Source organism: Stegostoma tigrinum, chromosome 46 (genome assembly GCF_030684315.1).
Source record: "Stegostoma tigrinum isolate sSteTig4 chromosome 46, sSteTig4.hap1, whole genome shotgun sequence".
NCBI lineage: Eukaryota > Metazoa > Chordata > Chondrichthyes > Orectolobiformes > Stegostomatidae > Stegostoma > Stegostoma tigrinum.
The window spans coordinates 4932948-5060653 of record NC_081399.1 but is presented as its reverse complement, the minus strand read 5'-3'; the positions used below and the strand labels follow the sequence as shown (position 1 = coordinate 5060653).

The window sequence follows — 127706 nt, the reverse complement described above, 5'->3', positions numbered from 1 at the left end:
CTCTATCCTACCGTATCGTGCGGACTGCTCCATTTCATCTCATTGAATAAAACGCAGCAGACAACTTCCACACATTCCTCAATGGCTTCTTCAATTCTCAATCGGTAGAATTCAGTGACTCGGCGAAGTTGAATGTCACTGTAATGTCTCAGAATCGGTCTGATATCAGCACTAAGAGCTGGAAACATGGTACAATTAGACACTAATAGGTATCTTCAGATATCTCACAATAATTATTTCCAAAATTAAAGGATGTAGGTTTCAATTTACATGTCACTGTAATTATAGCATTCAAACCATTTATTACTGATATTCAAAGATTTAGTCAGCACAGCCTAATAACCGTTGTTATTATAATAGTTAATGTAAAACCTTGCAAGTTGTGTGTTGAATTATCTTCCAATTTCATTTCTGAAACGCCTGATTATTAGACATTATTCCCCAGCTCTTGACTCCACTAACATTTGAAATATTTCTCTCTATCTACTTTATCTTTCCTCCTTCGTATCTTGGCATCCTTGCTAAAATTACGTTTTTATTTTCTAATTTTTAGGGGTAACGTCCTTATCTTTTTAAAATTGAGCTTTATAATTTATACACTTGGTTCATGGGGCCAGATTTTCCCAAAATGACGATGGAATGCAGGTGTGACAAGAAATGAATGCTGCTGGGCAACATTGTTAAAGGTTCAGTCTCCATTTCTGCCACAGTGAAGTGTGGGAAAGGGTCTGAGCCTCTGAATCAACCTGTTCGGGGATTTTAGTAAACACCTCTGGAATTGATGAGACTTGAACTTCGGCTTCGTCATCTTGAGAAAGGGACACTACCACTGCACCACAACAATCCCAAAGCTGCATCTATTAGAGGGCCAAATAATCTTGTTTGGGCCTTTTTAAGAAGTGTCACCAAACATCTCTGGGTCAGTTCAGGCTCTGTCCCTCAAAACACCACCTTCCCACAGGCTCCTGACGTAACTGGGGTCTTGTGCTGGAATTGATCCAACAGCCCGATTCCCATTTTGAGTAGGAGCATCTGACTCCAGGGATCACACTGATAAATCCACACTGCACTGTCCCCATGACCAAAATATTCATCCTGAGATGTGGTGTTCAGAAGTATGTACAATGCCCCAAGTGCTGTGAAATCACAGCGCCACCCACCACCCTCTTCATAAGTCTTCGGACTTTCACACTTCTGACCTCCTTACCATTATTAAGAACTCTGACCTAAACTTTTATGTAAAAAAATGGTTGATCTCATGCACTATTGTATTCACATCTTTTTGCCAATTCATGTAAAGTGTTAATTTTTCTGTGGTTTCCTGATTTGCATCCACTTTGTAGACAGTACTGCCCACCTTTTCATAATGGTCAAACTTAAAACTGTGCATCTGTTTTCTATCTGCGGGTGTATAAGCGAGAGAGAAAGAGAATCAAAGGTCAGATCAAAGATGTGGCCGGGGTGCCCCCATGGACCATAGTTCTGCCTGTCTCTTTGTGGGGTTATGTGAACATTCCTTGTTCCAGTCCTACAACATTTCCTTCGATAATTTCATAACATCATCGGTGCTGCTTCCCTCTCACATCCCAAATTGAAAAGTTTGTCCTCAACATCTTTCTACTTCCGGGAATAGTCTAGTCAACAATATCCACTACAAGCCCATCAACACCCACAGTTAGCCTACTATGTATCCTCACATCCTGCTTCCTGTAAGGACTCCATTACATTCTCCCAGTTTCTCCATCGACCTTCCATATGTGGCCATGGAAATGTTCACCTTTTTATTCAACCAAGGAACCTCGCTACCGGTGTCGACGGGGCCCTTAGCTATGTCTGACATATTTCCCTCATTTCTGCCCTCCCCCTTTCCTTCCCTCCCACAACACCAATAGGGACTCCCTTGTTCTCACTTTCCACCGCACCACCATCCATATCTAAAGGATTATTAGCTGCCATTTCTGCCACCTCCAGCAGGATGCCACCACTAGACGAACACTCCCCTTTGCTCCCTTGTCAGCTTCCCGCAGGGACTGTTATCTCTTGGGTATCTTTGTCTGCTCCCCTACTCCCAACACCTCCACACACTCCATTGGCACCTTCCCACACAATCGCAGAAGGTGTAAAACCTAACCATTTACTTCATTCTTCCTCACTATTGAAGGCCCGAGACACACTTTGCAGAAGAAACAGCAATTCGCCTACACCATTCAATACAGCCTCCTGCATTCGCTCCTCGCAAGGTGGTCATCTCTGCATTGGGAAGACAAAGCGCTGACACCTATGTTCTGTCTGCAGAAATGACCCTGACCTTTGGTTGCCTGCCATTTCAATACACCACTGTATTTCCTGGTCACCATTTCAGTCTCAGGCCTGCTGCCAGTCTCCAATGTGGCTTGGCACAAGCTGGGAGAACAGTTCCTAATTTTCCACTAGATGTTTAGAGCATTTAAAAAGAATAGGGAGGGGGGGAAAAGAGGAGGGGGTGTAGCACTACTAATCAGAGAGGGTATCACAGCTACAGAAGCTTCCATTGTCGAGGAAGATCTGCCTACTGAGTCAGTATGGGTGGAAATTAGGAACAGCAAGGGAGTAGTCACCTCGTTAGGGGTTTACTACAGGCCCCCCAATAGCAGCAGGGAGATTGAAGAAAGCATAGGTCGACAGATTTTGGAAAAGTGTGGACGCAGTAGGGTTGTTGTAATGGGCGACTTTAACTTTCTTAATATTGATTAGAACCTCCTTCGAGCAGAAGATTTGAATGGAGCTGTTTTTGTAAGGTGTGTTCAGGAGGGTTTCCTAACGCAGTACGTTGACAGGCCGACGAGGGGAGAGGCCATTCTAGACTTGGTGCTCGGAAACGAGCCGGGGCAGGTATCAGATCTTGTGGTGGGAGAGCATTTTGGTGATAGTGACCATAATTGCCTCACATTCTACATAGCTATGGAGAAGGAGAGGATGAGGCAAAATGGGAGGATATTTAATTGGGGAAGAGGAAACTATGACGCGATTAGACATGAGTTAGGAAGCATGGACTGGGAGCAATTGTTCCATGGTAAGGGAACTATAGACATGTGGAGACTGTTTAAGGAACAGTTGTTGCGAGTGGTGAGTAAATATGTCCCTCTGAGACAGGCAAGAAGGGGTAAGATAAAGGAACCTTGGATGACGAGAGCGGTGGAGCTTCTTGTGAAAAGGAAGAAGGTAGCTTACATAAGGTGGAGGAAGCTAGGGTCAAGTTCAACTAGAGAGGATTACACGCAGGCAAGGAAGGAGCTCAGAAATGGTCTGAGGAGAGCCAAGAGGGGGCACGAGAAAGCCTTGGCAGAACGGATTAGGGAGAACACAAAGGCATTTTACACTTATGTGAGGAATAAGAGACTGGTCAAAGAAAGAGTAGGGCCGATCAGGGATAGCATAGGGAACTTGTGTGTGGAGTCTGAGGAGGTAGGGGAAGCCCTAAATGAGTTTTTTGCTTCTGTCTTTACGAAAGAAACGAACTTTGTAGTGAATGAAACCTTTGAAGAGCAGGTGTGCATGCTGGAATGGATAGAGATAGGGGAAGCTGATGTGCTGAAAATTTTGTCAAACATTAAGATTGACAAGTCGCCAGGCCCGTTCCAGATTTGTCCTCGGCTGCTTTGGGAAGTGAGAAATGCAATTGCTTCGCCACTTGTGAGGATCTTTGCATCCTCGCTCTCCACTGGAATCATACCTGAGGACTGGAGAGAGGCAAATGTAATTCCTCTCTTCAAGAAAGGAAATAGAGAAATCCCCGGCAATTACAGACCAGTAAGCCTCATGTCTGTCGTCTGCAAGGTGTTAGAAAGGATTCTGAGGGATAGGATTTATGACCATCTGGAAGAGCATGGCTTGATCAAATGCAGCCAACACTGCTTTGTGAGGGGCAGGTCATGCCTCACAAACCTTATCGAGTTCTTTGAGGATGTGACTAGAAAAGTTGATGAGGGTCGAGCTGTGGATGTGGTGTATATGGACTTCAGTAAGGCATTTGATAAGGTTCCCCATGGTAGGCTCATTCAGAAGGTCAGGAGGAATGGGATACAGGGGAACTTAGCTGTCTGGATACAGAATTGGCTGGCCAACAGAAGACAGCGAATGGTAGTAGAAGGAAAATATTCTGCCTGGAAGTCAGTGGTGAGTGGGGTTCCACAGGGCTCTGTCCTTGGGCCTCTACTGTTTGTAATTTTTATTAATGACTTGGATGAGGGGATTGAAGGATGGGTCAGCAAGTTTGCAGACGACACAAAGGTTGGAGGTGTCGTTGACAGTATAGAGGGCTGTTGTAGGCTGCAGCGGGACATTGACAGAATGCAGAGATGGGCTGAGAGGTGGCAGATGGAGTTCAACCTGGATAAATGCGAGGTGATGCATTTTGGAAGGTCGAATTTGAAAGCTGAGTACAGGATTAAGGATAGGATTCTTGGCAGTGTGGAGGAACAGAGGGATCTTGGTGTGCAGATACATAGATCCCTTAAAATGGCCACCCAAGTGGACAGGGTTGTTAAGAAAGCATATGGTGTTTTGGCTTTCATTAACAGGGGGATTGAGTTTAAGAGTCGTGAGATCTTGTTGCAGCTCTATAAAACTTTGGTTAGACCGCACTTGGAATACTGCGTCCAGTTCTGGGCGCCCTATTATAGGAAAGATGTGGATGCTTTGGAGAGGGTTCGGAGGAGGTTTATCAGGATGCTGCCTGGACTGGAGGGCTTATCTTATGAAGAGAGGTTGACTGAGCTCGGTCTCTTTTCATTGGAGAAAAGGAGGAGGAGAGGGCACCTAATTGAGGTATACAAGATAATGAGAGGCATAGATAGAGTTGATAGCCAGAGACTATTTCCCAGGGCAGAAATGGCTAACACGAGGGGTCATAGTTTTAAGCTGGTTGGAGGAAAGTATAGAGGGGATGTCAGAGGTGGGTTCTTTACACAGAGAGTTGTGAGAGCAAGGAATGCGTTGCCAGCAGCAGTTGTGGAAGCAAGGTCATTGGGGTCATTTAAGAGACTGCTGGACATGCAAATGGTCACAGAAATTTGAGGGTGCATACATGAGGATCAATAGTCGGCACAACATTGTGGGCTGAAGGGCCTGTTCTGTGCTGTACTATTCTATGTTCTATGTTCTATGACCCTGTAGTCTTCAGAACCAAAAGTTGAGTTCAATAAATTTAGAGCCTGAGCACCAAATTCCATGTCATTTACCTACTTCCACAGCCCAGGCCCTGGCATCACATGAGCTATTTCCAGCATAGCCAAACTGTTTTCATTTACTCATGGTCCTCACTATGGCATACCATTAGCCATCCTTTGTTTGCCTATCTGTCTCTCTGTGGGTCCTGACTACACCCATCCTCTTACTCCTTTAGCCCTGCCTGCCACACCCCCACCACATCTTCAGCATATGTCTTCAGTGTATATGCCACCTTTTCCTAGCTTCTACTAGTTCTGATGAAGGGTCATTGGACCTGAAACGTTAACTTTATTTTCTCTCCACGGATCCCTCAGACCTGCTGGGTTTCTCCAACAATTTCTGATCTTGTTTGTGTTCGAGAGAGTGAGAGCCCATTGGTGAGTTAATGTGTGTTAGAAGTTCTGAACTGGAGATAGAAAGCCAGTTGTGTAGTGGCTTAGAATTTGGGTAAGTGTCTGAGTGAAGCCAGAGCCTGTTGGCTGGTCTGTTGGTATGTCTATGAGTTGCTGCACACTGTTGCTACCATGCTGAGGAAAAATAACTTCTTTTATCTGACATACCTGCTTCATTCAAACTGTTGTCAATATCATCCCATGACCAGACAGAGTGTTTCTGTTTCTTCTTGGGAGGTTGTTGCAGATTTATCACTCTGTCCACATGGCCCTTACTGCCATCTACCATATGCACATCATATGCGTGGGAAGTACTGCTATTGGTCAGGTCCACAGAGCTCTGTTTGCCACGATTCCAAGCAATGTTCCACATGTCCTTAAATTTTTTTGCATATCTTCTTGTGTGTTTTTGTTTTGACCGATGTACAGTATAGGTTACTTCGACTTTTCCCTGAAATTTACCAAACTGGACATGGGTGATTGGAAGAGAAAATTTGTTCCTGATTCCAGTTTTTAAATCAGGCTTCTGGATCAGTTTGCTACCTGTCTTCAGGAATTATTTTTAGTACTGCTGACATTCGCAAGTTCAGAATTCATCCTGGATCCTATTGTTATCCTGGATGTAATTCAGGCCCACCACTGCACTTGGAACACTCCTCTGTCAGATGGTCAATAGTGAGTGGGTGCTGCACTGTCGGAGGGTCAATACTGAGGGAGTGCTGCACTGTAAGGGGGTCAGGACTGAGGGAATGCTGCACTGTTGGAGGGTCAATACTGAGGGAGTGCTGCACTGTCAGAGGGTCAGGACTGTGGGAGTTCTGCACTGTCAGAGAATTTTTAGTGAGGGAGTTCTGCACTGTCAGAGGGTCAGGACTGTGGGAGTGCGACAATGTCGAAGAGTCAGTGCTGAGCGAGTGCTACACTGTTGGAGGGTCAGTACTGAGGGAGTGCTGCTCTGTCGGAGGATCAGTGCTGAGGGAGCACCACACTGTTGGAGGGTCAGTGCTGAGGGAGCGCTGCACTGTCGGAGGGTCAGTCCTGAGGGAGTGCTACTCTGTCAGAGGGTCTGCCACACTATCAGAAGGTCAGTCCTGAGGGAGTTCTGCTCTGTCAGAGGGTCAGTGCTGAGTGTCTGCCACACTGTCGGAGGGTCAGTACTGAGGGAGCACCGCACTGTCGGAGGGTCAGTACTGATGGTGTCCTGCACTGTTGGAGGGTTAGTACTGAGGGAGTTCTGCCCTGTCAGTGGGTCAATGTTGAATGAGTGCTGCAGTGTTGAAGGCCCAGTACTGAGTGAGTGCTGCAGTGTAGGAGGGTCAGTACTTAGGGAGTGCCGCAATGTTAGAGGGTCAGTACTGAGGGAGTGCCACACTGTCGGTGGGTCAGTACGGACGGAGTGCCGCACTGTCGGAGGGACAGTACTGAGAGAGTGCTACACTGTCAGAGGGTCAGTACTGTGAGAGTGCTACACTTTTGGAGATGCAGTATTGATTAACTTTTTTTGCAATTTTTCAGATTAGACAGCTACCTGAATCCCACTTTTGCTCACAGGGATACATGAAAATCATGCTGCTGTGTTTCAGAGAAGAGTAGCGGTCGTCTCCATGACCTGCAACCAATTAAAGTAAAAAGGTTTTAATTCCTCTTAATAATAAAACACTCAGAGGACGAACATAAGAACTGGTGGTATTAAGTCATTCAGCTGCTGAAGGCTGTTTTGCGATTCAATAAAATCATTGTTGATTGATTACATCCGCAACCTCATTTTCTGGTCTGCGCCAATAGTCCTTGACTACCTTGTGAAAATAAAATGTTTCCAACTCAGTCCTGAACATATTCAACCCTCCAGGCTCCAGTGGTCACTGGAAAAGTGACTTCACAGTAGCGACTGTGCTGATAAAAGTCTGCTCATCCCAGTATTAGCTGTGCGCAAACTTTGCAGTTTGCTCCACATTTTTAAACATCCACTGAGCATCCACCCAGTCAAGTCCCATCAGTATTTTGAATGTTTCAAGATCACCATCTCTTAGAGCTCCAAATTCAAATTTTCATGTACTTAACCTCGCCTGTCTTTCTTTGCAAGATGACCCTTTCACCCCAGGAATCAGTTGAACTGTTTCTAATGCAGTTGTCTTCTTTGTGAAGTAGACAGAGAGAACCGTACCCCAGATGTGACGTGACTGAAGCCCTGTACAGCAACAGCAAGACTTTCAGAATTTTGTACTTAATTCGCTTTACAATAAACATCAAAATTGCACTTAGCTTTGAATTTGTTGCCCTTATGCTACTTGTTTTGTGATTCATACACTAGGACACTCCAGTCCCACTGTGTTTTAAAGTTCTGTAATCTCTTCCCATTTCAGTCATATGCTGCGTTTCAATTTTTCTTTACAAAGTGGACAAGTTCACTTTTTCCACACATCATAGTTAATCCGCACAAGTTTTGCCCACTCATATCTCCTGTTGCAAACTCCTTATTTTCTCTCAGCAGCTTATTTTTCCACTTCTCATTACCATTCTCCTTGACATTCAAGGTGTGACCGTCACTGAAGCCCCGACTATCAACATCCTAGGGGTTATCATTGACCAGAAACTGAACTGGACTTCACATAAACATTGGCTGCAAGAGCAGGTCAGAGGCTGAGAATACTGCGGCAGGCAACTCACCTCCTGACTCCCCAGAGCCTGGCTATCATCTGTGAGGGACAATCCTATCCTTCAGGATGGAATTGGTCAGGTGTGTGGAGGGCTCTATCTAAGGTGGTTTTTTTTGCACTGTATCTTGTAGATGGTACACAGCTGGTGATGGAGGCACTGGATGTTTGTGGATGCGGTGCCAAGCAAGTGGGTTGCTTTGTCTTAGATGGTATTGGGCTTCATAAATGTTGTTGGAGCCACGACCATACAGACACATGGGGAGTATTCCAGCACACTCCTGAACCGCTGCAGTTTGGATGCTGCAGGTTGACCCAAAATGGCCTTAGAGAGGGAAGCCCTGGGCTTTGATCCAGTGACAGTGAAGGAATGGCGATATATTTCCAAGTCAGGATGGTGAGTGACTTGGAGGGGAACTCGTATGGGATGATGTTCCCATGTTGTGAAACTTAGCAGCTGTGATTAAATAGTGGAGCAGACCGGATAGTCCGAAGTGCCTAATTTCTGCTCCTATGTCTTAGGTCTTATGTAACTGCTATCCTAGTCCTTCGAATGGAAGGAATAGGAATAGGAATTTATGATTTGCACTACCTTCCCAAGAGCAACCAGGGATGGGTAATAAATGCTGGCCAGCTGGTGATGCCCTCGAGTGCCAAGAATGAATACAACAGGTCCAAATATATCAAATCAACAGGTCCCCCCTTGTCTACTGTGCTTGTTGCATTCTGAAAGAGCTCTTAGTAATTTTATGAAACACTGCTTAACTTTCACAAAACTGTGTTGACGCTACTTAATCATAATATGGGTCAGACATAGCCCAGTGGTTTTGTTGCTAGGCTATTAATCCAGAAATCCCGATAATGTTCGGGGAACCCAGGTTCAAATCCTGCCATTGCCAGATGGTGGAATTTGAATTCAATAACTATCTGGAATAAGGAATCTAACAACTGGGTGGCATGGTGGCTCAGCACTGCTGCCTCAAAGCACCAAGGGCACAGGCTCGATTCCAGCCTCGGGTGACTGTCTGTGTGGGGACAGGTCAGGTTTTACTTATGATAGTTTCCCGATATCTTTTCCCTCGTGATATTTCAAGCTTATAGATCCCTTTCAACTCTTGATATGAAGCACATTCTCCACATGTCTGCGTGGGTTTCCTCTGGGTATTCTGGCTTCCTCCCATAGTCCAAAGTTGTGCAAGATAGGTGAGTTGGCCATGCTGAATTGTCCAGGGATGTGTAGGTTAAGCGCATTAGCTGTGGGAAATGCAGGGTTGTAATGGGCCTGGTTGGGATGTCTTCAGAAGGTCTGTGTGGACTAGCCAAATGGCCTGTTTCCACACTATTAATCCATGAAACCATTGTCGAAAAAAACGCATCTGGTTCAGTAATGTTTTAAAGGGAAGGAAACTGCTGTCCTTACCTGGTCTGACCAACATGTGATTTCTGACCCACAGCAATACAGTTGACTCTTAACTGCTCTCTGGGCAATTAGGGAAGGGTAATAAATGTTGGCTTGGCCAGTGATGTCTATGTTCTCTGAATGTATAAGAATAAATGCAGTGCTATTACCTCCTGACAATATATTATCTAAGATGTTCAGCTAACTGGCCAATAGTTTGCTGTTCTCTGTCTCCTTTCTTGAGTGGAGGTTTTATGCTTATCCTTTTCAATCTGCTGGGATCTTTCCATACTCTAAGGAATTTTGGATCAGCACAATGAATCCTTGGCTATCTCTGCAGTGAATTCTTCCAAGGCTCGTGGGATGGACATTTTTAGGCACAGGGGACAGTCAGGTTTTACTTATGATAGTTTCCCGATATCTTTTCCGTAGTGATACTTCAAGCTTATAGACCCCTTTCAGCTCTTGATATGGAGCACATTTGCTGTGATTTCCACGATCAAGACAGACATATCACTTCCCTGTTTCCTTCTTTACCATTATTAATTTCACATCATTACCACTTAAGTGAAAATTATTTCAGAGACAGTAGGAACTGCAGATGCTGGAGAATCCAAGATAATAAAGTGTGGAGCTGGATGAACACAGCAGGCCAAGCAGCATCTCAGGAGCACAAAAGCTGACGTTTCGGGCCTAGACCCTTCATCAGAGAGGGGGATGGGGAGAGGGAACTGGAATAAATAGGGAGAGAGGGGGAGGCGGACCGAAGATGGAGAGAAAAGAAGATAGGTGGAGAGGAGAGTATAGGTGGGGAGGTAGGGGGGGATAGGTCAGTCCAGGGAAGACGGACAGGTCAAGGAGGTAGGATGAGGTTAGTAGGTAGGAAATGGAGGTGCTGCTTGGGGTGGGAGGAAGAGATGGGTGAGAGGAAGAACAGGTTAGGGAGGCAGAAACAGGCTGGGCTGGTTTTGGGATGCAGTGGGGGGAGGGGAAGAGCTGGGCTGGTTTTGGGATGCGGTGGGGGAAGGGGAGATTTTGAAGCTGGTGAAGTCCACATTGATAGCATTGGGCTGCAGGGTTCCAACTTCCTACAGACAAAGGGGGTGGCCATGGGCCCCAGCTATGCCTGCCTCTTTGTAGGTTACGTGGAACAGTCCCTCTTCTGCACCTACACAGGCCCCGAACCCCACCACTTCCTCCGTTACATTGACGACTGTATCAGCACCGCCTCTTGCTCCCCAGATGTGCTCGAACAGTTCATCCACTTCACCAACACCTTCCACCCCAACCTCAAGTTCACCTGGGCCATCTCCAACTCATCCCTCACCTTCCTGGACCTCTCAGTCTCCATCTCAGGCAACCAGCTTGTGACTGATGTCCATTTCAAGCCCACCGACTCCAACAGCTACCTAGAATACACCTCCTCCCACCCACCCTCCTGCAAAAATTCCATCCCCTATTCCCAATTCCTCCGCCTCTGCCGCATCAGCTCGCAGGACGAGGCATTCCACTCCCGCACATGCCCGATGTCCAAGTTCTTCAAGGACCGCAACTTTCCTCCCACAATGGTCGAGAACTCCCTTGACTGCGTCTCCCCTCCAACCCCACCACACCCGGCACCTTCCCCTGCAACTGCAGGAAATATTACACTTGCTCCCACACCTCCCCCCTCACCCCTATCCCAGGCTCCAAGATGACTTTCCATATTAAGCAGAGGTTCACCTGCACATCTGCCAATGTGGTATACTGTATCCATTGTACCCGGTGTGGCTTCCTCTACATTTGGGAAGCCCAGCGGAGGCTTGGAGACCGCTTTGCAGAACACCTCCGCTCGGTTCGCAATAAACAACTGCACCTCCCAGTCGTGAACCATTTCCACTCCCCCTCCCATTCCTCAGACGACATGTCCATCATGGGCCTCCTGCAGTGCCACAATGATGCCACCTAAGGTTGCAGGAACAGCAACTCATATTCCGCTTCGGAAACCTGCAGCCTAATGGTATCAATGTGGACTTCACCAGCTTCAAAATCTCCCCTTCCCCCACCGCACCCCAAAACGAGCCCAGTTTGTCCCCTCCCCCCACTGCACCACACAACCAGCCCAGCTCTTCCCCTCCCCCCACTGCATCCCAAAACCAGCCCAGCCTGTCTCTGCCTCCCTAACCTGTTCTTCCTCTCACCCATCCCTTCCTCACACCCCAAGCAGCACCTCCATTTCCTACCTACTAACCTCATCCCACCTCCTTGACCTGTCCGTCTTCCGTGGACTGACCTATCCCCTCCCTAACTGCCCACCTATACTCTCCTCTCCACCTATCTTCTTTTCTCTCCATCTTCGGTCCGCCTCCCCCTCTCTCCCTATTTATTCCAGAACCCTCACCCCATCCCCCTCTCTGATGAAGGGTCTAGGCCCGAAACGTCAGCTTTTGTGCTCCTGAGATGCTGCTTGGCCTGCTGTGTTCATCCAGCTTCACACTTTATTACCTGGAGATGACCTGATGTTTTTCCATCATTCCTGTATATCAGCTAACGGAAGTCTTTCATTCAAGAAAGGATTGGCTCTAACTCTCCTGAAAAGTACACGAGAGACTCTGAAGGACAACCAGCTGCAAAGATCCCCCTCTCTGTTTTGTAGCCTTCCCCCTAATTTCTTCAGGGCTGCATGGGCCTCTGGGTGCTTGTACACAGCAGCTACTTCTGATCCAGAGGTCAATGCGGTAATCAAGGTGCTGATCACTCTGTGTGGTGCATGCTACTGTCTGGGCTGACAAATTGTGGGAACATGATAATGTCAAATATGATTTTTAATTGACTGTCATCTGATCTCATGACTGAATTGGAGATCTCATTGATTCCATGGCTGTCAGCGTTTCGATCTTGCTGGTCATCAGCTGGAATGTGAGAAATCCTCACAATTTTCTTCATTTTGTTCAGATGTTCGACCCACTGTGGGTGTTTGTCCCTTTTTATCTTTTAAATTTATATCACTTCTGGACAGCCGTACCATCTGTTGTGTGAATGTTCATGTCAGGGATTACGTGGGGGAGTATAGTTTAATTCTGCATATTAGTTTCGTTGTTAATTTCATTTTTCCATTGCTTTAAGAACATGTTTTCCAAAAATAAAATAAACTCCTTCTGAGGTAGTTAAAGCGGCGCACTTCATGTTTCTTTCATTCTAGATGATAGCACAACAACTAGATAAGCAACGTGATCCTTTGTATAATTAAATAAAACATCTGCATATTTCTTGTGGAGTAGTGGGGCTTCATTACCAGCACTTTCCTCCCATCAGAGTTGTAACTCTTTCTCATTGGAATATGTGTTTCTAAGAGTTACGAAATGTTTCCTTTAATATTTGCCACTGCTTCTCTTTTAATCTTTTTCTCTCGGGTCACTTTCGCCAACTATATCTTCGTACCTTTGGAATTGCTTTTAAGTGAGTTTTGGATGCTAATGTTAGACCCACAATTTTCAACCTCCTGCTCTGGTCTCTTTACCAAGGTCCTCGATTACAATGTGATCATTCATTAATTGTGTGTCATTGCACATCACTAGACCTAGGACAGCCTGCTTTCTAATTAGCTCTAAAATGTGTAGCTGCTGTCTCAGATATAATCTATGAACATGTTTTCTTGGCAACCTTTACAAACTGATTTGTCACGTCTTTATGAAAGTTAAAAGCACCATGTGTATTGCAGAACTCATTTTACAAGAACCGTTGTACCCTCCTATGATCTCTGTGCCACAAACAACCTGTCCTCAATGACAGGAGATACCTGTCAAATCAGATCAAAAGACTTAGCTGAAGCATTTCAAGCAATTTTCAGCCAGCAGCACCAAGTGGATAATTCCTAAGGTCCACAGCACCTCATACGAGTCTTCAACTAGCTCAATTCACTCCACGTGATATGAAGAAATAGCTGAAGGCACTGGATACTACAAGGGCTATAGGTGTTGTCAACATTCCAGCAATAGAATTTGAAGTTTTGCACTCCAAAACTAGCCATACCCCGAGCTAAACTAATCTGGTATCAGCTGACAATGCAGAACATTGCTCAGAAATAACCTGCCCAGCGAAAGCGGGGAAAATTCAACCCAACCAGTTACAAGATCGGTTGATTCTTGATCATCAGCAGAGTGATACAAGAGGTCATCGATGTGCTAACAAGTGGCACATGAAAAGCAATAACCTGCTCGGTGAGGCTCAGTTTTCACCAGCGCCACCCAACTCCTGCCTCATCACAGCCTAAGTCTATTCACCAACAAAAGAGCCAAACTCCGGAGCTGACTGAGAGTAACTGCCTTTGGCATCAAGCTGCATTTGACTAAATGCGCCATGATGAAGCACAAGAAAAACTGGAGAGCACGGGAATTGGAAAACTCTCCGCTAGTCGGTGTCGTACTGGACACAGCACCAGGCATAGATAAAATTGACGTATAAACCTGATGAAGTCTACAATATGTAGAAAAAACTGGGTAGGCTATTCAGCCCTTCAAGCCTGCTCCATCATTCAACATGGCTTTATCTGATCATGCAACTCAATACCCTGTTGCTACTTTTCTCCCATATCCTTTGGTCCCTTTAGGTCCAAGTGCAATAGCTAAATCCTCCTCAAAATCATACAATGTTTTGGCTTTGTTTGCTTTCTGAGATAGCAAATTCCACAGGGCCATCGCTCTCTGGATGAAGATATTTCTCCCCATCTCAGTCCTAAATGGTTTACCTCACATCCTTAGACTGTGACCCCCAGTACAGGACTGTCGTGCCATTGAGAACAGTGAATAACCTGGGAGAATTTTATGGGTTTCTGTCAGATCTCCTCATTCTGTGAACACCAACAAATATAATCCTATCTGATTTAATCTCTCTTCGTACGTTAGTCTTGCCATCCCAGGAACCAGACTAGGAGACATTATGCTCAGAGATAATGGGAACTGCAGATGCTGGAGAATCCGAGATATTAAAGTGTGGAGCTGGATGAACACAGCAGGCCAAGCAGCATCTGAGGAGCACAAAAGGTGACGTTTCGGGCCTAGACCCTTCATCAGAAATGGGGGATTGGGAGAGGATTCTGAAGTAAATAGAGAGAGACAGGGAGGCGGACCGAAGATGGATAGAGGGGAAGATAGGTGGGGAGGTAGGGTGGGGAAAGATCAGTCCAGGGAGGATGGACTGGTCAAGGGCGCAGGATGAGGTTAGTAGGTAGGAAATTGAGGTGCAGCTTGAGGTGGGAGGAGAGGATAGGTGAGAGAAAGAACAGGTTAGGGAGGTGGGGATGAGTTGGGCTGGTTTTGGGATGCAGTGGGGGGAGGGGAGATTTTGAAGCTGGTGAGATCCACATTGATACCATTGGACTGCAGGGTTCCCAAGCGGAATATGAGTTGCTGTTCCTGCAACCTACGGGTGGCATCATTGTGGCACTGCAGGAGGCCCAGGATGGACATGCCGTCTAAGGAGTGGGAGGGGGAGTTGAAGTGGTTCGCGACTGGGAGATGCAGTTGTTTATTGCGAACCGAGCGGAGGTGTCCTGCAAAGTGGCCTCCAAGCCTCCACTTGGTTTCCCCATTGTAGAGGAAGCCACACCGGGTACAGCGGATGCAGTATATCACATTGGCGGATGTGCAGGTGAACATCTGCTTGATGTGGAAAGTCATCTTGGGGCCTGGGATGGGGGTGAGGGGGAGGTGTGGGAGCAAGTGTAGCACTTCCTGTAGGTGCTCGGGAAAGTACCGGGTGTGGAGGGGTTGGAGGGGAGTGTGGAGCGGACAAGGGAGTTGCAGAGATAGTGGTCTCTCCGGAAGGCAGACAAGGGTGGGGATGGAAAAATGTCTTGGGTGGTGGGTTTGGATTGTAGATGGTGGAAGTGTCGGAGGATTATGCGTTGTATCCGGAGGTTGATTGGGTGGTATGTGAGGATGAGGGGGATTCTCTTTTGGCGGTTATTGCGGGGGCGGGGTGTGAGGGATGAGTTGCGGGAAATGCAGGAGACATGGTCGAGGGCATTCTCGACCACTGCAGGAGGGAAGTTGCGGTCCTTGAAGAACAAGGACATCTGGGATGTATGGGAGTGGAATGTCTCATCCTGGGAGCAGATGTGGCGGAGGTGAAGGAATTGGGAATAGGGGATGGAATTTTTGCAGGAAGGTGGGTGGGAGGAGTTGTATTCCAGATAGCTGTGAGAGTCAGTGGGCTTGAAATGGACATCAGTTTGTAGGTGGTCGCCTGAGATGGAGACAGAGAGGTCCAGAAAGGTGAGGGATGTATTGGAGATGGTCCAGGTGAACTTAAGGTTGGGGTGGAAGGTGTTGGTAAAGTGGATGAACTGTTCGAGCTCCTCTTGGGAGCACGGGGCGGCACCGTTACAGTGGTGAAGTGGATGAATTATGTTTAGTTCCCATATCTAAATCACAGCCTAAATGATGTCCTGTGGCTGAAAAAGCGTAAATTTGACCAATTTTGTCCTGTCCTCAAAAAGTAGAAATTTAACCCAGTTAGTCTGTCCTAAATCATCAGTATAGTGATGGAAGGGGTCATTGATGGTGCTATCAAGCAGCATTTGCTCAGCGGCAATCTCCTCGTTGATACACAGTTGGGTTCTGTCAGGAACTGTGCTCAGAGCCTGACCCCATCACAGTCTTTGTTCAACAACGGACTAATGAGCCGAATTCCACAGAACGAGGTGAGAGTAACTGTCTTTGACATTGGGGACGCATTTGACCAAGAATGCCATCAAGGATTGCATTGACAGAACTAAAATCAACCCTGGCCTTAAATACGTTTCATAACAGAGCAGACACAAGCATACAAGGGAGAGAACGCCAAAGATTTTGGAACAAGTGAGGAAACTTCCGTAACTCTCAGTCAGATGGCCAGATTCTAATCACAGACTGAGTACCTAACTCACTGAAACAATCTCTCAAAGTATGCCCTGCAATATCTGTACAGAAGGAGTCCTGCAGTGTCAGAGGATCATTGAATTGCTACAGTGTGGAAGGCGGCTATTGAGCCCACAGAATGCCCAATGCCCCTCCAAAGACTATCCCACCCAGACCCAATGCTCCAGCCCATCCCTGTAACTCACATGTCCCATGGCCATCCCAACCAGCCTGCACATCCCAGGACACTATGGGCAATTTAGCATGGCCAAACCACCTAACCTGCACATCTTCGAACTATAAGAGGAAACCATAGCATCCAAAGGAAATCCATGCAGACACGGGCAGAACATGCAAGCTTCACACAGACATTTGCCGGAGGCTGGAATTGAACCCTGGTCACTGAGGGAGTTCTGCTCTGTTGGAGACTCACTACTGAGGGAGAGCCACAGTGTCAGAGGGTCAGTGCTGAGGGACCACCACTCTGTTGGAGGATCAGTGCTGAGGGAGTGTTGCACTGTCGGAGGGTCAGTGCTGAGGGAGTGCTGCACTGTCGGAGGATCAGTGCTGAGGGAGTGCTGCACTGTCGGAGGATCAGTGCTGAGGGAGTGCCGCACTGTTGGAGGGTCAGTGCTGAGGGAGTGCTGCACTGTCGGAGGATCAGTGCTGAGGGAGTGCTGCACTGTCGGAGGGTCAGTGCTGAGGGAGTGCTGCACTGTCGGAGGGTCAGTGCTGAGGGAGTGCTGCACTGTCGGAGGGTCAGTGCTGAGGGAGTGTTGCACTGTTGGAGGCTCAGTGCTGAGGGAGTGCCGCACTGTCGGAGGGTCAGTGCTGAGGGAGTGTTGCACTGTTGGAGGCTCAGTGCTGAGGGAGTGCCGCACTGTCGGAGGGTCAGTGCTGAGGGAGTGTTGCACTGTTGGAGGATCAGTGCTGAGGGAGTGCTGCACTGTCGGAGGGTCAGTGCTGAGGGAGTGGGCACTGTCGGAGGGTCAGTGCTGAGGGAGTGCCGCACTGTTGGAGGGTCAGTGCTGAGGGAGTGCTGCACTATCAGAGGGTCAGTGCTGAGGGAGTGCTGCACTGTCGGAGGGTCAGTGCTGAGGGAGTGGGCACTGTCGGAGGGTCAGTGCTGAGGGAGTGCTGTACTGTCGGAGGGCCAGCGCTGAGGGAGCACTGCACTGTTGGAGGGTCAGTCCTGAGCGAGTGTCGTACTGTTGAGGGGACATGTCCATGAGATTAGACATTAGACTGGTGCAAGCACCAATTCCCCTGGACTCCCTGTCCTGTCCAATCTGTGTGAAAAATCAAATGGTCCTGTTTTGAATTCCACAGCAAAGGAGCTGTCTTTAGTACCTTGAGCAACATGTAATCTCACAAAGAATCCTAAATAAAGCAAATTACATGGTAACAATGACTGTACATCATGCAGTACCTTGCTGTTCACATGCCTGCCAATGTTTTCTACAACGGTGATTACACTTGAAGGCTATAAAACCTTTTGTATGTTATCATGTGAAAGCTGCTGAACAAAGTAATTCTTTCTTCGTATTTTGTTGTAAAATAAGTGATGTTGATATTCTCAACGAAAGAAAGTTGAGCAACATGGAAGAGCCAAGGGAGCTGAATGGGTGGGTGTTCAGAAGAATGGGTGGGTGTTCAGATGGAGGGGTGGGTGTTCAGAAGAATGGGTGGGTGTTCAGATGGAGGGGTGGGTGTTCAGAAGAATGGGTGGGTGTTCAGATGGAGGGGTGGGTGTTCAGAAGAATGGGTGGGTGTTCAGATGGAGGGGCGGGTGTTCAGAAGAATGGGTGGGTGTTTAGATGGAGGGGTGGGTGTTCAGATGGAGGGGTGGGTGTTCAGAAGAATGGGTGGGTGTTCAGATGGAGGGGTGGGTGTTCAGAAGAATGGGTGGGTGTTCAGATGGAGGGGCGGGTGTTCAGAAGAATGGGTGGGTGTTTAGATGGAGGGGTGGGTGTTCAGATGGAGGGGTGGGTGTTCAGAAGAATGGGTGGGTGTTCAGATGGAGGGGCGGGTGTTCAGAAGAATGGTTGGGTGTTCAGATGGTGGGGTGGGTATGCAGAAGAATGGGTGGGTGTTCAGATGGAGGGGCGGGTGTTCAGAAGAATGGGTGGGTGTTCAGATGGAGGGGCGGGTGTTCAGAAGAATGGGTGGGTGTTCAGATGGAGGGGTGGGTGTTCAGAAGAATGGGTGGGTGTTCAGATGGAGGGGCAGGTGTTCAGAAGAATGGGTGGGTGTTCAGATGGAGGGGCGGGTGTTCAGAAGAATGGGTGGGTGTTTAGATGGAGGGGTGGGTGTTCAGATGGAGGGGTGGGTGTTCAGAAGAATGGGTGGGTGTTCAGATGGAGTGGCAGGTGTTCAGAAGAATGGGTGGGTGTTCAGATGGAGGGGCGGGTGTTGCGATGGTTGGGTGTTCAGATGGAGGGTGGGTGTTCAGAAGGATGGTTGGGTGTTCAGATGGAGGGGCGGGTATTCAGAAGAATGGGTGGGTGTTCAGATGGAGGGGTGGGTGTTCAGAAGAATGGGTGGGTGTTCAGATGGAGGGGTGGGTGTTCAGAAGAATGGGTGGGTGTTCAGATGGAGGGGCGGGTGTTGCGATGGTTGGGTGTGTACTTGGAGAGATGGCTGGATGTTCGAAAGGATGGGTGGGTGCCTGGATGGTTGTTCCTCTTTAATAAAGCAGCTTCACTCAGAACACTGTCAGCTTTTCCACCATTAATGGCTGTACATCCACCTTCACCCAAACAGGGCCTTGGTTTGAACGAGATACCTTTATTTTCCAAAAGGTTTCATGAGGTTGTGGGACGGACATGGAGAGTGAGGATGTGTCTGTGTTAATAGTTGGTCAGTGCGCATTTGAAGGAAAGAGAATGGATGGAGCTGGGTGTAGGGCAGGAACATGGGAGTAGACTGAGCAAGACCACACGAAGAAAACAAATGTCATTGTGGACTGCGTGGACCCAACAGCCTGTTTCTAAGATGCTGTGTTCAAATACATACTGTGATTGTAATTATTAAACATTCGTTCAGAGGATGAGGGCATAGCTGAGTGGGCAGCATTTATTGTTCATCCCTAATTGCCCAGAGGGCAGTTAAAGTTCAACCACATTGTTGTGGGTATGGAGTCACACATAGGCCAGGACAGGTAAGGATAGCATATTCCTTCCCTAAAGGACATTAGTGACCCAGGTGGGTTTTTCCAAAAGTGGATTCCTGGTCATTATTAGACTCCTAATTCCAGAACTTTATTGAATTCAAATTCCATCATCAGACATGGCAGGATTCGGACCCAGGTCCCCAGAACATTACGTGGATTTCCTGATTAACAGTCAACGATAACGCCACAACATCATCACCTATAAATTGAAGACTGTATACTGGAGAGTCTAAATTACGACAGAATGTTGGACGGCAAATGAACAATGATTTGGATAACTTCAACCAAATCCAACCAGCCTCAGGCCTCACCAGCCTCTTGATTTAAGCCACTATCCAAAGTTCGCACAGCTCCGAAAATGGGAACGCTCGATAAGCTGAAGTTCAACAGGCCACAAACACGACAAGATGGCCAGCTGAGCAGGACCAACACAGCCTGGGGTGCACCTGTCTCTGCATTGGCACTATTTGAACAATTTTATTTCCAGTAGGTACAGGAGACACTTGAAATCAATTTCCAAATGCAGCTTCAGGTCACCTTTACAAAGTACTTACCAACGGTCGATCCTCATCCAGGCGCCACTCATTTACAACAGACTTTGATCAAGTCGAATGTTTCTTCCTTTCTAATAAAAACCAGGCGTGGTTCATCAGCATCATAAAGTGCTGGTTATGAAATGAGTCCTTTGTACGGGGCCTGTAAAAACCCCTCCTCTACTCTGGGTTCGAACTGAAAAGAATGTTTGAGAGCTGTGGATCGATAAAGGGGACATTTTTCTTCATCAGTCTGCAGATCGGCCACTTGATTCGGTGGAAAGAAGTTCAGGTTTAATCACTGGAGCTGTACCAGGTTTTCATGTATGTTGGGAAGTTGTGGGCTGGGAGGCGGGTATGGTCAGTGTTGCTTCTGTATGTATAATAGTCTGTTTCTGTGGCCATTACCTGTTTGTGTGATTGAGTGGTGTCAATGGCCTGTTCATGTACCTGTGTAACTGTTTAGACCTTCAGGCCTTTTACACAGACCCTCAAAACTGTCACACAAAAAAGGAAGAGGCTATTCTGACGGGCTGAATGGTCTTCCTGTATCACAGGCTTGATGGTCTGAATGGGATCCTCCTGTTCCTATCTGTCAGTGATGAGGCTGAACGTCCTCCATCCTATGGAGCAGTCCCTCAGCACTGGCCCTCCGACAGTGCAGCGCTCCCGCAGGACTGACCCTCCGACAGTGCCTGCTCCCTCAACACTGACCCTCCGACAGTGCCTGCTCCCTCAACACTGACCCTCCGACAGTGCAGCGCTCCCTCAGCACTGACCCCCCGACAGTACCCACTCCCTCAGCACTGACCCTCCGAGAGTGCGGCGCTTCCTCAGCACTGACCCTCCAACAGGGCGGCACTCCCTCAGCACTGACCCTCCGGCAGTGCCCACTCCCTCAGCACTGACCCTCCGAGAGTGCGGCGCTTCCTCAGCACTGACCCTCCAACAGGGCGGCACTCCCTCAGCACTGACCCTCCGGCAGTGCCCACTCCCTCAGCACTGACCCTCCGAGAGTGCAGCGCTTCCTCAGCACTGACCCTCCAACAGTGCGGCGCTCCCTCAGCACTGACCCTCCAACAGTGCGGCACTCCCTCAGCACTGACCCTCCTGCAGTGCAGAACTCCCTGAGACTGTGCAACACATCCTCAGCACTCTGCAGCGCTCCCTCAGTATTGGCTCTCAGTATTGAATTATGAGCTCAAGCGTCTTCACCATGTCTGAATTGCTAAGTCTTTTGACTTTGGGTCATGAATATAGATGCTTAGCGTCAGCTAACCGTCATTCTGTGGGATTTAGGGCCTGTTGTTCTGAACCCCTGATGAGTTCCTTACTCTTGACTTGCTGCTGGTTTCAATGGAACAACATCTGTTGCATTGAAAGGATTAGGAGATGTATTTTAATTAGATCACAGGAGTGTTAAAGGAAATTTGTTTATACTGTGAGGCGAGAGAAAACAGTGAACAACAGCAGTTTGCTTTTCACTTTGAATAATCAAGGACTGAGTTCAGCTGATGGAAAACCCAGATCTTGGGGTTTCTCCAAACTGCGGTGTTTCTCAACCACATCAATAAGATACTAGTTGTCAGTTTCCTCCACCCAGCCCCTTAGCCCTCTACTCCTTAACTGCAATGAAACAATTAGTCAAACTTTTTCCGTCTAACTGCTGGGAAATCCAAGCACAAACCGTCTGAATTCAGACGCAGCCTTCTCATAGTTACCATGAGTGGTTTTCCTCCCACATGCAAAGGAGATAGTAAACAAAAATACAAGTAGTTTGAGTTACAAAGTTTAGGTTGGATAGGCTGGGACTTCTTTCAATAGAATGCAGGAGGTTGAGAGGTGATCTTATAGAAGTTTATAAAATCACGACAGGCATAGATAGGGTTAATGATTTGGTATCTTTTCCCTAGGATGAGGCATTTCAAAGCTAGGGGGCACGCTTTTAAGATGAAAGGAGAGAGATTTCAAAAAGACACGAGAGGCAGTTTTCTTTTTTTTTACACAGAATGGTTCACGTTTGGAATGAGTGTCCTGAGGAAGTGGTGGATGTGGCCACAGTTATGATGTTTATGAGGAATATGGGTGAGGAGCAGGCATGTGGGACAAGTTTAGTTTGGGAATATGATGAGCATTGGCTAGATGGACCAAAGGGTCTGTTTCTGTGCTGTATGACTCCATGACTGTAGTAGATGTTCTAAATCATCAATCTAATTTTTTTTATTTGGTAGAAATTTCTCGGAAAGAGAAGTACAAATACAAAGTTTGGCTCTTTCTTCATGACCACGTCAGTCTGTCATCAGATTGTCCCAAATCCTTTGCTAGTTATCGATGTGTATACTTCCACACAGAGTCTGGATCTGTGATTACACAGTGACTGAAGACAGTTGGCTCCATCGGAAGTGAACTTATTCCTCTGCAACCTGAAACAGGGATTCATATCCAACACAGATTAAACATCCCAACAGGAGATATTCATACAAAGAAACATAGAAGATAGAACAAGAGGTCATATGGCCTTTCGAATCTGCTCCACCATTGATCATGATCATGCCTGATTGTCCAACTCAGTACCTGATCCTGCTTTCTCCCCATAACCTTTGATCCAATTTGCCCCAAGCGCTGTATATAGAATATTTCCCTTCATTAACAAACCATAAATCACAGGCTGAGGACTCATAATTCCTCAGTAAGGATTTCTGACCTGAAAACAGATTGCGGAAGGGGAAAGTTTACTCGAAGGCATGAACAGTTTTTCACCAAGGTTCCTTAGGTGGTACCTTCCGAACCCAACGCCAAGCATCTAGAAGGACAAGGGTAGTGGATTCGTTGGAATACAAACACCTTTAAGTTACCCTCTAAGCCACACACCGTCGTGGCATGGGATTATTTTATCATTCTTCCAGTGTCACTGTATCAAAATCCGGGAACAGTATTGTGCGGTGTCCTTACACTCCACAGACTACACCACTTCGGGAAGGCAGCAGACCTCTATGTTCTCAAAGAGAAATTAAGAAGGACAATCAATGCTGGCTTAGTCAGCGATACCAACATCTCAGGCATGAATGAAACAAAAAGGCCAGGCATAAACGGCACAGTGACCAACTGTATTTGTCTATTTGGACATATTTTCCCTCAAGTCTTTTCTATTGCTATTCTTTTCAAATGTCTTCAGTGGAGCCTCACTGCAGGAGTTGACCACAGGAACTTAGTGGAGACACAGTCCAGGCCTGAAGTGATGCTGCACTGGGCTTTATTCAATTGTATTCACATTTCATCAGCTAGGATTTGAACCCAATGTTGTGGCTTCTGAGTTACTTATTGCCTATTGCTGTATTCAACAACAAGGAGGGATTTTCCACAGTGTCCTGACCAAAACTCCTCATTCAACCAAAGCCATTGTGAATCAGATCAATGCAGAATTAAATCCTAGTGCATCTCCTCAGAGCAGAGCAATATCCCTCGCAGAACAATTTGATAATTACTGTCATGGGAGCGAAATACAGTGTTTTCATTTCAGATTTCTAGCACCCAAAGTGTGAGAGAATCTCTGGGAGCATCTGTAGAGAGAGAAAGAGAGTTAACATTTTGAGTCCTTTGATCTTTTGTCAGAACTGAACATAGCTGGGAAAGGTTGGTATTTATGCTGCTCGTGGGCTGGGGGGGGGGGGGGGGTGGTGGGTTGGGAATGAATAGAGTACATGGGGATGGAGCCCCATGAGAGTGCGAAGAAAGACAAAGAGATTGCTGATGATAAGCCATTAGCTCAATCAGCATTAGGTACGGTGCTAACGAGAAGTGTGAAGAGTGGAAAATGGGTTGGGTGTGCAGACAGAAACCTGTACAAAGCAGGATCTAGGAGCATGGAGAGAGGGTAATCTTGTCTCAAACTGATAAACTCAACTGTTCTGCCTCGGCAGAAGATGAGGTATTGTTCGTGCAGCACAGAGACCAGAGGGAAGATGAAATGTAGACTGGGTGACTGCTGACCTGAACAGCTATGCTTGGTCTGTATAAAGGACTCCAAGCTTTCATTTGCCTGCCACTTCAACACACCACCGTATCCAACATTTCTGTCTCAGACGTAGTGCAGTGCTCCAGAGAGACTCAACTCAAGCTTCCATCTCAGCATCACACAGCCTCCAAGACTCAATGTGGAGTTTAACAAATTCAGAACACGATCACTCTTCTGCTTGTCCATTAACTTCCCTAACATTCCTTGGTCTGCTGTTGTATGGGGTGCTCCCAGCACAACTAATTCATTTTCAAGTCTTCACAAGTCTCAGCATCATCCTCCCAGCATTTATCATTCTCTTGGCTTATCTGCGGCCATCTTTTTGTTTGCCTGTCCCTCCTCTCCATCTCTCTCTGGGCTCTGAATCCACGTACTGCCCCCATTCAATCTCCCCCACCCACTCCTCACCGTCATTGGTACAAATACCACCCTTTTCCCAGCCCTCTTCTATTTTTAACGTGGAGGCACTGGACTCAGAGCGCTAACTCTGTTTTCTCTCTACAGATGTGCCAGACCTGCTGGGTTTCTCCAGCATTTACCTTTTTGTTTAGGACTGCCAGCATCCACAGATTCTTTTGTGTTCATTAATGTGCTAAGAAATGAATTACAACAATTACCTATCAGTTAGGTCTTAGTAAAGGAATATAGGATTATATTAAATACGGTTACAGCACTAAACACAGGTACACTTACCTGATGTCCTGGAGGGAAGTGTGTCTCTGAATCAGGGTCTGAAGAGCATTTACAGACTTGTCTGTGAGTGAATTATTGGACAGGTTCACCTTCATCAGTGACATGTTTGTAATGGGAGTCACAGTGAGTTCCATTGTGTAGGCATCTGAAATTCCATTACCCTCCAGTCTGCAAGGATCAGAAAGAATCAGATGCAACAACAGGAGTACAGTCACAGTGGTCACGTTGCTGGACTGTAATCTGGGGCTGGATTAATGCTGCAGGGACACAGGTTAAAGTTTCTCTGCATTGTGGGGAAATTTGGATTTCAACTGTTAAATTGAAATGAAAAGCCCAGCTCAGTAACAATGGTCTCAAAACTGCCAGATTGACCTGAAAATCTCTCTGTTTCACCACTGTCCTTTGGGGAAGGAAGTCGACTGTCCATACCTGGCCTGGACTATGTGTGACTTCTAATTGAGGTAAATAAGATGTTAAAGAAGATTGACGAATGAGACATAGAGAGTATGCATCCCACAGAGAAACAATCTCGAACAAGGGGCTTTTTTTAACCATAAGATATAAAATTGAGATGAGGCGAAATTACTTCTCTCAAAGGGTTATGGTTCTCTGCAATTCATCACCCTGGAGTGTGAGGGATGCTGGGTTATTGAGTAAATTTGAGGAGGAGGCAGCCAGATTGTGACTTAAGAATGGATTATAGAGTAACAAGGAACTAGAATTGAGACTGAGATGTACCAAATGGCAGAACAGGTTGAAGGGGCTGAATGGCTTTATCCAGTTCCTTGTTCTCCTCTACTTGCGCTCTTACATCTCATTTATACTTGTTTTTGTTGCAAAGTTTTATACTCTTCGAAGACCAAGTAAATATGGCTTGGCCATTGCAGATAGTATTGGTGTAGTAATAGGCAGAATTAGCACATTCATGGAACCTCGACTTGTTGTGACCCTGATGTCAAATTATACCTGTGATGTGTATGAGACAGCCAAGGTCAAAGAACAAAGAAAATTACAGCACAGGAACAGGCCCTTCAGCCTTCCAAGCCTGTGCTGATCCAGATCCTCTATCTAAACCTGTCGCCTATTTTCTCAGGATCTGTATCCCTCTGCTCCCTGCCCATTCATGTATCTGACTAGATGCATCTTAAATGACGCTATCGTGCCCGCCTCTACCACCTCCGCTGGCAACACCTTCCAGGCACCCACTACCCTCTGCATTAAGAACTTTCCACGTATATCTCCCTTAACCTTTTCCCTTCTCACCTTGAAATTGTGACCCCTAGTAATTGAGTCCCCCACTGTGGGAAAAAGCTTCTTGCTATCCACCCTGTCTGTACCTGTCATGATTTTGTCGACCTCAATCAGGTCCCCCCTCAACCTCTGTCTTTCTAATGTAAATAATCCTAATCTGCTCAACCTCTCTTCATAGCTAGCACTGTCCATACCAGGCAACATCCTGGTGACCCTCCTCTGCACCTGCTCCAAAGCATCCACATCCTTTTGGTAATGTGGCGACTAGAACTGTACACAGTACTCCAAATGTGGTTGAACCAAAGTCCTATACAACTGTAACATGACCTGCCAACTCTTGTACTCAATACCCTGTCCGATGAATGAAAGAATATCGTATGCCTTCTTGACCACTCTATCAACCTGCATAGCGACCTTCAAGGTATGATGGACCCAATCACCCAGATCTCTCTGTGCATCAATTTTCCCAGGGCTTTTCCATTTACCACAGTTTGCTCTCGAATTGGATCTTCCAAAATGCATCACCTCGCATTTGCCTGGATTAAATTCCATCTGCCATTTCTCTGCCCAACTCTCCAATCCATCTATATTCTGCTGCATTCTCCGACAGTCCCCTTCACTATCTGCTACTCCACCAATCTTAGTGTCATCTGCAAACTTGCTAATCAGACAATCTATACCTTCCTCCAAATTATTTACGTATATCACAAACAACAGTGGTCCCAACACAATCCCTGTGGAACACCACTGGTCACAGTTCTCCATTTTGAAAAACTCCCTTCCACTACAACTCTCTGTCTCCTGTTGCCCAGCCAGTTCTGTACACATCTAGCTCGTACACCCTGGACACCCTGGACTTCACTTTCTCCAACAGCCTACCATGGGGAACCTTATCAAACGCCTTACTGAAGTCCATATATATTGGCACCTACAGCCCTTCCCTCATCTATCAACTTTGTCACTTCCTCAAAGAATTCTCTCAAGTTGGTAAGACATGACCTTCCCTGCACAAAACCATGCTGCTTATCACTAATAAGCCCATTTTCTTCCAAATGTAAACAGATCCTATCCCTCAAAATGTGTTGCCTGGGTCTCGTTATAGCCAAGGAAACTGGAATGCTGCTATATGCGCTGAGTGATCCTGGTTCGTTGTCCAAATCTTGAAACCATAATGAGACACAAGCCTTCAAAAATTTGGACTTTGTTCTATGTCCAGGTTTTTTGCAAAGTCTGCCAGATACAGAAGTTCCTTTGGTCCGAGTTGATGGCTGATTCTGTCATCCAGTGTGGTGTTGCTGGAGAGTTTACACCCAAGGTAGCAAAGCTTCTGTACAGTTATGATCCTAACTGATGGTAATACTGGACATGTAAGATCCCAGAGTAAGACCGGCCTTGCTAAGCCACACGTTTTATTTACTATGGAGGTCAATAACAGAACGTATTCATAAGAAACTGCCAATACCCATCTGTGTCATAAATCTTTATGTTCTTATGTGAAAAGAATACACAAACTATTCTTTTAAATACACTAGACAAGGACTATTTGAACAATCGCATTCAAAATTTCAGAAAGAAACATTCGTCCCTTTTATCTCAACAATAACCTTACAGACTCTCAAAGCTCAGTGAACAGTCATACAGTATAGAAGCAGACCCTCAAATTCAACCAGTCCATGCTGACCATAATCCAAACTAAACTAGCCCCACCTGCCTGCACTTGGCCATTATCCCTCCAAACCTTTCCTCTTCATACACTTGTCCAAGTGTCTTTTAAATGTTATAAAGAAAGGTTGGATAGGCTGGGACTTCTTTCACTAGAATGTAAGAGGTTGAGAGGTGACCTTACAGAAGTTTATAAAACTATGCGGGGCATACATAGGGTTAATGGTTAGGTGTCTTTTCCCTAAGGTGGGGGATGTACCTACATCCATCACTTCCTCAGGACATTCATTCCACTCACGAACTATCCTGTGTGTAAAAAAGGTTGCCCTCATATCTTTTTCTAAATCTCTCCCCTCTCGCCTTTAACGTGTCCCCTAATCTTGAAATCCCCCATCCTAGGGGAAAAAAGACGACAACCATCAAGTCTATCATGACCTCTCATTATTTTATAAATTTCTAACAGGTTGCCTCTCAACCTCTTAACACTCCAGTGAAAGGAGTTTCAACCTATCCAGCTAGCCTTTTTAACTCAAATCTTCCATACCCAGCAACAATTCTATTAGATCTCTTCTGAAACCTCTACTGCTTATCATATCCTTCCTATAACTGGGCAGCCAGAACTGGACACAGTATTCCAGAAGAGGCCTCGGCAATGACCTGTACAACCTCAACTTGACTTCCCAACACCTCTCCTCAAAAGGACTGTGCAATGAAGGCAAGTGACCAAATGCCTTTTTAACCACCCTACCTATTTGTGACACAAACCTGAAATAATTATGTACCTGCACCCCATAGGCACCTCTGTTCTACAACATTACTCAAGGCCCGACCATTAGTATATAAGTCCTGCTCCTTTTGTTGCACTAAAACACTTCTTGTGTAAGTGTCCAGGCTCTAGAACGGGTTTCTTGTTGAGAGACTGCCATTCACTCAAGGCTATATTTTAAGTTAGTGCCTTGTCCTGTTAAATCAAGCTGCTAACTCGGCTCATCTATTGAGCAGTATGGGCCATCCAAATTTATGTCTCAATAGCCTTGTAGGATGTCATCTGTGCTATCCCCACAGTGTTCTGCTTCTGGAATTTTCTTTTCATTGATTTCAAAGTAATTTGGGACTTCTAACAAAAACTGCTTAGAGACTGGCTACTAACAGCAACTTTGGACTTGGTCATTTAGCTAAAATCATCTGACTTCTTGTAAATGCTGTTTTTTCACTCAGTCTTCAAAATAACTTTCTAATCTTTAAATAAGTCAGATTTTCACTCAACTAATGAAACTAAAATCCATTTTCCTCCAATTTAGATTTCAAGTGCCCAAATCACAACAGTTCTACAAATAACAATGAAAATAAAAAGGAATGTTCATCAGAGGACTGAGTGAAGGGGTGGGTTGACAATAACTGCGGTGCCTTGTTCAAGTTCCCTGTCTTCTTCAGGCCAAAGTGTTCTGACAAGGGCAAACTGATCAAAGCACACAATGTCCTTGGGAGTGTGTGCTGTAAGTTTGTTGTCATTCATAGAACCTGTGAAATCAGACAAGAGTAGGCCATCTGGCCCATTCAGCCATTCAGTAAGATCATGGCTGGTTGTTTCATGGACTCAGCCCCCCTTACCCGTCCGCTCACCATAACCCTTAATTCCTTCTCCATTCAAAAATTTATCTTTGCCTTAAGAACATTCAATGAGGTAGCCTCAACTGCTTCACTGAACAGGGAATTCCACAGATTCACAACCCTTTGGGTGAAGAAGTTTCTCCTCAGCTCAGTTCTAAATCTGCTCCTCCTTATTGAGGCTAAGTGTCCGAGTTCCAGTTTCACCTGCCAATGGAAGCAACCTCCCCGCTTCTATCTTACCTATTCCCTTTATAACTTTATATACTTCACTATATATACCACTGGGCGAGAGTTATAGCTGGGGGAAAGGCAATTACGATGAGATTAGGCAAGATTTAGGGAGCATAGGATGGGGAAAGAAACTGCAGGGGACGGGCACATTAGAAATGTGGAGCTTATTCAAGGAAAAGCTCCTTTGTGTCCTAGATAAGTATGTACCTGTCAGGCAGGGAGGAAGCTGTACAGTGCGGGAGCCGTGGTTTACGAAGGAGGTGGAATCTCTCTTCAAGAGGAAGAAGAAGGCTTATGTTAGGATGCGATGTGAAGGCTCAGTTAGGGTACTTGAGGGCTACAAGGTAGCCAGGAAAGACCTAAAGACAGAGCTTAGAAGAGCCAGGAGGAGACATGAGAAGTTGTTGGCGGATAGGATCAGGGTAAACCCTAAGGCTTTCTACAGGTGTTTAAGGAGTAAAAGCATGATGAAAGTAAGATTAGGGCCAATCAAGGATAGTAGTGGTAAATTGTGTGTGGAGTCAGATGAGATAGGGGGAAGCACTAAATGAATATTTTTCAACAGTATTCATTCTAGAAAACGACAATGTTGTTGAGGAGAATACTGAGATACAGGCTACTAGACTAGGTGGGATTGAGGTTCACAAGGAAGAGGTATTAGAAATCCTTCAGAGGGTGAAGATAGATAAGTCCCCTGGGCCGGATGGGATTTATCCTCGGATCCTCTGGGAAGCCAGGGAGGAGATTGCCGCGCCTTTGGCATTGATCTTTAACTCATCATTGTCTACAGGAATAGTGCCAAATGACTGGAGGATAGCAAATGTGATTCCCCTGTTCAAGAAGGGGAGTAGAGATAACCCTGGTAATTATAGACCAGTGAGTCTTACCTCAGTTGTTGGTAAAGTGTTGGAAAAGGTTATAAGGGATAGGATTTATAATCATCTAGAAAAGAATAAATTGATTAGGCATAGTCAGCATGGTTTTGTGAAGGGAAGGTCGTGTCTCACAAACCTTATTGAGTTCTTTGAGAAGGTGACCAAACAGGTAGATGAGAGTAAACCGGTTGATGTGGTGTATATGGATTTCAGCAAGGCGTTCGATAAGGTTCCCCACAATAGGCTATTGTACAAAATGCGGAGGAATAGGATTGTGGGAGATATAGCAGTTTGGATCGGAAATTGGCTTGCTGAAAGAAGACAGAGAGTGGTAGTTGATGGGAAATGTTCATCCTGGAGACCAGTTACTAGTGATGTACTGCAAGGGTCAGTGTTGGGTCCACTGCTGTTTGTCACTTTTATAAATGACCTGGATGAGGATGTAGAAGGATGGGTTAGTAAATTTGCAGACGACACTAAGGTCGGTGGAGTTGTGGATAGTGACAAAGGATGCTGTAGGTTGCAGAGAGACATAGATAAGCTGCAGAGCTGGGCTGAGAGGTGTCAAATGGAGTTTAATGCAGACAACTGTGAGGTGATGCACTTTGGTAGGAGTAACCAGAAGGCAAAGTACAGGGCTAAAGGTAAGATTCTTAGTAGTGTAGATGAGCAGAGAGATCTCGGTGTCCATGTACACAGATCCTTGAAGGTTGCCACCCAGGTTGACAGGGCTGTTAAGAAGGCATACAGTGTTTTAGCTTTTATTAATAGAGGAATCGAGTTCCGGAACCAAGAGGTTATGGTGAAGCTGTACAAAACTCTGGTGCAGCCGCACTTGGAGTATTGTGTACAGTTCTGGTCACCGCATTATAAGAAGGATGTGGAAGCTTTGGAAAGGGTCCAGAGGAGATTTACTAGGATGTTGCCTGGTATGGAGGGAAGCTCTTACGAGAAAAGGCTGAGGGACTTGAGGCTGTTTTCATTAGAGAGAAGAAGGTTGAGAGGCGACTTAATTGAAACATATAAAATAATCAGAGGGTTAGATAGGGTGGATAGGGAGAGCCTTTTTCCTAAGATGGTGACGTCGAGCACGAGGGGGCATAGCTTTAAATTGAGGGGTGAAAGATATAGGACAGATGTCAGAGGTAGTTTCTTTACTCAGAGAGTAGTAAGGGAATGGAACGCTTTGCCTGCAATGGAAGTAGATTCGCCAACTTTAGGTACATTTAAGTCGTCATTGGACAAGCATATGGACGTACGTGGAATAGTGTCGGTTAGATGGGCTTGAGATCGGTATGACAGGTCGGTACAACATCGAGGGCCGAAGGGCCTGTACTGTGCTGTTATGTTCTATGTTCTCTATGATTCCCCCATCATTCTTCTAAATTCCAATGAGTGTAGTCCCAGTCTACTCATGAGGCAACCCTCTCAATTCTGGAATCAACCTAGTGAACCTCCACTGCCAGTACATCCTTTCTCAAGTAAGCAGACCAAAACTGTACATAGTTCTCCAGGTGTGGTCTCACCAGGACCCTATACAGCTGCAGCATAGCCTCCCTGTTTTTAAACACCATCCCTCTCGCAATGAATATTCCATTTGCCTTCTTAAGTATCTGCTGCATCTGCAAACTAGGTTTTTGTAAATCATGCGTAAGGATATCCAGGTGCCTCTGCACCTGGGACCATGAAGCAAGTGGTATGCATGCTACAGTTCTTCACCATTTACACAATAGTCTATTTTGCTGTTACTCCTACCAAAATGGATGACCTCACATTTACCAAATGTACTCCATCTACTAGACCCTTGCCCACTCACTTAACCTGTCTATATCCCTCTGCAGACTTACACTGCAGTCTGCACATTTTATTCTACCACTCATTTCAGTATCATCTGAAAACTTTGACACACTACACTTGCTACCCAACTCTAAAACATCGATGTAAATTGTACATAATTATGATCCCAACACTGATCCCTGAAACACAACAGTAGTCACTGATTGCCAACCAGAAAAACACCCATTTATCCCCACTGTTTGCCTTCTGTTATCCTCTATCCTAATATATTACCCACACAGCTTTATCTTATGCAGCAGCCTTTTGTGTGGCATCTTGCTGAATGCCTTTTCGAAATCCAGAGGCACCACATCCACCAATTCCCAATTGTCAACTGCAGCGATAATGATCTTAAAGTACCAGCAAATTAGTTAAACTTGACCTGCCCAATGGACAATTTCTTTCGTAGAATTCACGGGATCCCTACAGTGTGGAAACAGGCCCTTCAGCTCAACAAGTCCACACCAACTCTCAGAGCATCTCACTCAGAACCGTTCCCCTATAACCCTCCTGATGTACACATCCCTGAACATTATGGCTAATTTAGCATGGCCAGTCCACCGAGCCTGCACATCTTTGGACTGTGGGAGGAAACTGGAGCACCCGGAGGAAACCCACGCAGACACGGGGAGAATGTGCAAACTCCACACAAATAGTTGCCCGAGGCTGGAATGAAACCGGAGTCCCTGGCGCTGTGAGGCTGCAGTGTTAACCACTGAGCCACCGTGCCCTCGTAAAAGCAATGGCCAAACAGGGACTTGAACACTGGACCCTCAGATTAAAAGTCTCATGCTCTGCCAACTGAGCTGTCCAGGCTGTAATTTCTACCTAGATGTCTTGCTATTTCTTCCTTGATTATAGATTTTCATGCCACTACAAAAGTTACCTGCCTTGGGCCTTCCTCCTTTTTTAAACAATGGAGTCACATTTACTGTTTTCCAATCTGCGAGAACCACCCCAGAGTCCAGTGAATTTTGCTAAGTTACCATGGGCACATTTGCTATTTCCCCCACCATCTCTTTCAGTACCCTGGGATACACTCCATCAGAGCCAGCAGACTTATTTACCTTGAGCCCCATTAGCTTGCTCAACACTACCTCTTTCGTGATAATGATCGTTTCTAGGTCTTCATTTGTCATTGCCTCCTTGTCATCGATTATTGCTATGTTACTTGTCTCTTCCATGAAATACCTGTTCAATGCCTTGGCAATTTCCTTCATTCCCATCATTAAATTCTCCCTTCTCATCCTCTATTTTAGCCACTCTTTTTCATTTTATATATTTGTAGAAACTTTTGCTATCTGTTTTTAATATTCTGAGCTAGTTTACTTTCATAATCTATCTTACCTTTCTTTGCAGCTTTTATTTGGCTTTCTGTTGACCTTTAAAGATTTCCCAATACTCTAGTTTCCCTTTAATCTTTGCCACTTTGTATGTATTAGCTTTCAATTTGATACCGTCCTTTATTTCCTTCGTTGTCCATGGCTGATTATCCTTTCTCCTACAGTCATTCCTTTTCACTGGTATATACTGCTGGGCATGGTGAAAAATTGCTTTGAAAGTCTTCCATTGTTCCTCAATTGTCCCACCATAGAGTCTTTGCTCCCTGTCTACCTTAACCAACTCGTTCCTCATCTCATTGTAGTCTCCTTTGTCTAAACAGAATACTAGTATTGGATTTTACCTTCTCACCCACTCTCAGTATTGTAAATTCAACCATACTGTGATCGTTCCTTCTGAGAGGATCCCTAACTATGAGGTCATCAATTATTTTTGTCTCTCATTACACAGGACCAGATCAAGAATCGCTTGCTCCCTCATAATTTCCTCGAACAGTATGCAATGGATACATTCGATAAAATCCTCAATCTTTTTCTCCACATAACCTATATCATCTCTCACAGCCACCCTGATGTCAGCTTAAATGTCAGAGCTACACCACCTACCGTCAGCTTTTGTGCTCCTGTGATGCTGCTTGGCCTGCTGTGTTCATCTAGTTTCACACTTTGTTATCTCGGATTCTCCATCATCTGCAGTTCCCATTATCTCTGACCACCTCCCTTTCCTTCCTGCTTGTCCTTCCAAATAATCTGAAAACCATGGACATTTAACTCCCAGTCATATCCACCCTGCAACCATGTTCCTGCAATGGCACTAAATCATACCCATTCACAATGATGTATGCCTTCAACTCATTACCCTGTTCTGAAAGCTGTAAGGATTCAGGTAAAGGTGCCTTTACTCCAGTTTTCAGACCTTCTTTTTGAATCCTAACACCTCCAACAGAAAACAAAAATTGTTTTTAAAACATTCTCACCTTTCCTGTCACCATCCGGTTTCCATTCATTTTAGTGCTCCACTGCTCAGCCTCATCTTGTTTATTATTAATGTCTTGATTCTCTTTCTCCTCAAGCCCTCACCCACTCTACCTAACTCAGAGCATCCTCTTGGGTTCCCATCCTCCTGTCAAACTAGTTTAAAGTCTACTTTGCAGTGCTAGAAAAAAAACCCACCTGCACCAATATTGGCCCCGTCACTGTTTGCATGAAGATCATCACTCTTGAACAGATTCCACCTCCCCCAAGAAACGGTCCCAGTTATTCAGAAACCTAAAGATTCACCACTAGCTGTATCCTTCGTAGCGACCTTGAGTGTTTACAAGTCGAAGAGGTCTCCATTTGCTGTGAACAAAATATGCATTCCAATGTCCAGACCACCGAGTGGTGAACTATAGCTTGGTCAAGTACATGGCAACAGAACCCGAGGCCGCCCACAACCTTGTTTGGTGCTGTGGTGGTAGGAAAGGCATCAGATGATGTGCCACTTGGCAACATGTTGGCCACCATGAAATGAACAAATGACGCCAATCATTGTTTCAGGGCAGAAGCCTCGATTTGAACTGACACACCCACTCTGCCCTTAGGGAGGGAATTCCAGGATTTTGACCCAGCAACACTGAATGAAAGGCGATATCTTTCCAATTCAGGATGGTGAATGGCTTAGAGAGGGAAACAACCGCTTTCATTCTGTTAGCAGAACCTTTCTTGAAAGCAGCATGCTGCAGAAATGAGGTGAGTGGCAATCTGACATGGAATAAACCCAGTAAGAACGTTCACTGTTGATGGAGAGATATCCCAAGATGTTCACAGATGGATTTGTAGAGAAACGTTACGCAGATATCCTTGTGACCTTGGCACAGATCCTTGCTGCAGATTAGACAGAAGAGGCCAGTGAGTTTCCACAAGACTGAGGACTTCCAGCATCGTCCGCTATAAAGTGACTCAATGAAATCATCATAAGGTATGAATTGCTGGCTGAGGTGTTTGTTCTGGCCACAGAGAAGTGACCTAACTGATGGCAGTATGCTCAGAGGATGTGTGACACAAAGGTTTTGGGCCCATATACTGGTTGCAGATATTCATAAACAGCCTTCAGGTCAGTTTTTTAATCACCAGCCTTGTTTTCCCACCGTTGGTCCTTCATTTCCCTTTGTTTGGGCTGCAGCATGATTATATCTAGCAATCGGGGCTGGGAACACTGGGTCCTGTGACTCACCTCCGGACTCTACAGATCCCACTCTGTCTGAAAGTCTGGAATGTTGGATAGCTCCATCCAAAATTGCAACAGCTACCATCTGGGAAGACAAGCACAGCAGTCACATGGGAACAGCACCCTGTGCAAGTCTCCCTCTCTAAGCTACTCACCATCCTGAGTTGGAAAGATATTGCCGTTCCTTCAGTGTTGCTGGATCAGAATCCTGGAATTCCCTCCCTAAGGGTAGAGTGGGTGTATGCACATTGTCAGGAAGGTAATGGATCAAAAAGGCAACTCTCTGCTACCTTCTCAAACGCAATTAGGGTTGGGCAACGTATGCTCACATGACCAGCGATGCCCACATAAACAGAAACAAGCAGCATACAGTGAGATACGCAGAGAGGGAGAGGAATGTCAGTAAAATGGAGTCAGTGAGCTCTCACAGTTACAAGCAGGCTCATACACATAATATTACTTACTCCAGTGTCTGGAGTGTACAGCTCCACTGTCCCAGTGCACCAATCAACAATCTGACTCCCCGGTCTCCAAGCTTATTATTATTCAGGTTCAAGTCAGTCAATGACCGGTTGTTGCTGAGAGTAGACACTAGTGGATCAACAACATCCCCTCGAATCAGATTCTGACAGAGCCTGGGGATGAGAAACATCAGTGTGAACTGTCCCTGAACATTTTCTACGCAACAGGAAATACAAAAGCAGATTAACTTACAGCAGAGTCTGTATTTTACAGTGCGGGCTGCTCAGTGCTTCACACAGGCTTCTCACTCCATTATCTCCCACTTTGTTCTTACTGAGGTTGAGCTGTGTTAGTGATGAATTGCTGCTGAGCCCCTTAGCAAGTTCCTGGACACCTGTGTGAGAAATACTATTGGAAGACAAGCTGTGGGAGGACAGAGAGCAATGGAATGTGTGTTACAGTCGGAGCAGTAAGGTTTATGTGCTCAACCCACCCTAACATCTCTCGACACACAAGGTACCCAGTATATCACTTACTCCAGTATCTGTATTTTACAGTCTGCCCTCTTCAGTGTATCAGACAGCAGTTTCACTCCTTCATCAGTGAGATTATTACCCTGCAGTCTAAACACAAACACAGTGTCTCAGAAACTAAGACAGTGACTTTGAACCATGGGCTATTTCAGGAGAAGATCCATAGACTGAATCCTTAATTTGTTATTGTACTTAAAAAAACATTCATGACACTTTGTACACAACAGACATGAGTGCAGTAACAGTGACGATACAGGGCAAATATAAAGGACACAGGCTAGTCTGGAAGATTATGGAAGATAAAAGGGCAGAAAGCATTTGGGGAGGCGTGGGTGGCCCAGTCTGAGGTTTGGTGTTTGGGGTGTGGGTTTTTGTTATCATGGTCCAGGTGTTAACTGTCACCTGAGCAAATCACAGAGTGAAGAGGATCCAATGGCCCTGACAGACCACAAAAAATTCTAATCTCGTTGTAACACAATTCACTGGAAGACTTGAGAGCCACTAAAGTCATCTCAGCAGCATGAGTTCTGATTGCTGAGTACGGGATTCCAGAAAGATTAACTTAAGACATTGTCACCAGTTCACCATAAGAAATAGGAGCAGGATTAATTCATTTGGCTCTTTGAGCCTGCTCTGCCATTGAGTAGAATCATGGCTGATCTGACATTCCTCATGTCTACTTTCCTTTTCTCAATAACCCTTCTGATCAAGAATCTATCCATCTCAGCCTGAAATATACAAAAAGACTTTGTCCCCCACCGCTCTCTGTGTCAAGGAGTTCCAAAGACTCTCAACCCTCTGAGAGAAGAAATGCTCCTTATCTCAGTTTTAAATTGGCACCCCTTTATTTTATGAGACTGTGCTCACTGACTCTATACTTGCCCATGAGGGGAAAGATCCTCACAACACTTACAGTGTCAAGCCCCTTAAGATCTGAAATCTTTCAATGAGATCACCTCTCATTCTTCTCAACATTAGTGAGTAAGAGTCCCAACCTGTTTAGCCTTTGCAAGATCATCCCACTATACTGGAATCTACCAGTGAACCTTCTTTGATGAAATAACATCTTTGCTGAAATAAGGGGACCAATTTTCAGGACTTAATGATGAGGCTGGGGCAGTGGATGTTATCCACTGAACTTTACTAACGCATTTGACAACGTTGCTCATGGTAAGCTGGTCCAGAAGATTAAGTCACACAGCATCCACGGTGAGTTGGCTAATTGGAAACAAAATTGGCTTGGCCATAGAACACGGAGTCGTTATAGAGGAGTGAATTTCTGACTGGAGACTGTGATCAGTGGTGTTCTGCAAGGACCAGTGCTGGGACCTCTGTTGTTTGTAAAACACAGAAATGATTTGGATGAAAATGTAGGTGGTCTGATTGGTAAGCTTGCAGATAACATGAAAATTGGAGGAGCCATCGGACAGTAGGGAATGTTGTCAAAGGATACAGCGGGAGAGCGACCAGTTGATAAGCTGGGCAGAGACATGGCAGATGGAGTTTAATCTGGAAGTGTGAGGTCATGTATTTCAAATGCAAGAGGAAAATATACAGGAAATGGCCAGACCCTTTGGAACATTGATAAACAGAGGAATCTTGAGTGCAAGTCCATAGCTCCCTGAAAGCAGCAACTTAAGGGTATGAGATGGTAAAGAAATCACATGCCCTTTATTGATCGGGCATTAAGTATAAAAATGGCTAGCCATGTTGCAGCTCTATAAAACTTTAGTGAGGCCACATTTGGAATACTGTGTACACTTCTGGTCACCACATATGGGAATGATGTGGGTGGAAAAAGGTTTACCAGGATGTTGTCTGGATTGAAGTGTTTTCACCACACAGAGAGGTTGGACAAGTTTGGATCGTTTTCACTAGAACGTCAGAGGCTGAGGGAGCGATCTGATAGAAATTAATAAAATTATGAGAGGCATAGATAAGGTGGAGAGTTGAAATCTTTTTCTCAGGGTGGAAACGGCTAAACTAGGGGGGTTGTAGGTTTCAGGTGAGAGGAAAATATTTAAAGGAGATGCATGAGAAAAGCTTCTTTTCCACAGAGAATGGTGGATGCCTGGAACGTTGCCAGGGAAGGTGGTAGCATCAGATACAATGGCAGATTTTAACGGGCATTTAGACAGACACAAGTTGTCAGAGAATAGAAGGAAACAGACCATGCGGATGCAGATGGGATTAGTTTAGACTGGCATCATGTCAGAACAGACATGGTGGACCAAAGATCCTGATCCTGTGCTGTACTGTTCTGTGTTTAATCTGCTCACCATACTCGAGCTGTGTCTCACTGGCACCTTATATAGCTGCAGTAAGACCTTCCTACTTTTATATTCCAGCCCTCTTGAAATAAGAGCCAACATTCCATTACCCTTCCCGATTACCTGCTGCCCCCGTGTGCTAGCTTCGCATGTTTCTGATGTGGGTACCAGTTCCTTTGTGGTACAGTTTTTTGTAATTTTCCTCCATTTAAATAATACTGTCCTGTTGTTCTCCCTTCATTCCCTTCACTTTCAGTTCCAAGGACGGGTCACAGGGCCCTAAACATTAACTCTGACTTTTTCCTCCCAGATGCTGCCAGACCTGCTGAGCTATTCCAGCAACTTCTGTTTTTGTTCCTGGTTTACAGTGTCCAAAGTTCTTTCAGGTTGTACTAGTGAGAAATGCCTTGTGTTTGTTTGCCACATGGCATGTTGGCTCAATGGTTAGCACTGCTGCCTCACGGCACTAGGGACCCAGGTTCAATTCCAACCTTATCGGACTGTATGGAGTCTGCACATTTTCCTTGATAGGCATGGGTTTCTTCCCACAGTACAAAATGTGTAGTTTAGGTGGGTGGTTTGTGCTGTATTGCCCATAGTGTGCAGGTCACGTGGCTTGGCCATGGGAACTGCAGGGTTACAGGGATTGGTTGGGAGGGTGGCTGTTTGGGCTGGATGCTCTCTGGAGGGCCGGTTGGACTGATGAGCCAAATGGGCTACTTCCGCATTCCAGGGATTCTATGTAATGTAATGACTGTCCACAATCAGACTGCTCCAGTGACTATGCCTGTCACCAAAGATATTTTATGAATAAAGTATGTTTTTGACTTTTAAAAACAAGTAATATTTTTTTAAAATTAATACATTGGTAAAACTGGAGAAAACCAGAAAATGCAATGTCTGAAACATGTCTAACAAGAGAGTGTAATCCAGTAATAAGGAAATACCTGAGCGCTTTGCATTTGTGAAGAGCAGATCCAAGTCTCTGGATCCCTTCTGTTCCCAGGCAGCAGTTATTAAGGTTAACCTCCTGGATCTCATCACAATGACAAATGACAGTCGCCAACACAGTACAGTCTACAAGGGTCAGGCGAATTGCACTGTAGGGAAAGTCATCGCCCAGTGACAGTATCCCTCCTGATCCTACAGTGCACTGTATTAACCCTGTGTGCTGTGACTCAAACAGATAGTACAGAGATTCCAACAGCTTGTGCTTACTGAGATTATTCTGGGTATTGTTGAAGTTAATTTCAGTTTGTTTCTTCACCCAATCAATCACTGAACAGGTGACCTGGTGAGGAAGGGGTCCCAGGAGGTTTTTGATTATCCGAACTGAACCCGGTGAAGATAGACCAACCATAAATCTGAGGAATATTTTGAACCGGTTTTCTCTGTCAGGAGAATCCAGGAGCTGTGTCAGGGTCTGTGGCAGTCTTTGTGCATCTGTGGTCAGATATTTACTGAGAGCTGCTATAAATTCCTGCAGCGTGAGGTGAATGAACGAGAAGTGGGATTGAGAAGTATCTGGGTCTGTGTGTTCTATCAGAAACCCTGGCAGTGCATGCGATTGCTTCAGGTTGTAATAATTTAATTGGGTCTCATTAAAACGAAAGACATTGTTACAGATGCCCATATAGGCCAGTTCACCAGTTCTGAGCACCAAGTCACGCATTTGTCCAACACTGAGAGTATGGTGTTTATAAATATTGAACTCATGGTTTTTGAAAATGTTCAATATGTAACTTGCAAATAGTTGAGTGATGGTTGTGGGGAGTACTTTGTGTGTTTCTTGCATTCGTCTTAATCCAGGGGCCAGTGAATAGCAGATGATTCTGCAGTAGGAGGGGTTGTCACACATGGAATACAGGATTTCATTCCCTTCCAGGTAGGTGAAAGCTGCTTCTGCCAGTCTCTGATCTCCAAAGTATTTTGTCAAGTATTCCTTGCGCTGTTCCTTCAGGAAGCCTATGATCTCTGTCCACAGATTGACCTCAGCCTTTCTCAGTGTCTCCAGTTCAGTCGGACGAGTTGTGAGCAGCACTGAGCAGCCTTTGAGTACCTTCTGTTGAATCAGACAACGCACAATGTCAGACACTTCACACAGGCATTCCGGGTGGGAACACTGGTGCTCAGGCAGTGCGTTTCTCGTGAAGTCTGTGAAATCAATCTTCTCCTTGAACTCTTCTAAACTGTCCAATATAAATAGCAGTCCCTGAGGCTCCTCCCAGAGATGCTCAACCCTATTCCCAAAGTGAGGATATGAATTCAGGATCAGTTTCTTGATACTTGTCCTGCCTGTGATGGTGTTGAGGTCTCGAAATTTGAAAAGAAATACAAACTGAAACTGCTGATACATCTTTCCGTCAGCCGAGTCATGGACAATCTTCTGGATCATGGTCGTTTTCCCAAACCCTGCCGGACCACTGACCACCACAGTCCCAGACAGGCTACTTTTCCCAAAACTGCTCCTGAACAACTGACCGATTCTCACAGTTTCCCACTGTGACTTGACCATCTTCCTTTGTCCGTCCTCACGCCGCTTCCCTCTCACTGTTAGGTCACGTCCCAAAGCACTCTGTTCAGGATTGGAAACGATGATGACTTGTTCTGTATAATGGTCCTCCAGGGAGAATTTATTCTTTTTCCCACCGATAATATTGACCAATAGGTCCGCATTTTGTTGACGAAGGAACTTTTTATGTTGGATCTGAATTTCTTGAAATACAAATTTAAGTTGTTATAAACATTATTAACAAAGACAACAAAACTAGAGTACGGAAGGAACATAATTTACCCATTAAAGATTGCGTTCCCCAGAATTTACAAGCGTGAGAGGTTTTTTATTTATCCAGGATGCCAGTTTTGTTGACCGGGCTGGTACTTATTGCCCATCCCTACTGGCCCTTGTGAAAGTGGAGGTGATCTACATTTTGAACCACAGTGGTCCTTGGCATTTGGGGCCAGCCACAGTTGTGTTTTGGAGGAAATTCCAGAATATAGACTCACCCACCCTGAAGGAATGGTGATATATTTCCAAGTCAGGATGGTGAGTGGCTTGGAGGGGAACTTGCAATAGGGCGGTGTCCCCATGTAAAAGCTGCGTAGGCCTTCTAGATGGAAGTGATTGTGATTTGGAAGGTATTGTCAAAAGAACCATAGAGACTTACTGCAGGGCATCCTGTAGATAGTGCACACTGATGCTACTGATTATCGGAGGTGGGGGCAGTGAATGTTGAAGATGGTAATTGAGGTGTCAGTCAAGCAGGATAATTTGACTTGTATGGTGTTGTGTTGAGAATGTTCAGAGCTGCATTTGTCAGGTCAGTGGATAATATATTCTAGGTAGATATTCAGGTATTCAATCACACTTCTGATTTCTGCCTTGTAGATGATGGACAGGATTTGGGGAGTCAGGAGGTGAGTGACTCGCCACAGTATTCCTAGCCTCTCACCTGCTCTTGTAGCCACTGTGTTTATATGGCAAATCCAATTGAGTTTCTGGTCAACTGTAACCCCGAGGATGTTGATCGTGGGGAATTCACTGAGGGTGATCCATTAGTTGTCAAGCTACATTGATTATCTCCAGTTGGAGTAAGTCATTTCCTGGCTATGGTGTAGCGTCACTGTCATTTTTCACTTATCACCCAATCCTGGGTGTTATCCAGATCTTGTTGCATTTGAACATGGACTACTTCAAGTATCTGAGAAGTCACAAATGGTGCTGAACATTGTACAATTATCAGCGAACATTCCCACCTCTGACCTTATGATGGAGGGAAGGTCATTGGTGAAGCAGCTGAAGATGGTTGGGCCTAGGACACTACCCTGAGGAACTCTGCAGGGATATCCTGGAGCTGAGATGACTGACCTCCAACAACTACAACCATCTTCTTTGATTTATTGGGGTTTTCAAGACATTAAGGTGAACTGATAAAGGTAAATAGAGAGAAACAAGTTCCAATGTTTGGGAAGCTTAGAACCAGAGGGCAGATTTTAAAAATTAAAGCTATATTTTAAGTAGCAAAATTAGGCAACACCTCCCTCATTGTCAAGTGATACTTTGGTTTAGATTCATACAGCATGGAAAAAGACCCTTCATCCAACTTGTCCACACTAACCAGTTTTCCTGAATGGAATTAATCCTATTTGCCTGTGTTTGGCCCATATCCCTCTCAACATTTTGTATTCCTGCATTGATCACTGCTCAAGGGAAAATAGATCAAAAGTTTTTGTAAAACTAAGTTACAGTTTATTTTTCATCTCACTGAATGGCCTCCTCTCTTTTTGGATCCTAAATTCTGTCAACCAGAGCCTTTCTCATGGTTAAGCTTGTAGTTTTCTGCTTTATTACCTTTCAGGCAGTTGGACACTCTGGATTCCATTAAACTCTGGCTCACTTCCATTGGTAGAGTCGCTCCTATTAAGATAAGTTCACAGTTTACAATTCTCAATATTTCTGCATGTTCTCAGAAAACCACATGTTCTCATATTAAACACGAGTACATTCAGTGTCATTCAGTACCTTTGCTTTCAATCTCTTGCAGTATCTTGCTCAGTTTCGGATTGGTGAGCTTCATCTTGGCAAAGGTTTCCCACATTGCTCTCCCTGCCTGAGCTCCGCTCTCCATAATCGAATCCAGGAGATATTTGGCTGCTTCCTGATGACTCCCATCCTTCACCAGTTGTTGGATTTTCTGGAAAACATTAGGTCAGTCACATCCTTCTGTCTGCAGCATCTCCACAATACCGTTAAAGCAAAAACAAACCTTGACATTATTCAGAGATTACAAGGTGTGGAGCTGGATGAACACAGCAGGCCAAGCAGCATCAGAGGAACAGGAGGAGGAGGTTCAGTCTGTACATATTTCCCTGTGAATCAACTAAAGTGAGCCATATTTGAGAAATCTTGCAAACAAAATGAAACATGAACCGATTAGATCCAGACATTCATTCATAGAATCCCTAGGGTGTAGAAATGGTCCATTCAGCCCAACAAGTCTGCATTGACTCTCTGAAGACCATCACACACAGACTCAACCCCCTACCGTATCCCTGCATTTCCCATGGCTAATCCACCTGGCGTGCACATCCTTGCAAACTAGCGGCAATTTAGCATGGCCAATCCATCTAACCTGCACATCTCTGGTCTGGTAGGAGGAAACTGGAGCACCCAGAGGGAACCACACAGACATGGGATGTGCAAATTCCACACAGTTGTCTGAGCCCGGAACTGAACCCAAGTGCTGTGAGGCAGAAGTGCTAACCACTAACTGTGAGACAATTTGATCCCTGACCCCAAGGTGTTGAGGGTGCTGCCTGACTATGGTAGGAAGGAACGATTTGTATTGTGGGATAGGGTCCGTGCCCTGGCTTGGGATCTTTGAGAGTGCTGCGATAAATCTCTTCTTCCACCTGAGCGCCTTCTGTCCTCAGCTGTTTGCAGTTGCAGGGCTCCAGAAGCCAGAGGTGTTCACCTTAATTAACGTAACTAACTTGCCAACCAGCCTCCTGGACTCAGGCAGCCTGCCCAACACTCACTGTGCCTGACTAAAGCTCAGAGATCAGAGGGCAATATAGACCTCCATGGCTTACCCAGTTCTCCACCCAACGTCCACTCCGAAAGCCCCCCTGCTCCCCACGCTACACTCCCAAATCGAGCATGGAACCATTTCACCCTGTCAGCCAGGCTAAAATTCCATCCTCAGCTTTAAAACAGCACAAGTGTGAATAATGAGACTGGATAGGCTGGGAAGTTTTTTTCACTGGAGCGTATGATGTTCAGAGGTGACCTTATGGACGTTTGTAAAATCATGGAAGTATAAATAAAGTTAATGGTAGGCGTATCTTCCCTCGGACGGGGGATTCCAAGACTAGGGGGCACACTTTTAAGGTGAGAGGAGAAAGATTTGAACAAGGCATTGGAGCAAATTCTTTTTTAATCCAGAGGCCGGTTTGCTTGTGAAACACACTTCCAGAGGGAGTGGTGGGTATGGGTACAGTTACAACATTTGAAAGACATCTGGATAATTACATGAATAGGAAAGGTTTGAAGGGCTATGGGCCAGAAGCAGGCAGGGGGACTAGTTTAGTTGGGGATTATATTCGGCATGGACTGGTTGGACCGAAGGGTCTGTTTCTATGCTGCATGACTGTGTAGTAGATATTTGCGTCCTTTTTTCTTTTCAAAACAGTAAGATGCCAACATCTTCAGGCAAAAAAAAACAAAATTGCAAGAGAGATCTATTCAATAAAGCTGTTGTATGCAAAAGGGTGATCAGCAGGATAGCAAACAGAAGATGTGAACTCAATCGAACATACCCCGTGTAAATGGTAATTTGTCTTCAGATCATGTAGTAACATCTTGCTGGCAACCTCCACAGATCCCTCAATGGCTTCTTCTATTCTCTGCCGGTAGAATACAGTGACTTTGCGGAGAACTATGTCAGTATAACCTTTCAACATCTGTCTGATAGCAGCACTGTCATCTGGAAAGAGTGCAAATAAATAAATAAATAACAGGGAAGTGCTGGAGAAGCTCAGCAGGTCGAGCAGTGTCTGTGGAAAGGGATACAGAGTTAAAGTTTCGAGTCCGGTATGATTCATCTTCAGAACTGAAGAGAGAAGTGGAAAGCTGGCGGGTTTCTGTCAGAGAGAAAGGAGGAGAGGAGCAGTTGAACAACATTAGCCACATGTTAAATATCCGGCACTGGCTGTGAAAAGATTTGCGATGTCATGACAGGTATTTTAAAAGTAGGGGGTTCATTCTCTTATTTGTGAAGTCAGTTTTAAATATGCAGAATTACTTTAATTAAAATATCCCTTTTACTTGAAAGAAGCAAACCCAAAATCAGAACCAGGATTCATACTGACCAGAGACAGGGAGATAGATCTTGAGATACACTGAAGGCCGGGGAAAATGGCCATTGATAACCGCTCCCATTTTTAAAATTGACCGAAATGAATGTCAGTCTATATCTGTAAGGGGCACCTATCAGACCACCACTTATCATAATGTCAGGGATACATGCAGTGAAGCCAAGAAGGGACTGCGTTGAAGGAAGAGGAAGACGCTGCCAAAATGATCAGTGGAAGCATGTTCAACAGGAACTTCCAAAATGTAACTGGATAAACCATGGAAGGGGCAAATCATACAGGACTCCGGGCAACAAAAGTGCAGACTGATTGAATCAGCTCAGCCCCTAAAAGCAGAATGGCGTCCTTCTGCACCATTACTGTATCCTACAATTCCACTGTTAATCCTGGCAGTGGCACTGTCAGGTTACGGTGTGTGCTCCCACCTTCCAGATTTTGTTATGTTCAAACCGGACTGTGGATAAAAGATGTAAAGCAGCTTCTTAACATATTAGTAGGAGAACCAGTGCAGAGACCTGTCTCAGGCTGCTCCAATGCAGCAAGGAAGTCTGAAGAGAAGGCTGGCTTTGTTTTCTTCACAGGTGGTACTCCCTGTTCCACTGTTGTGTGCAGATCATTGGCTGCATGGGTATTACTTCTAAGCTTCTTTGCTGTGTCACTGCCCCTCTGGCCCTGTTCAGAAGCCACCAAATTCTTATCAATATTGATGGACTCTAGTTCCATATCATCAAGTGAATTCAAACAGGGATCCATGGTGGCAATGTTCTTGGTTTGTTTGACGGGTATCTGATTGTCAGCATCAATCATGACAGAGCCAGGCTCCCGATAACTGAAAGGATCGGCTATATTTCTACTCACACCGCTGTCCATCTCATCCATGCTGCATTGACTGAAACCACCACCTTTATATGATGATCTCCCGGGAATAAGGAACAGGTCACCAAACTGTGAACTACACGAACCTCCGGTATCGCCAAAGGTCATGGGGTGTCCTGTGCCCAGCTTGTTCATACTCTCAGGTTCTGCTCTGGGACGGTTACACTTTTGATCAGCACTTTCCAGGGCTTCACAGCCAACTTCTTTCTTTCTTCCCCACCCAAGTGTCCATGGAAACGCTCTTGCTTTACCCTTATCCCCTTGTTCCACCATTGCTTGACTGGTGTTTTGCCAAGCAAATAGATTCCTACTCCGCATGGGATCTGTGGAAAGGAAGGTCTTCAATCTGTCACCCATTCTCTGATCCAGTGGTGTGCCATGTCCGAAGCTGAAGCTACCCCCAGGTTTACAGTCTGGATTACTCTCTGTCTGGCTTGTGTTTGCTGACCTGAAACAGACGGATCCAGTCACTGGATTCAACTCTTCATCCCTGAGCATCACAACTCTTGTCGGTGCCAAGCTGCTGGTGGTCTGAGGCGCTTTGCCAGAAGACAAAGAGGTAGCACATACCATTGGGTCAAATGTCAAACCGATATCTGTGTTGACCCCATGAGCCAAAACATTTCTTGTAGACACAGTTGTGCTGCTGTCCATTTGCATACATGTTGCAGGAAGGCTGGTTTTGGATCTCCTTTTTTTGCCGGATCCTACACCTCTGAAACTTCGCTTGCTGAACATGTTTGTTTGAAGATGTCAAATACGGGAGCCTTTTTATTTTTGTCAGGCCTCAGTTCCAGCCCTCGTTCATTCTCCTGTCATTCTCAGTCAAACATAATTCAATGTAAAATAAACTCCCAGTCAAAACTCATTCGCTGTGTTCCTCAGAGGTCACAGACCTGCTCCTGATACAAAAGTTGGCCACGCTATCTCAGTTTTACTTTTGTTCCTTCTTACCCAAGATTCAACTTTGCAAATGATTTACTTTTAACCCCAAATGGATGCCACTGTACACAGATAAAGTGTATGAAATATTTTAGAATCTCAGGCGCTCGTGATGATGTCATGGGATAAATTCATCTGCTTCTTTCTTCTGATTTTCTCTCCTTTGTCAAACCCATGATCAGGACAGAGGCACATGGATTCCTTAGGTTATTTAAAAAAATGCCTTAGATATATCCAGCAGGTCTGGCAGTATCTACAGAGAAAGAAAAACAAAATTAGTATCAAAGTCAGGGACACTGTATCAGAGTTGAGAAAAGTTAGGAAGGCAAGGTGGCATGGGGGAAGAGAATAATACAGAAGAATTTTGGTCAGATGGAAGACAAGAGAGCTTAAATAAAGAAAGGGTTAAATGGTACAAGCCAAAAGAGGTGTTAATGCAACAAGCAAAAAAACATCAAGTGCTCAAAGGGGCTGCATAATAATGAACAGCTATAGTCCAAATGTCAGAAAAAATCCCAATCAAGAGTCATACAGTCACAGAGATGTACAAGCATGGAAACACTCCCTCTGGTCCAACTTATCCATGCTGACCAGATATCCTAAATTTGTTTAGTCCTATTTGACAGCATTTGGCCCATATCCTTATAAACCCTTCCTATTCATGCCCCCATCCAGATGCCTTTTAAATGTTGTAGCTGTACCAGCCTCCACCACTTCCTCTGGCAGCTCGTTCCATACATGCAGCACCGTCTGCATGAGAGAGCTGCCTCTTAGGTCCGATTTGAATCTTCCCCCTCTCATCTTAAACCTATGCCCTCTTGTTTTGGACTCCCATATGCTGGAGGAAAGACTTTGTCTATTCACTCTATTCATGCCCCTCATGATTTTATAAATCTGTACAAGATCACCCCTCAGCCTCCAACACTCCAGGGAAAATAGCCCCAGGCTATTCAGCCTTTCCTTGTAGCTCAAACACTCCAACCCTGGCAACATCCTCGTAAATCTTTTCTGAACCCTTTCAAGTTTCACAACATCCTTCCTATAGCAGGGAGACCAGAATTGCAGGCAGTATTCCAAAAGTGGTCTAACCAATGTCATGTACAACTGTAACATGACCCTCCCAATTCCTATAATCAATGCACTGACCAATAATGGCCAGCATGCCAAACATCTTCTTCACTGTCCTATGTACTTGGGAACTCCACTTTCAAGGAAAGATGAAGCTGTACCCCAAGGTCTTTCCATTCAGCAACACTGCCCAGGACCTTACCAATGACTGTATAGGTTCCACCCTGATTTACCCTACCAAAGTGTAGAACCTCACAGTTATCTAATTTAAACTCCACCTGCCACTCCTCAGCCCCTCTGATCAAGGTCCAGTTGTACTCCAAGGTAACCTTCTCCACTGTCCACTCATCCAGGCTGATGAGTTGGTAGCTGACACCCAGAGATGGACACACAGTAGTTGAGAGTCTGAGGTGGGCAGATAAGGTGAGAAAGGCACAGAGGTTGACTTTGTTTCCAATGAAATATTTCAGCTCTTGGCCAACTCAGGAAAACTCATTCATATACAGGAAAGAGAGATTACGGGAAGGGACTGGAGCTTTGATGTCATGGAAATAGTTAAAAAATTAGTTGAGGAGGAGGCCGTTGGAGCCTGCTCTGCTGTTCCACATGATCATGGTTGATCAGTGATAGTTCCCATTTTCTCCCTGATACTCTTTAATCTTTTTAATTCCATAAAGTATGGGAGAATGTTCAATGTTTTGATTTCAACCACTTTCAGCGGCAGAGAATTCCACAATCTCACCACTCTCTGGATGAAGACAATTCTCCTCATCTCAGTCCTAAATGGCTCACCTGTATCTTTAGACTCCCTAGTCATCAGGAACATCCTTCCTGCATTTACCCGGTCTAGTTTTATTTGAATTTTATAGGTTTCTATGAGATTCACCCTCAATTCTCCTACAGTACAGTGAATATGGTCCCAACTGATCAAGTTGCTTTTTATACACCAGTCTGTCTGTCCCAGGAATCAGGCTGATTCCAAAAAGACCAGTTCAATGTATCGCACAAAAAAAAGACAAACATAACTCGCTACCACGTTTTACTTATTGAAAGAAGTGAGCAAAGTTCAAGATGTTGTTCAGCGTAAGAACAGGCTCAGTTGATCAGACAAGGGTGGGGTTGGTGGGACGGGGTCAGATGAGTCTCCATTCAAGGATAAAGTAGAGACTGCTGGGTGGCATGGCAACTCAGCGGTTAGCACCGCTGCCTCACAGCACGGGAAACCTGGGTTCGAATTCACCCTCAAGTGACTGTGTGCAGTTTGCACATTCTCCCCGTGTCTGTGTGGGTTTCCTCCGGGTGCTCTGGGTTTCCTCCCACAGTCCGAAGATGTGCAGGCTAGGTGGATTGGCCATGCTAAATTATCCCATAGTGTTCAGGGACGTGTATATTCGGTAAGTTACAGGGAAAGGGTAGGGGGAATAGATCTAGGCGGGATGCTTAGAGGGTTGGAGTGGGCTTGATGGGCCAAATGGCCTGTTTCCACACTGTAGGGATTTTATGATTCTATGTTAGGCTGCCTTGATAGGGAGCGGAGATGTTGACAGACTGGGCATTCATGTTGAAGAACTGAATGGTTATAGTCAGGAATCTGGAAACGTGTTAAAACGGAATAGGGAAAATTGGATGAGTCATGGATAGTGGGTTGGAAGCAATTGGACAAGCAGATGAGAAAGAGAAGTGAGATAAGATAACCAGATCTATGGGTACAGGCCCAGGGGTACAGATACACCAATGAAGGAGTATTATTAGACAATTCATATTGCTTCATTATAATAAAACTGTTAAAAACCTCATGAATGACCAGCTTCTGATCCCGAGTTAATGTTCAGCACCGCCTTGAGATGCTGGTCAGGGATCACAGATAGTCCAGTGTTTTCAGTAAAATGGGCTGGAAAGTTTTGTCTCAGAGAGCAGGGAATTTTATGACTTTATGCATTAAGGAAAAAGGACAGGTGCAAGTTAAAGAAACAAAAATTGTCCTCAACACCTTGAATTGATTGTCAAAAATGTGAGGTGCTGGTTATTTTCAGGTTCCCTTCTGCTGTGACCTGTTATTCTGTTGCCCTCCAGCAGATAAGGCATGTGTCAGATATGTAGGCTGGTTTGCTTGAGAGTAAATGGTGTTAGTGAAGGTAAACAAGCCTAAACCACTTCTTTTCCTGTGCCTAAGCATTCAAACAGAGCCAAATTTGGTGAAGACGGGCGGAGTGCTACTTTGTCTGATCTAACTTTTTCATCCTCGAGGAATTCGTTATCACTACTGGGGAAGAAGCTCACGATCTGGTAAGTGGTTTATTCCTAAAAATAACCTCGTAACCGTATAAACCTTAACACTCCCAAATCATATAAAACATACAAAACACGGCAAATGGATAATGGAATACCATAATTAAATAGTTAATTAAAACACATTACTTCTGACAAGCTGCGGATGCCACTGTGACCCAGTGCAAAGTATCCGCAGTATGTGTTTGACGTTCAAGCAGCTTTGTTATCAAGGTCATGAGTTGTAAGCTAAAGTACAGAGATTGTAGCACAATCGGGAGGGGGAAAGCTACCAGGAAATTTTGTACCAGGAGGTGGTTAGAGACCTTTAGGATAGGGACTTGTGTTTTGGTCAGTGATCAGTGACAGAGAGCATGTATCTCTGACTGAGGTAGATAAGTGAACCCAGAGGGCAGGAACCTCAGCCTCTCCAATAGTTTAACAGGTTTGATGCTCTTTTTAGGTTGTTTGCATGAGAGGGAGGGCTGCCAGGAGGCTGAAAACTAACTGACCGTGGTACAGGATGCCATTCAAAGGGAGTAACCAAAAAGGAATGTAGTGATCATGGGGGCATGATAGTATGGAGATTAGACACTGTTATCTTCCTCAAATAACCAGAGTCCTGAATTTGTGTTGTCAGCCCCGTGTCAGGGTTTGAGGCATCTACTCAGGGCTGGAGAGGAAAGATCCAGTCTTTGTGCTCGAAGCAGGTACCAACAACGTAGGTAAGGCAAGGAAAAAAGTCCACTGTATCCGCTGCTCCTGATCTAGCCTCCTCTACATCAGCGAGACAATGTGTAGACCGAGAGATCGTTTTGTAGAGCATCTGCACTCTGATGGCAACAAGTAACAGAAATTTCCTGTTGCCAACCATTTTAACTCTCCCTCCCAATTCCCTGGGTGATATGTCCATCCTGGGCCTCCTCCAGTTTCACAACGACACCACACACAAACTGGAGGAGCAACACCTCATATTCCTACCGCCCAATGGCCTAAACATGCAATTCGCCAGTTTTAAAATCTCCCCACCCCCAGCCTCATCCCATGTCCAACCCTCCTGCTCATCCCTGCCTCCTTGACCTGACACAACCTGTCCATCTTCTTCCCACCCATCCACCCCTCCCACCTTACTGACCAATCCCTACCACTGCCTACCTGCCCTCACCTATCACCATCCCACCTATTTTCCCCAGCCCCACCCCTCCTCTCTATTTACCAGCTCCCTTTCTCCCTCCCCATTTCTGAATAAGGATCCTGACCCAAAATGTCAACTTTCTGACGCTGCCTGGCCTGCTGTATTTCTCCAGCTCCACACTGTGTTGTCTCTAACTCCAGTCTCTGCAGTTTTTGCTGTCACCACAAGAAAAAAGTAGTCACTTTGAGGCTGCTGAGCAGAACCTCTAGTTAATTACCTGAGCTCCATTCAAATGGCAGAGAACAAGTCAGAATAGAGAGATGAATGCACGGCTCAAAGACTGATGCAGTAAATTTTACCAGGATGTTGCCTGGTATGGAGGGACTTGAGGCTGTTATTATTATCATTAGAGAGAAGAAGGTTAAGAGCTGACCTAATAGAGACATACCAGATGGTCAGAGGATTAGATAGGGTGGACAGCGAGAGCCTTTTTCCTCGATGGAGATGGCTAGCATGAAGGGACATAACTTTAAATTGAGGGGTGATAGATATAGGACAGATGTCAGAGGTAGGTTCTTTACTCAAAGGGTAGTAAGGGTGTGGAATGCCCTGCCTGCAATAGTAGTAGACCTGCCAACTGTCAGGGCGTTTAAATGGTCATTGGATAAACATACGGATGGTAATGGAATAGTAGGTTAGATGGGCTTCAGATTGGTTTCACAGGTCGGCGCAACGTCAAGGGCCAAAGGCCCTGTACTGCGCTGTAGAGTTCTATGCCCTATGTTCTAAATGTATGTTCTGAGGTCTGTTGGATACTGTTAGTACTACCAGGGACAGAGGATTGTTTCCAGTTGTGCAAGTGATTTCAGCACTGGGTAAGTCTGTCTGGAAGAAGCCGAAAGGATCAAAGAGGCTACTCAGCGCTGATTATCCAGCAGAATGGCCTCAGAAAATGTACAATTCTATTCCCTACAAAATCTTAAACTCCAGGCACCTTTGTTAGTGGGAAATATAAACAGCTTTCAGAATCTGATGATCGTAGTAGGCCTTTAAGGTTGAGAACAAAACGCTGGCCAGGGTCAAGAGCAGGAAACCCTCAATGGAGGTTAAAATCTTTTTGAGAGGGAGTGTGTGCGTGGGGGATGGTTAACCTTTCTGAGCATTAGCTGCTGGAAATGATGCTCTCTGACAGTCCACATAAAGGGCAGCAGAGTAGAAGGGGTTATTACCAACTTTAGAAATCCAAGTACAAGATTGTGTGGGGACTGTGCTCGCAGAAACAAATCCAGATTCTCAGAAAGACACACGGTCAGGAGAATAGATCAGGGAATCAGAAAGCAGGGCAAGTAGCAGAGAGGCCTCAGTGAACCAGTTTGGTAGAGGATTTGAGCAACGAGAGACCAAGCAAGGAAAGTGCTGGAAGATAGAAACCTGTGGTAATGTACGATTCTAAAGGGGGTGCAGGAGCAGAGGGAGCTGGGTGTTCACAGATCATTGAAGGTGGGAGGTTCTGGCAGAATCAGCAAGAATTAAGATTAGATTAGATTCCCTACAGTGTGGAAACAGGCCCTTTGGCCCAACAAGTCCACACCGCCCCTTGAAGCATCCCACCCAGACCCATTCCCCTGTAACCCACACACCCCTGAACAGTACGGGAAATTTAGCACGGCTGATCCACCGAGCCTGCACATCTTTGGACTGTGGGAGGAAACCGGAGCACCCGGAGGAAACCCATGCAGACACGGGGAGAATGTGCAAACTCCACACAAGACAGGTGCTGGAGGCTGGAATTGAACCCGGGTTCCTGGTGCTGTGAGGCTGCAGTGCTATACCACTGAGCCACCGTGGTGCCTCATAAGCCATGCAGCATCCTCGGCTTTATTATTAGGAGGAAGGAGGTGATGTCAAACTTCTACATGACACTTGTTAGACCTCAGCTAGAGTATTGCACATAGCCGTGTGTGTGTGTGTGCCACATAATAGTGAAGTTATGAATATATTGGAGAGAGTGCAAGAGAGATTTACAAGAATGGTGCTGCAGATGAGCCACTCCATTTATGGAGAGAGATTGAAGAAGTTAGGCAGCACGGTGGCTCAGCGGTTAGCACTGCAGCCTCACAGCACCAGGGACCCAGGTTCGATTCCACCCTCAGGTGACTGTCTGTGTGGAGTTTGCACGTTCTCCCTGTGTCTGTATGGTTTCCTCCGGGTGCTCCGGTTTCCTCCCACAATCCAAAGATGTGCAGGTTATGGTGGGTTGAACATGGTAAATTCAGGGTAACAGACATAGGTGGGAGCTTGGGTCTGGGTGGAATGCACTTTGAAGGGTTAGAATAGACCAGATGAGCCAAATAGCCTCTTTCTGCGCTGGAGGGAATGTTCTCCTTGAAGAGAAGGCAGCTGAGAGGAGATTTGATGGAAGTTTTCAAAATCTTGGGTGGGCTGGATGGAATAGATTCCCACTCATAAAACAAACATATTTTCAGGATAGTTTTGTAGGACAGCAAGTTCATTAGCCAAAAAGGCAGCAAGCCATACTAGCCCTGATATTATGCAACAAGGTAATTACGAAAGCCATAGTAAACTCATCCCTCTGCAACAGTGACCATAATGTGATTGAATTTGACATTCAGTTTGAGAAATGGAAGGTGGGGTCTAGGACTGGTATTCCAAACTTAATTAAAAGAGCTTAAACATGAGAACATGAAAACAGAGGTAGCTTAAGTGAATTTTTATTTATTCATTCACTGAATGAGTGTATTGCAGTCTGGCCCAGCATTTATTGCCCTTTTCTAATCTCCCCAGTGGGAATTATTGAGTCAATCACATTATTGTGAGTCTGGAGTTACATGTAGGCCAGACCAGGTCAGAATGGCAGATTTCCCTCCCTAAAGGACATTAAGTAAACCAGATAGGCTTCCCCCGCCACCCCCCCCCCCCCCAACAATTAGCAGTCGATTCATAGTTGTCACTAGGCTCTTAATTCCTGGTTTTTATTGGGTTCACATTCCACCATCTGCCATGGTGGCACCCCAGCACATTACCTGGGTCTCTGGATTAGCAGTCCAACAATAATACTGTTGTACTACTACCGCCCTGAATCAGGTTAAAAAATAGGTCGAGAGAGGCAGTACAGACATTTCAAAATACACTGGATACGTTTGAATAAGAAAAGAAAAATACCAAGAGGTTTCTGTGAATTAAGTGAAAAATGTAAAGTAAAAACATATAATGGTCAAAATATGCCTGGTGGATTAGAACATTGGACAGATGATTAAATAGAGCAAAAAAAGTGATGGGGGGGGAATCAGACTTACCAACAAAATTTAGTTAGAAATATAAAAACAGGTCAGAGTTTCTGTAGATACTCTATAGAATCCATGACTATGTTGAAGGCAGAGGTGGGTGGATTTTTGATAAGTAAGGTGCAAAAGGTATGTTCCTCCAGCTCCACACTGTGTTACCTCTGACTCCATCATCTGCAGTTCTTACTACTTCTGAGGGGTTATCAGGGTTGGGCGAAAATGGGAGTGTAAAAGCTGACATCTGCCTGCCGTTGCTGAATGGTCTAGCAAGCTAGAAGGGTTGAGCGGCCTACTTAGTGTGATCACTTCCCTCCCTTTCTGTAATCTGTGAAGTTCTCAGCTCAGACTGTATGAGCTTTATCGGTTGAAGGTGAGGTGGTCAAGTCCTATTGGGGCTGTGAGCGAATAAAACAAAACAAAACAAAAAGCAAAGCACTGGAGAAAATTCAGCAGGTCTGGCTGCACATAGAACATCGAACATTACAGCACAGTACAGGCCCTTCGGCCCTCGATCATACCGATATGAACCCCATCTAACCTACACTGTTCCAGGTACATCCATATGCTTATCTAATAATGACTTAAATGTACCTAAAGTTGGCGAATCTACAACCGTTGCAGGCAAAGCGTTCCATTCCCTTACTACTCTGAGTAAAGAAACTACCTCTGACATCCGTCCTATATCTTTCACCCCTCAATTTAAAGCTATGCCCCCTCGTGCTCGCCATCACCATCCTAGGAAAAAGGATCTCCCTATCCACCCTATCTAACCCTCTGATTATGTTGTACTAGTGGAAAGCTTTACTCTCTTCCGCTCTCTCGTGCAATGACGCTTTACCCCGGTTGCTCATAAACCCGTGAGGACTTCTCTCGTGTCACGCAGGGAAATACACGATGGATCGCTTTGGATCCTTTTATGTGCATTTCTGCATGGTCAGAAAGCCATACAAAGTTTAACCCTCTTCCTAGCAATATCAATCCTTCCCCCCCTCACCAGATTATGTCTCTGCCTCGGTCTCTATCTCTCTGCGAGTTTTCAAATCCAATTCCGGGTGTCTGCCTGCCTCTCTCTTCCCTTCCATTTTATTTCTTTCGACCTTCACCACTCTCCTCTAACCTTCTACTACAAAAATATCAATCTTGTTTTAGTTTAGCTTCTAACCATTTTAGCCAGAACATCTTTACCCGCCAGATGAGAAATCTTCTCAGCCTAAGATCTGCCGTCGCTTTTCTGTGCGTTTTCAGTTTCGTACTCAACCAGATATGTTCAAATCTGCTTAGAAACTACTGACTCAAACCGGATTTAAAAACCAGAATTGGCTGCACTCGGAAATGTCTTGAGGAGGAAAAGGGGCAGAGAGGGGATTAAAAGCAGTAAACTGGTTATGCTAAACAAGAGCTGATCAGGATAAACAGCTGCTCCACGGCGAGGCACTTAGTTGAAGCATGCTTCAACGTCAACAGAAATTGCTGGAGAAACTCCGCAGCATCTGTGGAGAAAGACACAAGAGTTAACGTCAATTGGTGGTGCTTGTACAGACACCGTTATTGGCCCAGATAAAGCTGCCCAGTGGCTGTGGACAAATTTGCATTTCATTGAAACAAAAGTAAAATACAGTAGATGCTGGAAATCCAAACCAAAGTAGAACATGCCAGTGAAACTCCAAGATCATAAGGTAAATGAGCAGAATTAGACCATTCGGTATAGTGAGTCTGCTCCATCATTCCGATCATGGTTGATGGGTTTCTCAACTCCATTCTCCTGCCTTCTCCCTGTAACCCCTGATCCCCAAACTAATCAGGAACTTGTCTATCTCTGTCTTGAAGAAACTCAATGACCTGGCCCCTACAACATTGCAGCAAAGACCTCCATACATTAACCACCGTCCAGCTGAACACATTCCACCTTATCTCAGCTCTAAAGGGGTTGTCCCTTCTGAGGTTGTCTCCTCAATTTCTGGTCTCTCCTAATAGTGGAAACAGCTTCTCACATCCTGGCCTCTCAATCCTCAAACACTTCCCATATGATAATTTATGATGAAGGGTCTAGGCTGGAAACGTCAGCTTTCCTGCTCCTAAGATGCTGCTTGGCCTGCTGTGTTCGTCCAGCTCCACACCTTGTTATCTCATATGATAAGTCCTTCATTTCCAGGATCATTCTTGTGGACCTCCTCCATACACCCACCAAGGACAGCACATCCTTGCTTAGATCCTTTCCCAAAGCTGTGCCAGTATATTTACAACGCTGCCATCTATCCCAAAAAATGTGGAGTATTGCCCATGTATGTGTTGTACACAAAAACCTAGCCAGTAACCACTCCATCAGTCTACTCTCTACCAAGTTGCAAGCATTTGGCCCAAATCCCTCTGAACCATTCCTATTCACTTAGCCATCCAGGCGCCTTTTAAATGTTGTAACTGTACCAGCCCCCACCACTTCCTCTGGCAGCTCCCTCTGTGTGAAAATGTTGCCCCTCAGGTCCCCTCTCACTTTAAACTTATGCCCTCTAATTTTGGACTCCCCTGGGAAAAAGATCTTGGCTATTCACCAAAACCATGTTCCTCATGATTTTATAAACCTCTATAAAGTCACCCCTCAGCCTCTGATGCTCCAGGGAAAATAGCCCCAGGCTATTCAGCCTCTCCCTGTAGCTCAAACCCTCCAACCCTGGTGACATGCTTAAAGATCTTTTCAGAACCCTTCCGAGTTTAACAGCATATTTCCTACAGCAGGGAGACCAGAATTGAACTCGGTGTTCTAAGAGTATTCTCAAGAAGCTGGATACCGTGCAGGACAATGCAGCTCACTTGATTAGCACCACATCCATTGCATCCACAACCAACGCTGAGTAGCAGCAGTGTGTACCATCAACAAGGTGTGTATGCAGTATTCACCAACAAGTTAAGGTGCAGTGGTTATCCTGATAATTAGTCTACATAGGCATGGTCTGGACTTCTTATAGCTCCCACCTCCCAACCTGGGGGAGCAAAGGAAGGGGCAGGAATTGAGCCCAGTCACACTCCCCCCTCCATACAGTCCCCTGCCACCAGAAGAAGAGAGCTCCCACAAATGAATGCCAAATCCCAATCAGTGCTACCATGGTGACTGAACTGGCCCGGGACTGCTGGGCACCTTAGAGTCTAACCTGGAAATGGGAAATCTGGAATAACAGCCAGGGTCCCATCGTGGCAGCAAAAGCTGGAGTGAAAACAGGCTGTGGCTTACACATTGAGGATGACAGGGATGGCCCCATAATGGATACAGCTTTTTAAGCTGCCCAGCCACATGAGTCCCCACTAAACATCCACTTGACAACGTGACCCTCCACATCCTGCGCTTGGCACACATTTACTCTATTACCCCTTTTGTTTGCATTTTAGAAAAGAGGCCAGGAATGGGTTACAATTAGACAATTTTAGTCATTCTAAAATGTTATGTAGAACACAGTGTTGAATATATTTCCAGAAATAACTCTTGTTGTCCTCTTAGGAAGCGCTTTGGAGCGATATCCCAAGACACCGATGTGACCCTTACAGAGCATTTATTGTTGATTTTGTATTATCGCAATGATTGCAGACAGAAGGGTAGGACAGTCACAATGGAAAACGACATACCCAGGATACCTGTGGTACGCCCCACCAGAAGCCCACAGAGTGTGTGGATGGTATACTCTCGGACCAACTTGCAAAATCGGTGGTATTTGGGTGTAACAATCAGTTCATGGTGTATAGGAAACCCCTTGGAAGTTCCACATTGCGTTATATGACCCTTTGGGTCACAGACGATTTGTGGGCTCTCTCTGAGAATGAGTGCCTGGTAGAGGGAAGCCTCGTGTAAGTAGACTATGTAACTAATACCAACTGGAACAGATATATCAGGTACATAGTTACCGGAACGGTGTCCTTCCCCACTAAGATGATTATATTTCCACCTGGCTTGCAGAATGATGGACGTCCCTGTAGGACAAGGGACAGGGAAATACGAGGGGAAACTGCAGACCAGCAGTTAATAGACAAAAGAGAAGGAACTCCTTAATGATAAAGCCGCAGCTCGCAGGACAGGAGTGTCACCAGTCCCTGGACTTCGCTAGTATTGTTTTCCTTTATTCATTCATGGGATGAGGGTGTCACTGGCCAGGCAGCATTTATTGCCCATCCCTAATTGCCCAGAGGGCAGTTAAGAGTCAACCACATTGCTGTGGGTCTGGAGTCACATGTAGGCCCAGACCAGGTAAAGATGGCAGTTTCTTTCCCTAAAGGCCATTAGTGAGCCAGGTGGGTTTTTCCCAACAATGGATTCACAGTCATCATTAGATTCTTAATTCCAGATATTGTGGTGCCGGTGGTCATCAAGGAATAGACTAGGGCTCCCTGGAGGGAACTGCTCCTGTAAAATGCAGACGGAGTGAGGGATCTGGGCTGTGTGAGGTGAAGATGTGTTTATTGGAGGAGTTCTGTGCTGGAGTTGTCTGAAATGATGGAGGATGATCCTTTGAACACGGAGGTTGGTAGGATGAATAGTGAGGACGGGGTTGGGGTGGGGGGGGGAACCGCGATCTTGCGACAGTGAGCGATGGGAAGGGGGAAGGCCAGAAGCATGGGTGCTAGATTGGATGTGGTTGAAGACTCTGTCAACCACGGTGGGTGGGAAACCACGGCCGTGGAAGAAGGAAGCCATGACGGTAGCGCTGTTTTGGAAGGCAGCATCAGAACAGACATGACGTAGACTGGCAGTGGACAGTGTATTCCCCAGAATGGAGACAGCTTAAAGAAAGGAAGGGAAGTGCTGGAGGTGGACCGTGTGAAGGCTGCAGAGGGGTGGGAATTGGAGGCAAAATTAACAAATTTTTCAAGGTCCAGGAGGGAATGTGATACGGCACTGTAACAGTCATTGATGTGCCAAGGAAAGGGATTTGGGACTGGAGCAAAGATTGTTCCACGTACCCCACAAAAAGGCAAGCACAAGTGGGACTCATACAGGTGCCCACAGCCACTCATTTGACGTGGCAGAAGTGAGATGAATTAAAGGAGAAATTGGGACGTGAGAAACCAAGTCAGCTAAGCGGAGGGAAAGTAGTATCAGGGATAATGGGAACTGCGGATGCTGGAGAATTCCAGGATAATAAAATGTGAGGCTGGATGGACACAGCAGGCCCAGCAGCATCTCAGGAGCACAAAAGCTGTCGTTTCGGGCCTAGACCCTTCATCAGAGAGGGGGATGGGGGGAGGGAACTGGAATAAATAGGGAGAGAGGGGGAGGCGGACCGAAGATGGAGAGTAAAGAAGATAGGTGGAGAGAGTATAGGTGGGGAGGTAGGGAGGGGATAGGTCAGTCCAGGGAAGACGGACAGGTCAAGGAGGTGGGATGAGGTTAGTAGGTAGCTGGGGGTGCGGCTTGGGGTGGGAGGAAGGGATGGGTGAGAGGAAGAACAGGTTAGGGAGGCAGAGACAGGTTGGACTGGTTTTGGGATGCAGTGGGTGGGGGGGAAGAGCTGGGCTGGTTGTGTGGTGCAGTGGGGGGAGGGGATGAACTGGGCCGGTTTAGGGATGCAGTAGGGGAAGGGGAGATTTTGAAACTGGTGAAGTCCACATTGATACCATATGGCTGCAGGGTTCCCAGGCGGAATATGAGTTGCTGTTCCTGCAACCTTTGGGTGGCATCATTGTGGCAGTGCAGGAGGCCCATGACGGACATGTCATCTAGAGAATGGGAGGGGGAGTGGAAATGGTTCACGACTGGGAGGTGCAGTTGTTTGTTGCGAACTGAAAAACGGTCTCCAAGCCTCCGCTTGGTTTCCCCGATGTAGAGGAAGCCACACCGGGTACAGTGGATGCAGTATACCACATTGGCAGATGTGCAGGTGAACCTCTGCTTAATGTGGAATGTCATCTTGGGGCCTGGGATAGGGGTGAGGGAGGAGGTGTGGGGGCAAGTGTAGCATTTCCTGCGGTTGCAGGGGAAGGTGCCGGGTGTGGTGGGGTTGGAGGGCAGTGTGGAGCGAACAAGGGAGTCATGGAGAGAGTGGTCTCTCCGGAAAGCAGACAGGGGTGGGGATGGAAAAATGTTTTGGGTGGTGGGGTCGGAGGATGATGCGTTGTATCCAGAGGTTGGTAGGGTGGTGTGTGAGAACGAGGGGGATCCTCTTTGGGCGGTTGTGGCGGGGGCGGGGTGTGAGGGATGTGTTGCAGGAAATGCGGGAGACGCGGTCAAGGGCGTTCTCGATAACTGTGGGGGGAAAGTTGTGGTCCTTGAAGAACTTGGACATCTGGGATGTGCGGGAGTGGAATGTCTTATCGTGGGAGCAGGTGCGGCGGAGGCGGAGGAATTGGGAATAGGGGATGGAATTTTTGCAGGAGGGTGGGTGGGAGGAGGTGTATTCTAGGTAGTTGTTGGAGTCGGTGGGCTTGAAATGGACATCAGTTACAAGCTGGTTGCCTGAGATGGAGACTGAGAGGTCCAGGAAGGTGAGGGATGTGCTGGAGATGGCCCAGGTGAACTGAAGGTTGGGGTGGAAGGTGTTGGTGAAGTGGATGAACTGTTCGAGCTCCTCTGGGAGGCGCCGATACAGTCATCAATGTACCGGAGGAAGAGGTGGGGTTTGGGGCCTGTGTAGGTGCGGAAGAGGGACTGTTCCACGTAACCTACAAAGAGGCAGGCATAGCTGGGGCCCATGCGGGTGCCCATGGCTACCCCCTTAGTCTGTAGGAAGTGAGAGGAGTCAAAAGAGAAGTTGTTGAGGGTGAGGACGAGTTCAGCTAGGCGGATGAGGGTGTCGGTGGAGGGGGACTGGTCGGGCCTGCGGGACAGGAAGAAGCGGAGGGCCTTGAGGCCATCTGCATGCGGAATGCAGGTGTATAGGGAATGGACGTCCATGGTGAAGATGAGGTGTTGGGGGCCAGGGAATTGGAAGTCCTGGAGGAGGTGGAGGGCGTGGGTGGTGTCACGGACGTAGGTAGGGAGTTCCTGGACCAAAGCGGAGAAAATGGAGTCCAGATAGGTGGAGATGAGTTCGGTGGGGCAGGAGCAGGCTGAGACGATGGGTCGACCAGGGCAGGCAGGTTTGTGGATTTTGGGAAGGAGATAGAAACGGGCCATGCGGGGTTGGGGAATAATAAGGTTGGAGGCTGTGGGTGGGAGGTCCCCTGAGGTGATGAGGTCATGAATGGTGTTGTCACCCATCCCTTCCTCCCACCCCAAGCCGCACCCCCATCTACCTACACCTCATCCCACCTCCTTGACCTGTCCGTCTTCCCTGGACTGACCTATCCCCTCCCTACCTCCCCACCTACACTCTCTCCACCTATCTTCTTTTCTCTCCATCTTCGGTCCGCCTCCCCCCTCTCCCTATTTATTCCAGTTCCCTCTCCCCATCCCCCTCTCTAATGAAGGGTCTAGGCCCGAAACGTCAGCTTTTGTGCTCCTGAGATGCTGCTTGGCCTGCTGTGTCCATCCAGCCTCACATTTTATTATCTTAAGCGGAGGGAAGTGGTGGATGGGGATCGTTCAGGCCTCTGGTCAAGGAAGAAGCTGAGAGCTCTCAGACCATCCTGGTGGGGAATGGAGGTATGGAGGGATTGGACATCCATGATGAACAGGAGGCAGTTGGATCCAGGGAACTGGGAATTCTCAATATGGCAGAGGGTATCAGAGAAATTGCAGGTGTAGGTGGACAGGGTCTGAATAAGGGAAGAGAAGATGGAGTCATAGTGGGAGGAAATGAGCTGAGTCGAACAGGAATAGGCCTATATGATGGGTCTCCCAGGATAGTCTTAGAACATAGAACATCGAACATAGAAAAGTACAGCACAGTACAGGCCCTTCGGCCCGCTATGTTGTGCTGTGGAATAATCCTAATCCAAAAATAAAATAACCTAATCTACATTCCCCTCAATTCACTGCTGTCCATGTGCATGTCCAGCAGTCGCTTAAATGTCACTAATGACTCCGCTTCCACCACTACCACTGGTAAACTATTCCATGCGCTCACAACTCTCTGGGTGAAGAACCTCCCTATGACCTCCTCTATACCTTCCTCCTAACACCTTAAAACTATGACCCCTCGTGGCAGTCAATCCTGCCCTGGGGAAAAGTCTCTGGCTATCGACTTTATCCATGCCTCTCATTACCTTGTACACCTCAATCAGGTCACCTCTCTTCCTCCTTCTCTCCAGAGAGAAAAGTCCGAGCTCAGTCAACATCTCCTCGTAAGACAAGCCCTCCAGTCCAGTTGTTTCTGGATTTTCAGAAAGAGGTAGAGGTGGGCTGTCTGGAGTTTGGAAACTGTCAAGTTGGAGGTAGCACAGAGGGGTAGGTCTCCAGAGGTAATTAGGATAGTGACAACAATGTCCTGATGTTCAGATGTGGGGTCATTTTCCAGGGTCTAGGCCTGAAACGTCAGCTCTCCTGCTCCTCTGATGCTGCTTGGCCCGCTGTGTTCGTCCAGCTCTCACCTTGTAATCTCGGATTCTCCAGCGTCTGCAGTTCCTACTGTCTCTCATGGTCCAGGAAGATGTGTCTGAGAGTTAGCATTGAGTCTCTGCAAGGTAGAGTTCAGTGCGACAGAACACAACAGCACCACCCTTGTCAGCAGGTTTGATGATAAAGTTAGGGTTGGACCTAAGAGAGTGAAGTGCGGCCATTTCAGAAGGAGACAGGTTAGAGTGGGTGAGAGGAGCACAGAAGCTTAGATGGCCAATGTTACACAGACTTGTCTTCAATGAAATGAGCAAGGGCAGGTAAGGAGCCTGAGAAAGGGGTCCCAGTGGAGGGTGAATACTGGAGGTGGATGAAGGGAAACCGTCTTTCTCCGTGAAGCAGCATTTCGCCTGTACCTCCTCAAATCTGGCCCATTGCATTTGCTGCACACAATGTGCCCTACACAACACTGGAGAAACCAAACACAGATGAGCTGACTGAGATAACACGGTGTGAAATTGGATGAACACAGCAGGCCAAGCAGCGTTGGAGGAGCAAGAAAGCTTGACGTTTTGGGTCAGGACCCTTCTTCAGAAAAGTCACAACCCGAAACGGCAAGCTTTCCTGCTCTTCTGATACTGTTTGGCCTGCTGTGTTCATCCAGCTTCACACCTTGCTATCTCAGAATCTCCATCATCGCCAGTTCCTCCTATCTCTCACAGACTAGGTGACTGCTTTGCAGAACCCCTCCGCTCCACGCCCAATCATGACCTCAGCCTTCCCATAGCATCCTGCTCAGACATCCTCTGTATGCGACAATATTCCAGTGAATCACAGCGAGGACTGGAGGAACAACATCTCATTAAGGAGTTCGACACCTTCAGATTGTGAACTCACTCCCATTTCTTCCCTTTTTGTTAGCTTTACTTGTTGCATTCTCTGTCACCATGTCCTCTCTCTCCCCCACGCCGGTCTGGCAGTTAGACACACCATTGTTCTGCCATTCTCACATTCTGATGACTTAATCTGAACCATCAGCAGCCTTTCTACACCCACACTATTGCAGAAAATGCCATCCCCTCCGCATTCATGTCAGCCCTAATGAAGAGCCATCTAGACTTGAAATGTTAGCTTGCTCTCTCTCCATGCATGCTGCCCGACCCGCTGTGATCTCCAGCATTTTTTTTTCTTTTTAGGATTAGAGATAGTATGGTTAGTGTTAAAGCTTATTGTAACTTGTTTCCTAATAAAGTTGGGCTTGTTTTGCACTGGTTACTTCACCACTTCAGTATTGTGGGCACCTGGGCAAATACATTCATTACATTCTGGTCAAAGTTATCCAAGTTGTCTTAAGGATACAACAGAGGAGTCTGGGATGATGTTGGATGCCTTTCCAAAGTAACCATAGGTATTGATGGAGTCAATGGACGGATGATTGGCTTGCATGACGGTCTGGATTGTGCACTGTAGTTTCTGTGGGTCCTGGCCAGGACAGTTGCTGTACCACGCCATGATGCATCCAGATAGGATGCTTTGTCTGGTGCACATATAAAATTTGGTAGGAGTCTTTATGGAAATGCTGAGTTTCCTGAGCCTCCTGAGGAAGTACTGGTGTCTATCCTGACCGTACTATCAATGTGGATAGATGTACAGCACAGGAACGAGCTCTTTGGCGCACGGCGTTGTGCCAGACATGATGCCAAATTAAGTTAACCCTTTCTCCCTGCCCTTGGTCTGTATCCCTCCATTTCTTGCACATTCATGTGCTTATCTAAAAGCCCCTTAAACCCCGATCGTATCTGCCTCCACCACCCACGCCCGGCAGCATATTCCAGACTCCTACCACTCACTGTGTAAAAAAAGTGCCCTCTATTTCTCCTATGAACTTTCTCCCTCTCACCTTAAATGCATGCCACTTAGTATTAGGCTTTTTAATGCTGGGAAACTGACCATCAACCCTATCTCTGCCTGTCATAATTTTATAGACTTTCATCAAGTCTCCCTTCAGCCTCCACCACTCCAAAGAAAACAACCTGAATTTTCTAGCATCTCCTTATAGCTCATACCCTGTCATCCAGGCAGCATCCTGGTAAACCTTTTCTGTATCCTTTCCAAAGCCTCCGCATCCTTCCTGTAATGTGACGACCAGAATTGAAAGCAATATTCTAAGTATGTTGTTCAACAAAGCTGCAACATGACATCCTGACTCTCCTTACTCAATTCTCCCACCAATAAAAGCAAGCATGCCATACATCTTCTTTACCACCCTATCTACTTGTGTGATCACTCTAAGGGAGCTACGGATTTGAACCCCAAGATCCCTCTGAACATCAGTGCTGTTCAAGGTCCTGCCATTACTTGTATATTTTTCCTTAACATTTTTTTTTCTAAACTGTGTTTCCTTCATCTCCCAAAGTGCAGCACCTCACACTTATCCGGATGGAATCCCATTTGCCATTTTTCTGCCGATATCTGCAACTGATCTATACCCATGACATCCTCCTACATTATCCACAAATCCATGGATGTTTATGTTGTCTGCAAACTTATTTACCCATCCATCTACATTTTCACCTAAGTCATTTATATATATATCACAAACTGCAGAGGTCCCAGTACGGATCCCTGCAGAAAACCACAGGTCATGGACTCCAACCTGAAAAACACTCTTCCACCACTACCCTCTGCCCTCTTTGGGCAAGCTGGTTCTGAACCCATGCGGCCAAGTCACTGTGGATCCCATGCATCTTAATTTTCATGATGAGCCTACCATGCAGGGCCTTACTAAAGTCCCTCCATTCCAGGCAACATCCTGGTAAATCTCCTCTGCACCTTTTCCAACGCTTCCACATCTTTCCTTTAATGAGGTGACCTGTCCTTGAATCATCTCACTGTGAAGGCCAACCGTAACGTTGCCTGAAAGCTCTGAAGAAGGTTAACTGTGCTTTCCATTCACAGATGCAGCAAGACCTCCTGAGTTTCTCCACCAGTTTCACTGGCCTACTTGCACACCGTAGGTAGTCAACGATTCTGAGTGAGGTACAGCGAAACACAGTCGGCTCTGGGAGAATACACCACACAAAATAAAAGAGAACGATGGTCCGCGAACACAACAGCCACACCGGAGCCAGACTACAAATTCTGTGGGAAGAATGGTTTCAGGCCAGTGAGTCCTCTCTGATGAAGGGTCTAGGCCCAAAACGTCAGCTTTTGTGCTCCTGAGATGCTGCTGGGCCTGCTGTGTTCATCCAGCCTCACATTTTATTATCTTGGATTCTCCAGCATCTGCAGTTCCCATTATCTCAGGCCAGTGAGTGTTCAGCAGGACTGGGAGCCCTGGCTCGCAGTGAATTCTCACCTTGTCCTGAATGGGGCATGAGGGGCAAGCGGGGAATCGAACCAGGTCTCGCAGAGCGGTGGCGGCTCCGCGGACCGAAGTGCAAGGCGATGCGCCACATCTCGCGCATGCGCCTCGCACCCCCTTGACGCTGCTATTAAGGTTGTCGCCGGCGGCTGACGGAGTGGTGACATGGCGGCGGTGTCCGGGATCTTCCTTTTCCTCTCGTTCCTCCGGGGCGCCGGGGCGGACCGAGGCCCGGGCCGCAGCCCCAGCCCCAACGTATTCCGGGAGGCGGCCGCCGCTGTCAGGGAGCTGCTGCCGGCTGGAGTGAGAGAGGTGACCGGCACCGGGAGGGAGCGGCGGAGGGGGCAGGAAAGGCCGAGGCTTCAGGGAGCGGGGTAGGCCCAAACACCCCCCCCGCGAACACACCCCCCCCCCCAAACACCCCCCCCGCGAACACACCCCCCCCCCCGAACACACCCCCCCGAACACCCCCCCCCGAACACCACACGCCCCCCCCGAACACACCCCCCCCCCCGCGAACACACCCCCCCCCCGAACACACCCCCCCCCCCGAACACACCCCCCCCCCCGAACACACCCCCCCCCCGAACACACCCCCCCCCCCGCGAACACACCCCCCCCCGAACACACCCCCCCCCGAACACACCCCCCCCGAACACACCCCCCCCCCGAACACACCCCCCCCCCCGCGAACACACCCCCCCCCCGAACACACACCCCCCCCGAACACACCCCCCCCGAACACACCCCCCCCCCCGAACACACCCCCCCCCGCGAACACACCCCCCCCCGAACACACCCCCCCCCGAACACACCCCCCCCCGAACACACCCCCCCCGAACACACCCCCCCCGAACACACCCCCCCCCGAACACACCCCCCCCCGCGAACACACCCCCCCCCGAACACACACCCCCCCCGAACACACCCCCCCCCCGAACACACCCCCCCCCCCGAACACACCCCACCCCCGCGAACACACCCCCCCCCGAACACACCCCCCCCCCGAACACACCCCCCCCCGAACACACCCCCCCCCGAACACACCCCCCCCCGAACACCCCCCCCCGAACACCCCCCCCCGAACACCCCCCCCCGAACACCCCCCCCCGAACACCCCCCCCCGAACACCCCCCCCCGAACACCCCCCCCGAACACACCCCCCCCCGACAACACACACCCCCCCCGAACACCCCCCCCGAACACCCCCCCCGAACACCCCCCCCGAACACCCCCCCCGAACACCCCCCCCGAACACACCCCCCCCCGACAACACACAACCCCCCCGAACACCCCCCCGAACACCCCCCCCGAAGACACACCCCCCCCGAAGACACACCCCCCCCGAAGACACACCCCCCCCGAACGCACACCCCCCCCCGAACGCACCCCCCCCCCGAACGCACCCCCCCCCCCGAACGCACCCCCCCCCCCGAACGCACCCCCCCCCCGAACGCACCCCCCCCCGAACGCACCCCCCCCCGAACGCACCCCCCCCCCCGAACGCACCCCCCCCCCGAACGCACCCCCCCCCCGAACGCACCCCCCCCCGAACGCACCCCCCCCCGAACGCACCCCCCCCCCGAACGCACCCCCCCCCGAACGCACCCCCCCCCCCGAACGCACCCCCCCCCGAACGCACCCCCCCCCGAACGCACCCCCCCCCGAACGCACCCCCCCCCCGAACGCACCCCCCCCCGAACGCACCCCCCCCGAACGCACCCCCCCCGAACGCACCCCCCCCGAACGCACCCCCCCCGAACGCACCCCCCCCCGAGCACCCCCCCCCCGAGCACCCCCCCCCCGAGCACCCCCACCCGAGCAGCCCCCCCGAGCAGCCCCCCCCGAGCACCCCCCCCGAACACCCCCCCCGAACACCCCCCCCCGAACACCCCCCCCCCGAACACCCCCCCCCGAACACCACACGCCCCCCCCGAACACCCCCACGCGCCCCCCCCGAACACCCCCCCCCGAACACCCCCCCCCCCGAACACCCCCCCCCGAACACCCCCCCCCCGAACACCCCCCCCCCCGAACACCCCCCCCCCGAACACCCCCCCCCGAACACACCCCCCCCGAACACCACACGCCCCCCCCCGAACACCCCCCCCGAACACGCCCCCCCCCCGAACACCACACGCCCCCCCCGAACACGCCCCCCCCGAACACCACACGCCCCCCCCGAACACACACACGCGCCCCCCCCGAACACACACACCCCCCCCCCGAACACCCCCCCCCCGAACACCCCCCCCCGAACACCCCCCCCCGAACACCCCCCCCCCGAACACCCCCCCCCCGAACACCACACGCGCCCCCCCCGAACACCACACGCGCCCCCCCCGAACACCACACGCGCCCCCCCCCGAACACCCCCCCCCCGAACACCCCCCCCGAACACCCCCCCCCGAACACCCCCCCCCGAACACCCCCCCCGAACACCACACCCCCCCCGAACACACCCCCCCGAACACCACACGCGCCCCCCCCCGAACACCCCCCCCCCGAACACCCCCCCCCCGAACACCCCCCCCCGAACACCCCCCCCCGAACACCCCCCCCCGAACACCCCCCCCCCGAACACCCCCCCCCGAACACCCCCCCCCGAACACCCCCCCCCCGAACACCACACGCCCCCCCCGAACACCCCCCCCCCGAACACCCCCCCCCGAACACCCCCCCCCGAACACCCCCCCCCGAACACCCCCCCCCGAACACACCCCCCCGAACACACCCCCCCCCCGAACACCACACGCCCCCCCCCGAACACACCCCCCCCCGAACACCACACGCCCCCCCCCCGAACACACACACGCGCCCCCCCCCGAACACACACACACCCCCCCCCGAACACCCCCCCCCGAACACCCCCCCCCGAACACCCCCCCCCGAACACCCCCCCCCGAACACCCCCCCCCCGAACACCCCCCCCCGAACACCCCCCCCCGAACACCCCCCCCCGAACACACCCCCCCCGAACACCACACGCGCGCCCCCCCCGAACACACACGCGCGCCCCCCCCGAACACACACGCGCGCCCCCCCCGAACACACACGCGCGCCCCCCCCGAACACACACGCGCGCCCCCCCCCGAACACTCACGCGCGCCCCCCCCCCGAACACACACGCGCGCCCCCCCCCGAACACACACGCGCGCCCCCCCCCGAACACTCACGCGCGCCCCCCCCCGAACACTCACGCGCGCCCCCCCCCCGAACACACACGCGCGCCCCCCCCCGAACACACACGCGCGCCCCCCCCCCGAACACACACGCGCGCCCCCCCCCGAACACACACGCGCGCCCCCCCCCGAACACACACGCGCGCCCCCCCCCCGAACACACACGCGCGCCCCCCCCCGAACACACACGCGCGCGCCCCCCCCCGAACACACACGCGCGCGCCCCCCCCCCGAACACACACGCGCGCGCCCCCCCCCGAACACACACACGCGCGCGCCCCCCCCCGAACACACACGCGCGCCCCCCCCCGAACACACACGCGCGCCCCCCCCCCGAACACACACGCGCGCCCCCCCCCGAACACACACGCCCCCCCCGAACACCCCTGAACACCCCCCCCGAACGCACACCCCCCCGATGCAAGTGTGCACCCTCCCCCCATGCACAACCCCCATTCCCCCGCACGCACGCCTCTGCCCAAGTGCCCCCGCCGCCTCCCGCATACACCACCCCCCGCACTCCTCCATCTCCCCCAAATGGACACGGACGCAGACACCCCCCGGTCACCCTCTGTCCTGTGTCTCCCTTGTGGGGTGTTGGCATGAGCCCCAGGCCCTGGGGTCTGCAGGGTTACCCCCCCCCCTTGGAGGTGTGTTAGCGTTCCCCCTCCCTCTTCTCCCCACCATCTGGCGTCTGTGGTGTGGCCATCTCCACTATCCCCTGGAGGCGGGGGGGACGTCCCCTGGTGGGGTTGGGGGGGAACGTAGTGTCCTTTCCCAACCCTCCCCCGTGTTTCCCCACTGCCTTCCGCCCCCTGCCCGTTTTGTGTTGATGGGTCTGTCATGAATTCGTCTTCCTCTTCACATTTTGAATGCAGCCTGTCCCCGCTCTGTTCTGTCCCGGATTCTGCGGTCTGTTCAGCTTTCTGCCTTGTATCGGGATCCCCTGTGCCTGAGCAAAATCACATCCACCCACCTCCCCCTCCTCTTTTTTTTGCATTTTCTAACCCGTAGACCCTACTGCACTACTGGAAAATTGCGATCAACAGCACCACAGCTGTCGTCAACCTCGTCGCTGAATTGTGTTCAGATTTGCTGGATGCTTTTGGGTTCGAAGGTAAGTGGTTTGCACAGGGACACCCCGAGGCTAGCGCAGAAGACCGTTTGCCGTGGACACGTATGCGCAGAGCAAGGGTGTGTGGGACTGCTACCCGAGTGAAAAATACAGAGATAATAACGGGACAGGGTAACGTCTGTACAGAGAGAAAGTAAGTCTTACGCAGCCTCGTTAAAGACCAGACAGAGGGAGGGCATTCCAGAGGTTAGTGCCCAGGCTGCTAAACTGTAACTAAAACTTGAGAGAGGCCGAAAGGTCAGAGTTAGGGGGAACCCCAAGGTCGGGATGTCTAGCCCCTCTACACCTCGGTTCTCCACCAGGATGCTCAGAGGGTTCCCTGGACGTAGACCCGAGCTGACTCCCATGCGCTGCCTTCCTCTACCTCCTTGAGCAGTTTCTCCTTTTCACGCTCCTCCCTTCCTTTTGAGATAAAAGGCGTGCCTGTGGGTACCCTCGGGGCATGCAATCGTGTCTGGCTGTTTCTGCGAGGCATGTGGATCGCTCCTCGTTCTAGCCCTGACTCATTTGGAGCTTTATTCCTACCTCAGCGAGCAGTGGGGGTTTGGTGATAATATTTTACCAGGGCTGGGTTTGGGCAGCTTTTTGATGGATGAGACAGCTGAGCAGAAGGGCGAGGGCAGAGACAGTAATTTCCATGTTAGTTGGAGCAGTTCAAAGGAACCTATGGGCATCCTGGTGCTTCTAATACACCTGTTAGCATCCTGTTTAAAAGAACCAGCTGATTGAGTCCTCTGTGTCAGTCAAAACCAGCCCAAACTATTCGAATCCCACTTCCCAGCAAGAATTTATCCACCTCTGCTTTAAGGAGTCTGCATTAGGGTGTTTCCATCACCTTTTCAGGATCAGAGTTGCAAAGACACTTGACCTCAACGAGATATGATTTCACCTCATCTGTTTTAGACGGTTTCTCTTGGTGTTTAAACTGCCCCACCCCCCCCCACCGAACCCACAACCCCGCGATCTATATCCTCCCATAAAAACAACCATCCTATCCACATCTACCCTGTCCAGATTTTTCAGAATCAAAAAACAGAGATCGTTGTAAAAGCTGAGCTGGTCTGGCGGCATCTGCGGGGAGGAATCAGCGCTGATGTTTCGGATCGAGTGACGTCCCCCGCTCAGAATAGTACATAATAACATTCCGCTGTGTCTCCGAATCACCAGCTGTTCCTGCATGGTGTACTAGCACACCCAGATCCCTCTGCATCTCGGAGTTTTGCAATCCTCTCACCATTTAGACAAGGTGTGCTTTTTTTCTATTAAAACCTTCCTGCCAAAATGCACAATTTCACATTTTCCCAGTCTATTCTCCTTGCCAGATGTTAGTCCTGTTCCTGAAATCTGTAATCCTTTGTAGCCCCCTTACATCCTTTTCACAACTCAATTTGCCAATGATAGTTTGTAAAATTTAAAGCCACATCTTCCAGTGATTTGTCCAAGTCTTATAAATTGTAAACAGTACCTAAAATGTTGTAATGCAGCGACTTATAAACTTTCCACTGTACTCATTTGAGTACGTGACGATAAACCTAATTCAATTCAACGGTGAGGTTCCAGCTCCGATTCCTGTAGTACACCACTTGTAACATCGAGCCAAGCTGAAAAAGACACTTTCACAATGTATTGTCTGCAATGCATTAGCCAGCGAATCTGATAAGAGTCTGGCATGAGGAGCAGAAAGTGGTGAACGAGAGAGGAGATTGAAGAGAGAGAGAAAGAGAGAGGCAGGGAGGGAGTGAAAGGAAGAAATGAAACGCAAGTATGGTTCGGGTTATGACCGGGATATGGTTTTGGACGTGAGTTGTGTTGGAGGCTGTTCGATCAGTTGCTATTTCTGGTGGGGTGTGGAGAATCTCAAATCAGCAGTGGTTGGTGTGCTCCAATGAGCCCAGATCCGAGGGGCTGAAGGGCCTGTCCCTGTGACGTAAGCACCAGGCGCTGCGTGACTGCACTCTCAAACTCCCTCCCCGAAACCACCTCCCCATAGAGGCCCTCTTTTTAGTTTTAACAAGGCCCTGCAAAATGGTAGGGTAGAGTAATTGTGAAATGGAGATACCTGAAGGGACTTTGGGCAGGGAGGGAGATATTACAAAATGGGGGGTGGGTTGCTTTGTGCGGTCAGACCAGGCCTGGAGTTACTTGGAGCCATTCTGGGCAGCAGGCCTGATGAAGGGCAGATTGGCCTCATGTACATTGACGAGAGTTACACTGCATATCTGAGAGCAAATTCACGAGAGGAGGTTACCCAAACTTTGTATTTTATTCCCTGGAGTTTAGAATATTAGGGGTTGATTTGAATTCTGGGAATGAAGATGGGAACTAATAGGGTGGGGATAGGGAGGTGGATGGGAGCTACTTCTGCCTGACGAGTCCGTGGGGAAGGGGGCATTGAATAAAAAGAGCCAGACCCTTTCGGGAGTCAAATTTGAGAAGCATTTTTACATCAGGGTGGGGACACAGCAAACTGGCTGCTCAGACCGGCAATGACAGTGATTGCTGCTTCCCAGGTTGAACAGCAGAGCAGGCTCGAGGGGCCGAACGGCTCCTCACCGGAATGGGGAGTATGCCGAGCTCACACACCAGCCTCCTGAGTCTCCCGCCGGCCCTGTGATACCGCTTCGCACCACAGTTTGGCAGCATCGTTCCACCATGGGACAGGGCCGCACTCGGGCATTGAGCTCTTCCCATGGATGCTACCTCTTGGCTCCCCACAGAGTTGGACTCTGCGTTTCTCGAGTCATCCTCTAGTCGATCAGCAAGGCGGCGCACTCCACCTTCCTGAAAGTCATTAATAAGCAGCTCCTAGACACCTCACAAATTAGACAGAAACTTTGATCCTGTGCTGAGGAAGGTGATATGAGATTGAGTGTCTAAAACTTTGCACAGGGAGCGTGATTTCAGAGGACTTTCTTCAAGGGGTATGAGGAGAGAGCAGCAGCAGGATACTGAAATTGCATGATCGCATTGAATGATAGTACAGGCTCAAGGGGCTGAGTGGCCTGCTCCTGCTCCTATTTTTTTGTGTGTAAAAGTTACCCCCTCACTTTGAACTTGTGTCCCCTACTATTTAACGCTTCTGCTGTGGGAAGGAGAGTCGAACTATCCGTGCCTGTCACAACCTTGTACACCTGAATCGGGTCACACTTCATGCTTCGCTGCTGTAGCGACACAGTCGCAGTTTGTCCAACTTTTTCCTTTTTAGCTACTTCACTCCCAAATGTCGTGTCCTCAAGGAGGAGGGGCTGCATCGCAGAGGGATTTCTGGGCAGTGAGGCCCAGTTACTGATGAGGGACTGATGGAAGGTCGGGGTGCAGGGGCTGGAGGGGCTTCCGGAGATGGGTAGGGAGGGGGTGCGGGGGCTTTCGGAGATGGGTAGGGAGGGGGTGCGGGGGCTTTCGGAGATGGGTAGGGAGGGGGTGCGGGGGCTGGGGGGTGGTGGCGGGTAAAGGGGACGGGGAGAGGTGAGGCCGTAGAGGGATTCGAACATGATGGGTGTTTCATGCGTGGGATGTTCATTGACTGGGGTTTACTGTGAGTGAGCGAGCCCAGTGTGTGATGGGTAGTTTAGAAGCTGCAAACTGAGTCAGACTAAGTGTGCTGAAGGATTTCTGAGGTCATGGTGTGGAAACGATGATCTGTTTAGTCTGTTGAAAAACTAAATATTATTTTACCTTTTCTCGACGTGAGAGGAACAGAAGTTACAAGAGGTATAGTAGTGTGCAAATAGACCAGAATAGATCCTTCTGAATCTGCACTGCCAGGAAACAGGTCACCAATTCTGTCCCCTTAAGATACACTCTAAAGCTAGAACAGAATCAGACAGAAACAGGCCCTTCAGCCCATCGTGTCTGTGCTCACCATGATGCCTTTCTAACCTAATCCTATCTGCCTACACATGTTCCATATATCTCTACTCCCTGCCTGTTGACATGTCTAATTGCCTCTTAAACTTTGCTATCCTATTGTATCTGCTTTCACCAACTGCTTTGACATCGTGTTCCACACACCTACCACCCTGTGTTTAAAAAAGGACACACACATCTCCGTTCTTGCTGCAATTATGCAGGGCCTTGGTGAGGCCGCACATTGAGTATTGTGTGCAGTTTTGGTCTCCTAGTCTGAGGAAGGACATTCTTGCTACTGGGGGAGTCCAGCAAAGGTTCATCAGACTGATTGCTGGGATGGCAAGACTGACATGAGGCAATACTGGATCGCACTGTAGTATTCTATGCCCTATGACTGGGCTTGCACTGGTTTAGATTTCGAAGAATGATGGGGAGGGAGTCTCATAGAAATGTACAAAATCCTGATGGGACTGGACAGGCTAAATGCAGGAAATATGTTCCTGACATTGGGGAAGTCCAGAGCTCGGGGACACAATCTCAGCAGAAGGGCTAAGCCACTCTCGACTGAGATGAGGAAGAATTTCTTCACTCAAAAGAGTTGTGAACCTGTGGAATTCTCTCCCACAAGATCCTAATGGGGCCACTTTATCAGATATATTTAAGAGGGAGCTGGACATGGTGCTTGTGGCTAAAAGGATCAAGGGGTATGGGGATAAAGCAGCGTGAAATTGCGTGAGTGTATTGAATGCTAGTGTGGGCTCAAGGGGCTGAGTGACCTACTCCTATTTTCTATGTAAATGTTACCCTCTCACTCTGAACCTGTGTCCCCTACTACTTAACGTTTGTGGTCTGGGAAGGAGATTCGAACAATTCACACTATCCATGCCCCTCATAACTTGATACGTTTCTATCAGGTCACACTTCATGCTTCGATGCTGTGGTGACACAATCCCAGTTTGTTCAACCTTACCTTTTAGCTAATCCACTGCAAACTACACAACATCGTGGTCAAGTCATGCGGCACAGAAGCAGACCCTTCGGCCCAACTCACTCACGCCAACCATGTTTCCCAAACTAAAGTAGCCCCATTTACCAGTGTTTGACCCATATCCCTGTGAACCTTTCCTATTCACAGACCTGTCCAAATGACCTCTAAATGTTGTAACTGTACCTGCGCCGACCACTTTCTCTCGAAGTTCATTCCAGATACAAACCCTGCTCTGTGTGAAAACGTTGCTCCTCTGGTCCCTTTTAAATCTTTTTCACCTTTTTAAAAAAAAATATGCGCCTTAGTTTTGAACTCCCCCCATCCTTGGGAAACGACCCTCGCTATTCACCTTATCTAAACCTCTCATGATTGCATGAACCTCTATAAAGTCACCCAATAACCACCACCTCTCCACTGATCAAAGTCCCAACCTCTCCTTATAAGTCAAACCTTCCATTCCCAGTGACATCCTGGCAAATCTTTTCGGAACCCTCTTGAGTTTAATAATATCCTTCCTATTCGAGGGCAACCGTAACTAGACACAGTATTCCAGAAGAGGCCTTAGCAATGTCCTGTGCACCCTCAGCATAATGCCCCAATGCCTATACTCTGTGGCTTGAGCAATGAAAGCAAACGTGCTAAACATAGATAACAAGGTGTAGAGCTGGATGAACACAGCAGGCCAAGCAGGATCAGAGGGGCAGGAAGGCTGACGTTTCGGGCCTAGACCCTTCTTCAGAAAAAGGGCCTAGGCTGGAAACGTCACCTTCCTGCCCCTCTGATGCTGCTTGGCCTGCTGTGTTCATCCAGCTCCACACCTTGTTATCTCAGATTCTCCAGTATCTGCAGTTCCTACTATCTCAGAAACACCTTAACCACCCTTGTCTACCTGTGATGCAACTGAATCCCTAGGTTTGACAACACTATGCAGGGCCCTGTATTGACTGTATAATTCCTGGCCTTGTTTGTTTTACTAAAACACAATACCTGGCATTTATCCAAATTAAACTCCATCTGCCACTCCACACCTCATTGGCCCAATTGATCAAGATGCCCTTGTAATCTTAGATAACCTTCTTCAGTGTCCAGCGTACCACCAATGTTTGTGTCATCTGCACACTTACTATTCAGACCACTGACATTTTCATCGAAATCATTCATATAAAAATTACAAACAGCAGAGATCGCAGCACCGATCCTTGGGAAACACCGCTGGTCACGGTCAGAAATACACCTCTCCACAACTTTATCTTCTACAGCGAAGACAATTTCATATCCAGCTGACCACCTCACAGAAGATCCCATGTCACTTAACCTTTTGGAGCAGCCTACCGTGAGGGACTCCGTTAAATAATGTGTGCATGCAGAGAACGTGAACTGCCTTGTGCTCATCTATCATTCTTTTGGGGAGTCAGTACTGAGGGGGGATGTCTGTACTGTCTAGCAGTACTTATCTCTTGGAATAATATTTTCGCATCTCTTCAGGTCATTTTGTACCTTGGGACTCTCGGAGGCACACACTAACTAGTGGATGAATAAGGAGTCAGTTGGAGTGTAGTGAATATTGTCTCACAAAGAACGATACGCACAGGAACAGGCCCTTCGGCTGTCCAAGCCTGCACCAACATATTTTTGCCCTTCCACACTAGAAGTGTATTCCTCTGTTCCCTTCCTGTTCATGTATTCTTCCAGGTGCTTCTTCTTGAGTGTTATAACTCTGTCAGCTTCCACCACCACCTCTGATGATGCTTTTGAGGCACTCACTGCCCTTTACCTGAAAAACTTGCCTCTCACACCTCGTTTAAAGTCTTACCCCCCCCCCCCCCTCCCCCTGCACTGCACCTTCAATCTGTGCCCCCTAGTAATTGACCCCACTACCCTGGGAAAAAGCCTCATACTTTCCGCCATATCCATACAGTGAAAACGAGCCCAGTCTATCTGACCTTGCTTCATAGCTAAAATCCACCCCCCCCCCACCCCCAATACCAGGCAAGGTCCTGGTGAACCTTTTCTGTACCCTATCCATGTGGTAGTCTGGTGACCAGAACTGTATGCAGTATTCCAAGTGTGGCCCAATTAAAGTTCTATAAAGCTACAGCATAACTTGCCTATCCCTATACTCAGTGCCCCTGCCAATGAAGGCAAGCATGCCATAGGCCTTTTTCACTACCTGCGCTGCCATCTTCAGTGAGCTCTAAACCTGCACGCCCTCTGCATATCGATACTCCTAAGGGTTCTGCCATTCAGTCTGTAATTTCCACCTATACCTGACCTTCCAAAATGCATTGCCTCACGTTTGTCCGGATTAAACTCCAAATGCCATCTCTCTGCCCATGCCTCTAGCTGATCTATATCTTGCTGTATCCGTGAACCATCCGCAACTTCTCCAATCTTTGTATTGGCTGCAAACTTGTTACTTAGACCAGCTATGTTTTCCTTCAAACCATTTATATAGATCACAAACGGAAGAGATCTCAGCACTGATCCCTGTGGAACATCACTAGTCACGACTCTCATTCCGAAAAGCATTCTTCCACCACTACCCTCTGTCTCCTGTGACTGAACCAGTTCTGTATCCACCTTTGCCAGCTCAACCCCCCCCCCCCCCCCCCCTGTTACCATGTGACTTCACCTTCTGTACCAGCCTGCCATGAGGGTCCTTGTCAAAGGCTTTACTGAAGTCCACGTAGATCATCAGCTGTTTTTCCCTCATCAGTCATCTTTGTCACCTCCTCAAAAAACTTGATCAAGTTATTGACGCTCAGCCTTCCCAGCACACACCTATGCTGTCTATCGCTAATAAATCCATTTGCTTCTAAATGCACATAGATCTCATCCTTGAGAATCTTTTCCATCAATTCCCCTACCACTGATGTGAGGCTCACAGGCCTGTAATCTCCTGGATTATCCCCGTTACCCTTTGTAAACTACGGGACATCTATTGGCTATCCTTTTGCACGAGGTAATAACTTACAATGGAGATGACTGACAGCTGTGCTCCACATGGCTCACTGCTTTACAACAACAGTGGCTGGCCTTTTGATCCCCTGCTTCATTCACGTGCTGATGCTCCATTCGTGCATGCGCGCACGCACACACACTTCTCAACTCTACCCCTTCCCACCCTATCAACATGCCCCTCCCTTGCCTTGGGTTCCGTCGCGCACACATGCGCAAACATCTGGGAAAGATTGACTGGAAGGACGGGTAGGATGTGGGCAAAAGGCAGGAGGTTGGCATTAGGTCGTAGAGGTGGTACGGGCATGATGGACTGAATAGCCTCTTCCTTCACTATAACAAAGTGTGATTTGGAGGTAGAGGGAACCTAATTGAGCTCTTTCAACTTGTGTCTTCCGGGTAGGTCTACCTCAGTCTACTCCTACACTGCCTCCCAGCAGCATCGTCTGAAACCAGGGTGTTACCTGTCTGCACCCATCTCTACCTCTCCACCTCCACCATCTCTGCACCATCACCTCTACACTGCCATCACCTGGTTAGCAGGGACAAGTAGGACCAAAGGGTCTGTTTCTGTGCTCTACGACTGTATGCAGTCAGCTGGGCAGCTTGTTTGTAGCAGGCTTTCCTCCACCATGTTTAAAAACAGGAGCCTTTTCAAGCTAGTCGCTGTATAAAGTAGCCTAAGCTGTGTTTCAGCAAACTGGAGTCTTCCAAACAATATAAAGTGTCTTTCTACCAATAGTTATGTCTAAATCTCAAAGTGAACTCTGGAGAAATAACATTTTTTTTGCTTTTTTTTAAGTATATACCCAGAATGCTATCCACGCACAACCGTGTGCCGTTTGTTTCCCCTTTAACTACTAGCCATCACCAGCAACCACCTGTCTAGTCATAGAGTCACACAGACTCTTTGGAAACAGACCCTTTGGTCCAACCAGTCCATGCTGAACATGTCCCCCAACTAAACCAGTCCCACCTGCCTGCTTCTGGCCCATATCTTTCCAAACCTTTTCCTATTCACATACTTATCCAAATGTCTTTTAAATGGCGTAACTGTCCCCACCTCCACCGCTTCCTCAGGAAGCTCATTCCACACACGAGCCACTCTCCGTGTACAAAAACTGTCCCTCGTGTCCTTATTAAATCTCTCTCCCCTCGCCTTAAAAATATTAGATTAGATTCCCTACAGTGTGGAAACAGGCCCTTCGGCCCAACAAGTCCACACTGCCCCTTGGAGCATCCCATCCCCCTATAACCCTCACACCCCTGAACACTATGGGAAATTAGCGTGGCCAATCCACCCTCAACTGCACATATTTGGACTGTGGGAGGAAACTGGAGCACCTGGAGGAAACCCACGCAGACACGAAGAGAATGTGCAAACTCCACACAGACAGTCGCCCGAGGTGGGAATCGAATCCGGGTCCCTGGTGCCGTGAGGCTGCAATGCTAACCACTGAGCCACTGTGCCCTGCAGTCTTGAAATCCCCCACCCTAGGGGAAAGATTCCTACAATTAACTTTATACCCCTCATGATGGTAAGAGAACGGGCCAGGATGGGCGGGTTTCTCCCGTTATGACAGCTTCACTTCTTCCCGTCTGTTCTCCGACAAAAGCAAAAATCTCAGTTGGAATTTTACGGCACCTTTAGTGTGGGGAAAATATCCCTAGGCACTGTGTTATCAAACAAAGCATACCACCAAGCTAGAGGCCAGTTTTAGCTTAAATTAGCCAAACACTTTTTGTTTAAAAAGTTTGCTTTGAAGGAGTGTCTTTAAAGGAAGGTAGAGATGTGAAGAGCGTAAGGTTGAGGGAGAGCATCCCAGAGTTCAGGAATTGAAAGCATGACTAATAATGTTGCATCAATACATTAGGGCTGCTGAAAAGGCCAACACTGATAATTCTTGTGGGGGCTGTAGGGCAGGTCGAGAGTGATGAAGATAGGGAGGTGTGATGTAGTTGCGGAGATTGGAAAACAAAGTTGAGAATTTAGCCAATTAACCATTTCTAAATGAAACCCATTACAGGCAGTGGAAACATCAGACGTAGGGTTGATTGAAGCATGTACTGAGACACCACTGGGAGTAGTTGAGGGGAACAGTAATGATGGCTTCAGGAGGGAATTAAATGAGAGACAAGTGGGTGGTGTTACGGTCACACAGGATATTTCAAATCCCATGCCAAAATCCAGCTTGATAGATCATTTTTAAAGGTTTGACGAGGTGGTCTTTTACTCAAACACAACACTGCTAATTTGGTTTTATCTACTAAACAAGTTTACTATGCAAAAGAAATGAAGATTTTTAAAAATTGACATAATTACATGTACCACAGATTTGCAAACACACGGCAAAAATAAAATCCTATCGACACCAACACACATCGCTTTGCAGAACGTCAATGCAAGAGAAGAGAGAGTTCCATTCTCTTGTGTTTACAGGTTTGGCTCGCCTTTAAAATGTTGAGAGTTTCGTCGCCTTTTCCTTGAATAGTCACAGGATGTTGCTGGGTATGGAAGGTTTGAGTTAATAGGAAGCACTGGATAGGATGGGACTTCTTCCTTTGGGGCGTAGGAGTTTGAGAAGTGACCATGAAGAAGTTTATAAAATAATGAGGGTCATAGATAGAGTGAATGGGAGGTGTCTTTTCCCGAGGATGGGGAGCTTCAAGAGTAGGGGACACATTTTTAAGGTGAGAGGAGAAAGATTAAAAAAAAGACAGGAGATGCAAATATTTTACACAGAGGATAGTTGGCATGTGGAATGAACGTCCAGAGGAAGTGGTGGGTGTAGGTACCGCTACAGCATTAAAAAGGCATTGGGATAAGTGCGCGAATAGGAAAGGCTTAGAGGGACCAAGCAGAAGTCGCTGGCAAAGCTCAGCGGGTCAGGCAGCGTCTGTGAAGGGAAAAAACAGAGTTAATGTCTCGGGTCCAGTGACCCTTCCTCAGAACTGGGTCCGGTGACCCTCCCTCCGAACAGTTCTGAGGAAGGGTCACCCGACCGGAAACGTTAACTCTGTTTTTTTCCTTCACAGACGCTGCCAGACCCGCTGAGCTTTTCCAGCAACTTCTGGTTTTGTTTCCTGGCTTACAGAATCAGCAGTTCTTTCGGTTTTTATTAAAGTTTAAAGAGATATGGGCCAGGAGCAGGCAGGTGAGACTGGTTTAGTTTGGGATTATGCTCGGCATGGCTTAGGTGGACCAAAGGATCTGTTTCTGTCCTGTATAATCTGTAATTGAGCTTAGATATTCTCATCTTCAAATAAGCCCTTCAGTGGTCAAACAGCCATTCCTGGCCTGCAATTTCACATGAAAATTCTTACATTAAGATAATCTATTTGTTAACTGTTCTGAACTAACTCCTCTCTCCCAAAGAAACTGTTCTTATGAATAACTTCAATCAGGACCACAAACTGAATTTAAAAGCTTTCCAATCTATGGGTTTAGCCCCTAATCCAAAAAGAATTCTGATTCTTTCGATCCAAAAGCCAGCTGATGCTTTTAAATGTTTGCTTTCTGATTGTAAATCTCTCTCAGTATGCGAAATTCCCAGGAGCTCCCTCTCTCGCATACTCATTTGAAAATCCAGACTTCAAAAAGCCCGACAACAATCATCCAGACCAAACCCCTCATGCCAGCAGTTAAAAAAACCAAACTCTTAAATAAATAGTATAAATATTGTGTGGATTGTATACCTTGTATCACAACAGAAGGAGATGGTGAGCAACTGCAATAAGATGATGGAATTGGTGAAGCTGCTTGCAAGAATTAAACATACGTAAAGGTTGGCTGAGCCAAATGACCCATTCCTTCGCCATGCCCTTGATCTTGTTGCAGTTAGTGGGATGTTGCTGTGTACAGGTTGGGCATTTTCTCGGCTTCAGGCATGTGTTGAGATCATTAAAATGCTCTGCAAAGGCGCAGTTTGGTTCTGTCATCCTTGCCCTTGTTGTCATCAGGTCCATCTCTTTTCTCCTGTCCTCCCTGTAGGTGGAGAGCTGGACACGGACCGCGAGACTCTCCGGCGAGCTCTGAGCTGGGGCCTGGCCGCTCTGCTGATTTACTTGATGCTCTCGGCAGTCCTGCACCTGCTGGCCTACCTGGCAGGCCGCCTGCTGTGGCTGGTCAAGCTGGGCCTCTTCTTCCTGGCCGCTGGCTACGTTGTGGCCACCTGCGACGACGAGAAAAGGAGGAACACCCTGCTCCTGGGCCTGGGCGCTCTCTACCTCCTGCTGGGCCGACTGCCACTCCCTTTCATGGGTAGCCGTTGCACACCCAGCCAGCACCAGCACCACTTAGAGAGTAAGGTCGCTGCTCTGGAGCACCAGCTGGCTGAGATGGAGCGCAAGGTTCACCAAAGAAAACTCTATGATTATGACTACGAATAGGAAGGGAAGGGACCAGCCTAAACACACTCAGGTGAGCCTTGGCACCAGGGCTGGTCATATCCTTCCCTGCAAAGTTCTGGTTCTCAAAATGGAAGGCCCCCCCCTCCTCCCCAAGGACAAGTGAGGGGAAAACAAAACACTAGGAGCATTCTTCTCCCAGTTACTCTCAGGTATCACCCCAAGTCCAGGCTGCTGTAACCAACTGTTAACCGCAGGGGAAAGTTTTAACGTCCTGTTGGATCTAGGAGAGATGTGTCACCGATGCCTTTGTTGTTTGTCCCTCACTCATCAGGACAAATGTAAGAATGCCAAATTTCAGATGTTCGCAGCAATGGAGAGAAACTGGCAAGTTGACATTGATTGGACAAAGTGTGGAATTACGAGTAAGTTTATGACCCATTGCCTGATGAATCTCACCGTCTTACCCACTCTTCCCTGATTGCTTACAAAGTAGCAGCGTAAACACAACTCACATTGAGTCCCCGTGCCTCATCTGTCAAAGCGTCGCAGTCCCTTCCATAGTGCTTGGTTTCAAAAGCGATCCTTTTTCATTTTAGATCAATGTTTTAAAATACTGAAAAATAAAAGGATATTGTCTACGTACGCCTCCACCTTTGTATAAGATGAAATTTCAGTAATGTGTCTCATCACATAATATTTGACAGTGAAACATGAGACTTACAGCATTGGTCCTTCTCCCGGGCACGCACGCGCTCACACACATACACTGTCTCTCACACATGTGCACGCACACCCACTCTCTCGCTCACACACGCACACACTCTCTCTCACCTGCACATTTGTGGCACACTCATTCACCCATGCACATGCGCACACACATGCATTATACATGCACATGCATTATATACACACGTGCGCGCACATGCATTATACACACATGCATTATACATGCACATGCGCACACACATGCATTATACATACACATGCATTATACATACACATGCATTATACACACACATGCAAATCTGGCACAATTTTTCAACATTTTTTTGAATCTTGAAAATTAGTCCATCATTTCACACAATGCATCTTACTTTCATTATTGGCGAAGAGAATATGAATGATCTTTTACTTTAAATGGTTGAACCAACAGACTCCATCTGAATAGTCTTGCATTTTAAGCTTTTCAGTAAATGCTAGTGGATTAAGTGCATGTAGATTAATCATTCTTTGTATTGGACACAAGCCTTAAAATTGATATGAAGAGGCAACAGTAATCCAAAGTTTCTCTTTCTCCTCCATAATGTATTTCCTCTCATACTGGTTTAATTTCTTTGAAAAGTACCCCACTGGTTTCTCCATTCCTGACCTGTTGTCCTATGAGAGGACTACACCTATCCTTAGATCACCAGCTCCAGTAACCACTTAAAGTAGATGGGAAAACTCATTGGTAGCTACTCATCAGCTTTGCATTAAGGTTCTGAAAGACTGCCTGACATCCTGCAGACTGGGACCTCAGCAAATTATTCTAGCTTTCACAAACTCACTTCTGACTGAATTTATTGTTAAGCTAGCTAAAGAATTGCTTAACTAGGTCTTTTTATCTCGCATGCTTTTTCCACGTTTCACTATATATGTTGGAACTTCAACCAAATAGACCACACATTCTTGTAATTCACTTCTGACTCTGCATCAGTGCATCTTATTGCACTTTCTGCGTCAAAGCATTTTAATGCTTTCTTCATCACTGTGTCTTGAATCTCAAGTAACGTTGCAAGGAAAAGCCTAAAAAGCAACAGCAGAGCCAGCTTCATATCAGTGGTGGACAATCTTCTCGAGACGATTATCCAGGATGGAATTGGTAGCGACATGGAAAACGCCGGCTTGTTTAGGAAAATCCAGGAGGGATTCCTAACGATGAAATCGTGCGTGACTGACTTGCTGGTGTTTTTTTGCAGGGGTGATAGGCTCAGTGTTTTTGATGAGGGTTGGTTGCCTTATTTTGGCTTGGTGGCCGTCTTGTGATTTTAAACAGTGTGGGCTCGATTCCCTCATCAACTGAGATGACTGTGATGGTGCCATCTCGTAGGCCTTGTCCCTCAGCTTGGGTGTGGTGACCCTTTGGTGGCTCTAATTCTGGCTCTTTATAAAGACAGCATTTGTGTGGTCCTGTGGGACTACAGTGACTGCACCTAGATTTCCAGAAGGTGTTTCATACAGTGCCTCACAAATATATTGTTGTACATCATGGTATAAAATGATGTACGTAACAGAGAGTAATAGTGTATATTTTTTGCGCTGGAGGCGGTGGCATTCTCCAAGGATCAGTTTTTGGGACTCTTTTTTCGATGTATGTCAATTGGGGCAGCACGGTGGCTCAGCGGTTAGCACTGCAGCCTCACAGCGCCAGGGACCCGGGTTCGATTCCCGCCTCAGGCGACTGTCTGTGTGGAGTTTGCACATTCTCCCTGCGTCTGCGTGGATTTCCTCCTACAGTCCAAAGGTTAGGTGGATTGGACGTGCTAAATTGCCTGTAGTGTTCAGGGGTGTGTGGGTTATTGGGGGATGGGTCTGGGTGGGATGCTCCAAGGGGCGGTGTGGACTTGTTGGGCTGAAGGGCCTGTTTCCACACTGTAGGGAGTCTAATTTAATCTAAACCCTTTGTGTAAAGGGTACGATATCAAGGTGTGGTGATGTGTTCAAATTGAGAGGAGGACAGTGTAGAACAGATGGTGGGCAGGATGGATAGCTCAACAGTGAACTTCAGAGAAGTGACAGGCGATGCATTTTGGTAGGAAGAATGTGGACACTTTAATGCACTATCTGTTTCACAGTATCTAAGGGCTATTGGAGTATCGTAACACCGTATGGGTCACAGCATCTTAGTGTTCTGTTGGAGCATCTTAACTCTGTCTGCACGAGAGGTGTGGAGGCATCTTAACACTGCAGGAGAGCCTTGTAATGCTGTATCTGTGTTGGGGTGTCTTAACACTCTCTCTGTCTGTGTCAGAACATCAACACTCTGTACTGCAGCACCATAACACTGTCAGTGCATCTTAACAATGTGTTGGAGACTCTTAACACTGTCTGGGAGCGTCATAACACCATCAGTGCATCAGTGCCTGTATTGGAGGCATTCTGTGTCAGACCATCTCGACACTGTGTCAAAGCAGGCCCACGCTCTGCTTTGGAGCATCTCAAGACTGTGTCAGAGCGTCCCAACACTCTGCCTGCATCGCAGTGTCAGAAAGCTCCGTGTTGGAGCTTTGTATAACATTCTGTCTGTGTTGGAGCATCGTAACACTATCTGTGTTGGTGGTCTAGACACTCTGTGCCCGAAATTCTTAATACATCAGAACGTCATAAAACTCTGCTTCAGTGTCTTAATGCTGTATCGAAGCCTCGTAAAACTGAGCTGGAGCCGTATTACCACTCAGTTCAAGTGTGGTAACACTCTGCATCAGCACATCTTCTAAAACTGCGTCAGACTATTTTAACACTATCAGTGTCAGAGCATCTGAGCGTTGGAGCATTTTACTTCTGTGTCAGTAGTTTTGAACTACTTGTGCCTGAGCATCTTGACACTGTCTGGGTAGGAGCAGTTCAATAACCTGTGGTCAGTCTCCTGATTCTGGATGCTGACAGTTTATGAAATATTGTCCAGCTGCCAGATCGCTTTGCTTTCTTGCTCCCACGCCTCATCCTTCACACCAGTGCGGCCCATTATCAGAGACGTGACAGCCTGTGCCTGTTTTCCGAAACATATCAATCTAGGGACCAGACGTTTGCAGTTAGCCAAACCGGTCACATCTGACGTAAGGCCGTGCCCCAGACATAGGAAGCTTTTGGATGCCGGGTCGAGGATGTGGTGTCAAACATGAGCCTTTCACTTTCCGGGAAGCTGGCACTGACGCCAGGCGCCAAACACGCTTGAAGTTTCGAAGGGACTGTTAATGATTAGCTGAGAATGAGGCAGTGGTGGGGGTGCTGGGCATATACAGTGTCGAGACTATCATCGGCGAAACCTCATAAATTAGCCACTGGCGCACTTTGCTAACAGATAGTACTGCAGCTTTGAGCTGAAAGCCTACAAGAAGAGAGCCAGCATTCCACCCTGGCCACAATACGATCACACTGGGGTGGATAGGGAGGGCAGAGGGTAGCTGGCACAAATGGAAACAGAAGAGCAAGAGGCTATGGGATGAGGTGGGGCTGGAGGCTGGGGGTGGGGGAAGGTAGTGTGTAAGATGAAACAAAGCAACAGCTCCACTGCCTTGGCACGGGGATCAGCAGCAGTGATGGGAAAGTAAATGCATGAATAACTTTTCAAAGTGTGTGTAGAAATCTAGACGAGATGTTTGATGAGACAGAAAGTATGTGCATCGGGAAGTCGTGTCGAGCCGTTTCCTGGCCGTCTGCCAAAAGGGAGTTGTGTTTTTTGTTTGACCCAAGAAGCCAACCTCTTTCCAGCTCAGACCACATGCCTGGAAGGAATCTACAGGCCCAGAATATAAACACATTCCACGCTAGGCAGCTGTTCAGCCAGACTTCCTCCATGCTTTCGGACTTTTGAATATCCAAGGTCCCCAGGGGTGGGGAGACAAAAATGAGGAGGGCACAGGTTTAAGGTGGGAGGGGAACAATGTAATAGGGACCTGAGGGGTAACTTTTTCCTGCAGAGGGTGGTGCGTGTATGGAATGAGCTGCCAGGGGAAGTGGTGGGGGCTGGTACAGTTACAGCATTTAAAAGGCATCTGGATGGGGACATGGATAGAAAGAGTTTATAAGGATATGGGCCAAATGCTGGCAAATGGGGCTAGATTAATCTAGGATATCTGGTCAGCATGTGCAGGTTGGACTGAAGGGTCTGTTCCTGTGCTGTACTGCTCTACAACCCGTCAAGCCAATTGGTTCTCCTGAGTGAAGATAGAATGAAATAGAGGGCACGAACAAAAGCCGTTCAGCCATTCGACAAATGGCCAAACCCCAGCCTCACATCTTCTATCTCCCAGCTCTCTGCAGGGAAGTCCTGTTATCTCCTCCTCACACCTCAATTTCACAGAGTGGTTTAAACCTCTCTTTCTCACTCCATGTTCGTACTCGGCCTCTAGGCTGCTCCCTCTGCTCTCTGTCAAAAATGGATTAAAACAAAACATTTCCCAAACGTCTCTCAGTTTCAAAGAAGAGTTATACTGCATCTCGAACTGTTAACTCTCTTTCTGTCTCCGCAGACATTTTAACCAGTGTTAGGGTGATCAAGGCTGTCAGCCCTCAGTACTGGAAGGTGGGACTGGTGCAGATTTAGTGCACTTTGGAGGGCCAGACTAGGGACAACTTCTACACTGCTGTGACCTGCTGAATTTCTCCAGCGCTGTTCCATGTTTGGCTCGGCAAAGCGATGGGGAGTCTCTGCCTCCACCTCCCTTTCAGGCTGTGATTTCCAGATCCCTCTGGGGTGAGGGTATTTTTCTCCCAAGTCCCCTCCCGTCTACCTGCTACACGGCCTAAATCTATTCCTGGGAGCCCGGAGCACGCTCTGGGGAATAGGGGCCTGCCGTTTTCGGGACTGAGACGAAGAGATCGTGTTCACCGAGAGGTAGGGAGAGGGTCATTGGGGATCTGTGGAATCTCCTCCACCAATGCTCGCTGGTTGCGTGTGTTCGAGCTGAGAGAATTCTTAGACACTGAGGGAATCTGCAGGGTGATGCTCAAGATGGGACATGCTCGCACTGATCCTTGGTGCAGGGTTGGATGGGCTGAATGGCCTTCTCCGCTCCTGTCTCTCGGGCTCCATTCACTCGCAGCCAAGCTGTAACTTGATCACTACTCACAAAGACTTTGGCTGCTTCAACTTGAGGGGGCGGACCTCAAATAATAAAGCAGGGATCTGAAAGCAGTAAAAGATGGGGTTTCAGCTAGGCCTCAGAGATAGCAAAATGGGCAAGCACTATTTGTAGTTTAATCCCTTCCCCCAACCCCCAGAAGGATGGACTGACCCCTTACAGCAGCAAGAATGATGGCAGTGAGCTAAGAATCCCGTTTGTAATAAGTTATCCCAGGGTTTTTGTTTCTGTTAATTGTCAACTACCGCGACAAGGATGCTCTTGTGAGCCCTTTAGAAAACTCAGATGCAGCTCAGCGTGTGATAAAGGAACAAGAATGGGCCACTCGGCCCTTCGAGCCTGTCCCTTGGTGGCTGATCTGATTTTAACCTTAACTATACCTTCCCGCATACCCCCAATCATCCTTCGCTCCCTTGCTCAGCAAGAATCCATCTGCCTCAGCCTTTAAAGTATTTAAAGATTCTGTACCCCCTGCCTTTTGAGGAAGAGAATTCAAAACACAGCCCTCCAGGAGAAAAAAAATTCCCTCATCTCTGTTTTCAATGGGCACCCCCTTATTTTTAAACTTTGACCCCAGTTCTAGATTCTCCCATTAGAGGAAACATCTTTTCAGCTTGGTCAAGTAGAACATAGAACAGTACAGCACAGTACAAGCCCTTTGTCCCTCAATGGTGTACCGAACTTTCACCCAAAACCTAAGGTCTATCTAACCTCCACTGTTACCTTATTCTATCATCCATTTGCCTATCTAATAGTCGCTTAAATGCCCCTAATGAGGCCAACTCCACTACCCTCTCCGGCATTGCATTCCACGCCCCGACCACTCTCTGAGTAAAGAACCAAACTCTGATGTCTCCCCTAGATCTATCTCCACTCACTTAAAACTATGCCCCCTCATAATAGCTACCTCCACCCTCAGAAAAAGTCACTGGCTGCCCACTCTATCTGTACCTCTGATCATTTTGTACATCTCTATCAAGTTACCTCTCAGCCTTCATCGTTCTGAAGAGAAAAGCCCTAGCTCTCTCACCCTTTCCTCGTAAGACCTTCCCTCCATTCCAGGAAACATCCTGATAAATCTCCTCTGCACCTTTTCCAATGCCTCCACATCTTTCCTGTTAAGTCCCCTCACAATCTTGGGTATTTTAATTAAGTCAACTCTGACTCTTCTAAACTCCAGATGATAGGGGATTAGTCTGTCTAGCCTTGCCTCACCCTATTCCATGGATTAGTCTAGGAAACTTCCATTGTTTTTTAAAATCTTCACTGTGTGCGGTGACCAGCCGTGTACAGATTACTCGAGATCCTAACTGGATTTAGTTATGGATCACTGTTACCACACTGTGGGCAGGACATCAATGTCTTGGAGAGAGTGAGAAGCAGGGGTTGACTGGAACAGCATCAGGGATAAGGGATAGTAAGAACTGCTGATACTGGACTCTGAGATAACGAGGTGTAGAGCTGCAGGAACACAGCAGGCCAGGAAGCATCAGAAGTGCAGAAAAGCTGACATTTCGGACCGGGATCCACCTCCAGAAAAAGAATCCTGACCCAAAACGTCAACTTTCCTGCTCCTGTAATGCTACCTGGCCTGCTGTGTTCCTCCAGCTCCACGCTGTGTTATCAGGGATAAGGGACTTCAGTGAGTGAGAGAGAAGAGAGAGACAGAAGGAGCTGGGAGAGAAGTACATATCATTGAGGTGTTCAGAACCGTGAAGGGATTTGAGAGAGTAAATATGGAAAATTATAGAGAAATTGTTTCCAGTGGAAGATCAATAACCAGAGAGACACAGACAACAGGTGATTGGCAGAATGGTTCAGAAGGAAAGGAAGCTTTTGGGAAAAAAAATTACAGCTAGTGGCTGTGAACAGGAACATAATGATTCAATGGAGACTGAATCAATTCGATAAACATTGAAGGTTATGAATTGATGGTGGAAGAACAGGTTTAGAAGATGGGACTAGTTGAAGCTTTTCAAGCATCCCAGTGGGTAAACCAAGTGGATTCCTTCTCAAACAAAGCACTCTGCAATTTCAGAGATAACACAGTGTGGAGCTGGAGGAACACAGCAGGCCAGGCAGCATCAGGGGAGCAGGATGGCTGATGTGTCGGGTTGAGACCTGTGAGCTCCGCACTCGGTTATCTCCGACTCCAGCATCGGCAGTTCCTGATTAACTCTGCAACATCAAGCGGGTACCCATTAAGAAAGGAAGGCGATGCTGTGAATGGTCGAGCCTGCTCTTGCTAACAGCACCATTTCCCCCAGCAGTCTCCTCCATAGCATCCTCCTGTGCTCCAGGCATTATTCCATCAGCTCGTTTCTGCTGTGCAATGCTTCACCATCAGTGCCCTACCCCAACCCAACCCTGAGCCCATCGAAACTCCATCCCTCTGCTGGGCAAATTCTCACACCTGACCCGTCACATTCTCAGGAATCTGGAGCAGGCCTGAGGAATTCTGACACACTCAGTAAAATCTGCTCGGATCTTTATGTTGACATTTCTAAATGGCCCCATAACACTCCACACATTGCCCCAGAGAATGTCTTCCTAAAAACTCTGTACTGACCCTCTGACTGCCTCAGTGTGAGACGGTCACAGGGGCAGGTAAGGATTGCTCCTGTATCAGATATTTTTGTCCTCTAGGTGGTCAGGAGATCCTCTGATCCTTAAAGTTTGTTGAAGTAATTTTCTTTACATTTATGTCACAGACATTGGGTGCAACAGTTAATATTGGTGTTTCTGCTCCGGGTGAGTTTCTTTTAAAACAAAAACCCTCACCCACCACCATCTCCCTCTCTTCTTTTCTTCTTCATGTGTGTATGTCCAGCTTCCCTTTAAACAAGATAATAGCATTTACCTCAGCCACTGCCTGTGCATGTAAGTTTACATTCTCACGCTCTCTGCAGGCAGAAGCTTCTGCTCAAATTCCATTGGATTTCCGGTGACGAGCTTTCTAATTATGCTGCTGAGCTTTGGTCTGCCCTGAAACTGAGAAACATATCCATGACTACTCTGTTAAACCTTGTGTCACTGTCTTGAATAATTAATCGCAATTTTTAGATTGTCAGCTTCGACAGAACAGTTCAGAAGAAGTCACACCACATTCAGAGTGTCAACTCTTGTTTGTCTCTCCGTTCATGCTGCCAGGCCTGCTGTATTTCTCCAGCACTTTCTGTGTTGGTTTCAGGCTCACATCGCTGGAAGTATTTCGCTCGGAGGCCAAGCACCATCTCCAGCCCAATCAAACCATCATCTGGTGGTCAGGTTTCCTACAGGCACTCAGGTCAATCTTTTAACAAGCTTTTTCACACCCACAACTGAGCACAACTGTACACAGTGACTCCCCAGTGACATACAGAGACCAGGACTGTACACAGTGAATCCCAGTGTGATACAGAGACTGGGAACTGTACACAGTGACTCCCCAGTGACATACAGAGACCAGGACTGTACACAGTGAATCCCAGTGTGATACAGAGACTGGGAACTGTACACAGTGACTCCCAGTGTGATGCAGAGACAGGAACTGTACACAGTGACTCCCAGTGTGATACAGAGACCGGGAACTGTACACAGTGACTCCCAGTGAGATACAGAGACAGGAACTGTACACAGTGACTCCCAGTGTGATACAGAGACCAGGACTGCACACAGTGAATCCCAGTGTGATACAGAGACAGGAACTGTACACAGTGACTCCCAGTGTGATACAGAGACAGGGACTGTACACTGTGACTCCCAGTGTGATACAGAGACCAGGACTGTACACTGTGACTCCCAGTGTGATACAGAGACTGGTAACTGTACACAGTGACTCCCAGTGAGGTACAGAGACAGGAACTGTACACAGTGACTCCCAGTGTGATACAGAGACCGGGGCTGTACACAGTGACTCCCAGTGTGATACAGAGACCAGGACTGTACACTGTGACTCCCAGTGTGATACAGAGACTGGTAACTGTACACAGTGACTCCCAGTGTGATACAGAGACCGGGACTGTACACAGTGACTCCCAGTGTGATACAGAGACAGGAACTGTACACAGTGACTCCCAGTGTGATACAGAGACTGGAACTGTACACAGTGACTCCCAGTGTGATACAGAGACAGGGAACTGTACACAGTGACTCCCAGTGTGATACAGAGACAGGGACTGTACACAGTGACTCCCAGTGTGATACAGAGACAGGAACTGTACACTGTGACTCCCAGTGTGATACAGAGACAGGAACTGTACACAGTGACTCCCAGTGTGATACAGAGACAGGAACTGTACACAGTGACTCCCAGTGTGATACAGAGACTGGAACTGCACACAGTGACTCCCAGTGTGATACAGAGACCGGGACTGTACACAGTGACTCCCAGTGTGATACAGAGACAGGAACTGTACACAGTGACTCCCAGTGTGATACAGAGACTGGAACTGTACACAGTGACTCCCAGTGTGATACAGAGACAGGGAACTGTACACAGTGACTCCCAGTGTGATACAGAGACAGGAACTGTACACAGTGACTCCCAGTGTGATACAGAGACTGGAACTGTACACAGTGACTCCCAGTGTGATACAGAGACTGGTAACTGTACACAGTGACTCCCAGTGTGATACAGAGACAGGGAACTGTACACAGTGACTCCCAGTGTGATACAGAGACAGGAACTGTACACAGTGACTCCCAGTGTGATACAGAGACAGGGACTGTACACAGTGACTCCCAGTGTGATACAGAGACAGGGACTGTACACAGTGACTCCCAGTGTGATACAGAGACCGGGAACTGTACACAGTGACTCCCAGTGAGATATAGAGACAGGGACTTTACAAAGTGACTCCGAGTGTGATATAGAGAGACTGGGATTGTACACAGTGACTCCCAGTGTGATACAGAGACCGGGGACTGTACACAGTGACTTCCAGTGTGATACAGAGACAGGAACTGTACACAGTGACTCCCAGTGTGATACAGAGACAGGGAACTGTACACTGTGACTCCCAGTGTGATACAGAGACCGCGACTGTACACTGTGACTCCCAGTGTGATACAGAGACCGGGGCTGTACACAGTGACTCCCAGTGTGATACAGAGACCAGGACTGTACACTGTGACTCCCAGTGTGATACAGAGACTGGTAACTGTACACAGTGACTCCCAGTGAGATACAGAGACAGGGACTGTACACTGTGACTCCCAGTGTGATACAGAGGCAGGAACTGTACACAGTGACTCCCAGTGTGATACAGAGACAGGGACTGTACACAGTGACTCCCAGTGAGATACATAGACTGGAACTGTACACAGTGACTCCCAGTGTGATACAGAGAAAGGGAACTGTACACAGTGACTCCCAGTGTGATACAGAGACCGGGACTGTACACAGTGACTCCCAGTGTGATACAGAGAAAGGGAACTGTACACAGTGACTCCCAGTGAGATACAGAGACTGGAACTGTACACAGTGACTCTCAATGAGATACAGAGACAGGAACTGTACACAGTGACTCCCAGTGAGATACCGAGACTGGAACTGTACACAGTGACTCCCAGTGAGATACAGAGACCGGGAACTGTACACAGTGACTCCCAGTGTGATACAGAGACTGGAACTGTACACAGTGACTCCCAGTGAGATACAGAGACTGGAACTGTACACAGTGACTCCCAGTGAGATACAGAGACCGGGAACTGTACACAGTGACTCCCAGTGTGATACAGAGACTGGAACTGTACACAGTGACTCCCAGTGAGATACCGTGACTCCCTGTGACATACAGAGACCGGTACAGTACACGATGACTTCCAGTGTGATCCAGAGCTAGATACAGGAACTCCCAGTGTGATATGATATCATTACACTAACCCCTATGGAGAGCAGTGAAAGGTGCCTGCGTGGAGTGTGAACATAGGGTCGCTGAACCACCGTAGGCCACTTGGCCCTTCGAGCCTGCTCCTACATTCAATATTTTCACCTCAACTCCACTTCCCTGTGTATCTCCTGACCACCATCTGTTTTTGGTGATCTATCTACCTCCATCTTAAAAAGATTTAATGATTCTTTATTCACTGCTTTGAGGAAGAGAATCCCAATGACTACCAGCTCTCAAAGTATTCCTCATCTCTGTTTTAAATAGGTGCTATCCTATTTTTAAACTATAATCCCTGTTCTACATCCTTTTACGAGAGGAAACATCCTTTCAAAACCCACCTGATCGAGGCCCTTCAGAATCTTATCTGTTTCAGTTCTGTCACCTCTGACTCTTCTCAACTCGAGGGAATACAGAGTTGGCATGTCTAGCCTTACCCCATAAGGCTCATTTAAGGTATTTGTCTGGCTAACCTTCTCTGAACTGAATCCAACACATTAACGTCCTTCTGTGACCAGTCCCGTACACTGTACATCAGGTACAGCCTCACCAATATCCTGTAGAACTCCGAGGAAGCGATGTTATTCTACTCCGCTTGGAATTTCCACTGTCCGGTCCGTTATGGTGAGTACTCTGCTTCCTCGGAGGCCCCACTGATGATTTCACCGAGCTCGGTGACGAGAACGAGCCAGCTCGGTGAACAAGTCAACAATCTCACCCACAACCCGAGCTACAGCTCTTTGCCAAAACTTTTGAATGCCAGTAAGATGTTACGGTTCATTGCCAGAGAAATTAAACGCAAGAGTAAGGAGGTTATGCTTCACTTACACAGGATATTGGTGAGGACGTACTTGAAGTACAGTGTACGGTACTGGTCACAGAAGGATGTTAAATGTGTTGGATTCAGTTCAGAGAAGGTTAGCCAGACTAATACCTGAAATGTGCAGATTGCCTTATGAGGTAAGGCTAGACAGGCCAAGTCTGTATCCCCTAGAGTTTAGAAGAGTCAGAGGGTCGGTGGAAACTCTGATGAAGCAGAGCACTCACCGTAACGGACCGGACAGTGTAAATCCCAAGCGGAGTAGAATAACATCACTTCCTCAGAGGCTCCCCTGATGATGCTACCCAGCATGGGTGACGAAATGTCTGAACAAGAACAAACCAGCTCAGTGAGCGAGTTAAAAACCTCATCCGACTGGTTTTCCCTGATTACTTGCTGCACCTGTATATTAACCTTCTGACATTCACACACGCTTGGAGACAGAGATCACTCTGCGTCTCAGAGTTCAGCTACATCTCAGCATAACACACTTCTTTTCCACTCTAATGGACAGTTTCACACTTTCCCACATTCCACTCCACTTGCCAGATCTTTGCTGGCTGTTTTAATGTATCTACAACTGTTTCTAGCCTCTTTCTGTCCACTCACAACTCAATTTCCAACCCTATCCTCGTGCCATCAACAAATTCAGCCACTAGACATTTGCTAATTTTATCTGGATCCTTTAGAATAAATTCTTACCAGCTGAACCACAGCACTGTCCCTTTAGACACACCACTGATTAGATGCTTTCCGTAGAGTTTCAATTTGAAATGTTTGCTCTCATGCTGATAACCTGACATGAGTAAGTGTGCGAGAGACGAGAATCTTTGGGGAAAGGCAGTGGAGTACTAATCCATGATTCAAGCTAATGCTTTGTGGGTGAGGGTTCAAATCCCATCATGGTCACCGGCGAAATTTAAACTAATAATAAGTCTAAAATCGAAAGCTAAGATCACTTGTACCAGGAGGTTGGCACATTTTTACAGTGGCTCAGTGGTTAGCCCTGCAGCCTCACGGCACCAGGGACCCAGGTTCGATCCCAGCCTCGGGCAACTGTCTGTGTGGGGTTTGCACATTCTCCCCCTGTCTGCGTGGGTTTCCTCCGGGTACTCCGGTTTCCTCCCACAGTCCAAAGGTGTGCTGTTTAGGGTGGATTGGCCATGCTAAATTGCCCGTAGTGCCCAGGGATGTGCGGGTTAGGGTGGGTTGGCCGTGTTAAATTGTCCCATAGTGCCCAGGGATGTGCAGGTTAGGGTGGATTGGCCGTGCTAAATTGTCCTGTAGTGCCCAGGGATGTGCAGGTTAGGGTGGATTGGCCGTGCTAAATTGTCCCATACTGCCCAGGGATGTGCAGGTTAGGGTGGATTGGCCGTGCTAAATTGCCCGAGGTGCCCAGGGATGTGCGGGTTAGGGTGGGTTGGCCGTGCTAAATTGTCCTGTAGTGCCCAGGGATGTGCGGGTTAGGGTGGATTGGCCGTGCTAAATTGCCCGTAGTGCCCAGGGATGTGCGGGTTAGGGTGGGTTGGCCGTGCTAAATTGTCCCATAGTGCCCAGGGATGTGCGGGTTAGGGTGGGTTGGCCGTGCTAAATTGTCCCGTAGTGTCCAGGGATGTGCGGGTTAGGGTGGATTGGCCGTGCTAAATTGTCCCGTAGTGCCCAGGGATGTGTGGGTTAGAGTGGGTTGGCCGTGCTAAATTGTCCCGTAGTGCCCAGGGATGTGTGGGTTAGGGTGGGTTGGCCGTGCTAAATTGTCCCGTAGTGTCCAGAGATGTGCAGGTTAGGGTGGGTTGGCCGTGCTAAATTGTCCCATAGTGCCCAGGGATGTGCAGGTTAGGGTGGATTGGCCGTGCTAAATTGTCCTGTAGTGCCCAGGGATGTGCGGGTTAGGGTGGATTGGCCGTGCTAAATTGTCCTGTAGTGCCCAGGGATGTGCGGGTTAGGGTGGATTGGCCGTGCTAAATTGTCCTGTAGTGCCCAGGGATGTGCGGGTTAGGGTGGATTGGCCCTGCTAAATTGTCCCATAGTGTCCAGGGATGTGCAGGTTAGGGTGGGTTGGCCGTGCTAAATTGTCCCGTAGTGCCCAGGGATGTGCGGGTTAGGGTGGATTGGCCGTGCTAAATTGTCCCGTAGTGCCCAGGGATGTGCGGGTTAGGGTGGATTGGCCGTGCTAAATTGTCCCGTAGTGCCCAGGGATGTGCAGGTTAGGGTGGGATTGGCCGTGCTAAATTGTCTCATCGTGCCCAGGGATGTGCAGGTTAGGGTGGGTTGGCCGTGCTAAATTGTCCCGTAGTGCCCAGGGATGTGCAGGTTAGGGTGGGTTGGCCGTGCTAAATTGTCCCGTAGTGCCCAGGGATGTGCGGGTTAGGGTGGATTGGCCGTGCTAAATTGTCCCGTAGTGCCCAGGGATGTGCAGGTTAGGGTGGGTTGGCCGTGCTAAATTGTCCCGTAGTGCCCAGGGATGTGTGGGTTAGGGTGGGTTGCCCGTGCTAAATTGTCTCATAGTGCCCAGGGATGTGTGGGTTAGGGTGGGTTGGCCGTGCTAAATTGTCCCATAGTGCCCAGGGATGTGCAGGTTAGGGTGGGTTGGCCGTGCTAAATTGTCTCATAGTGCCCAGGGATGTGCAGGTTAGGGTGGGTTGGCCGTGCTAAATTGTCTCATAGTGCCCAGGGATGTGCGGGTTAGGGTGGATTGGCCGTGCTAAATTGTCCTGTAGTGCCCAGGGATGTGCGGGTTAGGGTGGATTGGCCGTGCTAAATTGTCCTGTAGTGCCCAGGGATGTGCGGGTTAGGGTGGATTGGCCGTGCTAAATTGCCCGTAGTGCCCAGGGATGTGCGGGTTAGGGTGGGTTGGCCGTGCTAAATTGTCCCATAGTGCCCAGGGATGTGCGGGTTAGGGTGGGTTGGCCGTGCTAAATTGCCCGTAGTGCCCAGGGATGTGCGGGTTAGGGTGGGTTGGCCGTGCTAAATTGTCCCGTAGTGCCCAGGGATGTGCGGGTTAGGGTGGGTTGGCCGTGCTAAATTGTCCTGTAGTGCCCAGGGATGTGCGGGTTAGGGTGGGTTGGCCGTGCTAAATTGTCCCGTAGTGTCCAGGGATGTGCGGGTTAGGGTGGGTTGGCCGTGCTAAATTGTCCCGTAGTGCCCAAGGATATACAGGTCAGGATGGGTTGGCCGTGCTAAATTGTCCCATAGTGCCCAGGGATGTGTGGGTTAGGGTGGGTTGGCCGTGCTAAATTGTCCCATAGTGCCCACGGATGTGCAGGTTAGGGTGGATTGGCCGTGCTAAATTGTCCCATAGTGTCCAGGGATGTGCAGGTTAGGGTGGATTGGCCGTGCTAAATTGTCCCATCGTGCCCAGGGATGTGCAGGTTAGGGTGGGTTGGCCGTGCTAAATTGTCCCATAGTGCCCAGGGATGTGTGGGTTAGGGTGGGTTGGCCGTGCTAAATTGTCCCATAGTGCCCAGGGATGTGCAGGTTAGGGTGGATTGGCCGTGCTAAATTGTCCCATCGTGCCCAGGGATGTGCGGGTTAAGGTGGATTGGCCGTGCTAAATTGTCCCATCGTGCCCAGGGATGTGCGGGTTAGGGTGGGTTGGCCGTGCTAAATTGTCCCGTAGTGCCCAGGGATGTGCGGGTTAGGGTGGATTGGCCGTGCTAAATTGTCCCATCGTGCCCAGGGATGTGCGGGTTAGGGTGGATTGGCCGTGCTAAATTGTCCCATAGTGCCCAGGGATGTGCGGGTTAGGGTGGGTTGGCCGTGCTAAATTGTCCCATAGTGCCCAGGGATGTGCAGGTTAGGGTGGGTTGGCCGTGCTAAATTGTCCCGTAGTGCCCAGGGATGTGCAGGTTAGGGTGGGTTGGCCGTGCTAAATTGTCCCGTAGTGCCCAGGGATGTGCGGGTTAGGGTGGATTGGCCGTGCTAAATTGTCTCATAGTGCCCAGGGATGTGCAGGTTAGGGTGGGTTGGCCGTGCTAAATTGTCCCGTAGTGCCCAGGGATGTGCAGGTTAGGGTGGGTTGGCCGTGCTAAATTGTCCCGTAGTGCCCAGGGATGTGCGGGTTAGGGTGGATTGGCCGTGCTAAATTGTCCCATAGTGCCCAGGGATGTGTGGGTTAGGGTGGGTTGGCCGTGCTAAATTGTCCCATAGTGCCCAGGGATGTGTGGGTTAGGGTGGGTTGGCCGTGCTAAATTGTCTCATAGTGCCCAGGGATGTGCGGGTTAGGGTGGGTTGGCCGTGCTAAATTGTCCCATAGTGCCCAGGGATGTGCGGGTTAGGGTGGGTTGGCCGTGCTAAATTGTCCCATAGTGCCCAGGGATGTGCGGGTTAGGGTGGGTTGGCCGTGCTAAATTGTCCCGTAGTGCCCAGGGATGTGCGGGTTAGGGTGGGTTGGCCGTGCTAAATTGTCTCATAGTGCCCAGGGATGTGCGGGTTAGGGTGGGTTGGCCGTGCTAAATTGTCTCATAGTGCCCAGGGATGTGCGGGTTAGGGTGGGTTGGCCGTGCTAAATTGTCCCATAGTGTCCAGGGATGTGCGGGTTAGGGTGGATTGGCTGTACTAAATTGTCCCGTAGTGCCCAGGGATGTGCGGGTTAGGGTGGATTGGCCGTGGGAAATGTGGGCGTCGTGGGTTGGATCTGGGAGGGATGCTCGTCGGACGGTAAGTGTGGACTCGCCGGGCCGAATGGCCGCCCTACCTCCACCGTGGGGGAATCCTGTTACTCTCCGAGGCGGGTGACCTTTATCACACAATGTTGGAAGTACGCTGAGATGTATGTTGTAAACATGACAAGTGTAGAGCTGGTAACCGCAGGAACGCGGTGAGGGGAATGCAATTCTGACAGATTTCTGCAGCGGACTGGTGAAGAATCCAGATTTTGCAGTCCGTTCTCCGGGATTTAGCGCTGCCTGGATGACCTCATGGTTTCGGGGTGGGGGTTGAGGTGCCCGAGGGGGTGGGTATTAATGGAAATGCGAAGCATCAGCGCAAGCATGTATCCCTGTGGCCGGGGAAAATGCTCCACTTTCACTAAGTTTCTCGCATGCACACATTTCACCAGCTCTCAGATTACTCAACATCCCTGTACTTCTGTACAGAGACTGGGCACAGACAACACAGGAATCGAGAGAGACACACACAGTTACAGAGACACACACAGTTACAGAGACACACACAGTTAGAGAGACACAGACACAGAGAAACAGACAGTTACGGAGACACAGAAACAGAGACACACAGTTACAGAAATACACACACACACAGTTACAGAGACTCAGAAACAGAGACATACACAGTTACAGAGACTCAGAAGCAGACACACACAGACAAGGCAGACAGACACACACACACAGACAAATAGGTACACAAACATACAACACACACAGTTACAACAAACACAAACAGACCTCCAGTTCCGTCCACCCCCCACCCTGGGCGGGGGGGGTGGGAAATCAGAAAACACTTGTTCAGAACACCCAGGCAGGGCAATGGCAGCTCGGCCATTGCTGGGGACAGCCCGGGTTCACAGGAACACCATGATCGAAACTTTAAAGAGCTGCATTGACCTCGGCAGGGAGCTCCGACCCAAGGCGGATGAGACTGTGAGGTTATACGTGAGTATTGACAGAGGCTGTTCACCCAGGTCTCACGCTCCATTTATTACTGTCAGCGCCGGGAACACAGTCATCTCAGTTTTCATCTCCGCTTGCATTTAACATTCCAGTCAGTGTGATAACACCGTTAAACTCCCTGTTTAATATTCCCAGACAGTGTGATAACACCGTTAAACTTCCCTGTTTAATATTGACTGTGAGCTCAGGAATACAGTCAAACCCCCCTTGTTTAATATTGACTGTGAGTTCGGGAATACAGTCAAACCCCCCTTGTTTAATATTGACTGTGAGTTCGGGAATACAGTCAAACACCCCCTGTTTAATATTGACTGCGAGTTTGGGAATACAGTCAAACTTCCCTGTTTAATATTGGCTGTGAGATCGGGAATACAGTCAAACTTCCCTGTTTAATACTGACTGTGAGTTCGGGAATACAGTCAAACCCCCCTGTTTAATATTGACTGTGAGTTCGGGAATACAGTCAAACCCCCCCCTGTTTAATATTGACTGTGAGTTCGGGAATACAGTCAAACCTCCCTGTTTAATATTGACTGTGAGTTCCGGAATACAGTCAAACCTCCCTGTTTTATAAAGCCATCTGGAATAGGAACAGGAGAAGGCCATTCGGCCCCTTGAGCTTGCTCTGCCATTCCATAGGACTGTGGCTGATCCAGCATTCCTCATGTTCACTTTCTTGCGCTTTCCCATTAATTCCATGATTGATCAATACAGCGCAGAACAGGCGCTTCGACCCTCGAGAATCTTTTGATCTCAGCCTTAAATATAGACAGGGACTGTGCCCCCACTGCTCTCAGTGGCTCAGAGTTCCAAAGGCTCTCAACCCTCTGGGAGAAGGAATTCCTCCCCATCTCAGTCTGAAATTGATGCCCCTTTATTCTGGGGCTGTGCCCCCTGGTCCTACACCCTCCCATGAGGGGAAACACCCTCTCAGCATTTACCCTGTCGAGCCCCTTAACAATCCCATCTGTCTAAATGAGGTCCCCTCTCATTCTCCTAATGCTCAGTGAGTAGAGTCCCAACCTGTTTAGCCTTTGTTCATAAGACAGTCCCTCCCATTCCAGGGATCGTCCAGGTGAACCTTCTCCAAACTGCCTCCAATGAAGCAATATCGTTCCTTAAATAAGAGGAGCAAATCTGCTCGCTGTGCTCCAGCTGCGGCCTCGTCAGCACCTTGTACAGTTACAGTAAAACCTCCCCACTCTTAGACTCCAACTCCCCTGCAACAAGGACCAACATTCCCTTACCCTTCCTGATTCCCTGCTGCCTCACACTCACCCCCAGGTGCAGCTTTCTGTGTTTTGCACCCAAGCTCCCCCCACAAGTCCCTTCGTGTTTCAGCTTTCTGCAGCTCCTCTCCACTTGAATAAGACTCTGTCCTTTAGTTCCAAAATGAGCAACTTTGCTTTGCCCATACGACCCTCCCTCTGCCAAGTTTTTGCTACTTACTTAACCAATCAATATCTCTCTGTAAACTGGTTGTATACCACTCACAACCTGCCTTTTCACCAAATGTCTGTGTGGGTTTCCTCCCTCAGTCCAGGGATGTGCGGGTTAGGGTGGGTTGGCCGTGCTAAATTGTCCCATAGTGCCCAGGGATGTGCGGGTTAGAGTGGATTGGCCGTGCTAAATTGTCCCATAGTGCCCAGGGATGTGCGGGTTAGGGTGGGTTGGCCGTGCTAAATTGTCCCATAGTGCCCAGGGATGTGCGGGTTAGGGTGGGTTGGCCGTGCTAAATTGTCCCATAGTGCCCAGGGATGTGCAGGTTAGGGTGGATTGGCCGTGCTAAATTGTCCCGTAGTGCCCAGGGATGTGCAGGTTAGGGTGGATTAGACAGAGGGAAATGTAGGGGTAAGGGAATGGGTCTGAGTGGGGTGCTCTTCAGAGGGGCGGTGTGCACTTGTTGGGCCGAACGACCTGTTTTCATACTGTAGGGATTCTGTGTGAATGTATTGGCCATGATAAATTGCTCCGTAGCATGGTGCTATGTGCAGGCTGGGTTGTAAAAGCGGGGTTACGGGGATAGGGTGGGAAGGATGGGTTTGAACGTAGAACATAGAACATTACAGGCCCTTTGGCCCTCGATGTTGTGCCGACCTGTCATACCGATCTCAAGCCCATCTAACCTACATTATTCTACGTACGTCCATATGCTCATCCAATGACGACTTAAATGTACCTAAAGTTGGCGAATCTACTACCGTTGCAGTCAAAGTGTTCCATTCCCTTACTACTCTCTGAGTAAAGAAACTTCCTCTGACATCTGTCCTATATCTTTCACCCCTCAATTTAAAGCTATGCCCCCTCGTGCTCACTGTCACCATCCTAGGAAAAAGGCTCTCCCTATCCACCCTATCTAACCCTCTGATTATTTTATATGTTTCAATTAAGTCACCTCTCAACCTTCTTCTCTCTAATGAAAACAGCCTCAAGTCCCTCAGCCTTTCCTCATAAGACCTTCCCTCCATACCAGGCAACATCCTGGTAAATCTCCTCTGCAGGGTTTGGGTGGGATGCTCTTCTTCAGAGAGTCAGTTCAGAGCTGATGGGTCGAATGACCTCTTTCCCCACTGTCGGGATTCTGTGACTGGGTGAAGTAGTCCGGCCTGTTTGACCTTTCGTGAAGATTCACTCAGCAAGCCTGAGGAGACTGTTATGATTTTCCAAATGTGCTGCTATCACTTCCCTTAATAATTGATTCCAACACTTTTCCAACGACAGATGTTATGCTAATTGGCCCATGAGTTTCACCTCCCACGTTTCACCTCTCTCCGTTTTGTGAAGTCGGTGTCACATTAGCAGTTTTCCAGTCCTCTGGGACTTGGCCAGAATCGGGGGATTTTTAGAAAATTGCAGCAATGTATGTTTGCAGTGACTATGGGGACACAGTTAAACGCCCCCCCCCCCCATTTAATTCTCACAGTGAGTGTAGCAATATGTTTGTGCTTTGCTTCATATTGACTGGGAGTGTGGTACTGGATTTAAACTCCCCTTTTAATACTCACTGTGAGTGTGGTTTATTTATTTACTCGTAGGTCATGGGCATCTCTGGCTGGGCCCAGGATTTATTGCCCTGTCCCTAGTTGGCCCCCCCTTGAGAAGGTGAGGGTGAGCTGCCTCCTTGAACCTCTGCAGTCCACGTGCTGTGGGTTGACCCACAGTGTCCCCTTAGGGAGGGAATTCCACAGTTTTGACCCAGCGACACTGAAGGAATGGGGATATATTTCCAAGTCGGGATGGGGACGGGCTCGGAGGGGAACTTGCAGGGGTTGGGGGGTCCTGTGTATCTGCTGCCCTTTGTCCTTCAGGATGGAAGTGGGTCGTGGGGTTTGGAAGGTGCTGCTTGAGGGTCTTTGGTGAATCTCTGCAGAGCATCTTGTAGATGGTACACACTGCTGCGACTGAGCGTCAGTGGTTGGAAGGGAGCGGCGGCTGCTTTGTCCTGGATGGTGTCGAGCTTCTTGAGTTTTGTTGGAGCTGCCCCCATCCAGGGGCAAGTGGGGAGTATTCCAACACATTCCTGACTTGCCCCTTATCTTGGGGAGTCAGGAGATGGCTTATTCGCTGCAGTATTCCCAGCTTCTGGAACTGCTGTGTTAATATTGGTGGTCCACAGTTGAGTTTCTGGTCAGTGATAATCATCAGCTCATTGATAATGGTGAACACAAAACAAAGTCAGTGAGCAGAGGCTAGCTTTTCTATTGCTTGGGATATCTAGCATTTGTGTGGTGTGAATGTTATTCATGTGATTAAAATGAAAATGCCCTGTTTTAGTATTCAGTGTGGCAGTACTGTTTTCCACCTTTATTTAATATTCACTGTGAGTGTTGTAATGTAAATAAACTGCTTAAAATACACATTTATTATGCTAAACTCTAAATTAATTTTTTCGTTCAAAAATATACTTTATTCATAAAGTATCTTTATATAAATACATAGTCACTAAAACAGTTCAGTTCTGTGCAGTATGCAGATGAAGAAACAGGCAAACATTGGAGTTTGACTCTATCTAGCGAACAAACCAAATGAATTTCTTATTTGTACAAGACTACATTTACACATGTTTGAGGCTCCAATATCTGAACGGATCCCCACTTAACTTGGGCAGAAAGACCTTAGATGGTGGTCTTTCACCGCTGCTCCAGACTTTACGGTGTCCCTCAGCACGTAGTCCTGGAACTCAGAACGTGCCAGCCTGCAACACAAGGTCACGGTCAGCTCCTTGTTCTGGAAGACCAACAAGTTTCAGGCAGCCCAAGGAGCGTCTTTCTCTGAGCTGATGGTCCTCCAGCAGGCGCAGTTGATGTCTGACTCGGTGCGCATCTCAGACAGCAGACCGTAGAGCACGGGGCTACATCCCGGAGCTGCTCGCCACGAGCCTCAAGAAAAGCCGCTGTGTCTTCCTCCAGATCTGCTTTGCAAAGGCGCATTTCGGAATGAGGTGTGTGACCGTCTGTGTGCCCCGCCCAACCCCGTCCCCCGGCCCCTTCGAGGGCAGAGTGCGGGGGTGCAGAGAGTCTGGGTGTGCACGAGGTGCCCTTCTCACCACCAGTCAAGCGATGCCTTGGTGCTTGTTGGAAAGCTCTGGGAAACATTGACAATCTGCCCAGGGAACCACCGGGCAGGATCCACCCCCTCCTTTCCCCTCAGGGTCTCGAGGACACTCTGGGCTGACCATTTCCTGAAGGACTGGTGGTCAAAGGTGTTTCTCTTGGCAAATTTCTCCACGCAGGACAGCTGATGAAGAATGGCCCAACTAGTTGGAACGTCCTGTGACAGTGAGGTCAGTCCCATCCTTGGCAACACCAGGGACGGGTGGAACCTCAGTGCGTAGTGACACTTGGTGTTTGCGTACCGAGGGTCTACGCACAGCTTGAAGCAGCTGCTCACAAAAGGTGGCCATCAGGGTAAGGACAGTGTTGGGTACCTTCTCCTCCTCACTTATCCACAGATTTCCACCAATGTGTCCCTGTGGACATGGTCCATCTTAGACCTGCAGATGAAATGGACGCTGTCTCGGGTGACTGGAGCTTTGAGGAGTGGGCCGGACCTGCACCATACACAACAGAGAGTGCCTCACACCCGAGTACCAGGATATTGCCCACATTGGAGAGGGAGCGGTGCTCCCAGAAGCCCCGTTTCTGCTTCTCTTTGGCATTGGCTCCTCCCCAGGCTTTCTGTGCACCCCGATACCCTCCAAACCATACTCTCCAGCAACTTCAGGTCATCTGTCCTGACGGTGAAGGGGATAAAGGTTCAGTGAGCCCAGTTCCCAAGGCACCAGGCCTCACTCTTTCCTCGATTTACCTTGGCTCCCGAGGCCAGTTCGAACGTTTTATTATTTAATATTTCCAGTACATGTGGGGACACCGTTAAACTCCTGTTTAATGTTCACAGTGAAAGTGGGTAATTCAGTTGAACTGCCCTGTTTAATATTCACAAAGTGTGGTAAGATAGTTGATCCAAAATGCCTGACCCCCTCCCCTCCAGCATGTGTTCCCTCATTTTGTATTCTCTTCCTCAACAGACAGTAGCTTTTTAGCACCTACTCTAGTGATGCCTCATAGAAATATGTACTGTGTTCTTCCTCGTGGTAGGGGGCATTGCTGCTCGGACTGGTATGGTTGTTCATCCTTAGTTTCCCTTGAGAATGTAATTGTGTGTGACCTTGTTGAATTAGTGCGATGTCTGGTGTCTCAGCCCCTTCGCTGTGCCGTTGGTACCAGGATTTTGACTCTGGTGATGATATATTTTCCAGCCAGCACTGCAAGGGGCTCGGAGGGCAGCTTACAGATGGTGATGGTCTTTCCACTTCTGCTGGAAGTGGGTCGTGGGGTTTGGAAGGTGCTGCCTGAGGGTCTTTGGTGAATCTCTGCAGAGCATCTTGTAGATGGTACACACTGCTGCGACCGAGCGTCGGTGGGGGGAAGGGAGTGGGATGTTTGTGGATGTGGTGCCAATGGAGCGGGGGCTGCTTCGTCCTGGATGGTGTCGAGCTTCTTGAGTGTTGTTGGAGCTGCCCCCATCCAGGGGCAAGTGGGGAGTATCCCATCACCCTCCTGCCTTGTGCCTTGTAGATGGTGGGACAGGCTTTGGGGGGAGATGGGACGGGAGTCACTCGCTGCAGGATTCCCAGCCTCTGACCTGCTCTTGTAGCCGCTGTGTTTATGTGGTGGGTCCAGTTCAGTATCTGGTCAATGGTAACCACCCCTCCCCCCCGCCCCTCCACAAGTATGTCTCCATTCTGAGAAAGAGAAGCAAGGGGGACCTAGCCAAAGCTCATTACGTGATTGCAGCAAGATGGCCTTCCTGGAATTTTCCAGAATGCCCCCCCTTAGCGTGCCCCTGTGTTAAGGGGAGATTACTAGGCAGATTACTATCTGAATGGAGTCAAGTTAGGTAAAGGGGAAGTACAACGAGATCTAGGTGTTCTTGTACATCAGTCAATGAAAGCAAGCATGCAGGTACAGCAGGCAGTGAAGAAAGCTAATGGCATGCTGGCCTTCATCTCAAGCGGAATTGAGTACAGGAGCAAAGAGGTCCTTCTGCAGCTGTACAGGGCCCTGGTGAGACCGCACCTGGAGTACTGTGTGCAGTTTTGGTCTCCACATTTGAGGAAGGACATACTTGCTATTGAAGGAGTGCAACATAGGTTCACAAGGCCAATTCCCGGAATGGCGGGACTATCATATGTTGAAAGATTGGAGCGACTGGGCTTGTATACTCTTGAGTTTAGAAGGATGAGAGGGGATCTGATTGAGGCGTGTAAGATTATTAAGGGATTGGACACTCTGGAGGCAGGAAGCATGTTTCCGCTGATGGGTGAGTCCAGGACCAGAGGACACAGTTTAAAAATAAGGTGTAGGTCATTTAGAACAGAGTTGAGGAAAACCTTCTTCACCCAGAGAGTGGTGGATATATGGAATGCACTGCCCCAGAAGGCAATGGAGGCCAACTCTCTGGATATTTCAAGAAAGAGATGGATAGAGCTCTTAAAGATAGTGGAATCAAGGGTTATGGGGATAAGGCAGGAACAGGATGTTGATTGTGGATGATCAGCCATGATCGTAATGAATGGTGGTGCTGGCTCAAAGGGCCGAATGGCCTACTCCAGCACCTATAGTCTGTTGTCTATTGTTAATTTGCTGTGATCTGCGCACAAGGCCAAGCGAGTCTCACCGAATGCTAATGCTTGCCCATCTCTCACACTTTCTCACCCTTTCTGTTCTTCTGACCAAAATGACTAACGTCACATCTTTACCCTTTGTCAGAAACATTGTTGCCCACTCACCTGACACTTCCTACCTTCTTCACCTCTTACCTTCTCGTTAGCAAAAGTACAGACCTGATCCACTCATTCTCTCATCCAGTTTCAGTTTAACTTAATGTAAATTTTCAATCTGTTCTTAACTTACTGAATCCCAAGCACCAACCTTTGTATTAATGAGGCAGTTAGAACAGAGAACATAGAACAGTGTAGCACAGTACAGGCCCTTCGGCCCACAATGTTGTGCTATTATCCTACTGTTAAGGTCAGTCTACCCTGTATACCCTACATTTTACTATCACCCATGTGCCTCTGCAAAACTCGCTTAAATTTCCTGATGTATCTGACTCCACTGCCATCACCACCAGCGTACGCCTCCCACCCATCGCTCTATGGACTACATCCAAAAAACACCCATTCGTTCTGATCAGAGACAGGAAGAACTGCAGATGCTGGAGCCAGAGTGGAGCTGGAAGAACACAGCAGGTCGGGTGGCATCAGGGGAGCAGGAGAGTTGACGTTTCGGCTCAGGACCCTTCATCGGGGGCACTCCTGCTCCTCTGATCCATTAGTTCTGCTGTAGCTTTCTCTCTGGAACTAATCCATCATCTCAAGTTCGCACAAGTAACCTTCAATCCCTGAGCCCTGATCTAATAGAAAAGTCTCTTGTGTAGACCAAGTATGCTACATCTTCCACCTTCCCTTTATCTAGTGACATCCCCATTAAAAAAAATCCCCTCGAACGCAGTCGTCAAACATGCTTTCCGCTTTTACAAAGCCTCGGTCTAATTGCGTTCTGATTTGCCAAATGTCCTGTTGATGCCGTCCTGTCGGGGGTCTGAGTTACCACAGAAGTATATAATGCTACATTTTGCAGTCTGTGGTACGCAGTCCTGGTTCCAACTGCCTTTCTAGCACACAGCTGAGTGGGAATGTCTCCCACTGTTACCGCCAGCTATCGCCGTGCACAACACATCACATTGGTCCTGGACTTTCCTGGCCGTGTTGTGAGCCTCTTGTCAGGACTAGGAGTGGGATTTGGAGCCGGATCTTGTGGTTTTCCGGCAGGGAAGCTGCACCACTCGGCCTAAAGGTCCTGCCACCATTTACCCAATCATAGATTGGAGCACTTTCCCTATTGGATGGAGGTGTCACTGTCTAGGCCACCATTTATGGCCCATCCCCAATAGCCTGGAGGGTAGTTTAGGAATCAGCCACATTGCTGTGGGCCTGGAGTCACGTGAAGGCCCAGACTGGGTAAGGATGGCAGCTTCCTTGCGAACCAGGTGTGTTTCTCCCAGCAGCCGACCAATGATCGTGGTTATCGCTGCACTCGTAACTCCAGATTTTTGTTGGATTTAAGTTCCTCCATCTGCCGTGACGGGATTTGAACCCGGGTGCCCGGAACATTATCTGGGCCTCTGGACTAACAGCCCAGTAATGATACTGCTAGGCCGTCACCTCCTCAGGAGACTTAACTCACCCTCCTCTTCATTTTGTAATTGGCCTCGGTTGCAGGAGAAGCTCAGAGAAGTGATGACTGGTTATTTTTCGGATCAGAGGTATGGAACAGGGCTCCCCACCCGCCATGTGAGAACTGTAGTGACACCCAGCATGAGTTCCCTGATTGGGGCTGTTAACCTGGCCCGATCAGGGAGCCCTGGCTGACAGGTGTAAGACACAGGAGCAGAAATTAGGCCATTCGGCCCATTGAGTTTGCTCTGCCATTCAACCATGGCTGATAAGTTCCTCAACCCCATTCTCCTGCTTTCTCCCTGTAACCCTTGATCATCAAGAACCTATCTATCTCAGCCTTAAATGTACTCAATGACCTGGCCCGCCACAGCCTTCTGTGGCTGTGAATTCTATAGATTCTCCACTGAAGAATTTTCTCCTTATCTCGGTTCTAAAAGGCCCTTCCCTCTACTCTAAGGCTGTGCACTCGGGCCCTAGACTCTCCGACCAACGGAAGCATCTTCCCAACATCCAGGGAAATATAAACAGGAGGGTCAGACTTTCTGCTTTACCCTGAGAGCTGGCTGTGGGGGCGCTGGGTTAGTGTCAATGTCTCTCCGTGCTTAAACACTGGGTGGCTGGATACCAGCCCCTGTGGACCTATTTCGAGAACCACTGCCTTCCACGTCCAGTGCTACGGGTATCGAGTTTTCTGCGCAGAAATCGTTACGTGTGGGCAGGACATGCTGTTGTGAACCCTGAGGAGGACGGTGATTAACGTTAAGAGCGCGGGTGGGCAGAAGGAAAGCCATTGCAGGGAGAGTCAGAGCGTAATGTGGGAAAGTTTGAAGTCGTGCACTTCGGGAAGTAGAAGGCAAAATTGACGAAAAGATATAAACCCGGAAACCGATTGGAACACTTACTTGTCTCAGTCTTTAAAGCAGGAACTGGTTTGGACGCTCCAAGATCAAACCAGGCCTCACCACTCCGACTCCATTTTATTGTCCTGACGATGATTCACAACTGAGGTTTGCATTAACAGTCTTCCAATCCAAGGTTAAAGAACGCCGCTCCACACTGAAGATAAAAAGGCGTGAGCATTGAATTCAAGGGCAGGGAGGGTGATGTTGGGGCTGTGCAGGTGAGCCGGAGCACTGTGCGCAGCTCTGGTCCCTTCTCTTCGGGAAGGATGGGATTGCACTGGAGTGGAGGGTCCAGAGGGATATTCGTTATTTTCACAGGAGCAGGGAAGACCCTACAGAGGTGTGTAAGATGTAAACAAAGCCGAACGAGCTGCAGACGCTGCAAATCAGGAACGAAAACAGAAGTTGCTGGGAAAGCTGAGCAGGTCAAGTGAACGCTCTGGGTCCGGTGACCCTCCCTCAGATGTTGTTGTTGTGGTCTGTGTGTGAGGAACGTGAACAGGGTGGGGATGGGAATAAGGGGAATGAATACCCAGGTGCTTGGATTTCAAGTGAAAGGGCAGGAGGTTGAGAAGGGGTTTAAGGAAGATTTATTTTCCCACACAGAGGTAGTCAGTAATTGGAACTCAGTGCCTGGGAAAGGTTGGAAGAGGCACCAGGAAGATTGACACTTGAAATGCCAGAGCGTACAAGGCTACAGGGAAGAAAGGGACGAGAGTAGACAGGTAAGAAAAAACCGCGGATGCTGTAAATCAGGAAGAAAAGCAGGAATTGCCAGAAAGGCCCAGGAGGCCTGAGAGAAATCAGAATCTGAGGAAGGGTTCGCTAGGCCTGAAACATTACTGTTGGTCTCTCTCCACAGATGCTGCGAGACCTGCTGAGGTTTTCCAGCAAATCTCTTGCTTCTGATGGAGAGTAGATAAGTGTTTGTTGGAAAGCTCAAAGTCAACGGGCCGAACAGCCTCTTCCCGAGCTGTAGAACTCTGATTCTATCAACTAAAGCATACAGCACCCTGCGTTTACACTGAAGGGCACAGAAAAGCAAAAACAACAGGATTGTGATCATTGTCGGACAAAACTCTGCTTTGGGAGCTGCGCTTGGAAGATGTCAGGGCGTTAGAAGGGAAGGTTCTGGTGCGATTCCTGTGTGTTTTTGTTTTGTGCCTCACCTTGTATATGGACCAGCTTTTCCCCACTGACAGCCTTCTGCACCCCCCCCCTTTCCTGTCGTTCTGCAGGACCAGTGCCAGGGTTTGATGGAGAAGGTGACCGGTGGCCTGGTGCTGTCGGAGACAGATGGCATCCCCCTGGCAGGGACCAGCCGCTGGAGTGAACTGTCCGACCAGGAGCGCCTCAGCGAGAATTTCCGAGCCTACAAGGTCTTCAGCAGCTACCTGCGCCTGTGCCTGAGGAATATGCCAGACTGCGCCCGCTACCCACGCTTGTCCGAGTCCCTCATGGAGCTGTGCACCCAGACCGAGAGCTTCCTGGTGCTGATCAGCCAGCTGATGATGGCCATGGGCATGCCAGTGCCATCCGTCAGGGTGCCCCCGGTGAATGCCCCCAAGGACTGGGACAGGAAGGTCTGGGGTCACCAGGTCCTGCGAGAGCTCAGCAACTGGTCGCTGCGCTCGGTGCGGGACTTCAACAAACTGAAGACCAACCTGTCGTCCAGCTGGGCTCGTCGGCGCCAGCTGAGGGGGGCGCAGCTGAGGTAGGACGCGCCCCCCCCCCCCACGTCGGCTGCTCTGCCTCGCTCCCCGAAACTCTTCGGCACCCGATCTTCCGCCTCTGACCGCCCACTCCTCCCCGGCTCTCGGGAGGAGGGGTCCCCGGGCGAGGAGGACACCCGGGAGGGAATTGTCAGGGAGGGGAATGGGCGAACCTTTCCAGGCTTTGTGTGAAACCTTTGGCAGTGCGGGAGGGGAGAGGGAAGGGGTTGGGGTTGGGGGTAGGGGAGGGGGGTTGATTGTTGGGGGAAGAACGAGCGAACATGTCCATCCCTGGGCCTCCCCCAGTGTCACGGACTGAGCAGCACCTCGTGTTCTGCCTCGGGAGCCTACAGCCCAACGGTCTCAATGTGGACTTTACCAGTTCCACAATCTCCCCAACCCCGACCTCATCCCATCTCCAACCCTCCCTCTCATCCCCTTGACCTGCCCATCTCCTCTCCCACCTATCTGCCCCACCCGTCTTACTGACCAATCCCCACCCTTACTCACCTATCACCATCCCACCTGCCTTCCCCAGCCCCACCCCTTCTCCCTCTATTTATTTCCCAGCTCCCTTCTCCCTCCCCATTTCTGAAGAAGGATCCTGACCGAAACCTGAACTTACCTGCTCCTCTGATATGCTTCCAGCCCCGTGCACTGTGTTCCTCCAGCCCCACACTGTGTTCCTCCAGCCCCACACTGTGTTCCTCCAGCCCCGCGCTGTGTTCCTCCAGCCCCGCACTGTGTTCCTCCAGCCCCACACTGTGTTCCTCCAGCCCCACAGTGTTCCTCCAGCCCCGTGCACTGTGTTCCTCCAGCCCCACACCGTGTTCCCCCAGCCCCACACTGTGTTCCTCCAGCCCCACACTATGTTCCTCCAGCCCCATGCTGTGTCCCTCCAGCCCCACGCTGTGTTCCTCCAGCCCCGTGCACTGTGTTCCTCCAGCCCCACACTGTGTTCCTCCAGCCCCACACTGTGTTCCTCCAGCCCCACACTGTGTCCCTCCAGCCCCGTGCTGCGTTATCCTCGACTCCAGCATCAGCAACGTTTGCTGTCTCAGAGGAAACAGAGGGTGTTTTATTTGTTGTTGCTGCAGTGACCCCTCTCCGTCTCTAGATGGCGAGAGCTTGCGGCACTGAGGGCATTGCCCTTTTGGCATCCAGCTCTGGCCACATCTACTGGCAAGAGTGCGGAACTGCATTCGAGCCGTGGCGCCTGCTTCCCAATCTGGCTCTGTGTCCGGGTATCCCCCCTTCCAATCCCCGGATGGGTTGGGAGCAGGGCTGGACTAGTTTCTGGAAGTTTCCTTGACATGACGCCGCCCCCACCCCTCGAGCACTTTCCCAGCTTCCAGTTGGCCGACGCGACTTGACCTCCCAGTTGGGAGCGAGCTCCACATTCCCGACTTTGCTTGCAGAGCGTGGTGCCTCCCCACCGGATCGATGAAAGATCCGCTGCCTGATCCAGCTGATCCCGTGGTTCCGGGATCCACTTGGAGCCAGCGCTCCACCTGGAAGACTTTCCATTCCAAGGATTCGGGGGGCATCAGGAAGCAGCTGAGGGAGAGCTTAGCTGCAGTGACCACCCTGCCCTCTCCACCCCTCACACACACCCCACCACCAACCCCTTCACACCACCCTCCACCTCCAAACAGACCCTGGCCACACATGGAAAAAGCTGTTCGGCCAGGGGTCTGCTTGAAATTATGAATACTGAGTTTTCAACATGTTTGCAAGGTGAGGGTAACAAGGAAATTATTATCAAGATGAGGAGATTGAATTTCAGGGTATCAATGAGCCACCCAGCTGAATGGCCTCCTCCTGTTCCCTGTGTAACAGGCTGGAGAAGGGGCTGAATGGCCTCCTCCTATTCCCTGTGTAACAGGCTGGAGAAGGGGCTGAATGGCCTCCTCCTGTTCCCTGTGTAACAGGCTGGAGAAGGGGCTGAATGCCCTCCTCCTGCTGTACCCTATGTAACAGGCTGGAGAAGTGGCTGAATGGCCTCCTCCTGTTCCCTGTGTAACAGGCTGGAGAAAGGGCTGAATGGCCTCCTCCTGTTCCTGGAATCTTGGAAGCAAGTTGAATTGTTTTGTGTTAGGAGTTGGACTCCACCAACTGAGTTCCAGCCGATCGCTGAGGTTAATCCCTATTCTGCTGCTAAATCCCACACTTCAACAGGAAACACTGCACTGCCTGGGATGGAAGCTTTCAGGAGGAGCTCTCAGTACAGTGCAGGTGGGGATAGGTGGAGAGAAGTGAAGCTCTACTCAGTATCTGTCCCTGGGAGTGTTTGATGGGGGACAGTGTAGAGGGAGTTTTACTCTGTATCTAACCCCGTGCTGTCCCTGTCCCTGGGAGTGTTTGATGGGGGGAACAGTGTAGAGGGAGTTTTACTCTGTATCTAACCCCGTGCTGTCCCTATCCCTGGGGAGTGTTTGATGGGGGACAGAGTAGATGGAGTTTTATCTGTATCGAACCCCGTGCTGTCCCTATCCCTGGGAGTGTTTGATGGGGATAGGGATAGCACGGGGTTAGGTACAGAGTAAAGCTCCCTCTACACTGCACCCCATCAAACACATCCCAGGACAGGGACAGCATGGGGTTAGGTACAGAGTAAAGCTCCCTCTACACTGTCCCCCATCAAACACTCTCAGGACAGGGACAGCATGGAGTTAGATACAGAGTAAAGCTCACTCTACACTGCACCCCATCAAACACTCCCAGGACAGGGACAGCATGGAGTTAGATACAGAGTAAAGCTCACTCTACACTGCACCCCATCAAACACTCCCAGGACAAGGACAGCAAGCATACAGGAACAGAGTCAAGCTCCTTCTACATTTCCCGTCCACTCCTAATTCAGAAACACACTTGCTGTAGCAGCTCCCCATCCTAAACCCCTCGCTACTGGGGAGGGGAGAGACTCCTGTTGCGTCTCACAGCCAGTACGGGTCCAGGCTCCCTGAGGCTACCAGCTGTGAATGCGACCCACTGTAGCATCCTGTATCTGCAACAGCAGTTCCATTGACCCAGACTCGTCTCACAACTTTTGGAGAGAGTTCTCAATTGCTATCGCAGATGAGATACACTAAGGCTGGATATTGCTGGATCTTCAGTGAATTTTCCTGTTGATATTAAAATAATAATTATTGTTAAAACTGAAGTGGAATTTCGTAATATATTCTAATAATTTGTGAAGAGATCTGCTTTGTAACTGAATGTAATTATATATTATGAAGTAAAATATTATTAATGTGAAAGATCACTGGTGTGTTCTGATATTTCATTGGGCTTTGTAAGTATCGTCCTGTGTCCTCTTCATTTCTAATGGAATCATTGTTACTGTTTACTTCCATTACTGGCATAAGGATAATGAGAAATTAATAGTTAATATGCTCTACTGAAGGCAGCACAGGACTAAGAGCAGGCCATTTGGCCCACTGAGCCTGCCTCAGCACATAACAAGGCTGAGTGAGCCCCTCAATACATTTCACCCACGCTAAGAGACAGTAGGAACTGCCGATGCTGGAGAGTCTGAGATAACAAGATGTGGAGCTGGATGAACACAGCAGGGCCCAGGCAGCATCAGAGGAGCAGAGGTCCAGACCTGAAACGTCAGCTTTCCTGCCCCTCTGATGCTGCCTGGCCCTGCTGTGTTCCTCAAGCTCCACACCTTGTTATCACCCACACTATCTCCATAACCTTGCCCTCTGCTGGTAGCCAATCTCTACCTTAAATATCCTCAAGGACTGAGCTTCCTCTGGGGTAGAGAAATTGTATCCCCTCCCCATGTTAGACTGACCAATAACAGCTGAGGTATCTTACTCGCATTGATACTGTCTATCCCCTTCGATATCTAATTATTAAGGTACCACCACAGTAGTGCCCCCTCGATGAAATCTACATGAGATGCAAGTAATAGCACTCGCACATCAAATACTTCTTGGTAGATACAGACTGTAGACAAGTTTCACCAGGCCAGGATTGGAGCTTAGATCTTTCCTGAGGGGCTGTGACCTTCCAGACCCACGACCACTTCCATCCAGAAGGACAAGGGGCAGTAGATACATGGGACCCCCACCCCCTGCCAGTTCCCCTCCGAGCCACTCCCCATCCCAACTTGCAAATACATCGGCCGTTCCTTCAGTGTCGCTGGGTCAGAATCCCTGGAATTCCCTCCCTAAGGGGACACTGTGGGTCAACCCACAGCACATGGACTGCAGCGGTTCAAGGAGGCAGCTCACCCCCGGACCTTCTCAAGGGAGAGGGCAGCTAGGGACAGGGCCATCCCAGCGACACCCACGTCCCGTGAGTGAGTTATTTGAAACAAGACACCACCCACCCTGGGCTGGAGTCACTTCCACTCTTACCACTGATCGGGAGGTAATCGAATCGTGTTTTCTTCCACATTTGGACTGTTTTATATGGCCGTCGTGTCCTGGGGTAGGATTCGAACCCGGGGGCGTGGGAGGCGGAAGAGAGTGGCCCAGGCACCAGGCCAGGCGTCCTGTCGGAGCAGATGGACGGCCGAGTGGGAACTGAATACACAGCAGGCTTCCCATTCCGGGAACCGAGGTCAAGTACGTTCGTACAGATCGTCAATCTGTATTGTGACAAAGCCTCCAGGTATGGGCGGTAGTGCACTTGCCTCTGAGTCAGGAGGGCCAAGATCTCATCCTGCCCCTTCCAGCGGTTGGGGAAGCAGGTGGCTGTAGCAGGTCGATTTGGAAAATATCTGCGACAAAGGCCTCTGAAACCAGAAAGGGAGAATAAAGCAGAGATAATGGGAACTGCAGATGTGGGAGAATCCAAGATAATAAAATGTGAGGCTGGATGAACACAGCAGGCCAAGCAGCATCTCAGGAGCACAAAAGCTGACATTTCGGGCCTAGACCCTTCATCAGAGAGGGGGATGGGGAGAGGGTTCTGGAATAAATAGGGAGAGAGGGGGAGGCGAACCGAAGATGGAGAGAAAAGAAGATAGGTGGAGAGAGTATAGGTGGGGAGGTAGGGAGGGGATAGGTCAGTCAAGGGAGGACGTCTCCCTATTTATTCCAGAACCCTCTCCCCATCCCCTCTCTAATGAAGGGTCTAGGCCCGAAACGTCAGCTTTTGTGCTCCTGAGATGCTGTTATGGAGAATAAAGCACTTGTTTTCTCTGAGGTACAGGTCCAAATCCTGAACTGTGTGAAGAAAAAGTTGCGCCTCGTGTGTTTTTCAACATTTCTTTTCTCTCACCTTAAACGTAAGCTCTCGAACTCCCCCTGCTAGGGGAAATAACCCTGGCTATTTTCTCAACATCCCTCAAGATTTTATAAGCCTCTTTAAGGTCCCCTGTCGACCTCCTACACACAGGTGAGAAAAGTCCCAGCATCTCCTTACAACTCAAACCCTCCAGTCCCAGCAACCTCCTGGAAAATGTCTTGTGAACCCTCTGCAGCTTTAATAACATCCTTTCTATAACTGGGCGACCAGAACTGGACACAATATTTCTAAAGAGGCTTCAGCAACATCCTCTACAACCTCAACGTGACGTCCCCGACTCGTATATACAAAGAATGCAAGTGTGCTAAGCACCTTCTTAACCAGCACTCCCCCTCCCAACCAGTGCAAACTTCAAAGAATTATGTCCCTGAGCCCCCATGTCCCTCTATTCTACGACACTACCCAGGGCCCTACCATTAATTGTATAAGTCCTGCACTTGTCTGTTTTACCAAAATGCAATACCTCACATTTATCCAAATTAAACTCTGTGCGCCACTCCTCAGTCCATTGGTCCAATTAATCAAGATATCTTTGACAATCCTCTTCCCTGTCCACGACACCACCAACTTTGGTGTATTGAGAACCTCTGTAAGCACTTGTCACTGTTCTTCAACTGTCCTGCCTGAAACATTTATGGGTGGCACGGTGGCTCAGTGGTTAGCACTGCCACCTCATAGCATCAGGGGCCCAGATTCATCACCACCTTCAGGCGACTGTCTGTGTGCAGTTTGCGCATTCTCCTCACGTCTGTGAGGGTTTCCTCCACAGTCCAAAGATGTGCGGGTTAGGGTGGATTGGCCATGCTAAATTGTCCCATAGTGCCCAGGGATGTGCGGGTTAGGGTGGGTTGGCCGTGCTAAATTGTCCCGTAGTGTCCAGGGATGTGCGGGTTAGGGTGGGTTGGCCGTGCTAAATTGTCCCGTAGTGCCCAAGGATATACAGGTCAGGATGGGTTGGCCGTGCTAAATTGTCCCATAGTGCCCAGGGATGTGTGGGTTAGGGTGGGTTGGCCGTGCTAAATTGTCCCATAGTGCCCACGGATGTGCAGGTTAGGGTGGATTGGCCGTGCTAAATTGTCCCATAGTGTCCAGGGATGTGCAGGTTAGGGTGGATTGGCCGTGCTAAATTGTCCCATCGTGCCCAGGGATGTGCAGGTTAGGGTGGGTTGGCCGTGCTAAATTGTCCCATAGTGCCCAGGGATGTGTGGGTTAGGGTGGGTTGGCCGTGCTAAATTGTCCCATAGTGCCCAGGGATGTGCAGGTTAGGGTGGATTGGCCGTGCTAAATTGTCCCATCGTGCCCAGGGATGTGCGGGTTAAGGTGGATTGGCCGTGCTAAATTGTCCCATCGTGCCCAGGGATGTGCGGGTTAGGGTGGGTTGGCCGTGCTAAATTGTCCCATAGTGCCCAGGGATGTGCGGGTTAGGGTGGATTGGCCGTGCTAAATTGTCCCATCGTGCCCAGGGATGTGCAGGTTAGGGTGGATTGGCCGTGCTAAATTGTCCCATAGTGCCCAGGGATGTGCGGGTTAGGGTGGGTTGGCCGTGCTAAATTGTCCCATAGTGCCCAGGGATGTGCGGGTTAGGGTGGATTGGCCGTGCTAAATTGTCCCATCGTGCCCAGGGATGTGCAGGTTAGGGTGGATTGGCCGTGCTAAATTGTCCCATCGTGCCCAGGGATGTGCGGGTTAGGGTGGGTTGGCCGTGCTAAATTGTCCCATCGTGCCCAGGGATGTGCGGGTTAGGGTGGGCTGGCCGTGCTAAATTGTCCCGTAGTGCCCAGGGATGTGCGGGTTAGGGTGGGCTGGCCGTGCTAAATTGTCCCATAGTGCCCAGGGATGTGCGGGTTAGGGTGGGTTGGCCGTGCTAAATTGTCCCGTAGTGCCCAGGGATGTGTGGGTTAGGGTGGGTTGGCCGTGCTAAATTGTCTCATAGTGCCGAGGGATGTGTGGGTTAGGGTGGGTTGGCCGTGCTAAATTGTCCCATAGTGCCCAGGGATGTGCAGGTTAGGGTGGGTTGGCCGTGCTAAATTGTCCCGTAGTGTCCAGGGATGTGCGGGTTAGGGTGGATTGGCCGTGCTAAATTGTCCCGTAGTGCCCAGGGATGTGCGGGTTAGGGTGGGCTGGCCGTGCTAAATTGTCCCGTAGTGCCCCAGGGATGTGTGGGTTAGGGTGGATTGGCCGTGCTAAATTGTCCCATAGTGCCCAGGGATGTGCAGGTTAGGGTGGGTTGGCCGTGCTAAATTGTCCCGTAGTGTCCAGGGATGTGCGGGTTAGGGTGGATTGGCCGTGCTAAATTGTCCCGTAGTGCCCAGGGATGTGCGGGTTAGGGTGGATTGGTGGTGCTAAATTGTCCCGTAGTGCCCAGGGATGTGCAGGTTAGGGTGGATTGGCCGTGCTAAATTGTCCCGTAGTGCCCAGGGATGTGCAGGTTAGGGTGGATTGGTGGTGCTAAATTGTCCCGTAGTGCCCAGGGATGTGCAGGTTAGGGTGGATTGGCCGTGCTAAATTGTCCCGTAGTGCCCAGGGATGTGCAGGTTAGGGTGGATTGGCCGTGCTAAATTGTCCCATAGTGTCCCAGGGATGAGCAGGTTAGGGTGAGTTGGCCGTGCTAAATTGTCCCATAGTGTCCCAGGGATGAGCAGGTTAGGGTGAGTTGGCCGTGCTAAATTGTCCCATAGTGTCCCAGGGATGAGCAGGTTAGGGTGAGTTGGCCGTGCTAAATTGTCCCATAGTGTCCCAGGGATGAGCAGGTTAGGGTGAGTTGGCCGTGCTAAATTGTCCCATAGTGCCCAGGGATGTGCGGGTTAGGGTGGGTTGGCCGTGCTAAATTGTCCCGTAGTGACCAGGGATGTGCAGGTTAGGGGAATGGATCCGGGGGTGAATGATCTGAGAGTCACTTGGGCCAAAGGGCCTGTTTTCACACTGTAGGGATTCTATGATGATAGAATATTTTTACCCAGTCTACTCAGGCCTACTTCTTCCTCCGGCCTGTGCAAATTACCTTCGCCTAACACTAAAAATCTTGTTATGTGACTCTGTCCTCACTCTTTCGATCTGAATTTAAAACTCTCGCAAGGTGTGGTCTCTCTTTTCCAAGAGGGATCCCTAATTGCAAGACCACTTATCAATTCTTCCTCGATACATAACACCAAATCTAAAGTAGCCAGACCCCTGGTTAGCTCCATGACATTGTTTCTCTGATGGAGAATCCCTCATACACTCTATGACCCTTTCTTTGAGGCTGTCATTGTCAAGTTGATTAATAGAGCCAACACGCATGTTCAAATCACCCACTGTGCCCTTCTCACAAGCCTTCTCCTTATGTGAGATAACAAGGTGTGGAGCTGGATGTACACAGCAGGCCAAGCAGCATCAGAGGGGCAGGAAGGCTGATGGGTCAAGACCCTTCTTCAGAAAAATCTGGACAGTCCAATATCACTCTCACAACTGGGGACAGATTATTGACTCATACACCTAAAGGAGGAACAGACACCCTTTTTCCTGAAGAAGGGTCTATGTCTGAAACATCAGCCTCCCTGCTCCTCTGATGCTGCTTGGCCTGCTGTGTTCATTCAGCTCTGCACCTTGTTATCTCAGATTCTCCAGCATCTGCAGTTCCCACTATTTCTGAAACAATGTTAACCCCTTCCCGCTATTTCCTGGTTTACACTATCCCTGACTTTGAAGGTGCTGTTTGGGGCCTGTAAATTCCTCTGACCAAGATGTTTCTTCCCTTGCTTTTCATCTCCCCTCAGACTGATTCTATACTTTGGTCCCCGAATGCCAATATCATCCTGAGTGTTATTCTTAACTAAAACAGCAACGCCAGCTCCTGCTCCTCCTAGTCTCTGTGTTCCCATGGACAGGTAACTCTTCAGTCCCGATCTTCCTGTAACCTCACTTCAGTAATCCCCACCAGGTCATATCTAGTTATCTCTAATTGTGCCATCAGTTCCTCAACTTTATTCCGAAAACTGTGCATGCAGTTACGAGGTTTCGAAATGAGCTTCGCTGATTTGTCTTAGTCTCTTAATATTTTCTTGTGCACTGTGCTTTCCAGACTCTGCATCCTTATTTAAAAACCGAAAGAAGTGTGGGTGCCGAAAGTCAGGATCAAGAACCGAAGTTGCTGGTTCCTTCTGTGATCATTACACCGGGCCGTTCTGAGGAAGGGTTGCCGGACCCGAGTTTTTTCCCTTCACAGACGCTGCCAGACCTGCTAAGCTTTTCCAGCAACTTCTGTTTCTGTTCCCGATTTACAGTTCTTTCGGTTTTCATTAGACAGGCCCTGCTTTTTATTAACCTCTGCCTCTGCTTGCCTGCTGCTTTGGTTCCCAAATCCTGAGATGCACGATCAAACCTCTGCATCAGGATGTTGGTGATCAGTTAGGGTGCACACAGTCCTTTCTGCACAGGTTCCATCTGCCTTGGAAGAGATGCCAATCATCCAAAACTCTGAAACCCTCACCCCAAGCCCCTGCGCCAGTTCATTTGAATGGAGCTGTTTTTGTAAGGTGTGTTCAGGAGGGTTTCCTAACTCAGTACGTTGACAGGCCGACGAGGGGAGAGGCCATTCTAGACTTGGTGCTCAGAAACGAGCCGGGGCAGGTATCAGATCTTGTGGTGGGAGAGCATTTTGGTGATAGTGACCATAACTGCCTCACATTCTACATAGCTATGGAGAAGGAGAGGATGAGGCAAAATGGTAGGATATTTAATTGGGGAAGAGGAAAGTATGACGCGATTAGACATGAGTTAGGAAGCATGGACTGGGAGCAATTGTTCCATGGTAAGGGCATTATACACATGTGGAGACTGTTTAAGGAACAGTTGTTGCGAGTGGTGAGTAAATATGTCCCTCTGAGACAGGCAAGAAGGGGTAAGATAAAGGAACCTTGGATGACGAGAGCGGTGGAGCTTCTTGTGAAAAGGAAGAAGGTGGCTTACATAAGGTGGAGGAAGCTAGGGTCAAGCTCAGCTCTAGAGGATTACAGGCAGGCAAGGAAGGAGCTCAAAAATGGTCTGAGGAGAGCCAGGAGGGGGCACGAGAAAGGCTTGGCAGAACGGATTAGGGAGAACACAAAGGCATTTTACACTTATGTGAGGAATAAGAGAATGATCAAAGAAAGAGTAGGGCCGATCAGGGATAGCATAGGGAACTTGTGTGTGGAGTCTGAGGAGGTAGGGGAAGCCCTAAATGAGTTTTTTGCTTCTGTCTTTACGAAAGAAACAAACTTTGTAGCGAATGAAACCTTTGAAGAGCAGGTGTGCATGCTAGAATGGATAGAGATAGAAGAAGCTGATGTGCTGAAAATTTTGTCAAACATTAAGATTGACAAGTCGCCAGGCCCGGACCAGATTTGTCCTCGGCTGCTTTGGGAAACGAGAAATGCAATTGCTTCGCCACTTGCAAAGATCTTTGCATCCTCACTCTCCACTGGAGTCGTACCTGAGGACTGGAGAGAGGCAAATGTAATTCCTCTCTTCAAGAAAGAAAATAGGGAAATTCCCGGCAATTACAGACCAGTAAGTCTCATGTCTGTCGTCTGCAAGGTGTTAGAAAGGATTCTGAGGGATAGGATTTATGACCATCTGGAAGAGCATGGCTTGATCAAATGCAGCCAACACGGCTTTGTGAGGGGGAGGTCATGCCTCACAAACCTTATCAAGTTCTTTGAGGATGTGACTAGAAAAGTTGACGAGGGTTGAGCTGTGGATGTGGTGTAAATGGACTTCAGTAAGGCATTTGATAAGGTTCCCCATGGTAGGCTCATTCAGAAGGTCAGGAGGAATGGGATACAGGGGAACTTAGCTGTCTGGATACAGAATTGGCTGGCCAACAGAAGACAGCGAGTGGTAGTAGAAGGAAAATATTCTGCCTGGAAGTCAGTGGTGAGTGGGGTTCCACAGGGCTCTGTCCTTGGGCCTCTACTCTTAGTGATTTTTATTAATGACTTGGATGAGGGGATTGAAGGATGGGTCAGCAAGTTTGCAGACGACACAAAGGTTGGAGGTGTCGTTGACAGTATAGAGGGCTGTTGTAGGCTGCAGCGGGACATGGACAGGATGCAGAGATGGGCTGAGAGGTGGCAGATGGAGTTCAACCTGGATAAATGCGAGGTGATGCATTTTGGAAGGTCGAATTTGAAAGCTGAGTACAGGATTAAGGATAGGATTCTTGGCAGTGTGGAGGAACAGAGGGATCTTGGTGTGCAGATACATAGATCCCTTAAAATGGCCACCCAAGTGGACAGGGTTGTTAAGAAAGAATATGGTGTTTTGGCTTTCATTAACAGGGGGATTGAGTTTAAGAGTTGTGAGATCTTGTTGCAGCTCTATAAAACTTTGGTTAGACTGGACTTGGAATACTGCGTCCAGTTCTGGTCGCCCTATTATAGGAAAGATGTGGATGCTTTGGAGAGGGTTCAGAGGAGGTTTACCAGGATGCTGCCTGGACTGGAGGGCTTATCTTATGAAGAGAGGTTGACTGAGCTCGGACTTTTTTCATTGGAGAAAAGGAGGAGGAGAGAGGACCTAATTGAGGTATACAAGATAATGAGAGGCATAGATAGAGTTGATAGCCAGAGACTATTTCCCAGGGCAGGAATGGCTAACACGAGGGGTCATAGTTTTAAACTGGTTGGTGGAAAGTATAGAGGGAATGTCAGAGGTGGGTTCTTTACACAGAGAGTTGTGAGAGCATGGAATGCGTTGCCAGCAGCAGTTGTGGAAGCAAGGTCTTTGGGGTCATTTAAGAGACTGCTGGACATGCAAATGGTCACAGAAATTTGAGGGTGCATACATGAGGATCAATGGTCGGCACAACATTGTGGGCTGAAGGGCCTGTTCTGTGCTGTACTGTTCTATGTTCTATGTTCTATTAGCCACATGTTAAATTGTACCATCATCCTGTTCCTGGCTTCACTACCACAGGGAGTAATTCCAAGATTACAATCCTAGAGATTCTGCTTTTCTATTTATGGCCTGACTGTCTGACCTCTCCCAGCAGGACCTTATCACTCTCCCTTGTCATTGGTATCGGTGTGTACCCCAGCCTCTAGCTGTTCGCTCTCCCCTGATCATGCTCGGAGGCACAAGGAAGCAACACACACAATGTCATGTGCCTCTTATGAGTAAGGCCAACCTTATTGCCCAGCTCATTCCTGCTTTACCAGTACAGACAGACTGACTCTCTCCAATCTCAGCACCCCAACAGAGACAGCCTGTCTCTCTCCAATCTCAGCACCCCAACAGAGACAGCCTGTCTCTCTCCAATCCCAGCACCTCCAACAGAGACAGCCTGACTGTCTCCAATCCCAGCACCTCCAACAGAGACAGCCTGACTCTCTCCAATCCCAGATCCTCCAACAGAGACAGACTGACTCTCTCCAATCCCAGCACCTCCAACAGAGACGACTGACTATCTCCAATCTCAGCACCTCCAACAGAGACAGACTGACTATCTGCACTCCCAGCATCTCCAACAGAGACAGCCTGACTCTCTCCAATCCCAGATCCTCCAACAGAGACAGACTGACTTTCTCCAATCCCATCTCCTCCAACAGAGACGACTGACTATCTCCAATCTCAGCACCTCCAACAGAGACAGACTGACTATCTGCACTCCCAGCACCTCCAGCAGAGACAGCCTGACTCTCTGCAATCCCAGCACCACCAGCAGAGACAGACTGACTCTCTTCCATCCCAGCACCTCCAGCAGAGGCAGCCTGACTGTCCGCAATCCCAGCACCTCCAGCAGAGACAGACTGACTCTCCGCAATCCCAACACCTCCAGCAGAGACAGACTGACTCCCTGCCATCCCGGCACCTCCAGCAGAGACAGATTTGACTCTCTCATTCTCTAATACCTGTCTGCTCGAACTCAGCGTGGAGAGCCAGACAAACTCTCCTTTGCTGGACAGGGTCACCGGACCCAAAGCTCTGATTTTTGGTTTTCCATCTCAGATGCTGCAAGACTTGCTGAGCTTTTCCAGCAACTTCTGTTTTTGCCTTCTTCGCTGGAATCGGCTGCTGGAGAGCGGGTCGTGGATGACAGAGAAGGGAGCAGCTCCTGGCACGAAGGGGCAGGGATGAGGAGTGGCTGAGGTCTGAGCCCAGTATCCAGCAAAGCGTTCCTTCTTGCTGAAAGATGTTTGTTTGTTTGTTTGTGCAGTGTGTGGGTGAGCGAGGAGACCTAAGAGGAGTGGACATAAACTAACAAACAAACAAACAGCCAGCCCGCTGTCTAGTGTCAGACTCGGTCAGCTCAGGATGGCAGTGCGAAAGGAAAACACAGCAGCGACTCAAACTGCACCAGCAGGAATCCTGAGACAGTTGGGGTTTGGGGGAGAGGGACCGGGACTGCAGGCAGCCAGCAGGACACTGAGTACAGGACTGATACAACTCCCTTATCATCATCACCCTCCTCTAACCCTTACACCCCCTCCCTGTCTCTGTAACCCCCTCCAGCCCCTACACCCACTCCCTATCTCTGTAACCCCCTCCAGCCCCTACACCCACTCCCTATCTCTGTAACCCCCTCCATCCCCTACACCCCCTCCCTATCTCTGTAACCCCCTCCAGCCCCTACACCCCCTCCCTATCTCTGTAACCCCCTCCAGCCCCTACACCCCCTCCCTATCTCTGTAACCCCCTCCATCCCCTACACCCCCTCCCTATCTCTGTAACCCCCTCCAGCCCCTACACCCCCTCCCTATCTCTGTAACCCCCTCCAGCCCCTACACCCCCTCCCTATCTCTGTAACCCCCTCCATCCCCTACACCCCCTCCCTATCTCTGTAACCCCCTCCATCCCGTACACACCCTCCCTATCTCTGTAACCCCCTCCATCCCCTACACCCCCTCCCTATCTCTGTAACCCCCTCCATCCCCTACACCCCCTCCCTATCTCTGTAACCCCCTCCATCCCCTACACCCCCTCCCTATCTCTGTAACCCCCTCCATCCCGTACACCCCCTCCCTATCTCTGTAA

The 127706-nt window shown here is 48.6% G+C and overlaps 3 protein-coding genes across 6 annotated transcripts; 2 read left to right on the top strand and 1 right to left on the bottom strand.

Annotated features, from left to right (window-relative positions):
- Positions 1-22464: 22464 nt before the first annotated feature.
- LOC125450433 (NACHT, LRR and PYD domains-containing protein 3-like) lies at positions 22465-64598 on the bottom strand. Of its 4 annotated transcripts, none has more exons than XM_059642841.1 (11): positions 63819-64598; positions 46613-48168; positions 45543-45709; positions 43747-43918; positions 43576-43641; positions 40172-41939; positions 36958-37044; positions 36674-36844; positions 36424-36594; positions 24945-25112; positions 22465-22659 (listed from the first exon to the last, which is right to left on the bottom strand). In XM_059642841.1, the coding sequence occupies exons 2-11, from the start codon at positions 47709-47711 to the stop codon at positions 22536-22538; spliced, it is 3993 nt and encodes a 1330-aa protein (XP_059498824.1). In that variant the 5' UTR covers positions 47712-48168; positions 63819-64598; the 3' UTR covers positions 22465-22535. The 4 variants fall into 4 exon arrangements, with proteins under 4 accessions (XP_059498824.1, XP_059498825.1, XP_059498826.1 ...); XM_059642842.1 differs by lacking the exon at positions 63819-64598 and adding an exon at positions 56877-56980; XM_059642843.1 differs by lacking the exon at positions 63819-64598 and adding an exon at positions 56854-56962.
- Positions 64599-67599: 3001 nt separating this feature from the next.
- Positions 67600-84571, top strand: LOC125449593 (transmembrane protein 109-like). Its single transcript, XM_048525426.2, has 3 exons — positions 67600-67783; positions 71668-71770; positions 83575-84571. Exons 1-3 carry the CDS (start codon positions 67637-67639, stop codon positions 83970-83972), a joined length of 648 nt encoding a protein of 215 aa, XP_048381383.2. The 5' UTR covers positions 67600-67636; the 3' UTR covers positions 83973-84571.
- A 16876-nt stretch (positions 84572-101447) lies between these two features.
- On the top strand, positions 101448-113648 carry LOC125449636 (ciliary neurotrophic factor-like). The gene is made up of 2 exons (XM_059642832.1): positions 101448-102075; positions 112977-113648. The coding sequence occupies exons 1-2, from the start codon at positions 101950-101952 to the stop codon at positions 113454-113456; spliced, it is 606 nt and encodes a 201-aa protein (XP_059498815.1). The 5' UTR covers positions 101448-101949; the 3' UTR covers positions 113457-113648.
- The last annotated feature ends 14058 nt before the right edge of the window (positions 113649-127706 follow it).

Excerpts from the sequence above, each read along its gene's own strand:
- LOC125450433 (XM_059642841.1), bottom strand. The coding sequence starts at position 47,711 with ATGTTCAGCAAGCGAAGTTTCAGAGGTGTAGGATCCGGCAAAAAAAGG. Across the intron at positions 37,045-40,171 it reads CACAAATGCAAAGCGCTCAG|ACTGCAGGGTAATAATCTCA; the intron begins GTATTTCCTTAT and ends GTTTGTGTTTAG. Across the intron at positions 36,845-36,957 it reads TGTAAAATACAGATACTGGA|CTTGTCTTCCAATAGTATTT; the intron begins GTAAGTGATATA and ends GTCCTCCCACAG.
- LOC125449593 (XM_048525426.2), top strand. The coding sequence starts at position 67,637 with ATGGCGGCGGTGTCCGGGATCTTCCTTTTCCTCTCGTTCCTCCGGGGC. Across the intron at positions 67,784-71,667 it reads TGCCGGCTGGAGTGAGAGAG|ACCCTACTGCACTACTGGAA; the intron begins GTGACCGGCACC and ends TCTAACCCGTAG. Across the intron at positions 71,771-83,574 it reads GGATGCTTTTGGGTTCGAAG|GTGGAGAGCTGGACACGGAC; the intron begins GTAAGTGGTTTG and ends TCCTCCCTGTAG.
- LOC125449636 (XM_059642832.1), top strand. The coding sequence starts at position 101,950 with ATGGCAGCTCGGCCATTGCTGGGGACAGCCCGGGTTCACAGGAACACC. Across the intron at positions 102,076-112,976 it reads ATGAGACTGTGAGGTTATAC|GACCAGTGCCAGGGTTTGAT; the intron begins GTGAGTATTGAC and ends GTCGTTCTGCAG.